Source organism: Procambarus clarkii, chromosome 33 (genome assembly GCF_040958095.1).
Source record: "Procambarus clarkii isolate CNS0578487 chromosome 33, FALCON_Pclarkii_2.0, whole genome shotgun sequence".
NCBI lineage: Eukaryota > Metazoa > Arthropoda > Malacostraca > Decapoda > Cambaridae > Procambarus > Procambarus clarkii.
This window is the reverse complement of record NC_091182.1, coordinates 37,821,066-37,965,244: the sequence shown is the minus strand read 5'-3', so window position 1 is coordinate 37,965,244 and position 144,179 is coordinate 37,821,066. Positions and strand designations below refer to the sequence as shown.

At 47.4% G+C, this 144,179-nt stretch overlaps 3 protein-coding genes across 3 annotated transcripts; all 3 read right to left on the bottom strand.

Moving 5' to 3' along the window:
- Nucleotides 1–30,627: 30,627 nt before the first annotated feature.
- Nucleotides 30,628–64,139, bottom strand: LOC123765214 (uncharacterized). Its single transcript, XM_045753684.2, is given in 6 exon segments — nt 30,628–31,357; nt 31,359–31,969; nt 41,004–41,229; nt 42,961–43,113; nt 54,999–55,122; nt 63,453–64,139. Coding segments are annotated over 6 exon segments (1,503 nt in total). The 5' UTR covers nt 63,626–64,139; the 3' UTR covers nt 30,628–31,141.
- Nucleotides 64,140–64,167: 28 nt separating this feature from the next.
- LOC138370810 (cuticle protein 79-like) lies at nt 64,168–108,084 on the bottom strand. Its single transcript, XM_069335414.1, has 2 exons — nt 107,956–108,084; nt 64,168–64,440 (listed from the first exon to the last, which is right to left on the bottom strand). Exons 1-2 carry the CDS (start codon nt 108,082–108,084, stop codon nt 64,168–64,170), a joined length of 402 nt encoding a protein of 133 aa, XP_069191515.1.
- A 1,389-nt stretch (nt 108,085–109,473) lies between these two features.
- On the bottom strand, nt 109,474–109,821 carry LOC123765304 (chloride intracellular channel protein 6-like). The gene has a single exon (XM_045753855.1). The coding sequence runs from the start codon at nt 109,819–109,821 to the stop codon at nt 109,474–109,476; it is 348 nt and encodes a 115-aa protein (XP_045609811.1).
- Between the last annotated feature and the right edge of the window lie 34,358 nt (nt 109,822–144,179).

Below are 144,179 nucleotides of genomic sequence, written 5' to 3'. Positions count from 1 at the left end.
AACAGGTGCATCAGGGTGAAAGATACCCTGTCCATTGTTTCCTCCTCCGCAAATCTGACTGGCCCTGCTACATGGTCTAACTGTTTTGATGTCTGTCATGATGACCCTTCCTGGCCTGATGATTTACACGTATATAAACACCTTGTTGACTCTGTGGATACATATTTACATTAATCTTGCTCTCGTTGTCCAGCCTGTTGTTGGTGTAAGGGGGCTTGATGGGCGGCTGTCGGAGTGTGATGATGGATTGGTGTTTCATCTGTAAGTTCAAACAGGCCATCCTGCACCTTTGACATCATGATCACATTTTTGTCCCCAAAACAAGACGCCAGGTCTGCTGCCCTTCTTTGTTTCCTGGCACGACTTGTAGTCCTGCATTGTCATGCTTCCCTGCCCCACCCTCCTAAAGGTTCACAGCTGTTAAAAGTGCCTTGGACCCCGACACATCCACAAGCTCTTCTTCCCTGGTTCATCAACCTTGAGTCAATGTTCCTTTGGTGCCACCATCCAGTACTTCTGCCCTGCCTTCCCAGTTATCCCCTACCTATCGTTTTCATATCGCCATTCCACCTCTTCGATCTTGTTTATCCTCTGTGGGGGCCCTCCGACTCTTAGTCCTGTCTTCCTTCTCTGTCTTTTGGCCCTTCCTAGCATATGACTGTTTGGGTCAATATCCAACCTCCATCTATCTTTTCTCATGTCTCTCACTTTTGTACTCCCCCCCCCCCCATCTGAGGCGATTATGGCTCTCAGTATCTTGATACCGTTCCTGTGTTTGTCAGTCAGAAATGCAATCCTGGTTCCTCTTCCTTACCAGTGGAAAAGAAGGCATTAGTCCTTTTTCCCTCCTTGTCCCTCCATTTCTGTTCCTTCCACCATTTCGCTAGCGGAGCCGTATGACCTTGTTATAGGTGGTTACATTGATTGCCCTTGTGCCTTCTTCTGACATTGACCTTTGTTTGGAGCATGCCATCATTTCTATCCTTATTCGGCCATCCCCATTGACCACCCCCTCATCAGGGCCTTCTTGCCCTGCCGACTAGCCTCTGCCCAAGCTTCTGCTGAACTTGCCTATGACATCATTTCTCTAATACTGACCTTCCCCAGTTCTGTGCTCTCTTTTTATCTACTTATCATGAATGTTTCTTATTTCCAATAAATTTAAGTCAGTTGAGTTTTGCTGGGTTCCCAGCCATATTGGTGTCTTTAAATGAGTGTGCAGACGCTGCCGCTAGGGAAGCTGTCCGCTCGGTCCCATCTCCTGTAAAGGTATTCCTTATTCCGACTTTTACCCGGTTATTCATTCCTCCATCCTTGCCCATTGGCAGGATTGTTCGTCTTCTGTTACTGGTATCAAACTGCGTACTCTTAAGAGTAGTGTCCTCATGGCCTTCCTCCTACCACCGTAACCGGCGGTGGGAAACGGCTCTGGCGAGGTTGCGTATAGGCCATGCACTCTTAACTCACGGTCACTTAATGGAGCGCCGCCCTGCTCCTTATTATCCGAATTGCATTGTCCCTCTTACGGTCGTGCATATTCTTGTTGAATGTTCTGACTTCCAAGACGAGCGTGTGTCTTGCTTTCCGTCCCCCGCAGTCGCTTGTCCCTCGATAGAATTCTTGGCGAATCAAATACTTTTGATTTCGTTCGCCTTATGCATTTCTGTTCTCGTATTGGTATCCTTGATATTTAGCGCTCTGATTATTCCCCACATTTAATGGTCCTACATTGCCTTCCCGGCTTGCTTTCTTTCGATAAATGCTTGCTTGCTTGTCCTATTTGGTTCCATAGTTCTTCCTGTCTCCCCTCCCCTCCAGGTTCTTATGGTACCTCCAACTCTAATGATCTCTTGATTCGGATTGATGTTCCATACCTTTTTTTTTTCTTCAATAAATCGCTAATTTTACTGTTGCTCGTATCTTTGTGAAAAAGTGATATACAATTTGTTCTATTTATCACCCTCCATGTGTTCCGATTTCTCTTCTTGATCTCGAGCACCTTTTAGACTTACTGCTGCAGTCTTTGCTCCTTTTGGGTGATTTTAACTGTCGACATGCCCTCTCTAGCGATGTCCTTACAAATACTCTTACAAATGCCTCACAAATAAAGGCAGTCTTCTTGACCCCTTTCATCCCCCCTCTTCTCCTTTGGTTTTGCTGAATTCTGGCGAGTCAGCTCATGTTGACTCTGCACTCACGCACGTTCTTGACTAGACCTTTCTGCTCCTCCATTTACGTAGACCTGACACGGCGAGTCCTTGATGACCTTAAAAACGGTGACCATTTTCTCATCCTCGTATCCCTCTTTATTATCCCCCCCCCCTTCTCTTTCTTTCTCGATGCTGCTCTTCCTGCCCGTATGATCTCTCTCCTCCTCTCCCTTCTCATTTTTTCCCAACTCCATAATAGACGCTGCTCTCTCTCACAACCCGTCCACAACTCTAATCCATTACATCCAGCGGGTTGACCCCACAGACGCATTCATAAATGTTTACATGCTGCTTATTCAAATCAGGATTTTTCTCGTATATAAATTAATATTATAATAGCATGTTGTGTATATATAGGCATAGGTTAGGTTAGGCGTTTAGGTTCTGTTGATTATTTGTAGTACGTGGGTGAAGCATTCACAGCATTGTGGTTTGAACAAAATTAGTCAGTGAAGCACTTGGTCCGCAAGTGTTCGAATGGAATCAGTTGAGTCGTGTGTGTAAACCGTTTTTCATTCATAAACGGGGTTTGGCGGCTGCACGAAATCACTTTGGGGGTCTTTGTTTGGAGGACGGGCTGCTCGCTCAACATGTCATTCGTGGCGAACGGAAGTGTTGTTTCTTGGTGGAAAATTCAGTCTGCTTGGGTTATGCTGTAAGCGCAGACTGGAAAAGGTACCGTCGTTAGGATACATCAGTCTTTTCTTTTGTGTCAATGGAAGTGCAGTGGCCTGTAGGGCCATTACACACAGAAATCACAGTAGCGTGATGCATCAAATGAACAAATCCACAAGGGCCGTGACGAGGATTCGAACCTACGTCCGAGATCATCCCAGATGCTCCCTTTATCGACTGAGCTACGACATGGTCAAAAAGAGTTGAAACCGAAATTCTACTGAACGTAGTGGATGCTACAGCCTCTCCGAGACACAAACCAGGGTTTTACACAACTCTCCCATGCACTCGAGCTATGTCAATAAGCCGTTCTCACTCTTCGCCCTTACTTCATTACACACACAAATCACAATAGCGTGATGCATCAAATGAACAAATTTACAAGGGCCGTGACGAGGATTCGAACCTACGTTCGAGATCATCAAAGACGCTCCCTTTATCGACTGAGTTACGACATGGTCAAAAGAGTTGAACGGCCCTTGTGGATTTGTTCATTTGATGCACCACGCTATTGTGATTTCTGTGTGTAATGAAGTAAGGGCGAAAAGGGAGAAGGGCCTATTGACATAGCTCGAGTGCATGGGGGGGGAGTTGTGTAAAACCTTGGTTTGTCTCTCGGAGAGGCTGCAGGATCCAGTAAGTTCAGTAGAACTTCGGTTTCAACTTTTTTGACCATGTCATAGCTCAGTCGATAAAGGGAGCGTCTGGGATGATCTCGGACGTAGGTTTGAATCCTCGTCACGGCCCTTGTGGATTTGTTCTGTAGGGCCATTCTCATGACTAAACATGAGAGCTGGAGATTCCACGTCTTCGACGTTGCCGTTGACATAGCTCTGTCCAATCACATCTAGAAGAAAGTTCCTAAGATTGCTGGAAATCTTATTCCAGACTTGTCGCCCATTCTTCATCTCGGTGATTCCGCTGTAGCAGATCTTGTATTGGACAGGAATGAACTGGGTTCGCACTTTTCACTCGTTAGCCCTGGTGCTCATCTCCCTCTTTGTTTTCTTTCTCATAGGCCCCTTCTTGAGTCCCAATGGACTTTTGCACTTACCTACGCCTCCTCTCTAATGATCTTTTCAATCTTTCTGAACGCCAGTTTGCCTTGTTCCTCTGCAAATCTATGACGGCTTGCTCAGACGGTATTCGCTATGCGATGAGCCGTTTATCCCTCTGCGGTCCTTCTAGTATTTATGCAGTAAATACTACAAGACTCAAATATGTAAATAATATTTGGGTGTTTTCTTAGGTCCCCGGTGACTAGCTCCAGGCAGATCTTCCCATTGGGAAACCTGGTACTAGAGTTTTTCCCCAACAATTTTCGTCTCATTGCCTTGACAAGTTGATCATTAATGTGCATCTCCTGTGGTTCCTGGAACATCATTGTTATTTTTACTTCTCCCAATATGGTTTTTGCAACGGGTAGCAGCACGACTGATATATTGGTAGACTTGGAGTTCTACATCTGTACCATCATTGCTGCGAATTCTTCTAGTGTGACAATTATTTTTGACATGGAGAAAGCTTATAGATAGCACCTGGAGATATCATATTTTAGCTCAGATGTAATCCTTTAGACTTCTAGCAATCTTCTGACTTTCCTACAAAGCTTCGTCTCTTGTTCCTCATTTCAAGTCGGGGTCACTGCTGCCTTTTTATTTATTATTATTATTATTATTATTATTATTATTATTAACTCTTTCTGTGCGGAGCCCCGTCAGCTCCCTGAATCTATTCAAACTGACATGTGCAATATTAGTTTGGGGTCATCAGTCACGAGAGCTCTTTGTCAATTTGGATAGCTTCAGGGAGCCTCCAGGACTCGCTCAGAAAATGACATTTTATTATATTCAACGCTGGTATTTTTGTTCAATAGTACGAAAGTTTCCTTCAATATAGTGTTCTCAGCACTATTCAGTTTTTGGTTGCCTTGAATGGTTTCCCTTCCTCCCTTTTCCCTGGCATTTCCTCAACCCATTATGTTGCCGATCTCACCATCTGCTGTCGTGGTGATAACCTCTCTACAAGCCCGTACTCTAAACAAAGGCCCAAAGTCCATTCCATGCACCCGCCAAACCTCCTGTTTATGAATGAAAACGGTTTACACATGACTCACAACTGATGACGTCTGAAAATTTCCGGAACAAGTGCTTCACTCACGACTTTTGTTCGAATTACAGCCCTGTAAATGCTTCACCCACGCACTACAAATACAAATAATTGGCAACAGAATCTAAACACCTAACCTAGTCTAACCAGTGCCTAAATATGCACAATATGCTAATATATATAATGATAGAACTTTATCAAATATGAATTAATATTATATCTATTAGCATATTGTGCATATTTAGGCATTGGTTAGGCTAGGTTAGGTGTTTAGGTTCTGCTGCCGATTAATTGTATGTGTACAATTAAGGGTGAAGCATTTACAGCGTTGTGGTTCGAAAAAAAAATTGTCAGTGAGGCACATGTTCCGGAAGTGATCGAACGTCAACAGTTGAATCGTGTGTGTAAACTGTTTTTCATTCATAAACGGAGTTTGGCGGGTGCATGGAATCACTTTTGGGTCTTCGTTTGGAGGACAGGTTGCTTCACTCCAATGTCAACTGAGGCTCGGATCAATAATGTGTCGTCCCGGCTTCAAGTTCAACAGATCCAAAGATTGTTATGACTTTCTATGAGGCATGTCGTGTCTTATCCCATCATTGTCAGTACGGTAATCATCTTATGCATAGGGATACTACCAAACTCTTGGAGTTGATCTTTGACACCCATCTGTCTTGGTCACCCCATGTCACTCGCCTTAGAGTTGAATACTCTTAAGGCGCTTGCCTTACTAAAGATATTGTCCCATACTTCCTGGAGGGCCGATAGGTGCATATTCCTCTATTTGCACTCATCTCTTGTTCTTTCTAAACTTAATTATGGCTGTCCCACATAATCCTGGGTCTCTTCCCTGACCCTTCATCATCTTGATGCCCTGAACCGTACTGGGGTACGCCTCGGCTCAGGTGCCTTCAGTTCATTCCCTGCCCAAAGCTTGCGTGTTGAAATTGTTATTCTGTCTACAGTATCGTCGTGATTGCTACTGCTTTTGCTACCGTGACGGTCCCTGCAACATCCCCACACCTGCTTGTGCCATTCTTTGACCACTGCTCCTCTGGAGGATCCTGCTACCTCTCGCTGCCTCCCTTTTCCTGTAAGAGTGGTCCTTTAGCAATATTTTTTTCTTGTCTCTGCTTTGATCTAATGGAGGGTCACATTTGTGAAATTTTGCAAGACTGATCCACGTAATGAAGGCTTATACCATCATACCTCCCCCCCCCCCTCCCTTTCTGGCCCATTGTCGTCGTGAGGGGGCTTGGTGGGCGGCTGCCGGAGTGTGATGCTCCATGGGACAGTTCTCTGTCCTTTTGAAGCTTTATGCTCCTGCTGCTGTCTTCTCGAATTCTACCGGATATCTTTTCCTTTTCCTTGTGTTTTCATTTTCTCCCCCCAACTTCTTCTTCTTAATTGTCATTTCCCGCCGACCTTTTGCCAGTCTTGATTATTCTTTCGGACATCTTCTGTTTTAACGCCCGGGTATTTGGGGAGGCACACTCTCTCATCCGTAGAACTGTGGTACTCAACGTCGCGAGCGAGGGGACGCTTTTATTGTCAATCCTCCTTTCATCGCCGAACCCAATCTCGACGGACTGACGGTTCTTAAGGTGGTGATTGTGGGGTGTATATTCACGACGCACCCCTGGGGGGCCCCGGCATGACCTGTCTCTTGTTAGGTGTCCTATCCTCTAATTGTGGCTCCGTGGTGGGTATGGGGGCACATCCGTGAATGAAAGTATTACCTCTTGTTTTCGTGTCGCTGAATACTGTTCCTCTTATGACTTCTCGGGCTCGTGGGGAGGGGGACTAAGTCCCCGAGTCGGACTTTGTTGGAAGACCGGGGTCTGTAGCCCCCGCTACATTGGGCCCAGATCTAGCTCCTCCTCTGACCCTCCTGATTACTTCCCTCGGTTCCCCTCCCTCCTCTGTGATTGGGTCGAGCCCCAAGACCCCCAGTGGTGACCACCTCGTCCCCTGGCACAGCTCAATCTCTCACTGTGACTACTGCGCCTTTTCACGTCTCTCTCTCTCTCTCTCTGGGGGTTCTCTACACCGTCCCCGCCATGGCTACACTCGCACGATCCCTTCCCATGCTTATACGTACCACGCCTTGTTTGGTCCTGCTTCGTGGGCTAAATACTTTGATCTCCACCATCTGGATTCTACACCTGACGATTTCTCCCTCCATAAACACCTTGTTGATTCGGTAGATGCCTCTGTTACTTTTAACCCCATCCGTTTCGGTACACGGGTGGGGTGGTCGTCGCTGCTCCTTCTCGGGATGCAGCTACCCGCTTAGCCGCATTTTCCTGCATTGGGGAGACCCCTGTTTGGGTCTCCAAAAACGCTCGGTTTAATGCCAGTGTTGGCACTGTTCTACTCCCGCACCATGTTGCAACTGGTGTTAGGGACCTAAGAGACTGCCATTAGGATATTTAACATATCCTCGAAGCCCAAGGCCATCCTGTCCTCCAGGTGGACACGTTCACTCGACCTCCTCGTGGTCGCTGCCGTTAACGTATTTGAGTTGTGAAAATCGCCTTGGTAGTAGGTCCCTTCTGCCCTCTGTCATTCTTGCTGGTGCCAGGTGCTCCGTTCAGGAGTACATTCTCTCTCCTAGACTTTGTAATAAGTGCTGGAAGTTCGGGCATGGTGTCCTCAAATGCACAAGCCTTGTCTTTCTATGCCCTATGTTTGGGGACGATAGCCACTCTAAGACAGATTGCTGTTCTCCCCAGGCTCGCTGCCTCACTTGCGGTGAGGCCCACCCTACCTTCTCCCGCACGTGTATACACTACAAGCTCGAGTAAGCCGTCCTCAACTTGAAACACCGGGATCGTTTGACTTTTCTTGAAACGAGACGCCAAGTTCGCTGTCTCCACCCTTTTCCCCCTTTGTCTGTCTCCTGATTCTCCTTCTGGCGTATCTTATACTCGCGTGTTGCATTCTACTTCTCCTCGTCCTTCCCTTCTTTCTCAGTCCCGCAACCGTTTCCAGGCCTTGGACCCGGACATGCAAACCACCACCTCCTCCCCTGTTTCTTTACGTTTTATCTCGGAAGGTCTCCCTCCTGATTCTCTTTCTGGAGTTTCCCCCCTTCCTACCCTGTCTGCCATGTCTCCTGTGTCTCCTTTTCCTTCTCCACCCCCCCCCCCCGATCTTTCTTCCCGACCTTCCCCACAATCTCTTGGCCCTCCACGTCGCCTGTCTGTTCAGACTGATGTCCATCATCCTCCCAGCAATCTTCATGTTGATCACTTCCGTTCTTCTTCTCCTGCTGAGGCCGTTGAGTCTGTCGCCCAGTACGTTGTTGCTGGAACACCTGTCTCTTTGAGTCAGAAACGTAAGCCTGGCTCCTCTCCAGCGGGTAGGAAGGCATCACTTTCTTCCTCGCCCCCCCCCCCAACTGTGACTATCGCTACGTCCCCTCCCATTTCGGTGGTCGGGCTCCTTGTCCCAGCTATGGAGCTTTCTTTTGCCCGTGATTCCCTCTCGGTTGCTGCCCTTGCTGAGGTACGCTTCCCGGTTTCTGCCCCCCCCTCCCCTCCTGCTGTTCTTGATGTTCTTGACAGCCCCTCGGTTGTCTCCCCGTCCTCCGGACCCCCGTCCTTCTGCCTCTGGTCTGTCCTCCCGCTCCCTTCTCTCCATCCTTACTAAGTTCACCCATGCCCCCTTGTCGGAAAATCCGACACCATTTAATAATATCATACAGGCAGATAATATTGCTGTGTTGTATAAACAAGTTAACCCATAGAAAATGTAACTTGTAGTGGAATTTCCGTCTATAGAAAACGGGATATCATTACCACATACTATTATAAATTCACCACCTATTATGGTGGGAATTATTCTTAAATACATTAGTCTTTGGACTTTACCATCATAAAAACATCTCATATAAATTAACTTAATTATCAGAATTAAAATAGAGTAAATGTGACCCTTCTATCACTTACTGACATCTGGACAATGTAGGCCAGTAGCGTCAGTGAGGGGGGAGTGGTCAGCCATTGTTATTGTTTAAGACCACAGAGTCGTGGAGCGAATTATGGCTCCTATAAATTCTCTTGGACGAAGTGTTATGGAAGATCAGAGTAGTGATCTGCCATCATCAACACGCTGTCATCAATCTCAAGGGAAGTGTCTTTCCGAAACCCGTTTATCTTTCATTTATGGCCATTAATGTTAGTAGATATTGGGTGATCCCGTTAGATCACAAATGATCGACTCGAACAAGGTAATTAAGCCTAGGTCTTTATGATTCCATGTACAGTGTTTTCTCTGATATAGCTGTCATATATTAGGATTCTGGCTTCTTAGCTAGCGCCCTTTTGACAGGTCAAGACGAGGAAGCATGCTTTGTGTACCAGTTACTGGGTGATGGAAGCTACCTCAAAGAGGATAATTTGGTGTCTACATCCTGGTTATACCTGGTGGACTAAGGCCTGCTGTACAATAAGATAAGGAACCTCTTCAATGTACACTAATGTGTAGTTAATACTGTAGTTTGATTGGCTGCATATATATATATTTAATATAAACCCCCCCTAATGTGTAGAGGATCGATTTGTGAGATTATTGCAGAAATACAGTCCACTTAACATCATACAAATTGCTATCGAAGTATACAAATTAACGTAAATATAAATTCTATATAAATTCATATAAATTAAATAAATATAAATCTCACAGGTCGGTTCCCACACCCCTAACCCTGATCCTGATCCTGAGCTTATTTAATGTACTGTGTCTTCTTTACCTTTGTTTCTTCATTGTTCTCTGTTGCTGTCCTTTCTCTTTTTGATAATGTCTATTCTTCAGTGGAATATTCGTGGATTTTATGCCAACTTCCATGAACTCCAACTTCTGATTACACAGTTTTCACCACTTTGTGTTTGTCTCCAGGAGTCAATGCTTGGAGCTCCTCCTGGTCACTCTTGTGATTATTCCTTTCCCATAACTCTACTGCTCTCTTGATTCGTACTGATATTCCCTTCATCCCCCTACTGTTTTCATCGCCTATCCATTGTTCTGCTGCCCGTGTTTTTGTGAGTAAATGGTATACAGTCCGTTCCAATTATCTCCCCCCAAATGGCCCGCTTTCCCTTCCTGATCTTAAGCACCTCCTGAACTTCTTGCCTGAGCCGGTGCTCCTGTTGGGTAATTTCAACTGTCGACATACCCTATTGGGTGATGTTCTGACAAACACCCGAGGCCGCCTTCTCGAATCGTTTGTCCTCTCTTCTCTGTCTCTTCTGAATTCTGGCGAGCCCACCCATGTGGACTCTTGAACTCGCACCCTTTCCTATCTTGATCTCTCTCTCTGCTCGTCGTCCCTTTACTTAGACCTCACGTGGCGGGTTCTTGAAGACCTCCATAACAGTGACCATTTCTCCATCCTTGTTTCCATTTTCTTTTTTTCACCCTCCCCTCTCCTTCCCTAGGTGGCAGTTTGCCAAAGCTGACTGGAACCTATTCGCCTTCCGTGCTACTCTCTCTGACCTCTCCTCTCTGCCTCTTCCTCACGCCCTCCTTTTTCATGACACCGTCTTCGACGCTGCTCTCTGCTCTGTTCCTCGCTCTACCTCCCGGGGCATGCGAAAGTGCGTTCCCTGGTGGAATGCGGACTGTGCTCCGGCTGTCCGCTGTAAGCGTGCAGCCTGGAAGAAACACCGATGCCGGCAGACGGCTGATTCTTTTCTTTTGTTTCGGAAAGCAAGTGCGGTGACCTGTAGGACCATCCGTACAGATAAGCGGGAGAGTTGGAAATCTTAGTTATGTCAGATACTCCTCTGCTGCAGATCTGGAAGGAGATCTGCAAGATTGCGGGTAAGTTCGTTCCTTCCGGATGCCTCGCCGGTTCTTCATCTCAGTGGTTCTCTTGTGGTAGACCCAGTGTAGGTCGCGACCGAAAGGGTTCCCACTTTCCTTCTGTTAGCTATGGGTCTCATCTTTCTCAATCCTTCCTTCTTCGTAAGCCCGTTCTTGAATCTCATCCCTTAGATTTCTGCACTCGTCTCTGCCTTCCCTATAATGATCCCTTCTCTCTCTCTGAACTTCAGTCTGCCCTGGCCCTCTGCGGTTCTACGGCGGCGGGCTCCGATGGCATTCATTATGAGATGCTTTGCCATCTCCCTCCGTGTACGTCTCGGTATTTACTGAGTCTGTATAATCGGGTGTGGGAGTCGTCGTCAGTCCCTGAGGACTGGCTTGATTGATGCCGTTGTCCTCCCTGTTCGGACTCTTGGGACATCCCCTAAGGACTTCCGCCCTATTGCCCTCCCGAGTTGTGTCTGCAAACACTTTGAACGTATGGTTAACGTTCGTCCGATGTGGTTCTTTGAACACTATCACCACCTCTCCCCTGTTCAATTTGGTTTTCGAAAGTGTCGCAGCACAACATATGTCCTAGTGAACGTGGAGGTCTATATCCGTATTGCTTTTGCTGCGAAGACCTCCGTTGTTGCTGTCCTCTTTGACCTGGAAAAGGCTTATGACACCACTTGGCGGTATCATATTCTGTCCTAACTTCATTCTTTTGGCCTTCTTGGCAATCTCCCTCTCTTTCTCCAAAGCTTCCTCTCTCGTCATTCCTTTCAGGTGAGGCTTGATACCGCTCTCTCTGCCTCTTTTCAGCAATACAAAGGTGTACCCCAAGGTAGTGCTCTGAGCACTACTCTTTTTCTAGTTGCCTTCAATGGTCTTCTTTTCTCTCTTCCTTCTGGCGTCTTCTCCGCTCTCTATGTCGACGATCTTACCCTTTGCTGTCGGAGTGATGATTCGTCTCTCTTTCAGCGCCGGCTTCAACTTGCAATTGATGTCATGTCGTCTTGGGCCACTGATCATGGCTTCAAGTTCTCTACATCTAAGACTTGTGCTATGACTTTTACTCGGAAGCATGTCGTTCTTCATCCTTCTTTGTCGCTTTATGGTCACCCTATTGAGTACAAGGATTCCGCTAAGCTTTTGGGGCTGATTTTTGACACTCGTTTGTCTTGGTAGCCCCATATCTCTTACCTCCGAGTTGAATGCTTTAAGGCCCTTACCCTCCTTCACGTGTTGTCCCATACTTCTTGGGGAGCAGATGGGCGCACTCTCCTTGCTTTACATTTCTCTCTTGTCCTGTTTAAATTCGATTATGGTTGCCCTGCTTACTCGTCTGCTTCTCCTTCTACTCTTCGCTGTCTTGATGCTTTGCACCATGCTGGGTTGTGCCTCAGTTCTGGTGCATTTCGTTCGACTCCCGTCCTCAGCTTGTATGTTGACACTGGCTTCCTATTTCTCCAGGACCGCCGTGATCGCTACTGTCTTCGTTATCTTGCGCGGTCCTTACAACATCCTTCCTCTCGCCTCTGTCTTGCTTTAACTTTTACCCCTCCTGTGGTTACTGTTCCTCTTCACCACCTCCCTCTTTCTGTCCGGTTATGTCGCTTACAGGATTCTCTTTCAGTTCGTATTTCTAATATTTCTCCTCGAGTTGTTCCTTCTTTGCCCCTGTGGATAGTCCCCCCTTCCGCAGTTTTGTACATCCTTAACCCGCATCACTGAAGCTTTTACCCCTTCTCCTACGGTCCTGAAACGCCTTTTCCTTGAGCACTTTTCTTCTCACTCCCGCTCCGTTTCCATCTTCACCGATGGGTCTAAGTCTGCGGATGGTGTGGGCTACTCTGTTATTTTTCCTGACAGCACTTATATGTGTCGCTTACCCCCGGAGACTAGCATCTTCACAGCGGAACTTTATGCTATTCTCTATGCACTGTCTCCTGCTTTCTCGTTGTCAATCTTCCTTTGCAGTTGTTGTTGACTCTCGTAGTGCCCTCATGGCTCTCGGGTCCTTTAATCCGGTCATCCGGTGGTTTTCGAGATACAGCATTGGCTGTTTCTTATTCACAGTAAATTTAAGTCAGTTGAGTTTTGCTGGGTTCCCAGCCATATTGGTGTCTCTTTAAATGAGTGTGCGGATGCTGCCGCAAGGAAAGCTGTCTGTTCTTGTCCCATCTCTCGTAACAGTATTCCTTATTCTGACTTTTACCCAGTTATTCATTCCTCCATCCTTACCCGTTGGTAGGATTGTTGGTATTCTGTTACTTGTAACAAATTGCGTACTCTTAAGAGTTGTGTGTCCGCATGGCCGTCCTCCTACCTCCGTAACCGGCGATGGGAAACGGCTCTAGCGAGGTTGCATATTGGCTATACTCGCTTAACTCATGGTCACTTAATGTAGTACCTTTGCAGGGAGAGGAGGGTTTGTTGTTGCAGGGAGAGGAGTTTTTTTACTCCCCTTCTCTGTACGAGCATGATTCCCGACCCCAGGTCCTCGGAAGGACCTGGGGTCGGGTCTTTCCCAGGTTTGGTTCCCTATGGGTTCTTCGGCCCCCTCCTTCCGGAAGTTTTCTGCCTCTCATATACCACCTAAGGAGGTTCGGGAGGTCTTGTGGCTTACCTCCTGCGAGACCCAGATTATGCCTCTGTGATGGATCTGTCCTCATTTGAGTTCGGCTATTCTTCCTCGTATTGGGTGCGTTATGAGGTTCTAGCTTGGTATGGGTTTTGTCAGACCAGCGTGCTTGAGTGGCGGGAGGCTGCTACGTTTCTGAAAGTTTACCTTTTGGGTGGGGACGATTTTGAGCGCCTGAATGCGTGCCTTTTCGCCCCTGTGTTTCCTCGGGATGTTGGCCTTCAGCAGCTACACACACAGGTCCTTTCCTGTGTGTGTAGCCATCCATCCCATCCTTTTGGCTGCTTTGGTAGTCGAGGATTTTCGCGCCTGTGGGCATTTGGCCTCGATCTTGCGCTTCTTTTCCTTTCTCGCATGCTGGGCCTTTGTCTGGGGTGCTGGCCTCAGTGGCCATGGCGTCGGCTGTGCTGTTAAAGCTGTTTGCGCCAATACTTCAGGCGGCGGTGTCTATTCTTTGCCTCTCACCTCGTGTGTCACCAGGCTGTCCTCACTCTCTTCTTGGATTCTGCTTGGGCCCTGGCTCTTAGGTTTTCTTCGCCTTTTAGTCCGTTGTTGTTTGTGGACTGTGCTGTGACTCAGTTTTTGTAGGCGGCCTCGTCTAGTTGTTATCCTCTTTCGAAATAGTGGGTTCTCTAGGTTGGCCATTCTCGGGCATCCCACAGGAGTCATGCCAGGGATTAGGGTACTGCTGGTCGAGGTGGGCCCTTGGTGCCAGTTTCTGAGCCGGCGCCTCCTTCCAAGCCGGCGTCGTCTGGTCGGTGCAATGCTCGCTCTGTTCGTCGGCCCTTTTATAATTCGCCCCATTGACGGGGCACTGGGGGAAAGCTGGCTCTGTTTGCCTGCACTTGCTCACACGATTTGTGAGCGTTTTGGGTGGTGTCCTCCGGCCTTGGTGGCATTGCGCAGCTCCTCCTTTGGGGGGTTCGAGGCTGGCCAGGCAGGCTTTTTACCCTTTGCTCCATTAGGTCATCTTCGCGTTGGTATGCTTGGGCGTGGCTGAAACGACCACGAGTTTCCTGCCTGTTTCCTGTCCCGAAACGGGACTGTGTGGATCTTCGATTCATTTTGGACTTGTCCCATCTGAACCGCTGGAAATACTCCTTTAGGATGACCACTCTGTCCCAGGTCTGGCTTCTCTTGGACCCAGGTTGTTGGATGGTGCTTCTGACCTCCGGGATGTGTATTGGCATGTCTGATTCATCTGGGGTTCAGGGACTGGTTAGGTTTCGTCGTGGGGCGGTGTGCTTACCGCTTTCGTTGCTTTCCATTTGGCTTAAATCTGGCATCTCGCATTTTCACGCATCTTACTCGAGTCTGCATCTGCTAGGGGTTTGGGTGTTGGCCTACCTCGGCGACTGGTTGGTGTGGGCTCCCAGCCAATTATTTCTCAGCTCGCCAGATTCAGTTTACTGGTGAGCTGGAGGAAGTTTCATCTGGTTCCGTTCCAGGTTCGGACCTGGCTGGCCCCTGTGTGGGACTCCTGGACTGCTTGTGTCTCTCTCCCTCCTGCAGCATTGCTGCAGCTGTGGTCCTGCATTCAGCTGTTCCTGGGGGGAAGAGGGGGGGGGGGGAAGTTCGCGGGTCACTTGGCAGTTGCTCGAGCAGTTGTGCTGGAGTCTGAACTTCGCTGTGCTGGTTTACCCGCCAGGTCGGGTCTGGCTTCGGTGTCTGTTCTGGTTCCTTCGGGGACATCCCTTTCGCCTCCCTCGCGACTGCTGGGTTCAACCCCCATGTGCCATAGGTCGGTTTCTGTGTCGCCAGCTTCCTCTTCAGGTTTTTCGGGGTTCAGTGCCTTGGCGCCTTCCCAAGCCCTTGCTCGATGTGTTCACGGACTCTTTCGTCTCTCGGCTGGGGGCTTTGTGATCAGTGCTCACCAGGCCGGCCAGGGATATTGGGCTCCGTCCTTCCGTCGGGCTCACAGCACGGTGCGGGAGTATGTGGAGGTTTGGCTTTCACTGTGTAGGGTTCGGGTTGCTAGGGGCTCTATGATCTGACTCCATTTGGACTGCACTTTGGTGGTTCATTGTCTGAACTTCAGGGGTTCTCTTTGGTCTTCGGCTTTTTGGGGCTGGTCGCTTCGGGTGACTCATCTGCTGGATTCTCGAGGTTTAGCTCTCCGTACGGTTTATATCCGAGGAGTGTCCAACGTCCTGGCAGATGGCCTGTCTCGGTTCATTCCCCTGTCCATGGAATGGACGGTTGATGTCGACTCTTTCAGTTGGCTCTGCTGGACGTACAGGCTCCCCCAGAGGTGGACATCTTCGAGTCGGCGTGGTCCCGGTGTATCCCAATATATGTGGCGCCCTTCGGCAACTGCGGAGCCATTGCGGTTGACGCTTTTTGGCAGAACTGGTCAAGGTGGGGTTACCTGTACCTGTTTCCCCTGGTCCAGCTGTTGCTTTGGTTCTGGCTCGGTTGGAGTCTTACCGAGGGAGTGTCGTCCTTGTGGCCCCGCGGTGGCCGGTCCAGCCTTGGTTTCAGGCACTGCTTGCTCGGTGTCCAAACCCGGGGTGTTTTCCTCTGCTTTGCCCCTTTCAGGAGACGGGGGCCAGGCCAGTACGTGGCTGGTTCGATCTACTCCTCTGCTCTTTATGAACTTACTTAGTTGTACTTACCTAGTAGTGCTTGCGGGGATTGAGCTCTGGCTCTTTGGTCCCGCCTCTCAACGTTAAAGATGTTGAGGTCGTGTCTGATCTTTTTGACGTAGGTGTATCACCACTTGTATGGTGATCAGGTGGCTTCATTGATGGTGTTCCACCTGAGGTCTTCGTCTCGGCGACAGTATGAAGTCTCTTAGCATTCTTTTTGCCATTTCCTCTCTCTTCGTAGGTTGTCTTCTACATCTGTTTGGGGTGTTTTGTCCTTTCTTGGCTATTTCAGGACTCTCATCTTATGCCCAATACTGTTGCCTCTTATTGTGCAGTGCTGGCAGAGTCGCTCCAGCTTGCGTTCGGGATGAATGTCACTTCCGCTCCATTTCGTTAGATTTCTCGTCTTTGTTTCACCTCCGGCCTGCTTATGCACCACCTGAGCCGGCCTATGGTCCTTGGACCGGATGCTCTCTTTTCTCTTTTCTTCTCAGTTTCTGGTGGACCCATTCGGTTCAAGATCGCTCCAGAAGGCTCTTTTTCTGTTGGCATTGGTCTCTGGGGGTCTGGTCAGTGAGCTTTATGCTCTCCTCCGGCAAAGAAGTTTCTGCTCTTTTGGTCCTGGTAGACATTTTGTTTGGTTGCAGCCGTATCCTTCTTTTCTGGCGAAGAATAAATCGGCGGGCATCCGGATTTGCCCTTGGATTATTGCTGCTTGGTTGGTCAGGCCGCGGGGGCATCATGTGTTGTGTCCGTTTGCGGGTCTACGCCGTTACTTGCGTGCCTCATCCTCTGTGATGAGGACTGTGGCTGTGGATGCACTTTGGGCTAACCCACTTTCCCTCATTCCCTGTTCCAAGGACCGTTTTCTCAAGTCGTCTGCATGCAACCCGTTCTCGCAAATTCGTAAAGTCAATATTGACTTATTAACTACGTGCATAGGTGATATACTAAACATAATAGATACCCCTAAAAAGATTCATAGAAAACTCCGACCTTACCTAACCTTGTTAGTATCTTAAGATAAGCATCTTATTGCTTCGTAATTACAATTATTACTTAACCTATACCTATTATAGGTTAGGTAATAATTGTAATTACGAAGCAATAAGATACTTATCTTAAGATACTAACAAGGTTAGGTAAGGTCGGTGTTTTCTATGAATCTTTTTAGGGGTATCTATTATGTTTAGTATATCACCTATGCACATATTTAATAAGTCAATATTGACTTATTAAATTTGCGAGAACGGGTTGCAACACTGCATGGTTATTAAGCCTAGCCAGTCTGTGGTCTACCCTTTTGCCTATGATGTTCGTTAGTATGCTGCTCTAGCCGCTGTGTTTGGGAACGTGTCTTGGGCTGACATTCGGGTACGGGGTTTTGGAGGTCGAACAGGGTCCTGGCTGCCCGTTATTTGGTGAATGTTCCCGGCCCCAGTCGTTCCTGTGTTGCCTTGAGTCGCAGGTTGCAGCAGTTGTTTCGTCTTCGAGACAGCTGAATACCCCGCACATTTAATGGTGCTACATAGCCTCCTCGGCTTGGTGCCTTGTTTTGATAATTACTTACTGGTCGAAGGTCCTCCATTTGTCCTGATGATCTTTCCAGTTTGACTTTAAATAACAAGGATATAACATGGGTTCAACAAAGAAACTCGGGGAGTTTCCACCCCCTGTTACCTAGCAGTAAATAGGTACCTGGGAGTTAGTGAGCTGTCACGGGCTGCTTCCTGGGGGTGGAGGCCTGGTCGAGGACCGGGCCGCGGGGACACTAAAGCCCCGAAATCATTTCAAGATAACCTCAAGAAGATACAACAAGGCTATAAGAAGGATATAAGGATACAACAAGGATATAACAATGATATAAGGGTACAAGAAGAATACAAGGATATAACACGGATATAAGAAGGATGTAAGAAGGACAAAACCAGGATATAACCAGGATATAACCAGGATATAACCAGGATATAACCAGGATATAACCAGGATATAACCAGGATATAACCAGGATATAACAAGGATATAATAAAGGGGGATATTAATAAGGTGTTAAATATATGAGCACAAAATGAACACGAAACTTGATATAAATTGGGTAAGTTTGGATTTAGAAAAGACCTGGGTAAATACTGGTTTAAAAATTGGAGGGTTGATCTATAGAGCAAATTACCCGATCGCATAATAAACAGGGGATTGATGGATTGTTTCAAGCATAAGTTAGACATATATGAGTTTGGATGATAAATAGGATCAATAGGCTTTCTGCAATTATCCTTATTTTTTTAAGTTCTTATGTTACAAAACCACTGTACGCTGTATTGCCACCAGTGCTGTGCATGTATCTATCAATGGCTAAATTCACACTTGTTGTGGGAAATTTTACCCACTATATCTATATTATTATCTAAGAAATGTATTATTTCTATATCATATCTAAATTATATCAAAATCATATTAGAATTATATCAAAATCATATTAGAATTATATCAAAATCATATCAGAATTATATCAGAATCACTACAGATTCATTATATCCTACATCTGGATCCTACATGACAATGCCACCTATGATCACGTACACCATAGGGCCCAAGGTGTCTACGTGACTTTGTGCATGATTTCTCAAGGATCTAGAAGCTTCGAGAAGAATATCTTAATTAAAAAACTATTGGAACATTCAATCGATTTCCGGTAAGGATTAAATCATATCCTTAATAAGAATCAATAGTACTAGCAAGTACTACTTATAATCTTTAAATCTTATATCTAGTTATATTATAATCACATCTTATCTCAATCGTATGTCTAGACAATACAAGTAATCAATAAATATACATTGAAGGCTACCTTCCCCAAAAGAAAGGAGGAGCCAACTCAGGAGTGAAGCGACCTAAGGGGCGCCCCGAGGGGAGAAAGTGTTGTTTACAAACACAGTGAACATGTGACTCTTGTACAGTCAGGAAGTCGACTGCTAGCGGCCGTGGAGTGAGGACGTTTACCGACCCTCCGTGGCTGTTGGAGTTGTTTGCTGTTTTGGTCGCCAGGTGGTGTGGGCGTCCCTACCCTACCAGTTTTGTTGCCTGCCTGGCTGCGTTGACGTGGCAGTTCTGACATGGGGGGCCATCTTCCTCTTGTTCAGCGTTCACTTGTAAGGCTGGTTATCCGACCATCGAGATGGTGATGTGTGACATGCTTCGTATCCAGGTGGAAGCTGTTTACGGTGTGGAGCTAGTTACGGCCCATCGGGTTGTTATTAAGTTCGTGGGGGAGGACGAGTACCGGGACTTCCTCCGTCGGTACGGGGGGCGTACGTTGCCGTTGCCTGACGATGCCGGCTCTGTGGCGATTTCGGACCGTAGTGGTGCCCTGACTTATGTCAGTATCCATGGTGCGCCCCTGGAGTTCCCTGATGACCTCCTCCGGCGTTATTTCGGGGGGTTTGGTACTGTTGTCAGCGTGCGGGTGAACACGCTCTCCTCGGGGCGGTATGCTGCGAGGCGTACAAACATTCACACGTTGGGGATGCACCTGCGGTCGGATATACCTTCTTCTGTCCGGCTTATGGGATACTACGTCCGGGTGTATTATGCCCGGCAGCCTCGTACCTGTTTCCGGTGTGGCCTGTTGGGGCATCAGGCTCCCGGGTGCTCTGAGGCCCCTGCTGCTCCTGTCAACTTGTTCCGCGACGAGGATTTCCCGCCGCTCCTTCTGGAGGCAGTCTCCGGTGATGTTGATGAGGTGGCGCGCGTCCCGTTTGCTGCGGCAGCTTCCCCGGCGGCGCCTGCCGTTCCTCCGGTTGTTGCCATCCCTCCTCCGGTTCTTGAGGTACCGTCGGTTGGTCTGCCTGATCCTGTCGCTGTTCCAGCTGCTCCCGTGGGCCTTCCTGGAGCTCCCTGTGTGACGTCGCTGTCTTCTCCCTCGTCTTCTGATGCTGCATCTGGCCCTGTGTCCATGACTCAGGTCCCGGATGTGCTTGGTGCTGGGGTGGCTGCGGGGCCTCCTGCTGTGTGTGGCCCGGTTCCCCCTGTGGTAGAGGCTGCTGCCATTCTGTGTCGGGCGTCGGTTCCTCCGGCTCGTGGTACCCGTGTTTCTGGGTCACTTACCGGCTCTGACGATATCCGGCCGGTGCCCAAACGTTCCCGGCGTCTGTCTTCTGCCTGGGCCGACGTTGGTGACTTCAGTGACTGCGGGTCTTCAGGTACTGACAGTGTGGATACGGATGCGTCGATGTCTCCGCGGTTCATGGTGGCGGAGGTCCATGTGCCTGCTGGTGCTGGTACCTGTGTCTCGGACGTGTCTTCGGTTCTTTCTCCGCCGGGGGACCCTCCACAGTGGGGGGTGGTGGCTTCCGCTGCTAGGGATGGTATGGACTCTGGTGTTGGGCGTGGCCTGGTGGTGACGTTACGGAAGGCGTAACACCACCAGACGTTCCCTGCTGTCGTCTGGTGGTGTGCCCGGGGCCGCGGGTACCCCTGTGGTGCGGGTGCGTGTTGGGGCCCTGGGGGACATGTTGCCGGCGTCTGTGATGCCGCTGGGTCACTGGTCGAAGATTGCTGAATTACTGCTGTCTGACGGACCGGAGTGCTTTCATGGTGGGCAAGTTCCCTTTCTGTGGGGGCGAGTAGCGACTTCTCGCCTCATGAGTACTACCATCTGGGTCCCCAGTTTGCAGGTGTTTGTTGCCCCGGTTCCGGATGTTATGGCGTCCCCGGTGGATGGACGAGACCCTTGGCAATGGGTGTTCTGGGAGGCGTTTAATGTACGGTTCCCGCCGGCCAGGTTCCCGGGCAAGTATGTGCTCTGATTTCCTGTGTATTTGCTCTATGACATGCTGTGTACCCTTCTGGCTGTTTGTTTGCCCTGTTCTATTATGTGCTTCTGCCTCTCCCTTTGTGCGTTGCTTTGCCGTGTGGCATATTAGTTTCTAGTGCTTGGCGTCACTCGTTTCGCGTTTTGGCTTGGCGTTTCGCCTTTCCTGGCTTTGCGATTCACCCTTCACGGATACGCCGGGGCGCCTCCGATCTCACGATCGTCGTCGCCCCTAACTCAACAACAACAGCAACTTGTACAGTGATCGGGAGGACAAACCCTTCATGCAAACTGCACCTACTATCAAGAAGAACATGTGACTCGGTGCTTTGTGAACATTATTCTATAAAGAACACCATAATAATATATCTTTATCACCAGTGATTACTCTCTAGAACTGGGGGAATGCCTGGACAATATCTATAAGGAAAAATTCCTAGTACTTTATCTAAATATGAGTGAAGAGAGTGGCTGAGACAGACGCCACCTTCCCCACACCTATCTTATCTTACTGCAAATGAAATTAAGGACATAATCAACTAGCAATGCTGTCATGTTCACAGAAAATGGTACCATCCGTTTTCTATGTGCGGCGGCTGAGACGCCAGGGAGAGGAGGTAAACAATAGAGCGTACAGGACGCCCGCCAAGCTTGGTAGCTACTAGTCATGTAATCATATTAAGTATTAAAGTCAGTAACCAAGTCATGACTTTACATCAACCCTACAACCAAGACTTCCTCAGTAACACACAAACACCACAAATGCTACCAGAATATTAAACAGGAAAGCTGAGACATAAAATATATGTCATAAAATATATTACTGAACCTTAAATGTAGTCCAAGCACTGTTAACTAAGTACAAGAGATTATATTCAATATGATAAACTTTATGATAAATTAAAGATAACTAAGTAAGTAAGCACTTGTTAATGTATATGATCAATTGTCTCCAGACAATTGAAGACGCTCCTCTGGTTGTCTCCAGACCGACAACCAGAGGGCAACACCATAGTCTCTTGAGACTGATGGATGTCTACTAATACTAATTGTTGTGTTTATTAGTATATGAATATTGGCTGTTGTAGTTATGGTGCTAGGCTGGACTATGTACATGTTTAGATCCAGGATTTAAGCAGAACCAGTGTTCAGTTATAGAACCGAGTTTATTATATCTTATCCTTGTATTAACAATATAAGTTGATGTGTTAAATTGTCTGCAGGTGGATTGTGGATCTTCAATAAACTTCTCCATTCACCCTTAGGCACCCCACCCGCCCCTTACAGCCCAAAGTCTGTCATTAGGAAAGAGGAGCTAGGATTTACGACCCTAGCTAGGGACTTTAGTTGAATTAATTTTGTATACAGTAATTTTTTAATTTAGTACAGTGCAAGTCCCGAGTGGTTCTCCTTATTATATCAATCCTGACAATTTTCCCACACTTGTGCTGTACTTTGACCAATGTTACAGTGATGTGATGTGAGTGAACATTTGCTATCTTCCACATGCAGGCGCAAAAAAAGGATGAAGAGAATCACCTAGTTCCGTAATCACTTTATTGATAACAAGGCACACAACATTAGGCACATTAGTCTGGTCAATATAATACTTGGGCACTTGTGACACGGCCACCCTGGGCAGGCGGGTATCAGGTTGACGCCCGGCCTTGGAGGTGGTGCCCGGCGGGGTCTTAGCGCTCCCAGACACGCCGGGCGCTCACGGCCTGCCCTCCAGTACCCGCCACGGACGTCATACCCGCCACCAGTGTCTTGGCAAACAATTCACTTACTGCTTATATTATAAGTAGTACATTTATTATATGAGGGGAGAGTGAATGAGCAGAATTATATAAAGGCTGAACTGACATCCATACACGGTGGAAACGATCGATGAGCCGAGGAATGTTAGGGGGAAGAAACAGCTCGAGTGAACTGCACAAGACTGCCTGTGGGGGCTGTGCATTGATGATTTTGGTAGCAGATGAATGCTGAAGTAGACCAGGATGCCAACTAGTCGACCAGCGACTGTCAGGACCTGAAAACCAACCAAGGCAATCAGCAGCTACCAGGAACCAGATTAAAGGCTAAATACAGTGTTCAGCAACTGCAAGGCACATTGGACCCACTACATACACACCAACAAACAGGTACCAGACCCAGTTGCTAACTAGGGAAAGCGGGTCATTACACGACCCAGATGATCACTACTCTACGCTACACGCACAACACCAAGATCAAGCAATAGTCCTTTGTTAAGGACAGGGCAAACTATAGGTACATACACAATGAAATCACAGTAACCTGATATATCTATAGGAAAATCTCTGCAGTGGGATGGTTGAGCTGAACCTACGTCGCCGGCTCCAGTCCACCCTCCTGCTCCCCAAAAAAATTCTTATACGTACATGATCCTGAGATCTTCTAGAGTCTCAGAAAGCAGAGGTCAGTAGGGCAAGAAACAGGCACTTTGAGGCAAACCAGATTAAACTATATATACAGGATGTTGTGCTCCGAGTACAGGACCCAGGGGCCGGCCAGGGTGAACGCTGGAGACGGAGTATAATCTACATGTAATACAAGCAGGCCATAAGCTTTGATAGATCTGTGAGAGTGACCAGAGGAAGCGTCGTCCTGTCGAGACAAGGGAAGTGAAGTCTACAGAGACCCACACACTGATCAGGTACAACTACTATCACCACGTGACAACCAACTAGGCACACCAGCAAGAACCAGGACCTGAGGACCTTCCAGAGCATATACTGACAATCAGTATACTGTACGAGGACCTTCAAAACATTCAACTAGGACATGGGGACATGGTTGTCTTCATGGTACAGACCACAGTAACATAGATCAAAAGATCTACCAACCAGAACAAGAATAACTAACCTGAAGGTTTACCTCAGCAAACAGTAACAGCCAGATCGTAATTCCCTAATATTTGAAACAGTAACCACCAGGACCTGAAGACCCGCCACAACCAACAGTAACCACTAGGACCTGAAGACCTGCCACAACCAACAGTAACACCAGGACCTGAAGACCCGCCACAACCAACAGTAACACCGGGACCTGAAGACCCGCCACAACCAACAGTAACACCGGGACCTGAAGACCCGCCACAACCAACAGTAACACCAGGACCTGAAGACCCGCCACAACCAACAGTAACACCGGGACCTGAAGACCCGCCACAACCAACAGTAACCACTAGGACCTGAAGACCTGCCACAACCAACAGTAACACCAGGACCTGAAGACCCGCCACAACCAACAGTAACCACCGGGACCTGAAGACCTGCCACAACCAACAGTAACCACTAGGACCTGAAGACCCGCCACAACCAACAGTAACCACCGGGACCTGAAGACCCGCCACAACCAACAGTAACCACTAGGACCTGAAGACCTGCCACAACCAACAGTAACACCGGGACCTGAAGACCCGCCACAACCAACAGTAACACCAGGACCTGAAGACCCGCCACAACCAACAGTAACACCGGGACCTGAAGACCCGCCACAACCAACAGTAACCACTAGGACCTGAAGACCTGCCACAACCAACAGTAACACCAGGACCTGAAGACCCGCCACAACCAACAGTAACCACCGGGACCTGAAGACCCGCCACAACCAACAGTAACCACCAGGACCTGAAGACCTGCCACAACCAACAGTAACCACCAGGACCTGAAGACCCGCCACAACCAACAGTAACACCAGGACCTGAAGACCCGCCACAACCAACAGTAACCACTAGGACCTGAAGACCTGCCACAACCAACAGTAACCACCAGGACCTGAAGACCCGCCACAACCAACAGTAACACCGGGACCTGAAGACCTGCCACAACCAACAGTAACCACCAGGACCTGAAGACCCGCCACAACCAACAGTAACACCGGGACCTGAAGACCTGCCACAACCAACAGTAACCACCAGGACCTGAAGACCCGCCACAACCAACAGTAACACCGGGACCTGAAGACCCGCCACAACCAACAGTAACACCGGGACCTGAAGACCTGCCACAACCAACAGTAACCACCGGGACCTGAAGACCCGCCACAACCAACAGTAACCACCAGGACCTGAAGACCTGCCACAACCAACAGTAACACCAGGACCTGAAGACCTGCCACAACCAACAGTAACACCGGGACCTGAAGACCCGCCACAACCAACAGTAACACCAGGACCTGAAGACCCGCCACAACCAACAGTAACCACCAGGACCTGAAGACCTGCCACAACCAACAGTAACACCGGGACCTGAAGACCTGCCACAACCAACAGTAACACCGGGACCTGAAGACCTGCCACAACCAACAGTAACACCGGGACCTGAAGACCTGCCACAACCAACAGTAACCACCAGGACCTGAAGACCCGCCACAACCAACAGTAACACCAGGACCTGAAGACCCGCCACAACCAACAGTAACCACCAGGACCTGAAGACCCGCCACAACCAACAGTAACCACCAGGACCTGAAGACCTGCCACAACCAACAGTAACCACCAGGACCTGAAGACCTGCACCAGTACCTGAAGACTTGCACCAGGACCTGAAGACCTGCACCAGGACCTGAAGACCCGCACCAGGACCTGAAGACCCGCACCAGGACCTGAAGACCTGCACCAGGACCTGAAGACCTGCACCAGGACCTGAAGACCTGCACCAGGACCTGAAGACCTGCACCAGGACCTGAAGACCTGCACCAGGACCTGAAGACCTGCACCAGGACCTGAAGACCTGCACCAGTACCTGAAGACCTGCACCAGGCTCCACCAGTAAGGGAACATCAACAACTGAAGAAGCACCAGTTCTGAAGGACTGAACAGCTAGGAATTACTACCTGGCGCTGGAAATAATGTTTTATACGCAAATACTGATTTTATATTTTCTCCTTTTTATACACAGAATCGGAAGGTGATCACGGCACCTCATATATTTTATTCTATACATATTTGAAGAACCTCAAGATGTGTTTCCTGCTCCCTCCGTGAAACCATTTAGCTAAGCTAGTTCTGTTTCCTCTAGTAATTTTGCTAGAAAACTCTTTCAGTAACACTGCAGGTCATGTTAGGAGGATCATCTTGAGAGTATGCAAGTGGCAACATCTGTCTTTGAAAATATATTGGTGTCTGTTTTCTTTAATAAAGTAGAAGAAATCTGGAGATTTAATAAACAAACATAAGACATGGGGACTGGAGTTGACCAAACAATGGTTGAACCGGATATAATGGAATCTCTGAATCTCAAATTCATCATAGCTGCGTTATATCATGGCTTCGTTATGTCATATGTTTGTTTTATAGTGAAAACATACGAAATATATGTTTCAGGTATAAATTCCTTAACCTTAACTTTGCCAGTGTTACGGAGCTAACAGCAGATCTTCAACTTATATTACACTGGATAGAGTACCTGGGTAGACCCGGTACTCAGGTCTTCCCTACACCCTCTCCCATACTCCCTCACACACCTTTCCCATATCTCTTCACACACACACACACACACACACACATACACACACACACACACACACACACACACATTGGTACACCAATGCTGATGGGGTAGCCAATAAAGCAGAAGAGATAAAAGAAAGAGTTAGTGAGGCAGACCCAGACATAGTGGCAATAGTGGAAACTAAAATAAATGGCATGATCTCGGATGCAATCTTTCCAGAGGGGTACCAGGTGATAAGAAAAGAAAGGACACAGAGACAGGGAGGAGGAGTGGCACTACTAATAAAGCGGAAATGGAAGTTTGATGAGCTGGAAAATCCGGGTACCAATGAAAGCACAAGCTTCATACATGGAACTCTGACAGTGGATGGGAAGAAGATTGTAATCTTGATACTCTACAATCCCCCACCAAACAGTAGAAGGCCCAGGCAGGAGTACGAGGACAGCAACAAGACATGTATGGATGAACTGCAGAGGGCAGCAACTTTAGCGCATAGAATGAGAGCGAAGCTGCTGGTCATGGGGGACCTAAATCACGGAGAGATAAATTGGGAAACGAGGAATCCCCATGGTGGGGAGGAGACCTGGGGAGCGAAGCTGGTAGACGTTATTGACAGGAATTTTCTAACACAGCATGTGAAAGAAGATACTAGGGAAAGAGGAGGGGATACGCCCAGCCTATTAGATCTCATTATCACTCAGAATGTAGAAGACATCGAGCAGTTGGAACATGAAATACCACTAGGAGCTAGTGACCATTGTGTCCTAGTCTTTGACTACATGATGGAGCTTAAAATTGTGACCAAAGGACAAGAGGTCCGGGAAAGGAGACTTGATTACAGAAAAGGGGACTACAGAAGGATAAGGGACTACCTGGGAGAAGTGCAGTGGGAGGAAGAACTTAGAGGAAAAACAGTGCAAGGTATGATGAACCAAGTCATATTGAAATGCAAGGAGGCTGAAGATAGATTTATTCCAACAATAAAGGAAAAAAGCAGGAGGGAATATAATAACCCATGGTTTAATAGACAGTGTCAGGAAGCAAAGGTGAGAAGCAGGAGGGAGTGGAGGAAGTACAGAAGACAAAGGACAGAGGACAACAGGATTAGATGTAACAGAGCTAGGAATGATTACATTAACATAAGACGAGTGTCGGAAAGGAATTATGAGAACGATATTGCAGTCAAAGCGAAAAAGCAACCAAAATTACTACATAGCCATATAAGAAGGAAGATGTCGGTAAATGACCAAGTGACAAGACTGAGGAAAACAGAAGGGGCATATACAGAAAGCGACAAGGAAATCTGCGAGGTACTGAATGCAAAATTCCATGGAGTGTTCACAACCGAGCCTGAGCAGCTCCCATTGTTAGAAGAGATTACCCAAGATGAAAGACTATCGGATATAGAGCTGACAGCAGAGGATGTAATGAAACAGTTGACAACACTGGATGCAAATAAAGCTGTTGGACCAGACAAAGTATCACCGTGGATACTCAAAGAGGCAGCGCAGGCTCTCAGCGTGCCTCTGGCAATGATCTTTAATGAGTCACTTATGACGGGAGAATTGCCCAGTTGCTGGAAGGAGGCAAATGTCGTACCGATTTTCAAAAAGGGTGATAGGGAGGAGGCACTTAACTACAGACCCGTATCACTGACAAGCATCCCCTGCAAAATTCTTGAAAGAATAATTAGGCTAAGACTTGTTGAGCACCTGGAGAGCATTGGGTTTGTAAACAAGCACCAACATGGGTTCTGGACAGGGAAATCATGCCTAACAAACCTTTTAGAATTCTATGATAAAGTAACAAGGATAAGGCAGGACAGAGAAGGCTGGGCAGACTGCATATTTCTTGACTGCCAAAAGGCCTTTGATACGGTACCGCACATGAGACTGCTATACAAACTTGAGAGGCAGGCAGGAGTAAGCGGAAAGGCCCTAGTATGGGTGAAGAACTACCTAACAGGAAGGAGCCAGAGGGTAATGGTAAGGGGCGAAAAGTCGGACTGGCGAACAGTAACAAGTGGAGTACCTCAAGGATCGGTGCTGGGACCAATCCTCTTTCTAATTTACGTAAATGATATGTTTACAGGAGTGGAATCATACATGTCAATGTTTGCAGATGACGCAAAATTAATGAGAAGAGTTGTGACAGACGAGGATTGTAGGATCCTCCAAGAGGACTTAAACAGGCTGCAGAGATGGTCAGGGAAATGGCTACTGGAGTTTAACACCAGTAAATGTAAAGTTATGGAAATGGGATCAGGTGACAGGAGACCAAAGGGACAGTACACAATGAAGGGGAACAGCCTACCTGTAACGATTCGAGAAAGAGACCTGGGAGTGGATGTGACACCTAATCTAACTCCTGAGGCACATATAAATAGGATAACGACAGCAGCGTACTCTACACTGGCGAAAATTAGAACTTCATTCAGAAACCTAAATGAGGAAGCTTTTAGGGCGCTTTACACTGCCTACGTGAGACCCGTCTTAGAGTATGCCGCGCCATCATGGAGCCCCCACCTGAAGAAACACATAAAGAAACTGGAGAAGGTTCAGAGGTTTGCGACGAGGCTTGTCCCAGAGTTACGAGGGATGGGATATGAAGAGCGGCTGAAGGAACTGAACCTAACGACACTAGAGAAAAGAAGGGAGAGAGGAGATATGATAGGGACATATAAAATACTCAGGGGAATTGATAAAGTGGAAATAGATGAAATGTTCACACGTAATAATAACAGAACGAGGGGACATGGGTGGAAACTGGAAACTCAGATGAGTCACAGAGATGTTAGGAAGTTTTCTTTTAGCGTGAGAGTAGTAGAAAAATGGAATGCACTTGGGGAACAGGTTGTGGAAGCAAATACTATTCATACTTTTAAAACTAGGTATGATAGGGAAATGGGACAGGAGTCATTGCTGTAAACAACCGATAGCTAGAAAGGCGGGATCCAAGAGTCAATGCTCGATCCTGCAAGCACATATAGGTGAGTACATATAGGTGAGTACACACGCACACACACGCACACACACACACACACACACACACACACACACACACACACACACACACACACACACACACACACACACACACACACACACACACACACACACACACACTTCCCATCTTCCCCGTTACTGTTAATACCTACAATACACAGTGTTCTGCACCAATGTAAACATCTTCCCGCTCTTCCCTCCCACCACTGACACCTTTGCCTCCTCCCATCACTGTAACCATTCTCACTACACACACATTATCATTGTAACCAATAAGTAATATCGATAACACAAATCTGTCATCTGAATATACGTTTTACATCTCAACATCTGAATATACAAATATTTAAACAAATTCTAAAGTCTACAGTATCTGAGCAGAACATTTTACATCCATCGAATTCGTGAAGGATGCGCATAGTGGCCACTTGCCCAACAAGGGGGAAACAGGGGCCGACTCAAGATCCTCCCTTATGACACTCCGATTACAAACACCATTAATCACGTTAAGTTTCGCGAGGCTCGTCTCAAGCGTCTGACCTCAAACACTGAACAGACAAACATTTTATTTAATAAATATAGACTAGAAGGAGTACCCGGCAATGCCCAAGTCTGTCTCTATCTCACGTTCCTTCCACCTCTTTTCCTCTCCCCCCCCTCCCAATATCTACCCCTCGCTCTCCCTACTTTCCTCTCATGTTTCCTATTTCCCTTGTCTCTCCTCTCCCCATCTCTCTCTTCTCTCTACCCTTTCTTCTGTTTCTCTCTCTGCCTCTTTCACATAAAATGTAATATTACAGAAGATGAAAAACTGCAAAATACAAATAACAAATCCCTGATCTTAAACCATAAAAAATACAGGGGGTCACTGATGGCACCGATATTTCTAAAAAGGAGACACTGTGGCTGACCCCCGATTAGCCTGTGACAATCACATACCCCCCATGCTTCATCTTGCAAAGTTGGGTGATGCTACCTACAAACGTCTGTCCTCCTGCTTTGCACAGACAGACACACACACATGCTCTTTATATATATATATTATATATATATATATATATATATATATATATATATATATATATATATATATATATATATATATATATATATATATATATATGCATATATATATATGCATATATATATGCATATATATATATGCATATATATATATGCATATATATATATATATGCATATATATATATATATATATATATATATATATATATATATATATATATATATATATATATATATATATATAATATATATATATATTATTGATTTAGCAATAAAATTATTTAGAGATTTAAACCGTCCAGGAGTATATTTAAAACACAATAAACACAATTTAAATGCTCTTAAACGAATAAAATAAATTTGTGGCCTTTCAATATTATTTAAAGACTAGTTCACAGCACTCCAAGAAATATCATGTTTGAGCCATTTCCTTTTATATATAATTCACCTTTTTTTACCCGATTGAAGGGTGTGGTCAAATCGTACACAAGACGGTTCGACAATTTCTGTAATTGTCCAAACCGTATATATTGTTAGTTTATGATGTATTAAGTAATGATGATGTATTTATGATACATGATGATTTATGATGATGTTTATGATGTATTTATGATGGTTAGACTTGTGTTTCGGTCGCTTTAGTTAGGTTGGTTAAGGGAAAGTTTAGTTACGTTAGGTTGGCGAACCGTCTTTTGTACAATGTGACATGTCCATCTGAAGATCGTCTGTGTTATGTACATGGCCGTCAGTGGGACACAGTTATCCATCGGGTCAAAGATATGGTGCTAGAGGAGCCTGTCCCAGTTGAAGTCATCGGTGATCTCCTCGTCGTCGGAATGTGGTCCAGAGCCAGTGATGAGTCCCACCTGTATGGCCTCCAAGTCCTCGGCCAGACCACACACCAGCGCTCCGTCCAGCCCATCGTCATCATTGGTTACGTGGCCGAGGCGAGTGTGTCCCGGGGGCGTGAGTGGAGCCAGGAGGCGGGACAGAGGCTCAGACTAGGGGCTGGGGACTGGAGACCGCAGGTTCTCGTCTCATGATGGTGACGGTGCCTCCGGAGCCATGGCAGGCGGCACTCACCGTCTCGCTGAGGGAGGCCAGTGAGCAGCTGTTTTCCCCTATGTCACTGTGGCCACTTAAGCTGAAGCTGCCATCCAGGGGCAACTCCCCGGGACTGCTGGCTTGCTGAGGCGACCGCAGCACGTCATCGGGAGGGACCGCATTCGACACGAGCAAAGAGTCTGCCACTAATGTTGCTAACGTCTCTCCTGACGCACTTTGCAGGGGAAATGGTAAACAGTCGACGGATACGCTTTGAGCAGTGTGCATGGGCGTGTGAATGGTTGTGAGTGTGGGCATTGTTGTGCTCATGGTCATGGGCAATACCCCGGACCCAAACCCTATACCCCCAACCATGTTCTGATTGGCTACAGACGTAGATGTGAAGAGATCTTCATATTCCCGAAGTAACTCCGGTGTGAGGTTGTTGAGAAGATGCAGGTCACAGTCCTTCATGATGATGCCGTCAACACCAGGGGGCTCGCCGTCGACCGCACCTGAGGCCAGGCTCGCCGGGGCGCTGGCTACTGGCCGACCGTCCAATGTCAACACTGTAAAGAAATGTTATGTCGTAGATTCCTTCACATGTTGTTGCCTCAGTTTTAAGACATGTACAAAATTTATTTATCACGTGTCGGAAAACTCGACACCATTTACTAATATTAAACACAGTATGCAGATAATATTGCTGGGTGTAAATAACAAAGTTAACCCATATAAAATGTAGCACATTGGAAATTTCCATCAATAGAAAACGGGATATTATTGCTAAATGTCACTATTAAATTTACCAGCTAATTCTGTTGGGAACATTCTTAATACAGCAATCTTTGGACTGTTAGCATCATAAAAATATCTCACTTGAATCAACTTAATTATTAGTACCAAAATAGAGTAAATGAAGACACTCTCTAAACACTTCCTGACGCATCTGGAGAACAATGGATGCGTCAGTAGGAGAGAGGCCTCAGTAGTCAGCCACTGTTAATTTTATCAACACCGTATCGAGTGGAGCTCACTTTAAGCTCCACACAATAGAGCCTTTGGACAGTGTTATGGGACCAGTATCGTCCCGTTATCAACACCAACGTCTATTAGGGTGGTTCTTTCTGAAATCTTATCTAGTCATTCCTGGCCAGTAATGTTAGGTAGATAGGATTATTTTCCGGTTAGAACGAGGACCAGCGACCAACCCAGAGTAATAATCTCATCTCTTTATTTAAATTAGCAATATTTCCACTGTTATAGCTGTTATATATATATAGGATTCCTGCTATTATTACAAGTGCCCTTTGACAGGAACAATTAAAGAGGAAGCAAGAATTAATCCTAGTAATCCAGTACATGAGTTGGGGGCCAGCCGCAACCACAAAGTGGATCGTCTGACTTATTCATCCGTGTTCAGACTGGTTGACTAGGCCCACTACCATACAATATGATTAGTCCTCCCTATTTACAATTACTAATATATGTAGTCTAATACTGTAGTGAATGTTAGTCAATCAATTTTGATTGACTACACATATATTTTAATAAACCCCCCTAATGTATAAGGGAGTCGATTGTGAGAATTTGCAGAAATACAGTACACTTAAACGATCACACAATTTGCTATCGAAATATATAAATTAACGCAAATATAAATTTTATATAAATTCATATAAATTAAATAAATATAAATCGGTTCCCCATATTAGGAACCTTTAACAAATTTAGTGTCTTCTTACTAAGGGAAATCGGTATCGAGGCCCCAGTGGGAATGAACGATCACAGTGTACTGAAGTTTGAGTATGTGGTGGAAGAAGGATTAATGTACTCAAGAAAAGGACCTGAAAACAAAAGGCTGGCATTCCGATAAGGAAACTATGAGGAGATAAGAAAATTCCTAATATATATAATGTGGGAAAGAGAGCTCAGAGGAAAGAGGGCACAAGGCATGATGGACTACATCACGCAGAAGTGTAAGGAGGCGGCAGGCAAGTGTGTCCTAGTCCAAAAAGAAAAAAACGAAATGCAGACGAGAAACCCATGGTTTAACCAGAGATGTAAACTAGCAAAGCCACAGAGTACAAGGGCGTGGAGAAACTATAGAAATAACAGGACACTTGAGAGCAGAGAAAGATACCAGAGTGCCAGGAATGAATATGTCAGGATGAGAAGAGAGGCAGAAGGGCAATACGAAAATGACATAGCAAGCAAGGCAAAAACTCAGCCTAAATTGCTGCACAGTCACATCAGGAGGAAAACAACAGTAAAAGAACAGGTAATGAAACTGAGGATAGGGGTAGACATATTCAGTATAAACGACAAGTGTGTGAGGAACTCAATAAGAAATTCCAGGAGGTCTTCACATTAAAGCAAAGGGAAATTCTAGAGATAAGAGAGGAATAGTTAACCAGGCACCACTAGTGGTGCCTGGTTAACTATTCTAATAGCTTGTTATTACCAGTGGGGAGGAAGTAATTACCACTGGAGGTGATTACCAGTGGTAATCTCATACTATTGCAGGTAATAGTTTGAGATTACCAGTGGGGAGGTGAGGAAGCAGTTACTAGAGTTGGATGTATCCATGGTATCTTTAGTATCCATGGTGAGATGGAATCTCACCATGGATACTAAAGGAAGGAGCAGAAACCTTGCCTGCCACTCTCCATGGTGTATAACAAATCACTGGTAACAGGTGAACTGCCAAAAATTTGGAAAACGGCTAAAGTAGTCCCGATATACTAAAAGGGTGATAGAGAGGAGGCACTGAACTACAGGCCAGTGTCCCTAACTTGCATACAATGCAAGCTGATGAAGAAGATTGTGCGAAAAAATCTAGTTGAACATCTGTAGCGAAAGAACTTTGTAACCCAACATCAGCATGGCTTCAGGGAGGGCAAATCATACTTCACATGATTAATTGAATTCTATGATCAGGCAACAAAAATCATGCAAGCTAGAGAGGACTGGCCAGACTACATCTTTCTGGTGTGCCAGAAAGCCTTCGACACAGTACCATATAAAAGACTAGTGCACAAGCTGGAGATGCAAGCAGGAGTGAAAGGGAAGGTACTCCATTTGACAATTGAGTACCTAAGCAACAGAAGACAGCGAGTCACTGTGATGGGTGAAGTCTCAAAGTGGCGAGGCGTCACCAGTGGAGTCCCACAGGAATCAGTCCTTGAATCTATACTATTTCTGATACATGTAAATGATCTCCAAGAGGGAATAGACTCGATCCTTTCAATGTTTGCTGATGATGCAAACATTATGGGGAGGATTAAGACAGAGGAAGATAGTATGAGGCTACAAGATGACCTAGACAAACTGACGGAATGGTCCAGCAAATGGCTACTAAAGTTCAACCCAAGTAAATGTAAGGTAATGAAATTAGGAGGAGGAAATAGGAGGCCAGACACAGAATACCGAATGGGAGATGAAGATCTTCATGGAACGGACAGAGAGAAAGATCTAGGAGTTGATATTACACCAAACCTGTCTCCTGAAGCCCACAGTAAAAGAATATCAGCGGCGTATGCAAGGCTGGCTAACACCAGAACTGCCTTAAAAAACCTGTGGTAAGGAATCCTTCAGAACCTTATATACCACATATGTAAGACCAATCCTGGAGTATGCGGCCCCAGCATGGAGCCCGTACCTTGTCAAGCACAAGACGAAGCTGAAAATAATTCAGAGGTATGCCACTGGGCCAGTTCCAGAACTAAGAGGAATGAGTTACGAGGAAAGGCTGCGTGAACTGCACCTCACGTCGCTGGAAGACAGAAGAGCTCGGGGAGACATAATCACCACGTACGAAATTCTCAGGGTAATTGACACGGTAGACAAGGATGGATTATTTAACACGGGTAACCAAATGAGTCACAAAGAAATTAGAAAGAACTTTTTCATTGTCAGCGTAGTTAATAAATGGAATACACTAGGCAGTGATGTGGTGGAGGCTGACTCCATACACAGTTTCTAATGTATATATGATTGATACTGTTAACCATAACTACCTCTTACTTAAACTCCATCATTATGGAATCCGAGGCTTTTCCCTGAACTATATTCGATCCTATCCTAGTGACAGACACCAATATGTGACCATCAATGATATAACCTACCCCACTCTACCATTAACCGTAGGGGTACCACAGGGCAGCATCCTAGGACCTCTTTTATTTCTTATATACTTCAATGTATATAAGAAGAGCCTAATGTCTCTAATATTCTTGCACCTATATTATTTGCTGACGATACTACCCTCATCTACTCAGACCCAAACACACACACACACTAAATAATGTTGTAAACAATGAACTAAAATAAGTCCACTTATGGATGTCAACCAACAAACTCACACTAAACATAGAAAAGTCCTACTACATTTTATTTGGGAGCAAATCAACAAATGCAATTCAGTTTCAGATTGTCACTGCAATAAAAAGTCAATTGCTGATGCCAATTGCTGATGTCAATTCCATCAGCAATAAAAATGATGGAAAGTTCCTTGACCTATACTAGGCAAGAGACTCAACTTCAGCACCCACATACAACACATAATCAAGAAAGTCTGAAGAACGGCTGGTATACTCTCTAAAATCAGATATTATGTTCCAAACTCTGCTCCCCTCTCACTATACTACGCGCTAATCTATCCCTATCTTACGTATGGTATCTATGCATGGGGTTCAACCTCTGCAAACTACCTGAAGCCCATCATCACCCAGCAAAAATCTGCTATCAGAAAAATAACAAACTCGGCTTTCAGACAAAACTCAGCCCTCCTATTTAAATCCCTAACCATGCTAGACATAACCTGACTCCACACATTCTCTTGTGTCAATTACATTTATAAAACAGTGTTCTTAAGTGCAAACCCTGTTCTGAAACTCTTCCTGGACAGATGTAATAGAACACATAATCACCACACGAGAAATAAATATATCTTTGATATCCTCAGAGTCAAACTTAATCTGTGTAAACACTGTATGCAAATAAAGGGACCTGGTCTATGGAACGCAATCCCTAACGAAATGAAAAGCTGTCAAACTTTTACCTTATTCAAAAATAAAACCAAAAAGTACCTAATTTAATCTTCATAGTTTCCTACCTAATGCTTTAAACTCGCACTGTATCTAGTGCTACCCAATCCCCCAATATATATACCTATGCCATACAACTTTACACATTGTAATAATTGCTGTTATCTTATATCATGTTATACACATAGTCTCCTACATTATATCTTGCAATAATCCTTAAATTATACTACAATGTACCTGTGGATAACCTATAAATTTTCTTTAATGTACCTACTTTTACTTTTTTTTTCTGTCAAATTTCTTATACAATGTATTTTTGTATACTTTCTTACAATGTATTTTTTATACTTTTTTACAATATATTTTTTATACTTTCTTACAATGTTTTTTTTATACATACTTACAATGTACCTGTAAATATTTGATTAATTTTGCTAGAAATTTCTTTCTAAAATTATATGTTTGATTAAGGATCTGCACAAAACGCTATGCGTGCTTGTGGCTTTACAAGAATGTAAAACTTCAAGTGTCTGTACTCTCATGAACCCAATGTACTTTCTTGTATATAAATAAATTAAAAAATAAATAAATAAATAAATAAATAAATAGAGCTCAAGAAGCCCAGGAATCTGTACGTCAGTAGATTGACGATCGAGAGGCGGGACCAAAAAGCCGAAGCTCAACCGCCGCAAGTACAACTAGGGGAGTACACACACACTTATTGGTGTAGAACTCTAATGTAATCTCTTGAGGCGTGTTACGAACCCAAGTTCATCGTCAGAGCACGGAGCAGTGACGTCAGCGCCATCTGTGAGTCCGCTCCCGAAACTCCCACAACATGGACAACGCCATCTAGCGATGACGGGAATATACCGGCGAGAGGCGCTAGATTCCTGTCCTAGTTGGCTCGTGAGGTAGCTGGTACCGACCTCTGGCGAGGTGGTGCTTAGAAAACCAGCGCCATCTATTGTAGGCGGAGTTGTGTGTAGGTGTCTAAGCCAGTAAGTGATGTTCCTAGTGGTCCCATGGAGTGTCCCAGTGTACTGATGACGTGTCTGTATTCACAGAGTCGACGTAGGGCTGCTGTGATGCAAGGTGGGTTAGTCTACCCAGGGCAGCCAAAGTCTCTACACCAGTCTGCTTTAAGGAAGCAGTGAGCCGCCGCCGGAAGAGGACTGTGAAGTGTTCTACTGTCTGCCTGTGGAGTGGCAGTGACGGGATTCGCCGTACCCGGGGCTGGCTGGTGGAAGAGACAACTGACTAAGGTGCTGAAGAGGAGAGTAACCAGCGAGTTGCACGAAGCTCCTGCCTAGGGCCCGCTACCCTAGTATCTGCAAGTGAAGTGGCCCAACAGCAAGGCTGATTGGTACCTGCTAGCAACAGGCTGAACTGTGGTTGTGGGCCTTCACGAAGAGGCACTTATTGGAATTGTGGTTTGGCTGGCCCGTGGCCAGGGTGGACTCATCGTTGTTTCCTGGTACCTGCTGAGGGTAGTGCCACGGATGAGGAAACACGGTACAATACTGCATCGAATGAGCTTCGCCGAATGTTTAGTGTCTTCAGAGAGAGTCATTGGTGTACATATAGTGTAGTAATACTTCCGTTTAAGAGTTTTATATATATATGGTGATGGGAAAAATAATTATATATGGATAAAGTGATGAACTTGGGTATTTAATGTACCTCCCCCTTTTGTTTTACTTGCATTACTGAGCTCACTCCTTGAAAGCCTTTACTAACTTGGGGCTGGATACCAGAACTTTCGTACCACCAGAAAAAAACCCGGTTGCGTCCCATTGTGGCCGTAACAAGACGTCTTTTACAGCCTCGTCTTGCCGTAATCTACCACTATTTAATCACTTTCAGTGGTTAAGTGTTTATTATCACACTAGTTTCTATAGATGGTATTACCCTGTATTATAGACTGTGGGTTGGTTGGTGTTGTCGTCGTTGATCCTTCTCTATGGACAACCCAACCCACAACTCGGTAGAGTGCTTATACTAGGAGATCACCCTTGGCGCTTCTGGCTCTTGGAGAGGGGCTCAACGTCACACGTTTAGGGGATGCGGCTCCAACACTTAGCCTCGTTGTCACGTGCACACACCCACTCGAGCCGCTGTGACTCCCCACTCTCTCCTTATGAGATATGATCTCCTCAATCCCCTATGACTTACTAGTATTACCTCCTACCCTGTCCACGGCAGTGGTTCTTGGTTCTTTCTCTCTCTCTCTCCTTCTTTACTACCTCCTGGGAAGCCTCACTAGGACAAGGGCAAACACCAGCAAATTGTGACACATTTACTGGACAAAGCACATACACGATACATACACACATATAATAATAATGAATCCTATACTCTATAATATCACAATCAGGTTGCACTCCAACACCATCAGAACTCTATTATCGGCTTATCAAGTGGTATCCTATCTCCTGGTTCACCACCTGATACTATCAACCTCCTCATGTTGATCAAGTCTACATACACTGTTGCACTATCAGCAGGATAATGTATATATATAGAAAACCAGCATTTGAATGCAATAACATATATCAGTATAAATGTTCATTGATACACAACAATGATTAATCGATCAATATCAGTCCTAGAACGCATACATCTGTAGGTAATCCAGCCTACGACTGTAACTCTAAACTTCAGTATAAAAACTCCTTGACATAAGAATGCCAACAGTCACTCACCTCTCACTGCGTCTTGCACGCTAATGACAACCAAACACTATCGACTCCCTATAAGTAATCCACCAGAACTTCCCCTTCCACCTCTGGAAGTTCACTACCCTAATATCCTTAGGTTCTTCCGGGCTTCACTACCAGGATCCTCTGCAGTTCCTCCAGGCTGCTATCATGAAGTTTCCTTGAGCAACTACGGTGCTTCACCCTTCTGCTAGGGTCCTCCACAGCTCTCTTGGCTGCTACACCACCTCTACAGAAGCACGTGACACTCCTCTTCACTGCTGCTTCTCCTCACAGCTCGAGGTCCTCTGCTCCACTACCTTGGAGTCTCATCAGCTACTTCATCTGCTGGCTTCGAAGTTCTTAGCAACTTCTTCCCCAAAAGACAAACCTGCAACCCATCGACACTCCAATAAAATGTTCCCCTTTAACACATAAACAAAAATAACCACACAATGTGCTTTGCTCAAACCTCTATCTGTTCTCTACATACAGTGAGAGTGGACTCCCCCGTTTTGGGCGGGTCCATACTCCACCTCGCCTGGCGGCGGTCCTCACTCGCTGGGAGGGTCTTCCTCCGTCAAGAGCCAGGCTCCCTCAGTCGTCCGCCAGCGCTCAGAGGGGGCGGACGTCGCTCCGTGCTCCTCCCTCTTCACTCTCCTATTTCAGGCTTTCTGCCTTATTAAAACATGTCTAACTTATAAATAAACATTGCTACTGTCGCTGGGCACACGACCAACTACAAGTGATCACTATGAACTGGCGTATATCGCGCTTACCACAGATTAACTGATCGAGGGCGCTTTCCCTCTGACGGCGTCTGGTCAGGGCGCTCCACACAGCCCACGAAAATGCCTCTGAGCAGCTTATTAAACTCTCCTCGCCGTCCAAGACTTGACACCACAACGTTCTCGGCTCAATTCCACAGCTGGCACGTCTGCACACTTCTCTTAGAGATATATCACTAGGGGTTCCCTTCTGGCGGGAGCTCAAATGGAGCGCGGCTTCCCCCTGCGATGTCTGGCACTGAAGTGAGGTCAAGGTCCTCCGGAAGCGAGCCTCACGCCTCCAGCAAAATGTCCACATCTCCTAGCCAGTCATTTATCTATTTCCTTACTTACTGCCCATAATCTTAAATTGTTTTACATATCCAACCAGCCATTTTTCATATGGGTTATCACCTCAATATTTGCTAGACCTTCTAGTTAGGTCAGGCTTGCTGAATAACTCTCAAGGAGGGAGACTCGTTTCTCCTGTAGGCTGAGATCATAACACCTGTCAAAGTAGGAGAGATATAGGTGTATGTACTGTATATATATATGTGGATATGTGTAGGTATATTTGTATATACGTGTCTGTGTGTATTTGTATACAGGATATGTGGAAGCTGGTAAGAAATGCATTTCACCTTTGTAAACGCACATTAATGATAAAATGTTAAAGGACACCTCGAACATTGTTCATACAGGACAGACGTAAATCTGTGTATTTATGAACAAATCCACAATGGGCCGTGACGAGGGTTCGAACCTACGTCCGAGAGGATCCCAGACACGCCTTCCTGTGTGTAACTGTGTATTTGTTTGTAGGTTAGCTTAGCATTTTAAAATCACTACAATCACCTTCTGTGGTTGATTGTTCAATAAATCACTGAATTATATGTTTAACAGATTTCTAACCCTGTCCATGGAGGACAGAAGATTATATGCTTGTTAGCATTGTGAGTGTGTGGCCACGTCTGTGGTAGAAAAAAAAAACTTCGGCAAGGTTAGTTTTACAACCTGCCCTCAACTCCCTGTCAACTCTCACAGCCTGTCGTCAACTGTCCCTCCTGGAGCTGGTACAAGGAAACCCACCGTCAGAATCGTTGTTCCACAGCTGGTGCGTGTGAGACCACGGGTCTGGCGTGGTCTGGTGGCTCCAGGACCCCATGGCCCTGCCGTCGGGCCTCGGGTGGGTGTCTGGCAGGCCGGCTGCCCCCATGGCCGCCGCTGTGGAGGCGCCGCTCCCGCCAGTCTTGCCCACTGCCGCGTTGTAGGCGCTGTTTCTCGCGCTGTTGTTCATTGTCAGGTACGGATTGAACTGTGGAGATTGAAGCTATGTTAACCACACTTACCTGACAAACTTGCATGTGTTCAACTGATAAAATATATATTCTTGACCAATCCACACACTAGAGGATGAAGGGACGACGACGTTTCGATCCGTCCTGGACCATTTTCAAGTCGATCGATCACAATCGACTTGAGAATGGTCCAGGACGGACCGAAACGCCGTCGTCCCTTCATCTTCTAGTGTGTGGATTGGTCAACATACTTCAGCCACGTTATTGTGACTCATCGCCTGCAAATATATATTCTGAAATGCAAAACTAGTCAAAATATTTAAGTGTGTAGTCTGTCTTTTGTTGCATGAAAGATTTACGCTCACAAAAGGAGCAGGGAAATGATCTTACAATCTGTATCGAACGCGCTTCAATCACAGAAAACACAAACTACTCTCACTGGTACGACTGTAAATATTGTCTGGACAGATGAGGTCTGGACAGAAGAGTTGAAGGTTTATTGAATACTACTTCCCACTTGCTGGGAAGCTTAGCTGGTGTACACTCACCATATCTAGCCACGTCTTAGGATATCCATACGGAGAGGAAGAATACTTATTCTAACCTTACTACTAATACTAATAAAGTTAGTGACTATTGCTATTATAAACGACACTACGGCTATCATTGCTATCTACTACGGCTATCATTGCTATCTACTACGGCTATCACTGCTATCTACTACGGCTATCACTGCTATCTACTACGGCTATCATTGCTATCTACTACGGCTATCATTGCTATCTACTACGGCTATCATTGCTATCTACTACGGCTATCACTGCTATCTACTACGGCTATCATTGCTATCTACTACGGCTATCACTGCTATCTACTACGGCTATCACTGCTATCTACTACGGCTATCACTGCTATCTACTACGGCTATCACTGCTATCTACTACGGCTATCACTGCTATCTACTACGGCTATCACTGCTATCTACTACGGCTATCATTGCTATCTACTACGGCTATGGCTATCTACTACGGCTTCAGCTACTATCACTACTATCTACTACGCTTACCGCTTCTGCTACTACTACGGCTTCAGCTACTTTCACTACTATCTACTACGCTTACCGCTTCTGCTACTACTATCTACTACAGCTTCAGCTACTATCACTACTATCTACTACGCTTACCGCTTCTGCTACTACTATCTACTACAGCTTCAGCTACTATCACTACTATCTACTACGCTTACCATGTTGTCTTGGTGGCTTGGTGATGCTGCAGGTGAACATAATTATCAGGAGAAAGATCTAAGCCAGCATGACTATATTGTGACTTGAAGTGGCATGACTTGAAGTGAATGTGATGAAGGAGTGAAGGAAGAGTGCCCAAGCACTTGCATCATCAGTGAACGAACCCAGCCCCTCCACGAAGCGAGGCCGTCGCCCTATCCTCCAGGCCAAGTATTTGGACTAAGAGACTATTAGAATTTCTTTTTATTACACTATTTCCGGGAAGTTAAAATGAGCCCCTAACCCCACACTGAGGTTGGTTGGGAGGAGGGTGAAGGCTCCAGCAACACCTGTCTTCTCTCGTAACTCACTCCCTCCCTCCCCCTCTTCCAGCACTCCCTGCCCCTTCTTCTGTCCTCTCCCAACATTCCCTGCTCTCTCCAAGTCCTCTTCCATCCCTCCCTGGCCTCTTCCAGCCTCTCCTTCACCTCTTCCAGCCCCTTCCTGCCCTGAGGACACTCACTCTAGGACACGACTGCTTCTTCCTCTTGGAGAGTGGGTCGTCTGGCGTCTGGGCGGCGTCGATGGCCCAGTAGGAGCCCTTGCCCGGGTCGTCCTTCGTCCGGGGCACCTTCTTGAAGCACTTGTTCAGGGACAGGTTGTGGCGCACTGAGTTCTGTACGGAAGGAAAGGTGACGCTGTTACTCCTTGTCGAACCCACATACACTGCATTGGACCAGTACACACACACACACACACACACACACACACACACACACACACACACACACACACACACACACACACACACACACTCGCGCGCGGGAGACGGTAGGAGACACACGCGATTAGTGAGGTCCGCGGAAATTCGTAAATTTCTCGGGACATTGAAGGAGTATAGAGGCTAGATCATAGTATTTGGCCTCTCGCAGTGTGTAGCTAGCAGGGTGCAACATAGCATAGTCATATCGCTAGTGATAGTGCGAAGATTTGGCGAAGAAACCGAAAGTGGACTAGGGCATCACCGGTGCATGTAAGTGTGTGACCTGACCGGGTGGGACGACCCGCCGTGGAACTACCTGATTGTGCTGTTGAGTGGTGACTGTGATCAGTGGTACAGTGAATTAGTGAACTGTCACATAACGATACAGTGACTGGCTCCAGAGCTTTGTGTAGACAGAGAATAACCGACCTCATCAATCTACCAGCACTTAGTGAATCACCTAGTGGGAGACAACGACGGATAACCATCGTCATCATACATCGCCCTTACTCATCTGGTTGTGTGAGCGGGAGGCAGACTGGTATGTACCCCTCTCTGGTCAATTAATCAGGTGTACAGATTGAGGTAAAAGATTATCAAATTCTCGTTCAGGATATCATATATATTTAAAAATCTCAGAGTGGCTCATTTAGGCAGAGGTAACGCATAAGGGGGTATCTTGACACATACAAGCACGCCCGCCCACGTACGTATACACGCACACAAGTGTGCACACGCTAAAACAGACACACACACACACACTAAATGTAGATATGATAGAGCCCAGTAGGCTTAGGAATCTGTACACCAGTTGATTGACAGTTGAGAGGCGGGACCAAAGAGCCAAAGCTCAACCCCCGCAAGCACAAATAGGTGAGTACACACGTGCTCACACACAGGTGCACACACACACACACGTGCACACACACACACACAATTGTTCAGTCAGGGGAAAAGGCATTAACACCTGGGATAGGACCTTACTAACCCCCACCCCTCTTGACCCCACCATCTGACCTGACCTGACTTAGTCACCATCTCCGCCCCCCCCACCCCCAGTCCCCCGCATCGCCCATACACACACTCTTCCCCTCCCCACTCTCCCTCTCTCCCACTCCCTCTCCCACTCCCACTATCTCTCTCCTGCTCTCTCTCTCTCTCTCTCTCTCTCTCTCTCTCTCTCTCTCTCTCTCTCTCTCTCTCTCTCTCTCTCTCTCTCTCTCTCTCTCTCTCTCTCTCCCCCTCTCCCTCCCTCTCTTTCCTTCCCCCTCCCTCCCTCTCTTTCCTTCCCCCTCCCTCTCTGCCCACACACACACACACACCTCCCCCCCCTCTCTCCCTCACCCGCTCTCTCCCTCACCCGCTCTCTCCCTCACCCGCTCTCTCCCTCACCCACTCTCTCCCTCTCCATCTCTCTCCCTCTCCTCTCTCTCCCTCCCGCCTCTCTCTCCATCTCCTACCCCCCCCTCCCCTTCTACTTTCTTCTCACTTCAGTGGAAGGGTCGGATCCCCCCCCACCCACCCATTTATCTCTCCCTTTATCACTCCCTTTCTCTCTTTTTCTCTCTCTCTTCCTCTCTCTCTCTCCCTCCCCCATCCCAACAGGGTCAAGCATGGCAGCCAGAGGTCCCAGGGGAACAGGAAAGAGCCAAGGTGACGAGATGAAGGAAATGTTCGCCCCGTTTCTGGAGGACATCAAGAGTGAGATGCAAGAAATGATGCAGGAAATGAAGAACGAAATAAGCAACCTGAAAAGAGAGCTGACAGCAGCAAAGGAGGAGATTAGAGCCCTCAAAGAGAATGGTATCGAGGCTGAGAATCAGAAAACCACCCAGGGAGAAGGTGGTAATAGTTTTCTGGATGAGAATGCCACAATAAAAGCAACATTTGCGGAAATACTAAAAAAAAATAACTCTGAAGTAATGACTGCAGTGATGGAGGTGGCCATGAAAGCAGCCACCTCGCAAGAGGCGGCACGCTCCACTAGCCAACTGCTGGAAAGGAACAGATCAGTGGTTGCTGTGGGTATTAAGGAGCAGGAAGGATCTAATAGGACAGAGTGGAATGACAAGGACAAAGCAGCAGTGAATGAAGTACTAAAGGCACTAGACATGGAAGGGGCTGAGCATAGTATTGAGAAGGTTTTCAGGCTAGGCTGGTACAACAAAGACCGAGACCGAATGATAAAGATAGTGTTTGCAAACGAGAACACAAAGGAGAAGATCCTATCAAGGAAGAGCTCCCTGAAAAACGTGGGAAAATTAAAAAATGTATTCCTCCAGAGAGACATGACAAGGGAGGAGAGAGCCGTGGCGGCAGAAGCAAGGAAGAGGCGCAGGGCGAGAGGGGAAAACCAGGAAGTCACAGCTCCCAACACAACACCCCCAGAGGCGAGGGGGGAACCCACAACCAGCTACCCAGTAACACCAGAAGGGAGGACAACCCCGCCTCCCTCCTCTGCATAGAAAACCCCCCTACCCCAAACCCTCCCTGCCCCCACTCAAATGTTCAGCCAAATCTCCCTCCCCCCACACCCAATCCCCACCCCTCCCCTCCTCCCGAGTCCTCCCTCCTCCCCTTTCCTTCCCGTCCTCCCTCCCCTTTCACCCCATACCCTCCCTGTCCCTCCCCCTTCACTGGATCCCCCGCCCCTCATCCCAGTATCCTCTGAGACCCTGTTATCCACCTCACAGGTCCTCACACCCATGGAACAGCCTCCCCCACCAGCAGAACACTCACCAAGGAGGCGATTTGAGAAGGGACAGAAGAAAGTGAGCCTCAAAGCGATGTACACTAACATAGATGGAATTACAAATAAAGCAAATGAGCTTGGAGAACTGGTACTAGAGGAAAACCCAGACATAATAGCCCTCACAGAAACAAAGATCACGAAAACGATAACAAATGCAGTGTTCCCACAGGACTATTATGTTATGAGGAAAGAGAGGGAAGGAAGAGGTGGGGGTGGTGTAGCTCTGCTGGTAAGAAAAGGCTGGGATTTTGAGGAGATGGATATTCAGGGCTGTGAAGGTTTCAGTGACTACATAGCAGGTACTGTAACAAATGGAGGGAAAAAAATTATAGTCACAGTCATATATAATCCACCACCAAATGACAGAAGACCTAGACAGGAATATGATAGAAACAACATGGCCACCATTAACATAATAGAAAGAGCAGCTTCTGTTGCTAGCAGGAATGGATCTGAACTACTAATTATGGGAGACTTCAACCATGGGAAGATAGATTGGAAGAACAGAGACCCGCATGGAGGACCAGAAACATGGAGAACTAAACTGCTGGACGTGGCAACAAGAAACTTTCTAAGCCAGCACACCAAAGAACCAACAAGAATGAGAGGAGAAGATGAACCAGCAATGCTTGATTTGATATTTACCCTAAATGAATGGGATATAAGGGAAGTTAAGATGGAAGCGCCCTTGGGAATGAGTGACCACAGTGTATTGAACTTTGAGTACCTGGTAGAGCTAGGACTTATCTCCCCCCAAAAAGAACTAGGAATCAAAAGGCTGGCATACCGAAAGGGGAATTATGAACAGATGAGAAGTTTCCTAAGTGAAATACCTTGGGACACAGACCTCAGAGACAAGTCTGTACAGGGTATGATGGACTATGTTACCCAAAAGTGTCAGGAGGCAGTAAACAGGTTCATCCCGGCCCAAAGGGAAAAATCCGAGAAGCAACAGAAGAATCCATGGTATAATAGGGCATGTATGGAAGCGAAGAAACTGAACAAAAAGGCGTGGAGGAACTTCCGGAATAACAGAACACCAGAAAGCAGAGAGAGATACCAGAGAACCAGGAATGAGTACGTCAGGGTGAGAAGAGAAGCAGAGAAAAATTTTGAAAATGATATAGCAAACAAAGCCAAGACCGAACCAAAGCTACTCCACAGTCACATCAGAAGGAAAACAACAGTGAAAGAACAGGTATTGAAACTTAGAACAGGCGAGGACAGGTATACAGAGAATGACAGAGAGGTGTGTGAGGAACTCAACAAGAGGTTCCAGGAGGTCTTCACAATAGAACAGGGTGAGGTCACTGTGCTAGGAGAAAGGGAGGTAAACCAGGCGGCCTTGGAGGAGTTCGAAATTACGAGAGAGGAGGTCAAGAGACACCTGCTGGATCTGGATGTTAGAAAGGCTGTTGGTCCAGATGGGATCTCACCATGGGTACTGAAAGAGTGTGCAGAGGCACTTTGCTTGCCACTCTCCATAGTGTATAGTAAGTCACTAGAGACGGGAGACCTACCAGAAATATGGAAGACGGCGAATGTGGTCCCAATATACAAAAAGGGCGACAGACAAGAGGCACTGAACTACAGGCCAGTGTCCTTGACTTGTATACCATGCAAGGTGATGGAGAAGATCGTGAGAAAAAACCTGGTAACACATCTGGAGAGAAGGGACTTCGTGACAAATCGCCAACATGGATTCAGGGAGGGTAAATCTTGCCTGACAGGCTTGATAGAATTCTACGATCAGGTGACACAGATTAAGCAAGAAAGAGAGGGCTGGGCGGACTGCATTTTCTTGGATTGTCGGAAAGCCTTTGACACAGTACCGCATAAGAGGCTGGTACATAAGCTGGAGAGACAGGCAGGTGTAGCTGGTAAGGTGCTCCAGTGGATAAGGGAGTATCTAAGCAATAGGAAGCAGAGAGTTACGGTGAGGGGTGAGACCTCCGATTGGCGTGAAGTCACCAGTGGAGTCCCACAGGGCTCTGTACTCGGTCCTATCTTGTTTCTGATATATGTAAATGATCTCCCGGAGGGTATCGATTCATTTCTCTCAATGTTTGCGGACGATGCTAAAATTATGAGAAGGATTAAAACAGAAGAGGACTGTTTGAGGCTTCAAGAAGACCTAGACAAGCTGAAGGAATGGTCGAACAAATGGTTGTTAGAGTTTAACCCAACCAAATGTAATGTAATGAAGATAGGTGTAGGGAGCAGGAGGCCAGATACAAGGTATCATCTGGGAGAGGAAATTCTTCAGGAGTCAGAGAAGGAAAAAGACTTGGGGGTTGATATCACGCCAGACCTGTCTCCTGCAGCACATATCAAGCAGATAACATCAGCGGCATATGCCAGGCTGGCCAACATACGAACGGCATTCAGAAATTTGTGTAAAGAATCATTCAGAACTTTGTATACCACATATGTCAGGCCAATCCTGGAGTATGCAGCCCAAGCATGGAGTCCATATCTAGTCAAGGATAAGACTAAACTGGAAAAGGTTCAAAGGTTTGCCACCAGACTAGTACCCGAGCTGAGAGGTATGAGCTACGAGGAGAGACTACGGGAATTAAACCTCACTTCGCTGGAAGACAGAAGAGTTAGGGGGGACATGATCACCACATTCAAGATTCTGAAGGGAATTGATAGGGTCGATAAAGACAGTCTATTTAACACGAGGGGAACACGCACAAGGGGACACAGGTGGAAACTGAGCGCCCAAATGAGCCACAGAGATATTAGAAAGAACTTTTTTAGTGTCAGAGTGGTTGACAAATGGAATGCATTAGGGGGTGATGTGGTGGAGGCTGACTCCATACACAGTTTCAAGTGTAGATATGACAGCCCGATAGGCTCAGGAATCTGTACACCTGTTGAGTGACGGTTGAGAGGCGGGACCAAAGAGCCAGAGCTCAACCCCCGCAAACACAACTAGGTGAGTACAACTAGGTGAGTACACACACACACACACACACACACACACACACACACACACACACACACACACAATGTAACGTACGATTATGTTACGTTGTAGGGTAGATTAGATACACATTGTTTAGTGAGTTTTCATATTTATTTAGTAGTCTTGATTACAGTAGTCGGTTGGTGGTACTGTCGTAAACGTTTAGACAGACAGACTAACACAAGGGGCACACGCACAAGGGACCACAGGTGGAAACCGAGCGCCCAAATGAACCACAGATATATTAGAAAGAACTTTTTTAGTGTCAGAGTGGTTGACAAATGGAATGCATTAGGAAGTAATGTGGTGGAGGCTGACTTCATACACAGTTTCAAGTGTAGATATGATAGAACCCAATAGGCTCAGGAACCTGTACACCTGTTGATTGACGGTTGAGAGGCGGGACCAAAGAGCCAGAGCTCAACCCCCGCAAGCACAATTAGGTGAGTATAATTAGGGGAGTACACACACACGCACACACACACACACACACACACACACACATTGAGGGATCTGGTAGCCTGGTGGATAGCGCGCAGGACTCGTAATTCTGTGGCGCGGGTTCGATTCCCGCACCAGGCAGAAACAAATGGGCAAAGTTTCTTTCACCCTGAATGATCCTGTTACCTAGCAGTAAATAGGTACCTGGGAGTTAGTCAGCTGTCACGGGCTGCTTCCTGGTGTGTGTGTGTGTGTGTGTGGTGTGGGGAAATAAAAGTAATTAGTAAACAGTTGATTGACAGTTCAGAGGCGGGTCGAAAGAACAAAGCTCAACCCCGCAAACACAATTAAGTGAATACACACACACACACACACACACCCTTCTTGGGGTCCCTGATAGCTGAGTGATCAGTGGTCATAAACAAGTGATGAGAAACTTTGAATGAGTGGGTTTCAAGCGCGTTTCATCACAAACGCACTTGCGTTTCATCAAGTGCGTTTCTGCCCGAAACGCTGCGCGTACTAGTGGCTTTACAAGATTGTAAATACTATGTATTCTCTCAAACCCAATGTACCTTCTTGTATAAAAATAAATAAATAAATAAATAAATGAGGCTTCGCAAAAGAAGAAGCTAAATAAAGAATGAAGTACGAAGAAAATATAAACTTAGAGGAATATTTTAAGAATGCACCAGAGTTGCCTCAGGTCTACTTGTAATGAAGAGGCTGTACAAGACTGACCGAAATAGACACGACACCAGATTAAGCAAAGAAACAGTTAAGAGGAGCTGAAGCACTGTGTGAAATCCTTCCTGTAGTCTTCAAATCCTCACTAGATATGGAGAACTTCCTGACATTTGGAAAGTGACAAATACAGGACCTATATACAAGACAGAAGGATATCAGGAGTCACTGAATTACAGAGTTTCAGAATTATCAGGAGTCACTGAATTACAGAGCTTCTGTTGCTAGCAGGAATGGATCTGGACTACTAATTATGGGAGACTTCAACCATGGGAAGATAGATTGGAAGAACAGAGCTTCTGTTGCTTCTGTTATCGCTAATAAGTGCTCACTGTAAGATACTAGACTGATTAAATGACAGCTCGCAGAATATTTAGAACATATAAGCTTTGTTTCCCAGCATCAAACTGGATTAACTAAACGTAAATCCTGCCTGATCAACATAGTACAGTTCTACGACAAGATCACAACAATCAAACAGGAGTAGAGAGGGTGAGGCAGATTGCATTTTCCTGGATTGCCGGAAAGCATAAGACACTCTTCCTCACAAGCGACTCCGATATTAACCAGGAAAACAGGCTGGTGTATCGGGAAGAGTGTTAAAGTGGGCGAAGGAGTACTTTTCAGGAAGGAGGAAAAGTGTCGTAGTATGAGAAGAACTATAAGAACGGAGATAGAGGTAACTAGTGGAATTATGAGGGGAAAGCGCCAATTAAGTCATTACGACTATATAGCACTGGGAAGGGATCAGGATAAGGATTTGGGATGGAACGAGGGGGGGGGGGAGGGAACGATACCCAACCACTTGGACGGTTGTGGATTGAACGCCGACCTGCATGAAGCGAGACCGTGGCTCTACCGTCCATCCCAAGTGGTTAGGCAGGTAACGAGTGGCGTACCTCAAGGGTCGGTACTAGGGGCCATCCTGTTTCTAATACGTGTAAGCGAACTAACAGAGGAAGTAAGCTCATTCTCATCAATGTTTCCTGGCACTGCTAAGTTAATGAGGAGAAACAGAGCTAAGGAGGATTGCAATATATTTCAAGATGAACTAGACAATCTTCAGAGATGGTCTGAGAAATGGCTACTAGACTATAACACTACCAAATGCAAGGTTATGAGGATAGGAAGTGGAGCAAGAAGACCAAAAATACAGTAAAACAAGAAGTGAAGACAACTCCAACTTCTGAACAAGAGAAAGTTACAGGAGTGAACATCTAAGTGTTGTGGTGTGAGTAGTGTCCCAGAGTGGTGTCCCAGAGTGGTGTCCCAGAGTGGTGTCCCAGAGTGGTGTCCCAGAGTGGTGTCCCAGAGTGGTGTCCCAGAGTAGTGTGAGTAGTGTCCCAGAGTGGTGTCCCAGAGTGGTGTCCCAGAGTGGTGTCCCAGAGTGGTGTCCCAGAGTGGTGTCCCAGAGTGGTGTGAGTAGTGTCCCAGAGTGGTGTCCCAGAGTGGTGTCCCAGAGTGGTGTCCCAGAGTGGTGTGAGTAGTGTCCCAGAGTGGTGTCCCAGAGTGGTGTCCCAGAGTGGTGTCCCAGAGTGGTGTCCCAGAGTGGTGTCCCAGAGTGGTGTGAGTAGTGTCCCAGAGTGGTGTCCCAGAGTGGTGTCCCAGAGTGGTGTCCCAGAGTGGTGTCCCAGAGTGGTGTGAGTAGTGTCCCAGAGTGGTGTCCCAGAGTGGTGTCCCAGAGTGGTGTCCCAGAGTGGTGTCCCAGAGTGGTATCCCAGAGTGGTGTCCCAGAGTGGTGTGAGTAGTGTCCCAGAGTGGTGTCCCAGAGTGGTGTCCCAGAGTGGTGTCCCAGAGTGGTGTCCCAGAGTGGTGTCCCAGAGTGGTGTGAGTAGTGTCCCAGAGTGGTGTCCCAGAGTGGTGTCCCAGAGTGGTGTCCCAGAGTGGTGTCCCAGAGTGGTGTGAGTAGTGTCCCAGAGTGGTGTCCCAGAGTGGTGTCCCAGAGTGGTGTCCCAGAGTGGTGTCCCAGAGTGGTGTGAGTAGTGTCCCAGAGTGGTGTCCCAGAGTGGTGTCCCAGAGTGGTGTCCCAGAGTGGTGTCCCAGAGTGGTGTGAGTAGTGTCCCAGAGTGGTGTGAGTAGTGTCCCAGAGTGGTGTGAGTAGTGTCCCAGAGTGGTGTCCCAGAGTGGTGTCCCAGAGTGGTGTGAGTAGTGTCCCAGAGTGGTGTCCCAGAGTGGTGTCCCAGAGTGGTGTCCCAGAGTGGTGTCCCAGAGTGGTGTGAGTAGTGTCCCAGAGTGGTGTGAGTAGTGTCCCAGAGTGGTGTGAGTAGTGTCCCAGAGTGGTGTCCCAGAGTGGTGTCCCAGAGTGGTGTCCCAGAGTGGTGTCCCAGAGTAGTGTGAGTAGTGTCCCAGAGTGGTGTCCCAGAGTAGTGTGAGTAGTGTCCCAGAGTGGTGTCCCAGAGTAGTGTGAGTAGTGTCCCAGAGTGGTGTCCCAGAGTAGTGTGAGTAGTGTCCCAGAGTGGTGTGAGTAGTGTCCCAGAGTGGTGTGAGTAGTGTCCCAGAGTGGTGTGAGTAGTGTCCCAGAGTGGTGTCCCAGAGTGGTGTGAGTAGTGTCCCAGAGTGGTGTCCCAGAGTGGTGTGAGTAGTGTCCCAGAGTGGTGTGAGTAGTGTCCCAGAGTGGTGTGAGTAGTGTCCCAGAGTGGTGTCCCAGAGTGGTGTGAGTAGTGTCCCAGAGTGGTGTGAGTAGTGTCCCAGAGTGGTGTGAGTAGTGTCCCAGAGTGGTGTCCCAGAGTGGTGTGAGTAGTGTCCCAGAGTGGTGTCCCAGAGTGGTGTGAGTAGTGTCCCAGAGTGGTGTGAGTAGTGTCCCAGAGTGGTGTGAGTAGTGTCCCAGAGTGGTGTCCCAGAGTGGTGTGAGTAGTGTCCCAGAGTGGTGTGAGTAGTGTCCCAGAGTGGTGTGAGTAGTGTCCCAGAGTGGTGTGAGTAGTGTCCCAGAGTGGTGTCCCAGAGTGGTGTGAGTAATGTCCCAGAGTGGTGTGAGTAATGTCCCAGAGTGGTGTCCCAGAGTGGTGTCCCAGAGTGGTGTGAGTAATGTCCCAGAGTGGTGTGAGTAGTGTCCCAGAGTGGTGTGAGTAATGTCCCAGAGTGGTGTGAGTAATGTCCCAGAGTGGTGTCCCAGAGTGGTGTCCCAGAGTGGTGTGAGTAGTGTCCCAGAGTGGTGTGAGTAATGTCCCAGAGTGGTGTCCCAGAGTGGTGTCCCAGAGTAGTGTAAGTAGTGTCCCAGAGAGGGTGTAATTTTCACATGAGAGACTAGTCTGTCCTACCATAAGGTGTTTGAGTGAGTGAGTGAGTGAGTGAGTGAGTGAGTGAGTGAGTGAGTGAGTGAGTGAGTGAGCGAGTGAGCGAGTGAGTGAGTGAGCGAGTGAGTGAGTGAGTGAGCGAGTGAGTGAGTGAGTGAGTGAGTGAGTGAGTGAGTGAGTGAGTGAGTGAGTGAGTGAGCGAGTGAGCGAGTGAGTGAGTGAGCGAGTGAGTGAGTGAGTGAGTGAGCGAGTGAGTGAGTGAGTGAGTGAGTGAGTGAGTGAGTGAGTGAGTGAGTGAGTGAGCGAGTGAGCGAGTGAGCGAGTGAGCGAGTGATTGAGTGAGTGAGTGAGTGAGTGAGTGAGTGAGCGAGTGAGCGAGTGAGTGAGTGAGTGAGCGAGTGGGTGAGTGAGTGAGCGAGTGGGTGAGTGAGTGAGCGAGCGAGTGAGCGGGTGAGTGAGTGAGTGAGTGAGTGAGTGAGTGAGTGAGTGAGTGAGTGAGTGAGTGAGTGAGTGAGTGAGTGAGTGAGTATATGAGTGAGAGACTAATCTGTCCTACCATAAAGTGTGAGTGAGTGAGTGAGTGAGTGAGTGAGTGAGTGAGTGAGTGAGTGAGTGAGTGAGTGAGTGAGTACATGAGTGAGAGACTAATCTGTCCTACCATAAAGTGTGAGTGAGTGAGTGAGTGAGTACATGAGTGAGAGACTAATCTGTCCTACCATAAAGAGTGTGAGTGAGTGAGTGAGTGAGTGAGTGAGTGAGTGAGTGAGTGAGTGAGTGAGCGAGTGAGCGAGTGAGTGAGTGAGCGAGTGGGTGAGTGAGTGAGCGAGCGAGTGAGTGGGTGAGCGAGCGAGTGAGCGGGTGAGTGGGTGAGTGAGTGAGTGAGTGAGTGAGTGAGTGAGTGAGTGAGTATATGAGTGAGAGACTAATCTGTCCTACCATAAAGTGTGAGTGAGTGAGTGAGTGAGTACATGAGTGAGAGACTAATCTGTCCTACCATAAAGAGTGTGAGTGAGTGAGTGAGTGAGTGAGTGAGTGAGTGAGTGAGTGAGTGAGTGAGTGAGCGAGCGAGTGAGTGAGTGAGTGAGTGAGTGAGTGAGTGAGTGAGCGAGTGAGTGAGTGAGTGAGTGAGTGAGTGAGTGAGCGAGCGAGCGAGCGAGCGAGTGAGTGAGTGAGTGAGTGAGTGAGTGAGTGAGTGAGTGAGTGAGTTAGTGAGTGAGTGAGTGAGTGAGTACATGAGTGAGAGACTAATCTGTCCTACCATAAAGAGTGTGAGTGAGTGAGTACATGAGTGAGAGACTAATCTGTCCTACCATAAAGAGTGTGAGTGAGTGAGTACATGAGTGAGAGACTAATCTGTCCTACCATAAAGAGTGTGAGTGAGTGAGTGAGTGAGTGAGTGAGTGAGTGAGTGAGTGAGTGAGTGAGTGAGCGAGCGAGCGAGCGAGCGAGCGAGCGAGCGAGCGAGCGAGTGAGTGTGTGAGTGAGTGAGTGAGTGAGTGAGTGAGTGAGTGAGTGAGTGAGTGAGTGAGTGAGTGAGTGAGTGAGTGAGTGAGCGAGCGAGTGAGTGAGTGAGTGAGTGAGTGAGTGAGTGAGTGAGTGAGTGAGTGAGTGAGTGAGTGAGTGAGTGAGTGAGCGAGTGAGTGAGTGAGAGACTCACCTTCCAGCCGGACGAGGCCTGGCGGTAGTAGGAGAAGCTGTCGGTGATCCAGTGGTAGATCTCTGCCAGCGTCATCCTCTTCCGTCCGCTGCTGTTGATGGCCATGGTGATGAGGCTGGCGTAGCTGCGGCACCACAGGCGTTGTTAAGACACGGTGGCACAGATACTGAGGCTGGCGAAGCTACGCCACCGGGGAAATTGCTAGGGGCAGTGTGGGTGAGAGATACTGACGCTGGCGTGGGTACGTCAGCGGGGGCATACCCCTTCAAGGATACCGTACGCAAACACACATTTATTGTAAACAAAGACATCAGCTGACATTCCGCCAGGGACGTTTAACAGTGGGGAGAGTTAACGCACCGTTGTAGAGGATCGCTTACGGTGCTATCGTACGTCTGGAGCAGGGTTGTGAAGGGAATTATATTCACATATCCTCATGGAATAGTCCGTTATGCGGGCTTATACATGTTTGAACTAATTAACAATTATACATGGTATAATTGTTAATGGGTTCATTAATGTGATTATCTAAAGTTCATACACACACACACGCACACACACACACACACACACACACACACACACACACGCACACACACACACACACACACACACACACACACACACACACACACACACACACACACACACACACTGGTTGTTAGAGTTTAACCCAACCAAATGTAATGTAATGAAGATAGGTGTAGGGAGCAGGAGACCAGATACAAGATATCATTTGGGAGATGAAATACTTCAAGAGTCAGAGAGAGAAAGACCTGGGGGTTGATATTACGCCAGACCTGTCCCCTGAAGCCCATATCAAGAGGATAACATCAGCGGCATATGCCAGGTTAACTAACATAAGAACGGCCGGCCTTTGTGTAAGGAATCTTTCAGAACATTATATACCACATATGTCAGACCAATTCTGGAGTCTGCGGCTCCAGCATGGAGTCCATATCTAGTCATGCATAAGACTAAACTGGAAAAGGTTCAAAGGTTTGCCACCAGACTAGTACCCGAGCTGAGAGGTATGAGCTATGAGGAGAGACTACGGGAATTAAACCTAACTTCGCTGGAAGACAGAAGAGTTAGGGGGGACATGATCACCACATTCAAGATTCTGAAGGGAATTGATAGGGTAGATAAAGACAGGCTATTTAACACAAGGGGCACACGCACAAGGGGACACAGGTGGAAACTGAGTGCCCAAATGAGCCACAGAGATATTAGAAAGAACTTTTTTAATGTCAGAGTGGTTGACAAATAGAAGGCATTAGGAAGCGATGTGGTGGAGGCTGACTCCATACACAGTTTCAAGTGTAGACATGATAGAGCCCAATAGGCTCAGGAATCTGTACACCTGTTGATTGATGGTTGAGAGGCGGGACCAAAGAGCCAGAGCTCAACCCCCGCAAACACAACTAGGTGACTAGGTGAGTACACACACACACACACACACACACACACACACACACACACACACACACACACACACACACACACACACACACACACACACACACACACACATACACACACACACACACACACACACACACACACATGTTAATGACTTGTTTACAGGAGTAGAGTCCAACATGTCGATGTTCGCGGATGACGCAAAGTTGATGAGAAGAGTTGTGACAGATGAGGATTGCAGGATCCTCCAAGAGGACCTGAACAGGTTGCAAAGGTGGTCAGAGAAATGGCTACTGGAGTTCAACACGAGCAAATATAAAGTTATGGAAATGGGACTAGGTGATAGGAGACCAAAGGGACAGTACACAATGAAGGAGAACTGGCTACCTGTGACGACGCGAGAAAGAGACCTGAGCGTGGACGTAACACCTAATCTATCTTCTGAAGCACATATAAATAGGATATCGACAGCAGCGTACTCTACTCTAGCAAAAGTTAGAACATCATTCAGAAACCTAAGTAAGGAGGCATTTAGGGCTCTTTACACTGCCTACGTGAGGCCAGTCTTAGAGAATGGCGCCTCATCATGGAGTCCCCAACTGAAGAGACACATAAGGAAACTGGAAAAGGTTGAGAGGTTTGCAACGAGACTCGTCCCAGAGTTACGAGGGAAGGGGTATGAGGAGACCCTGAAAGAACTGTGCCTTACAACACTAGAAAAAAGAAGGAAGAAGGGGGGACATGATAGGAACGTATAAAATAATTAGGGAGATTGATTGAGTGGACATAGATGAAATGTTCACACGGAATAGTAACAGAACGAGGGGACATGGGTGGAAGCTGGAAACTCAGATGAGTCACAGAGATATTAGGAAGTTTTCTTTTAGCGTGAGAGTAGTGGAAAAATAGAATGCAATTAATTTAAGGAGCAGGTTGTGGAAGCAAATGCTATTCATAATTTTAAAACTAGGTATGATAAGGAAATAGGACCGGAATCATTGCTGTTAACAACCGATGGCTCGAAAGGCGGGATCCAAGAGTCAACACACACACACACACACACACACACACACACACACACACACACACACACACACACACACACACACACACACACACACACACACACACACTAAAGACGGGACACATTACCTCACAGTGTGGGAATAAGGTCCGTGTGTAAGCCACATGAACCTCCCCCATTACACCCCCCACTGATCTATATTGTGAGCTGTGGCGCCATTCATACTGGTGTTGAAGGGGTGAGGGGCTGCTGTGGGTGTGGGGTAAGGTACCAGTGGGTGTGGGTAGGGGCAGCTGTGGGTGGGGTAGGGGCAGCTGTGGGTGTGGGGTAAGGTACCTGTTGGTGGGGGGTAAGGTACCAGTGGGTAGTGGGGTAAGGTACCATTGGGTGTGGGAAAAGGAACCTGTGGGTGTGGGTTTACCTGGCACCCTTGGGCATATCTCACAAGCATGCCCAAGGACAGCACGGAACACGGCTGGTACGTCATGACGATATCACCCGATTCGTAGCTGGTCGTCTGAGACAGCGAGGGTATGAGGTGGTGAGGGAGGTGCGGATACCCGATGGTGGGACCTTTTGCAAGTCAGACATCATTGCTTGCAAAAGTAACGAGGCCATAATTCTAGACACCCAGGTCTCGGCTGACGGCTTTCCACTCTCCCGGCCACACCAGAGCAAAGGTGACCGGTATGGCACCCCCGAGATCCTTCAGTGGGTTAGGGATTATACCGGTGCCAATGCAGTCTCTGCCTCCTCAATTACCTTGAATTGGAGAGGCGGGTTCTGCAATGAGAGTGCCCGTGTTCTTAAGAGGTTGGGCTTGACCAAAGGAGATTTGGAGATCTGTTCCGTCAAAGCCCTAACCTGGACGTACTCGATTTATCGTATGTGGTCCCAGAGCACGGGGAGGGGTTGATAATGATCACCCCTGGACATGGGCATAGGTGAACTTCCCTTGTGCCCCGAATACCCAGAAGTGACTAGGGTGAGTGGATTCCGGCTAAGGTTACCGGACGTCATCTTGGGGTACCACTTCCCCAGTGGCTGATTTTGGAGATGATGAGTGGCTTGACCGAACCCGTGAGAGGATAAGCTACGGCTGGAGAGACACATGCGTGCATGTTCCTTTTACGCTCTACGGGGACTTGACTTGTTCAAGCCAGGCTTGCCTCCCCCGTGGTATATCTTTTCCATGCACGTATGCCATTAAACGTGATCGTCTCCTGCAGGAGACGTTATTCATTTATTTAGTGACATGCCTATTTTATTTTGTTTCATATTATATTTTTAATGTCATTCTTCTTTTTTATGTATCTCCATGTACATTTATTTTTCTTTTTGTTTTGTACACAGTAGGCCACAGCATGAGTTTTAGTTTGTTTTAGTTGTAATGTGTTTTTTAGGGTTACTGCTGCGGGGCCTTGCGGCCCATGCCTTGTGGCTGGGTCGTGGGGCTCTATAGCTAGATCAAAACCCTTTTCCTCCCCGAAGTGGCGAAGGGAGTAAAAGGGGACAATAAAAAATACCAGTAGGTGCGGGGTAAGGTACCTGTGGGTGTGGGGGGTAAGGTACCTGTGGGTGTGGGGGGTAAGGTACCTGTGGGTATGGGGGGTAAGATACCTGTGGGTGTGGGGATAAGGTACTAGTGGGTGTGGTATAAGGTACCTGTGGGTGTGGGGTAAGGTACCAGCAGGTGTGGGGTTACACAAGGCTGAAAGAGAGACCGCAGGGCACAGTTTAACCTGAGTCAAAGCTTGTATAATAAGAACAAATCTTTGGCGGCGGCGTATGTCCTCTCCGGAGACTGGAGGGTTACACCCTCCGAGGTGGAGCCTGGTCGCCTCTTTGAGTTCTGGGGGAACCTCTTTTCCAGGCCCTCGCCGCTGGACCACCGGCCTATGGAGCGCGGCTCTGGTCCTGCCGTTCAGCAATTATTAGAGCCTATATCACCAACGGAGGTCTAGAGTGCTCTACGGACAAGTATGGTCTCAGCACCCGGGCCTGACGGAATAACTACGCGTCTCCTCAGGTCCATACTGATCAGGGTGCTCACTAAAATGTTCAACTCGCGGCTAGCTAGCCGCTCCCTGCCACGTCCTTTCTGAGCGTGAAAAACGGTGCTGATAGCTAAGATTCCTAGGCCAGAAACCGTCCCCCCCCCCCTCACACTATCGCCCATCACCATGTCTTCTACGATAGTGCGGCTGTTTCATAAGATCGTGAACAGCCAATTTTCTCAAACTATCAGGATCGACGGGAGACAGAAGGCGTTCATCCCTGAGGATGGATGCGCTGAAAACCTGGCGATCCTAGATGCTCTTCTGGCTGAGGCCCGAGCGCTGAAACATCAGCGCTGAAACTTGCGTTCCTCGACATGAAGAAAGCTTTTGATAGCGTCTCTCTTGCGGCCATCGATCGGGCCATGGAGCGCAAGGAAATCTCTAAGCCTCTTAGGGATTATATTATGTCGGGCTATGATGGCGCCTCGACTATCATAACCAGCCAGAAGGAGAAATCAGGGGTAATCCCTGTGACTAGGGGAGTCAAACAGGGCGATCCCTTGTCCCCATTTCTTTTTAATTTGGTGATTGATGAGGCAATCACCAATGCAAAGAAGCTGGAGCTGAGGATTCGTCAGGGGGAGAAAAAGGTGTCAGTACTAGCGTTTGTGGACGATCTGGTCGTGGCAGCGGAGACGCCGGCTGGCCTTCAGAAACTGATAGATATTATATGTGACACATTGAGTGGCGCTGGCTTGAGGATCAACACGGGAAAGTGCCGATTACTGAGCCTACAGATCGATGGCAAGCGCAAGAAGTGGTATCTCGCCTCGCAAACGAGGTTCCATGTCGAGGGCGCTGCCATAGACTCTATTGGAATCACTGACGAGTATAAGTATATGGGTATTCTCGTCGTTGCCGGTGGCAGGGCCCTCTCCTATGGCTCTGTTTGAGGAGGGCATTATTAACATCCCACAGGCCTCCTCAAATCCCAGCAGGGGTTATACGTGTTGAGGCATCACCTCGTTCCTAAACTGAACCACTGTCTGATTGTGGGTGAGGTATTTAAGACTCAGCCAGCGAGAATCGACCGGAGGATGAGGCAAGCTATTCGTAGCTGGCTCCGTCTATCGTATGACACCCCGAATGCGTTCTTCTACACTGACTGAAAGGACGGTGGTCTGGGGATGCCCGAATTTGCCTCTTCAATCTGGCTACATAAGAAAAAGCGTTTCGGCAGTCTTTTGGAGTCGGCTGACTCAACAGTCCGGGCAGCGGCCCTTCTACCGGTTATCCAAGATAAGATGCTTCGGTGGATGGGCCTGGCCTTGATTGGGGGTGAACGGTAACCAACAGAGCCGAGTGCTCTCAGACATGGCGGGAGCGACTCTACCGGACGGCCGATGGTGCTGGGCTGAGGTCCTCGTGTAAGGTTCCCTCGTGCCTGGGACCCGCCTCGGTCCCAGGCCTTGGTTCCAGGCATCTCGTCCAGCATCCGCATTTTGAGCGGTGGTGAGTTCGCTCACGCAGTCCACGTGAGGGTTAACGCTTTGGCCACGCCGTCCAGGGCCGCTAGGGGACACCCAGGTGCCAGTGGCATGTGCGATACATGCAGGAAACCTGGCACTCTTGGGCATATCTCACAAGCAGGCCCGAGGACGCATGAAGCACGGGTGGTACATCATGACGATATCACCCGATTTGTAGCTGGTCGATTGATACAGCGAGGGTTAGAGGTGGTGAGGGAGGAGGGAAGGGTCCCACCCGATGGTGGGACCCTTTGCAAGGCTGACATCATTGCCTGGAAAGGGAACGAGGCCATAATCTTAGACACCCAGGTCTCGGCTGACGGCTTCCCACTCTCCCGGCCACACCAGAGCAAGTGTGATCGATAACGCACCCCCGAGATCCTTCAATGGGTTAAGGATTATACCGGTGCCAATGCAGTCTCTGCCTCCTCAATCACTTTGAATTGGAGAGGCGGGTTCTGCATGGAGAGTGCCCGTGTTCTTAAGAGGTTGGGGTTGACTAATAGGGACATGGAGATCAGTTCCGTCAAAGCCCTAACCTGGACGTATGCAATTTATCGCATATGGTCCAAGGCATGGGAAGGGGTTGACAAAGATCACCCCTGGACATGGGCATGGGTGGTCTTATCCTTGTGCCCCGAATACCCACGAAACAACCAGGGTGAGTGAACTTGGGCTAAGGTGCCGGACGTCATCTTGGGGTACCACTTCCCCAGTGGCTATTGTGGAGATGCTGGGTGGCTTGACCGAACCCGTGAGAGGATAAGCTACGGCCGGAAGGACACATGCGCGCATGTTTCTTTTACGCTCTCCGGGGACTTGACTTGTTCAAGTAAGGCTTGCCTTCCCCGTGGAATTTATTTTCCATGCGCGCATGACAATTAAGGTTGGTCGTCTCACCTTGAGACGTTATCCATTCACTTTTTTGGCATGCCTAAGCCCTTATGTTTATTTTATTACATGCTATATTTTAGTATGTATCTTTTTTATGTCTATGTGTATTTTTTGTTTCTTATGTTACCATCGTAGGCCATACATGCATTTTAGTTGATTTTAGGTATAATATGTTTTTTAGGGTTGCTGCTGTGGGGCCCAAGCGACCCATGCCCTGTGGCTGGGCCGCTGGGTTCTTTAGCTAGAACAATACCCTTATCTCCCCAGAAGTGGCAGGGGAGTTAAGGGGACTAACAAAAAAATGCCAGTGGGTGTGGGGGTAAGGTACCAGTGGGTGTGAGGGTAAGATACCAGTGGGTGTGGGGGTAAGGTACCTGTGGGTGTAGGGGTAAGGTACCAGTGGGTGTGGGGGTAAGGTACCAGTGGGTGTGAGGGTAAGATACCAGTGGGTGTGGGGGTAAGGTACCTGTGGGTGTAGGGGTAAGGTACCAGTGGGTGTGGGGGTAAGGTACCAGTGGGTGTGAGGGTAAGATACCAGTGGGTGTGGGGGTAAGGTACCTGTGGGTGTAGGGGTAAGGTACCAGTGGGTGTGGGGGTAAAGTACCAGTGGGTGTAGGGGTAAAGTACCAGTGGGTGTAGGGGTAAGGTACCAGTGGGTGTAGGGTAAGATACCAGTGGGTGTAGGGGTAAGGTACCAGTGGGTGTAGGGGTAAGGTACCAGTGGGTGTAGGGGTAAGGTACCAGTGGGTGTGGGGGTAAGGTACCAGTGGGTGTAGGGGTAAGGTACCAGTGGGCGTAGGGTAAGATACCAGTGGGTGTGGGGGTAAGGTACCAGTGGGTGTAGGGGTAAGGTACCAGTGGGTGTAGGGGTAAGGTACCAGTGGGTGTAGGGGTAAGGTACCAGTGGGTGTAGGGGTAAGGTACCAGTGGGTGTAGGGGTAAGGTACCAGTGGGTGTGGGGGTAAGGTACCAGTGGGTGTAGGGTAAGATACCAGTGGGTGTAGGGTAAGGTACCAGTGGGTGTAGGGTAAGATACCAGTGGGTGTGGGGGTAAAGTACCAGTGGGTGTAGGGGTAAAGTACCAGTGGGTGTAGGGGTAAGGTACCAGTGGGTGTAGGGTAAGATACCAGTGGGTGTAGGGGTAAAGTACCAGTGGGTGTAGGGGTAAAGTACCAGTGGGTGTAGGGGTAAGGTACCAGTGGGTGTAGGGTAAGATACCAGTGGGTGTAGGGTAAGATACCAGTGGGTGTAGGGTAAGATACCAGTGGGTGTAGGGTAAGATACCAGTGGGTGTAGGGGTAAGATACCAGTGGGTGTAGGGGTAAAGTACCAGTGGGTGTAGGGTAAGGTGCCAGTGGGTGTAGGGTAAGGTACCAGTGGGTGTGGGGGGTAAGGTACCAGTAGGTATAGGGGTAAGGTACCAGTGGGTGTAGGGGTAAGGTGCTAGTGGGTGTATGGTAAGGTACCAGTGGGTGTAGGGGTAAGGTAGCTAGTGGGTGTGAGGGGGGGGTAAGGTACCAATGGGTGTGAGGGTAAGGTACCAGTGGGTGTGGGGGTAAGGTACCAGTAAGGAGGGGCGACGTACCTGTAGGGGGGCTTGCTGTTGGTGGGTGGTGAGGGCGGGGTGGAGGAGTCTGCCTGCACCAGCTCGGGCAGGTCACTGGCGCCCTCCAGCCAGTTACCAGTCATGAAGGCTCCTCTGGCGTTGAGACGCGGGAGCCAGTCCATGGCTGTCAAACTCTTGTTCAGCTCCGCCATGGCTCTCACTCTGTAGGGGAAGGTCACGCTAGTTAGTGGTCACTCTGGGGGTAAGGTCACTCTTGTTAGTGGTCACTCTGGGGGTAAGGTCACGCTTGTTAGTGGTCACTCTGGCGGTAAGGTCACTCTTGTTAGTGGTCACTCTGGGGGTAAGGTCACTCTTGTTAGTGGTCACTCTGGGGGTAAGGTCACGCTAGTTAGTGGTCACTCTGGGGGTAAGGTCACGCTTGTTAGTGGTCACTCTGGGGGTAAGGTCACTCTTGTTAGTGGTCACTCTGGGGGTAAGGTCACGCTTGTTAGTGGTCACTCTGGGGGTAAGGTCACGCTAGTTAGTGGTCACTCTGGGGGTAAGGTCACTCTTGTTAGTGGTCACTCTGGGGGTAAGGTCACTCTTGTTAGTGGTCACTCTGGGGGTACGGTCACTCTTGTTAGTGGTCACTCTGGGGGTAAGGTCACCCCTGTTAGTGGTCACGGTGTGGGAAGGTCACCCCTGTTAGTGGTCACGGTGTGGGAAGGTCACACTAGCGTCAATAGTCACCATTCTAAGGGTCATTATAGGTATAACACACAAAGGTAACCATTAGGGAGGCACTTGCCATTACAATGACTGGAGGCGAGGCCATTACAATGACTGGAGGCGAGGCCATTACAATGACTGGAGGCGAGGCCATTACAATGACTGGAGGCGAGGCCATTACAATGACTGGAGGCGAGGCCATTACAATGACTGGAGGCGAGGCCATTACAATGACTGGAGGCGAGGCCATTACAATGACTGGAGGCGAGGCTGCATATCCACACACACCCTTAACTGTCTATGTGGATCAATAACATATCTGGTAATCGTGATGTTAACTACTGACTTTATCCATGTTATTTTAACATTCAGTTAATGGCTGAACACCTGAAGTTCATCATTTTAGATGTTAAACGTAGTTCATAAAGTAATATAATACCTGTTATGTAAGAAAAACTTCAGGAATATTTTTGGATCAATTAGTTGACAGTGAGAGAAATATTGCAGCCTCCTTGTTCCTGTCTGTCTGTCTGTCTGTGACTGACAGTAGACACGTGACTCGCAACAGATGTCCCTCGGAATGTTCTGGAACACTCACACACTCGCTTTCCCGGTTCGAGTCTCCTGGAGTCTTTCCTGGTTCGAGTTAGAGAAACAAGTCTCCTAATCTACCTTGGCCTATACACGAAGTTATATTAATATTATTATATATTTGCGAAAATGCTGTTTCCTAAGAACAGAAAAATTGACGAATGCGGGTTTTGGGGTAGGCTAGGCTAGGCTAGGCTAGGCTCGTTCAAGTGGCGGTTCTTCCCAAATACCCATTACCGATTTAAAATTTCTGTATTTTCAAAATTATTATTTTCTCAAGATAATATTATTATATTCTTGAGTGTGTTGAACAATTAGCCTAACTTAGGTTAGGTTAGGTGTTCAGGTTTCTCTGCAAATTATTTGTATTTCCAGAACTTGGATGATGCATTCAGTAACCTGTCCTTAGGCGAGGCTCGTTAAAGCGGCAGCCACCACCCCCTGATGCATTTTTAACGTACTGTGTATTAAAGAAAAGTTTGTTCTCATATACAATTTAATATTCAGACGATGAGTCACAAGTCGTGTGATAGAAGATAAGAGAGGATATATCTAATCATCCTACTGATTGGTCTTCTTGTAAAATAATCTTGCCTGCCTCTGCTCTTCACAGACGCCGTCTTGTCGAAGCGGCTCTGATACCCAACATGAACCTGAGTCCTGGCTTTGTTGCTGTTGACTCTTCCCTCTCACAGTTCCGACTCAAATGCTCCAATCTTCTTGCCAAACGTGACCAGACTTAAGCTCTGTCCCTGTTGTTTATTCCTACCGTCTCTTATTCTCATCCCCTTCTTTACCGTTCCACTTATTCTTGCCTCTTTCTCTTACCTGCTCCTCACCTTTCATCTCTCTCTCTTTCTCTCTCTCTCTCTCTCTCTCTCTCTCTCTCTCTCTCTCTCTCTCTCTCTCTCTCTCTCTCTCTCTCTCTCTCTCTCTCTCTCTCTCTCTCTCTCTCTCTCTCTCTCTCTCTCTCTCTCTCTCTATCTCTCTCTGTCTCTCTCTCTCTCTCTCTCTTAATTTATTTATTAGTCTGTACGTTACTCTCTTCTTTATGGGCTCACTATAGTCCGAGCTATATGCACATTTCGTTTTGAGAAGCTGAATCTGAAACAACAACAACATACTCTCGTCCATCACAAGACTTGATATTAGTCCCGGGACGGACCTAAACGTCGTGGCTTGGATATCATAATTTAATATTATTATGTTTTAGCTGTACCCGGCCACGCATTGCTGTGGCTCAGCAACGCATGCACGTTGCTGAGCCACAGCAACCTTCCCCTGTCCCCCAGTCCTCCCCATCATTTTCCATTCCCCTTTCCCCTCGTCCCCACCATCCCAAACTCCCCCGTCCCCTCGTTCTCCCTACCATTACCCCCTCCCAAGTCCGCTCGTCCTACCTACAATCCCTCACTCACGTCCCCTCGTTCTCCCTACCATTACCCCCTCCCAAGTCCGCTCGTCCTACCTACAATCCCTCACTCACGTCCCCTCGTCCTCCCCACCATTCCCCACTCCCTCGTCCATTGCATTCCCAAATGATCTGATGTATGCGAATGGAACGTTGTATCAAAATTTCAAAGCAATCGGTGAAGAACTTTCGGAGACTAGTGATTTTGAACACAGGAACACTTAAATTTTTTATTGATGTAGATAGTTTGCTGTATAGGCAGGGGAAGGTTAGGTTAGGTGGGTGATTAGGTTCAGTTGGCGAGTATTGGTATTTGTGGTACGTTGGTGAACTCTACCTCGGAGTGTGGTGGTGGTGGTAGTTTACCTGGGAGTGTGGTGGTGGTGGTAGTTTACCTGGGAGTGTGGTGGTAGTTCACCTGGGAGTGTGGTGGTAGTTTACCTGGGAGTGTGGTGGTAGTTCACCTGGGAGTGTGGTGATGGTGGTTTACCTGGGAGTGTGGTGGTGGTGGGAGCAGTTTACCTGGGAGTGTGGTGGGAGCAGTGTACCTGGGAGTGTGGTGGTGGTGGTAGTTTACCTGGGAGTGTGGTGGTAGTTTACCTGGGAGTGTGGTGACGGTGGTAGTTTACCTGGGAGTGTGGTGGAAGCAGTTTACATGGGAGTGTGGTGGAAGCAGTTTACCTGGGAGTGTGGTGGGAGCAGTTTACATGGGAATGTGGTGGGAGCAGTTTACATGGGAGTGTGGTGGGAGCAGTTTACCTGGGAGTGTGGTGGGAGCAGTTTACCTGGGAGTGTGATGGGAGCAGTTTACCTGGGAGTGTGATGGGAGCAGTTTACCTGGGAGTGTGGTGGGAGCAGTTTACATGGGAGTGTGGTGGGAGCAGTTTACCTGGGAGTGTGGTGGGAGCAGTTTACCTGGGAGTGTGATGGGAGCAGTTTACCTGGGAGTGTGATGGGAGCAGTTTACCTGGGAGTGTGGTGGGAGCAGTTTACCTGGGAGTGTGGTGGGAGCAGTTTACCTGGGAGTGTGGTGGGAGCAGTTTACCTGGGAGAGTGGTGGGAGCAGTTTACCTGGGAGTGTGGTGGGAGCAGTTTACCTGGGAGTGTGGTGGGAGCAGTTTACCTGGGAGTGTGGTGGGAGCAGTTTACATGGGAGTGTGGTGGGAGCAGTTTACCTGGGAGTGTGGTGGGAGCAGTTTACCTGGGAGTGTGGTGGGAGCAGTTTACCTGGGAGTGTGGTGGGAGCAGTTTACCTGGGAGTGTGGTGGGAGCAGTTTACCTGGGAGTGTGGTGGGAGCAGTTTACCTGGGAGTGTGGTGGGAGCAGTTTACCTGGGAGTGTGGTGGGAGCAGTTTACCTGGGAGTGTGGTGGGAGCAGTTTACCTGGGAGTGTGGTGGGAGCAGTTTACATGGGAGTGTGGTGGGAGCAGTTTACCTGGGAGTGTGGTGGGAGCAGTTTACATGGGAGTGTGGTGGGAGCAGTTTACCTGGGAGTGTGGTGGGAGCAGTTTACCTGGGAGTGTGGTGGGAGCAGTTTACATGGGAGTGTGGTGGGAGCAGTTTACCTGGGAGTGTGGTGGGAGCAGTTTACCTGGGAGTGTGGTTGGAGCAGTTTACATGGGAGTGTGGTGGGAGCAGTTTACCTGGGAGTGTGGTGGGAGCAGTTTACCTGGGAGTGTGGTGGTGGGAGCAGTTTACCTGGGAGAGTGGTGGGAGCAGTTTACCTGGGCGGTGCAGCGTCGTGACTCATTACTAACGACCAATTTTCTCGGCCCCGGATGTGACTCACTCATCCTGACCCAGTAGAGGTCACCCTGTGACCTTACTGACCCAATAGAGGTCAACCTGTGACCTTACTGACCCAGTAGAAGTCACCCTGTGACCTTACTGACCCAGTAGAGGTCAACCTGTGACCTTACTGACCCAGTAGAAGTCACCCTGTGACCTTACTGACCCAGTAGAGGTCAACCTGTGACCTTACTGACCCAGTAGAGGTCAACCTGTGACCTTACTGACCCAGTAGAGGTCAACCTGTGACCTTACTGACCCAGTAGAAGTCACCCTGTGACCTTACTGACCCAGTAGAGGTCAACCTGTGACCTTACTGACCCAGTAGAGGTCAACCTGTGACCTTACTGACCCAGTAGAGGTCACCCTGTGACCTTATTGACCCAGTAGAGGTCACCCTGTGACCTTATACTGACCCAGTAGAGGTCAACTTGTGACCTTACTGACCCAGTTGAGGTCAACTTGTGACCTTACTGACCCAGTAGAGGTCAACTTGTGACCTTACTGACCCAGTTGAGGTCAACTTGTGACCTTACTGACCCAGTAGAGGTCAACTTGTGACCTTACTGACCCAGTAGAAGTGAACTTGTGACCTTACTGACCCAGTTGAGGTCACCTTGTGACCTTATTGACCCAGTAGAAGTGAACTTGTGACCTTACTGACCCAGTAGAAGTGAACTTGTGACCTTACTGGCCCAGTAGAGGTCACCCTGTGACCTTACTGACCCAGTTGAGGTCACCCTGTGACCTCTACTGGCCCAGTAGAGGTAACCCTGTGACCTTACTGGCCCAGTAGAGGTCACCCTGTGACCTTACTGACCCAGTAGAGGTCAACCTGTGACCTTACTGACCCAGTAGAAGTCACCCTGTGACCTTACTGACCCAGTAGAGGTCAACCTGTGACCTTACTGACCCAGTAGAAGTCACCCTGTGACCTTACTGACCCAGTAGAGGTCAACCTGTGACCTTACTGACCCAGTAGAGGTCAACCTGTGACCTTACTGACCCAGTAGAGGTCAACCTGTGACCTTACTGACCCAGTAGAAGTCACCCTGTGACCTTACTGACCCAGTAGAGGTCAACCTGTGACCTTACTGACCCAGTAGAGGTCAACCTGTGACCTTACTGACCCAGTAGAGGTCACCCTGTGACCTTATTGACCCAGTAGAGGTCACCCTGTGACCTTATACTGACCCAGTAGAGGTCAACTTGTGACCTTACTGACCCAGTTGAGGTCAACTTGTGACCTTACTGACCCAGTAGAGGTCAACTTGTGACCTTACTGACCCAGTTGAGGTCAACTTGTGACCTTACTGACCCAGTAGAAGTGAACTTGTGACCTTACTGACCCAGTTGAGGTCACCTTGTGACCTTATTGACCCAGTAGAAGTGAACTTGTGACCTTACTGACCCAGTAGAGGTCAACCTGTGACCTTACTGACCCAGTAGAGGTCACCCTGTGACCTTACTGTCCCAGTAGAGGTCAACCTGTGACCTTACTGACCCAGTAGAGGTCACCCTGTGACCTTACTGACCCAGTAGAGGTAACCCTGTGACCTCTACTGGCCCAGTAGAGGTAACCCTGTGACCTTACTGGCCCAGTAGAGGTCACCCTGTGACCTTACTGACCCAGTAGAGGTCACCTTGCGACCTTACTGACCCGGTAGAGGTCAACCTGTGACCTTACTGACCCAGTAGAGGTCACCCTGTGACCTTACTGACCCGGTAGAGGTCAACCTGTGACCTTACTGACCCAGTAGAGGTCACCCTGTGACCTTACTGTCCCAGTAGAGGTCAACCTGTGACCTTACTGACCCAGTAGAAGTCACCCTGTGACCTTACTGACCCAGTAGAGGTCAACCTGTGACCTTACTGACCCAGTAGAGGTCAACCTGTGACCTTACTGACCCAGTAGAGGTCAACCTGTGACCTTACTTACCCAGTAGAAGTCACCCTGTGACCTTACTGACCCAGTAGAGGTCAACCTGTGACCTTACTGACCCTGTCGGAAAATCCGACACCATTTAATATATCATACAGATAATAGCTGTGTTGTATAAACAAGTTACCCATAGAAAACGTAACTTGTAGTGGAATTACCGTCTAAAGAAAACGGGATATCATCACCACATACTATTATAATTCACCAGCTATTCTGCTGGGAATTATTCTTAAATACATTAGTCTTTGGACTTTACCATCATAAAAACATCTTATATAAATTAACTTAACTATCAATATTAAAGTAGAGTAAATGTGACCCTTCTATCACTTTCTGTCATGTGGACAATGTAAGCCAGGCGTGAGGGTGAGGTAGGGGCAGCCATTGTTGAGACTAGACCAGAGGCTCACACGGGAGCAAATTCGGCTCCTGTTAATTTTACTTGGACGTAGTGTTATGGAAACCAAAGGTGTACCATTTTTCACACGCTGTCAACAAATTGAAGTTAAGTGTTCTTTCCGAAACCCATGTATCTTTCATTTATGGCCATTAATGTCATTATATAGGGTGACCCGGTTAGAGCACGTGGAAGCCTCAAACTAAAGGTAATTAAGCCAGATCTTTAAGGTTCCATGTACAGTGTTCTCTGATATACTTGTCATATATAGGATTCTGGCTTTACAGCTAGCCCCCTTTTGACAGGTCAAGATGAGGAAGACTTTGTGCACCAGTTACTGGGTGATGGAAGCTACCTCAAAGAGGATAATTTGGTGTCTACACCCTAGTTATACCTGGTGGACTAACCTGCTGTACTATAAGATAAGGAACCTCTTCAATGTATGTAGTCTATTACTGTAGTTTGATTGGCTGCATATATAAATTTAATAAACCCCCCTAATGTGTAGAGGATCGATTTGTGAGATTATGAGATTATTGCAGAAATACAGTCCACTTATCATTATACAAATCGCTATCGAAGTATATAAATTAACGTAAATATAAATTCTATATATATTCATATAAATTAAATAAATATAAATCTCACAGGTCGGTTCCCACATTATTTGGACCTTCGGAACCGGAATATTCGGTCCTTTGAACCCACATTTGGTCATCTTAGTACCGGATGAACCAGTTAACCAGTGGATTCATTAAATATACTAGTGCAGTGTTATTTAAACAAAGCCAGCAGTCAATGACGGCGGCGTTGACTCGTGCGAGTTCACGAGCCCCGCTCAGTTCAGATCAGCTTCGTCAGCGGTTTCATGCACACCCACAGATATTTGGTGGCGTGTTATTCTGTGAAATGACAGCGCTAATATAGAAGCCAGCCAAATTAGTGACTGTGTCTTCGCGATATTGTTCACGGATTTCGTGGTGTTACATTTCGCGAGAGATTATCTACGAAATTTGTGGAGTTTATTTCGCGAGGTCACTAATAATATTTAATACTTCTTGATAATATTAGAAGTTTCATAGAGGCTAATTAAGAGGCTATTATCAATAATTGTGTATATTATTTCTCCAAAATAGAGAATTATTTAATATATATTGCACTAGTGATCACAGTATAATATTTACTAATTGCCAACCCACAACAGGGTAGGATAAAACCATTGACTAGTTGAACTATTATCGTTCATCCTAGTCCCATTATTACCATAGTCAGTTGTACTATATTGAACAACCTAACACCATTAATGAATGGTGCAGACCCTATTTTGGGTGTAATTTTTATCAACTCGAGTTGAGTTGTGTATATAATAATTTACTTATGATCATTACACCTTTGAGTGATTAATTAGTGTCTCTACCATCCTAGGGTGATATAGAAGAGCTAACCTAAAGGTACTTCCAGTGACACTGGTTTATCACTCAAATCATTAGTGTGTATGATTGTATATATATAATGTGTATTAATTTTAAGTGCTAACCTCTAGTAGAGGTAGGATTATTGCCTAGTGAGTGCATTTTACCCTAGGCTACCATTAGAGCTTGTTCAGTATTATGAGCAGCCCAAGTACAAGTCCCACAAGGCTTCACCAACGAGCCAGTATGGATAATGCAGGGAGAATGAAAAGAACTCTTGCAGGTCTTAAAGGCCACTTAACAAGACAGATCAAGAAATGTGAAGATTTGTCACAACAATCAACAGTTGATTATGCTGACCTGGAAAGCTATTATCAAGCAGCTGCAGGTAAATTTGAGCAAATCAAATGTCAAATAGCAACATATGTGGCTGAACTTGCCAACACCAATTTATCAGAAACAGAAATAGACGACATTATGGTTGATCTAGCGAATTATGAAGATCACACTCAGGCCACGTTACACCCTTATGTTAAATTAATTGCCCAGAACAAGGCAACAGCAACAACAACAACAGTTGCATCTAATACGAGTCAAGCAGAAGCTCGACTCCCTCCAATTAATTTACCCACTTTCTCAGGAAAAGATGAGAAAGATTGGGACGAATTTTGGAACAAATTCGTTGACCTTGTAGACTCAAAACAATCTTTACCAAAGAGTAGTAAATTCTCTTATTTGCAAGGCCAATTATCAGGTGAGGCTAAAACAGTAGTATCCCATCTGAGATTAACTAATGACGGCTATGATCTGGCAGTAAAACTCCTCAAGGATAATTATGCTGATCCAGAAGTAAGAACATCACATTTAGTTCATGAGCTGTTGCACTTACCCCCACCGGAGGCTTCAGCTGATTCACTCCAAGTCTTCAAGCTGGAGGTAGAATCATTGATCAATGCCCTCAGCCTGACAGCAAATACAAACGGGGCTGAGTGGGTCTTGAAAATAATTGTCCAGGAGAAAATACCTAGGGACATATTGAGACAAATGAGCGCTCATTACAATAAAAGCATCTTATCCATGAATGAAATATCTGAAGGTTTAAAGTCAGTAGTTCATCAATTACGAACACATGACAAATTAAAACCACCAAGTAAACCCCCAGAAACCAATAATAGTAAACTACAGAGTACCAAAGGTACTCCAAATCAATCTAGACAATATAATTCAACACCAAAGTGGAACAGTGGCAGTGTGGGCGTATATGCAGTGGGACCCTCCAAGCCTATAGTTACTGTGTCATCCAAGAACGTGACACCAAAGGGCACTGGAAGCTATGGAACATGTTTGTTCTGCAATGAGAAACATTCAATGTACCACTGCTCTAATTTTCCTGATAGTGACGCCCGTGTTGAGCGACTCAAAGATTTGCAACATTGCACGAGGTGCCTCAGGAAACATAACATCAACGACTGTGATACCCAATTACACATCTGTAATAGGTGTAACAAAGGTCAGCACCATGCAGCATTGTGCAGAGACACCAAAACAACGTCTCCAAACCCCAAGGTGGAAGATAGCATTCCCACCTCAGTACAGTACTGCAAGGTACAACAAACAAAGAGTGTCCAATCGGCAAAGTCTAAAGGTAATACGACTTTGCCTACTGCCCAAATTACCATCCTGAATAAGAGGGCCAAGGTCCATACCCGTGGGTTGTTTGACCAAGGATCCCAGAGAACATTTGTCACTAAAAGGTTGGCAGATGAACTACAATTAAGGCCTGTAGCCCAGACGTCATTCAACATCTCAGGGTTTGTAACAGATGCAGGACCTCAAGTCTACCAGGTGGTACAACCATCAGTACGTTTAGGCAGGTACGTCTGTCGAGTACAAGCCATTGTGGTGGACAAAATACCAGTAGACCTACAAGTTCAAGGTCTGAGAGCAACAGCCAAATTCCTGAGAAATAGAGGAATAAAATTGGCAGATAATATTAAGTCTGATCACCTCACCGACTTCGGTCTCCTTGTAGGGACAGACTATTGTCATCGATTCATCGGTAGCCCTACTAAATATCAGGGTATAACCATGTTAAACTCTGCAGGAGGTAAATTACTCTCAGGCCCAGTATCAAGCCTGAGGAGACCTATGCCTGCAGATAAACAATACCAGTAGAAATCTAAATTTGTCAGCTGATTATATTTCTCCAGTAGCATTATACTAAGGAGATTACAGCTGACTATACCAACAGAGGTTGATGTTAGTATCATCATTTAAAGCTGAAGAAGAGTTCATGAGGCCTCAGTGGCAAATCAGTGAACAGTAGCCTAAAACAGCTACAAGTCACTGCGACCAATGTCACTGAACCCACTGCAGTCTCAGAACCATACTTTACTTTAATGATGAGCTATTCAATCTTCTGAATCAATTAACTAAATTAAACCCCAATAAATCTGATGACTGATTTGATACATTTATTATTTAATCAAGATGTATTCCATGGGCCTCAGTGTTTATGTATCAGTGACCAGTTACCTGAAGAAACTTCAAGTTATATCTAATGTCACTGATCTCACTGCAGTCCCTGAATCATACTTGACTGTAGTACTTGATCACATCCAGTCTTCTGGGTTAAATAATATGTAATTAGGCTTGAATATTAGCCTTTCAAGAGTTGACAGGGAAGTGAAATCGCATTAGACTTCTAACCCCTGCAACTCTAGTACGGGACATCCGTCCTGTACGAACAGACGCACAAATGTGTGATTACTAACTACTAACATCAAATTAATCAAATAAATCGAAGGAGGAGTATCGGTGTTCGTCTGTTCTAAATAGGACTTCGACCCGTGAGCAGCCCCTGGGGAATTATGTCGGAAAATCCGACACCATTTAATATATCATACAGATAATAGCTGTGTTGTATAAACAAGTTACCCATAGAAAACGTAACTTGTAGTGGAATTACCGTCTAAAGAAAACGGGATATCATCACCACATACTATTATAATTCACCAGCTATTCTGCTGGGAATTATTCTTAAATACATTAGTCTTTGGACTTTACCATCATAAAAACATCTTATATAAATTAACTTAATTATCAATATTAAAGTAGAGTAAATGTGACCCTTCTATCACTTTCTGTCATGTGGACAATGTAAGCCAGGCGTGAGGGTGAGGAAGGGGCAGCCATTGTTGAGACTAGACCAGAGGCTCACACGGGAGCAAATTCGGCTCCTGTTAATTTTACTTGGACATAGTGTTATGGAAACCAAAGGTGTACCATTTTTCACACGCTGTCAACAAATTCAAGTTAAGTGTTCTTTCCGAAACCCATGTATCTTTCATTTATGGCCATTAATGTCATTATATAGGGTGAGCCGGTTAGAGCACGTGGAAGCCTCAAACTAAAGGTAATTAAGCCAGATCTTTAAGGTTCCATGTACAGTGTTCTCTGATATACTTGTCATATATAGGATTCTGGCTTTACAGGTAGCCCCCTTTTGACAGGTCAAGACGAGGAAGACTTTGTGCACCAGTTACTGGGTGATGGAAGCTACCTCAAAGAGGATAATTTGGTGTCTACACCCTAGTTATACCTGGTGGACTAACCTGCTGTACTATAAGATAAGGAACCTCTTCAATGTATGTAGTCTATTACTGTAGTTTGATTGGCTGCATATATAAATTTAATAAACCCCCTAATGTGTAGAGGATCGATTTGTGAGATTATGAGATTATTGCAGAAATACAGTCCACTTATCATTATACAAATCGCTATCGAAGTATATAAATTAACGTAAATATAAATTCTATATATATTCATATAAATTAAATAAATATAAATCTCACAGGTCGGTTCCCACAGACCCAGTAGAGGTCAACCTGTGACCTTACTGACCCAGTAGAGGTCACCCTGTGACCTTACTGACCCAGTAGAGGTCACCCTGTGACCTTACTGACCCAGTAGAGGTCAACTTGTGACCTTACTGATCCAGTAGAAGTGAAATTGTGACCTTACTGACCCAGTAGAGGTCAACTTGTGACCTTGCTGACCCAGTTGAGGTCAACTTGTGACCTTACTGACCCAGTAGAGGTCAACTTGTGACCTTACTGACCCAGTTGAGGTCAACTTGTGACCTTACTAACCCAGTAGAGGTCAACTTGTGACCTTACTGACCCAGTAGAGGTGAACTTGTGACCTTACTGACCCAGTTGAGGTCAACTTGTGACCTTATTGACCCAGTAGAAGTGAACTTGTGACCTTACTGACCCAGTAGAGGTCAACTTGTGACCTTACTGACCCAGAAGAAGTGAACTTGTGACCTTACGGACCCAGTAGAAGTCAACTTGTGACCTTACTGACACAGTAGAAGTCAAACTGTGACCGTACTGACTTAGTAGAGGTTCGCACCTTCTTGGAACAATTAATGATATTCTATAAAACAAAGAAGACTTCCGACCTCCTTAAAAACAGCCGGAAGCTGACGGAGAACCCTCTACAGCAGTCAAGCGTTGTATACATGTACACTTGCCCCCACGAAGGATGTAACCTTCAATCTAAGTACATAGGTATGACATTGACCAAGTTGACGAGGCGTTTGACCTGTCGTCTTCTATCCCGTGCCCCTAAAAATCCTATGAGACAAGCCGATGAGATCATCCTAACAAGAGAAATGTTGATAAAAACACATGTATAATAAACAAAACCCAAGATGTAAGATTACAAACTCTAGAAGTATTCGACATAAAAATGGAACAACTTTCCACGAATACCCAAATTACGGAACAATTCACTCTACCCACCATGAGAGTAAGGACAAGACCGGATCATGAAGATGCCAACATAGAAGATACTACTTGACATGCCACGCCCACTACACCTGATTAATCTTTGTATGTGTTTCGTAACGTATTTTGCCTTATTCTACTCTTTTTCTCCTTTATGGCTTATTATTTATCCATTTGTATACCCCTATATAACCCATTGTTCGATCCATTTGTCTTCAGCTGAACCCGTAATATAAATACAATATGCCTTGTTTGGCCACATCACTTGAGAATGACCCATGTAGGCTCGAAACGTTGTGTAATTTTATAATAAGTGTAATACATTCTATAGTTATTATTACTATTATATATATATATATATATATATATATATATATATATATATATATATATATATATATATATATATATATACATATATATATATATATATATATATATATATATATATATATATATATATATATATATATATATATATATATATATATATGTCGTACCTAGTAGCCAGAACTCACTTTTCAGCCTACAATGCAAGGCCCGATTTGCCTAATAAGCCAAGTTTTCATGAATTAATATATTTTCTCTAATTTTTTTCTTATGAAATGATAAAGCAACCCATTTCATTATATAAGAGGTCAATTTTTTTTTATTTGAGTTAAAATTGACGTAGATATATGACTGAACCTAACCAACCCTACCTAACCTAACCTAACCTATCTTTATAGGTTAGGTTAGGTTAGGTAGCCGAAAAAGTTAGGTTAGGTTAGGTTAGGTAGGTTAGGTAGTCGAAAAGCAATTAATTCATGAAAACTTGGCTTATTAGGCAAATCGGGCCTTGCATAGTAGGCTCAGAAGTGAGTTCTGGCTACTAGGTACGACATATATACATATATATATATATATATATATATATATATATATATATATATATATATATATATATATATATATATATATATATATATATATATATATACATACATACCCTCCTCCAGGGCCGAAGGTTGACCTCCCCCACAGGTCAGGCTCGCCCCTAACCAGGAACCTCTCGTCCTCCGGGAGTCAGAGGTTTATAAAGCTATCGTTTCATTTCCCCCGGGCTCCTCAGGAGGCTACACAGGGGTAAGACCTCAACATGTGAAGGAAATGGTGAACCCTGTTCTTGGCCCAGCTGCAGAAGCGCTCCTGACAGAAATCACAACGTTTGTCAACAACTGCCTCGCCGGGTTAATCCCTGATGAAATCAAACCATTCTTCTTTGGTGCATCCCTATGTGCCCTGAAAAAGAAGGGGGGAGGGATCAGACCCATTGCCGTTGGTAATACCCTTCGCCGCCTAGTTGCAAGGGCTGCTGTCAGAAGTATCCGAATGGAAGGAGCCACCATGCTGCAACCCAACCAGCTGGGGTTTGGAGTCCCCCAAGGCTGTGAAGCAGCGGCTCATGCTGCACGAGCCTACATTAGCTCTCTTACTGAAGACCAGGCAGTAGTAAAATTAGATTTTAAAAACGCTTTCAACTCGGTCAAAAGGGAAGTAGTCCTCACCGCATTCTAGGAACATTGCACAAGCATTCTCCCGTTTGTGTTAGCAAAGACAACTCTCCTGTTTGGCAAACACGAAGTCACCTCAGCAGAGGGAATTCAACAGGGAGACCCACTTGCACTCTTCCTCTTTTGCATAGCGGTTCGAGAAATTACGACCAGACTGTCCAGTAAGCTCAACATCTGGTTCCTGGATGATGGCACTCTGGCAGGCACACAAGACTCCCAGCTGGAAGACCTGCAGCTGGTGAAGACACGGGGGGAGTCCATGGGTCTCGTTCTTAATTCTTCCAAGTGCGAAATTCCAGTGGGGTAACTATTAGAGCAGTGAAATCAGTTTTACCAGAAGCCTCAGTCATTAAACCCACCGACAGCACACCACTTGGAGCACCTCTGGGCCACAATGCTATTGCTGCAGTCCTTGACGAAAAGTTTAGAGACCTAAAGAGGATGGAAGAGAGAATGGGACTTGGACTCCCACGATGCCCTCTACCTTCTCACAAAGTGCCTTACCTTGCCCAGGCTAACATACTTTCTATGGTGTGCTTCCACTTTCGGCAACCCACTTAATCAATATGATGAGCTCCTCAGGTCAATATTCAGGAAGGCGCTCAACCTGGATTTAGATGACAGTCAGTGGGACCAAGCAACACTACCAGTGAGATTTGGAGGGATAGACATACGAAAGGCAACTGAGGTAGCACTTCCAGCATTCTTATCCTCATGTACAGCAGCCAATGAATTGGTAGGGCAGATCCTACCAGAGCGTATGAGAGAGACAGCGGGAACTCATGATCAAACGATCATCGAAGCAGCCAGACAATGGGAAACCTATGCACACCCTCAACCCCGACCACAAGTCCCAAAAGACCACAAGCAGGCCCACTGGGATAGCCCCATAATGGGAAAGACTGTCACAGCAATGATTGACAACGCTGATGCTGAAAACAAAGCCCGCCTCCTAGCGGTAACAGCACCCCACGCCGGGGATTTTTTATTTGCTGTGCCCAATGCAGCCCTGGGAACTCGCCTCAGTCATGACGCTCTCCGCATTGGAGTTGCCCTTCGCCTTGCCGCCCCCATCCTCACCGAACATAGGTGCATCTGCGGAACTGCGATGGCAGACCAATATAGTCGTCAGGATCTGGTATGTCGTAAATTATAGGGTAAGATTGCAAGACATGAAGAAGTCAACGACATCATCAAGAGGAGCCTCGCCACAGCCCGCTGCCCGGCACAAAGAGAACCACACTTATTCAGACCTAACGACCCTCAGAAGCGCCCAGATGGGGTCACCTTGCTTCCTTGGAAGGATGGTAAGGAAGTGGTGTGGGACAACACGGGCGCTGCCACACTGGCCAGTACCTACTCCACCACAGCACACGTGAAGGGGGTGGCGCTGCTTCTTTCAGGGAATCGCAGAAAATTATCAAATACAGAGGTTTGGCACACTGCTACAGCTTTGTTCCGATCGGCTCGGAGACCCTCGGTTCGTGGGGAAAATGTGCATTGAAGTTCCTGAAGGAATTGGGGGACAAATTGATCAGTGCTACAAAAGATCAGAGAGCAAAAAGTTTCTTGTTCCGGGGCCTCAGTGTTGCGATTCAGAGGGGGAATGCCTGCTGCGTCTTGGGCACTAGTCCAACTTCAAAGGAATTCGAAGAAGTGTTTGGCTAGCAACAAAGATCGAACCCGTCTGTGACATTTATCAATGTTTCCCATTGTTGTGTTTTTCAAGAGATCCATAAACTTTAAGCACTTTTTGTATCAACTCATGTATATCTTGTAACCAAAAATACATAATAAAGCACAAAAAACACAAAAGGAAGGGGGTGGTAGGAGAAAAGAACACATAAACTGTATTGAAGGGGACATAACATTCCCTCTAATGCGTTATGTGTGGTTTCCTCCGAGGCTGTGGGTCCCCCTTCTTCCAGCCAGAGGTGGTACTCCCTTCCTATATATATATAAATATATATATATATATATATATATATATATATATATATATATATATATATATATATATATATATATATATATATATATATATATATATATATATACATATATATATATATATTATTAAATATGACCGAAAAATTAAGATTAATAATTCTAACACGAATTTTCTCAATCTTTCGTACATTTCTTTTCACTGTTGGAGGTAATTCAAAAATCAATTCTCCAAAATTCATTTTTATTTCTAGTCTGACGCGACACGAGCGCGTTTCGTAAAACTTATTACATTTTCAAAGACTTTAGTTTACAAATACACAACTGAATAGAACTTACGCATCTCCGATTTTGTTTATATCTACTTTTGAGTGAGGTGGATGGGGTGAGGTGGCATTAATAGGGTATTAATTTCATCAACACAAGACAGAACAAGAGGTGGCATTAATAGGGTATTAATTTCATCAACACAAGACAGAACACGAAACAATGGGTATTGAAATGGAAGTGATTGTAGAAAGCCTATTGGTCCATATTTCTTGATGCTTCTATATTGGAGCGGAGTCTTGAGGTGGGTAGAATATAGTTGTGCATTAATTGGCTGTTGATTGCTGGTGTTGACTTCTTAATGTGTAGTGCCTCGCAAACGTCAAGCCGTCTGCTATCGCTGTATCTATCGATGATTTCTGTGTTGTTTACTAGGATTTCTCTGGCGATGGTTTGGTTGTGGGAATAGATTATATGTTCCTTAATGGAGCCCTGTTGTTTATGCATCGTTAAACGCCTAGAAAGAGATGTTGTTGTCTTGCCTATATACTGGGTTTTTTGAGCTTACAGTCCCCAAGTGGGCATTTGAAGGCATAGACGACGTTGGTCTCTTTTAAAGCGTTCTGCTTTGTGTCTGGAGAGTTTCTCATGAGTAGGCTGGCCGTTTTTCTGGTTTTATAGTAAATCGTCAGTTGTATCCTCTGATTTTTGTCTGTAGGGATAACGTTTCTATTAACAATATCTTTCAGGACCCTTTCCTCTGTTTTATGAGCTGTGGAAAAGAAGTTCCTGTAAAATAGTCTAATAGGGGGTATAGGTGTTGTGTTAGTTGTCTCTTCAGAGGTTGCATGGCGTTTCACTTTCCTTCTTATGATGTCTTCGACGAAACCATTGTAGAAGCCGTTGTTGACTAGGACCTGCCTTACCCCTACAGAGTTCTTCGTCGACTTACTTCCATTCTGAGCTGTGGCTTAGAGCACGGTCGACATATGCGTTAACAACACTCCTCTTGTACCTGTCTGGGCAGTCGCTGTTGGCATTTAGGCACATTCCTATGCTCGTTTCCTTAGTGTAGACTGCAGTGTGGAAACCTCCGCTCTTTTCCATGACTGTTACATCTAGAAAGGGCAGCTTCCCATCCTTTACCATCTCATAAGTGAAACGCAGCACGGAACTCTGCTCAAATGCCTCCTTCAGCTCCTGCAGATGTCTGACATCAGGTACCTGTGTAAAAATGTTGTCAACATACCTGCAGTATATGGCCGGTTTCAAGTTCATGTCGACTAAGACTTTTTGCTCGATGGTACCCATGTAGAAGTTTGCAAACAGGACACCTAGGGGAGAACCCATGGCGACCCCATCTACTTGCTTATACATGTGCCCATCCGGGCTCAAGAAGGGTGCCTCTTTAGTACAAGCTTGGAGTAGTTTCCTTAGAATATTTTCGGGTATTTCAAGAGGAGTACAGGCTGGATCATCATACACTCTGTCGGCTATCATCCCGATTGTCTCGTCCACAGGTACGTTGGTAAACAGCGATTCTACGTCCAACGAGGCTCTTATCCCTGTGGCCCGTGTGCCCCGCAGTAAGTCAACAAATTCCTTTGGAGACTTCAGGCTGAAGGCGCAAGGAACATAAGGAGTCAGCAGGCCGTTGAGTCGCTTCGCCAGTCTGTACGTGGGTGTGGGTATCTGGCTAATGATTGGCCGAAGTGGGTTTCCAGGCTTGTGTGTCTTGACATTTCCATACGCATATCCAGGTTTATATTCCCCAATGATCTTTGGCAGGTGGAGTCCGGATTTCTTGGCGTTCACAGTTTCGATCAGTTTGTTGACCTTTGCTTTCAATTCGGCTGTAGTGTCCTTCGTTACCCTTTGGAACTTAGTTTGGTCAGAGAGTATGAGGTTCATTTTCGCCAGATATTCGTCTTTTTTAAGAATGACATATATTGGCGACTTGTCACCTCTCGTGACAACTATCTCCTTCTTCTCACGAAGGCTTTTAGCTGCCGCTTTGAGCTCGGGGGACAGTATGGTGCTTCTGTAGTCCAACTCGTGTCCATGCTATAAGTATAGCATTCTTATAGCATGGACACGAGTTCTCTCACATTAACAGTGGCTTGATGAAAAACGCAGAGTAACTTCTCACTTGTCTAGTGCCCTCGGGAAGTGGAGATATTTGAGGTGTATATATATCTCGAAGTCTCTACTTCTTTTGTAGGGTCTGATGGTGTAGTGGGTTAAGGCGTACTAGTTATGGCAGCTACTGGAAGGTAGTTGTGCTTTCTGGGTTCGAGGCCCACTGGTGGGTGTTGTCCAAAGATTGTTAATCTTCACTTGTGGTTTATGCAAGTATAGGCTTATATATATATATATATATATATATATATATATATATATATATATATATATATATATATATATATATACTTATATATATATATATATATACTTATATATATATATATATATATTATATATATATATATATATATATATATATATATATATATATATATATATATATATATATATATATCATACATTTTCAGTACGAACATTCGTTGATCATATTCCGAGAGCATATCATTCATGCAGCACATTGTGTAAAGTGTGGGTCAGGATTATTGTTGTATATGTGTAAGAAGATAAACAAGTAGCCACAGTGACCTTTAATCGGAGAGTTGTGGACGGTGGCGACCTTGAGACCTGCCACAGGTGACTGTCCTCAGTGTTGACATTTTCTCTACCTGAGCGACGGAAGTTTATTCACCTATTGGACCTGTGTAAATATCGTTCAGTAGACTCCACGATACTTTTACTAGTGTGTTTGTTCTACCTCTCCATCTTCTTTGTTGTTAAAGCGATTTTTGGATTGTTGCACATCATAGTCTTGGATAAGTTGCTATACTGGGAAATATATGAATTTGCACTGAGACGTGTGTGATAAGCGTTCAGTTGGTGACCTGCTAAAGATATATATATATATATAATATATAGGAAGTTGGAGTGATTTTACCGGTGGGCAAGCTCGATCGAGGGACCAGAGTTTCTGTGTCAACCGACACGATATATAAGGAAGCCTTGGGGGGTCGAGCATACTTCACTGGGTACGGGTGCAAGGTCGGGTATAGGGAAGGACCCCAAGCCCGTAGAGGACTGAGGTGCTCCCGGGGTGTTCAGTGGCGCCCAGTGGAAGGGGAAGCTAGGACCCGTCACAGAGGGCAGGGAGGCAGGAGGGCATGTGTGGGAAGGGAGGGAGGATATAAGGGAGGGCATGTGTGGGCAGGGAGAGGAGGAGATAAGGGAGGGCATGTGTGGGCAGGGATTTGTCATCTTGAGTAGTCACGAGGCTGGTACAAGGTCATATCCCCAATTAACCTCCATCCATCCATTCCCTTTGTCTCCCCTACCTACCCCCTTGCCTCAGCTGCGTCACCCTATGGTGGAGGGGGGGGGGGTTCACCCTATGGTGGAGGGGGGGGATCACCCTATGGTGGAGGGGGGGGGTTCACAATATGGTGGAGGGGGGTCACCCTATGGTGGAGGGGGGTCACCCTATGGTGGAGGGGGGGGATCTGAACGGTGCTCTGAACTATCTCTGGCGACGTATTGATTGACCTTGAAAGGTGTGAGGTGGTGGAAGTGAGATTTGGGGGAGTTTGGCAGTCACCCGTGGCACTGATGGGGGGGCACAGTCACCCGTGGTACTGATGGGTGGGCACAGTCACCCGTGGCACTGATGGGTGGGCACAGTCACCCGTGGCACTGATGGGTGGACACTGTCACCCGTGGCACTGATGGGTGGACACTGTCACCCGTGGTACTGATGGGTGGGTACTCTCACCCGTGGTACTGTTGTGTGGGCACAGTCACTCGTGGCACTGATGGGTGGACACTGTCACCCGTGGTACTGATGGGTGGGCACAGTCACCCGTGGCACTGATGGGTGGGCACAGTCACCCGTGGCACTGATGGGTGGACACTGTCACCCGTGGTACTGATGGGTGGGCACAGTCACCCGTGGTACTGTTGTGTGGGCACAGTCACCCGTGGCACTGATATGTGGGCACAGTCACCCGTGGCACTGATGGGTGGGCACAGTCACCCGTGGTACTGATGGGTGGGCACAGTCACCCGTGGCACTGATGGGTGGGCACAGTCACCCGTGGTACTGATATGTGGGCACAGTCACCCGTGGTACTGATGTGTGGGCACAGTCACCCGTGGCACTGATGTGTGGGCACAGTCACCCGTGGCACTGAGGTGTGGGCACAGTCACCCGTGGTACTGATACGTGGGCACAGTCACCCGTGGTACTGATATGTGGGCACAGTCACCCGTGGCACTGATATGTGGGCACAGTCACCCGAGGCACTGATGTGTGGGCACAGTCACCCGTGGTACTGAGGTGTGGGCACAGTCACCCGAGGCACTGATGTGTGGGCACAGTCACCCGTGGTACTGAGGTGTGGGCACAGTCACCCGAGGCACTGATGTGTGGGCACAGTCACCCGTGGTACTGAGGTGTGGGCACAGTCACCCGAGGCACTGATGTGTGGGCACAGTCACCCGTGGTACTGTTGTGTGGGCACAGTCACCCGAGGCACTGTTGTGTGGGCACAGTCACCCGTGGTACTGTTGTGTGGGCAGTCACCCGTGGTACTGTTGTGTGGGCACAGTCACCCGTGGCACTGTTGTGTGGGCACAGTCACCCGTGGTACTGTTGTGTGGGCACAGTCACCCGTGGCACTGTTGTGTGGGCACAGTCACCCGTGGCACTGAGGTGTGGGCACAGTCACCCGTGGTACTGTTGTGTGGGCACAGTCACCCTTGGTACTGTTGTGTGGGCACAGTCACCCGTGGCACTGTTGTGTGGGCACAGTCACCCGTGGTACTGATATGTGGGCACAGTCACCCGTGGTACTGTTGTGTGGGCACAGTCACCCGTGGCGCTGATGGGTGGGCACAGTCACCCGTGGCACTGATGTGTGGGCACAGTCACCCGTGGTACTGATATGTGGGCACAGTCACCCGTGGTACTGTTGTGTGGGCACAGTCACCCGTGGCACTGTTGTGTGGGCACAGTCACCCGTGGCACTGAGGTGTGGGCACAGTCACCCGTGGTACTGTTGTGTGGGCACAGTCACCCGTGGCACTGATGGGTGGGCACAGTCACCCGTGGTACTGTTGTGTGGGCACAGTCACCCGTGGTACTGTTGTGTGGGCACAGTCACCCGTGGTACTGTTGTGTGGGCACAGTCACCCGTGGTACTGTTGTGTGGGCACAGTCACCCGTGGTACTGTTGTGTGGGCACAGTCACCCGTGGTACTGTTGTGTGGGCACAGTCACCCGTGGTACTGTTGTGTGGGCACAGTCACCCGTGGTACTGTTGTGTGGGCACAGTCACCCGTGGTACTGATATGTGGGCACAGTCACCCGTGGCACTGATGTGTGGGCACAGTCACCCGTGGCACTGATGTGTGGGCACAGGCACCCGTGGCACTGATATGTGGGCACAGTCACCCGTGGCACTGATGGGTGGGCACAGTCACCCGTGGCACTGAGGGGATTCGACCCCACGCCTCTCACTGTCACTCTCACACCTGTCTGTTATGTTATTTCTTATCCAAGTTAATGTTTCCGTCTACTAACTCTTACCTCTAAACTCTGTACAGTTACCTCCTGTCTGGTACTGTATATAATGTTTGTGGCACTCCAGAACTATGCAATTTGCCTTTCCTTCTCTGTCTTGCCTTGTTTTCTTTACCTTATCATAAAACTCCAGAAGGTTCATGAATGAATGACCATGTACCCTAGTAATTAAGTTTAAAAATGTAGCGCGCGAAAAAGAATAAATAGGACCAAACTTCAGAGAACAAGAGTGCAGGAAATTAATACAATTAAAGTCGATATCTATAAGAGTCCCTATGAGAATGCTGAAAGCCTTAGTAGTGAAATGTGGCACACCGGGTCCGTAGACTAATATTTCTTGAGGGGTCGATTCATGCCCTTCGACAATCGACTTGAGAATGGTCCAGGACGGACCGAAACGTCGTCGTCCCTTCACCTTCTAGTGTGTGGTTTGGTCAACATGCCCTTCTCTTGAGTTGCCACAGCGGACAGGAATTCGTGTATTAAAACGATCGACAGTAACCTACCGTATCGACCACGCATAGAAAACATTATTTTTTTTTCCTGCTATGATTTATATGACACCCTTATTTGTCCGTTCGGGATTTTGACGTCAATATGCAGTGAACCTTGTGTTAGGACGGAGTGAAATATTACCAGAAAACGTGCCCCCGCTCGACATGGTAATTCCCAGGATCATGCACGGCTACCGTTGCCTGTGGTGGGTAGCTACAGATGTCCAATCTCCCAATCCTCAACACTCCATGTATAAACTGTGAGCAGGAACTGGGTCGCGATCTCACACACATTACATTATTGACTGTCCAGTCATTAGACCCTTCAGACCGGCCGCTATGGAAGACTTGAAGCTTAGCATCTACTTTATCCATTCCTGTGTGTTCTACTAAGAAAACCTCTTAACACACACCAGAAGTTTGTCAGTACTTGCTACTGATCGCGTGTCACTGTACGCCTTGCCAGCCTGCCAGATGGCTATTTTAAGTACCACATGGATAGCTCTCGACACAGCTACATGAATGACCATGTACCTTAGTATTTTAATATCCAAAATTTAGGGGATATTTCTATGGCATTTTAAGAGCAGATGTGACACGACACAGAGAGGTCGGGATACGTGTGGAGAGTTTAATGGTTTAGGAAGCAGCAAAATGGTGATGAGTGAGAGTTTATACAAACTAAAAGTGATCAAGTGATCAGTATTTAAGCATGTGTGTAGGCAATTAGAAAGAGAGTGGGAGAAGGAGAGAGAGAGAGAGAGAGAGAGAGAGAGAGAGAGAGAGAGAGAGAGAGAGAGAGAGAGAGAGAGAGAGAGAGAGAGAGAGACAAAGAGAGAGAGACAAAGAGAGAGAGAGCGAGAGAGAGCGAGAGAGAGAGAGAGAGAGAGAGAGAGAGAGACAAAGAGAGAGAGACAAAGAGAGAGAGAGCGAGAGAGAGCGAGAGAGAGAGAGAGAGAGAGAGAGAGAGAGAGAGAGAGAGAGAGAGAGAGTTCTGGCGTTTATTTGTCAATTTTTTTCACCTCTGTACTCTCGTTCTGTTGTTCTAAGCTTTAAAAATGCTCCATTGTCTACTTTCTCAATTACTTGAGAATCTTATTCAGTTATAATGTCCCAATATTCCTCTTCTCCGTCTTTCTTTGTTACTCAGGCCTTTCAGTTCAGGATAAATCTTTATTACAAATCTTTCGACGTTTTTTTAAGTATGTTGTGTTGTACTTCTCCCCAACACAACATCCCAGATCTCTCTGGGATCCCCAGTGATCCCTGATTCACCTTTATTTCCTATGGTAAACTACGGTAAACTCCTCTGTTACCTGGCTTGCCTGTTCGTCTACCATGCTTGTGCTGCTATCTGGTCCTGTCGTTTTGTACATGCTTTTCTAACCCAGTTTTCTCTCTTCCTCCTCATCATCCGATGGAATATTCTGGCTATTTTATACATCTGGCAAGTTACCCTCTTCTCGCTTTCCTATTTTTTGTCAGAATATTTCACTAGAGTATTATTATTAATGATCATTTTCACTGGTCGATCCTATACAACCTGAATCCTGTAAATTTACCACCTGTGCTAAATAATCTGTATTTATATACCCTATCAACAGTCCTGAGAATTTTGCATTTGGTAATCATGTCTCCCTTAACTCTTCTGTCTTCCCGCGATGCGAGGTTTAAGTTATGTCGCCTTTCCTCGTAACTCATACCTCTTGGTGCTGGGACTAATCGGGTGGCATGCCTTTGAAACTTCTCCAACTTCGTCTTGTGGTTGACTATATACATGGACACTATACACATGGGATCCACATACTTCAGAACTATTCTTACACACATTTCTTAAGGTAGTTCTAATGTTCAGGCCAACCTAGCATATGCCACTGAAGATATCCTTTACATGTGAGCTTCAGGTGGAATCGATACAATGATATTTTTCGTTGCCTGATTCCTGAACGACTTTGTCGCCTATTTGGTACCGTTCGTCCGACCTCTTACTCTGTTTGCCTAGTTTTATTACTTTGCACTGACTTAAGTTGAACTCTAGTAGCCATTTGTTGGACCATTCACATTGTCCCGGTTGTCTTGTAGCCTCCTTTTATCTTCCTCTGTCTCAGTCCTCCTCGTAATTTGTGTATCACCAGCAAACATGGCGAGGAATGAGTCTATTCTCCTAGTAACTCCTCACAGTAACTCACTGTCTTCTGTCGTTTAGGTACTCCCTTATCCCTTGCAGCACCTTCCCCTTCACACCTGTCTGCTTCTCCTTCTAGCCTCTTTTATTAATACTGTTGTGGTTTCTTCATGCCCTTGTACTTATTTGCTTCGCTTCTTTATATATTGCAAAGTTGAAACCATGAAGGGAAGGGAACTATCAGGAGGAAGTACCTAGCCATTACGACTAGAAAACATGAGTTTCTATTTGCAATTCATTCTTTTCCTTTAGGGCCGGGACAAGCGTGTCTTCTGTCTCCTGACCTTTTGAGTTATTTAGTCCATCTTTGAACAGTATTTTCTCTGAGTTCTGTCTTTCAATGGTATCTCTATTAGAAAGGTTCTCATTCTTCAAAGATTCTTCTTAGGTTTACCAGCCTTTTGTTTTCTGAATTGTTTTGTTTTGTGTGTGTGTGTGTGTGTGTGTGTGTGTGTGTGTGTGTGTGTGTGTGTGTGTGTGTGTGTGTGTGTGTGTGTGTGTGTGTGTGTGTGTGTGTGTGTGTGTGTGTGTGTGTGTGTGTGCGTGTGTGTGTGTGTGTGTGTGTGTGTGTGTGTGTGTGTGTGTGTGTGTGTGTGCGTGTGTGTGTGTGTGTGTGGGTGTGTGTGTGTGTGTGTGTGTGTGTGTGTGTGTGTGTGTGTGCGTGTGTGTGTGTGTGTGTGTGTGTGTGTGTGTGTGTACTCACCTATTTGTACTCACCTATTTGTGCCTGCAGGATCGAGCGTTGGCTCTTGGATCCCGCCTTTCTAGCCTTCGGATGTTTAAAGCAATGACCCCTTATTCTTGTTCTCTATCATACCAAATTTTGAAGCTATGAAGAGAGTTTGCTTCGACAATGTGTTTCTTCAGTTCATTCCATTTTTCTAGGTTTCAGAAAACCTAGAAAAATTAACGTCACTTAGGTTTCTGAATGACGTTCTAACTTTTGCTAGAGTAGAGTACGCTGCTGTCGTTATCCTATTTATATGTGCCTCAGAAGATAGATTAGGTGTTACGTCTACGCTCAGGTCTCTTTCTCGCGTCATCACAGGTAGACAGTTCTCCTTCATTGTGTACTGTCCCTTTGGTCTCCTGTCACCTAGTCCCATTTCCATAACTTTACACTTGCTCGTGTTGAACTCCAATACCCCTTTCTCTGATCATCTTCGCAGCTTGTTCAGGTCTTCTTGGAGTATCCTACAATCTTCATTTGTCACAACTTATCTCATTAATTTCACATCATCAGCGAACATCGGCAGATGAGGCTCGACTGCTGTAAACAGGTCGTTCATTAAATTAGTCAGAATTAGAAATTAGTCAGAATCAGATTAGTCAGACCGGTTCACTGGTCTGACTAATCTGACACTAATACCATCATTCTTGGCACTAACTCTGTCATCCTTCTATGTACCCGTTCATGTGGATTTATGCCCATTCTAGTACGGCGATCACAACTGGTCTTAGGATCAAAATAGGGCCTGAAAATGATAAGTTTAAGCTGAAGAATGATTGGTGCTGAATTAGACGTTGGACTGGTGTTTGGTTTAAGGACTATTAACCACATATCCTTGCTGACTAGTCCATCCACTTGGGGTGGACAGTAAAGTGACGGTCTGGCTTCATGCAGGTCGGCATTCAATCCCCGACCGTCCAAGTGATTGGCACCATTCCTTCCCCCCCGTCCCATCCCAAATCCTTATCCTGACCCCTTCCAAGTGCTATATAGTCGTAATGAATTGGCGCTTTCTCCTAAAAATTCCCTCCCTCCTTGCTGACCAACCTACAAGTATTCTTTACTCTTGAACACAGTCCAGGACTAAAGTAAACTCTCAGCTAAAGAGTTTACATTAACGAGAGAAGGAGAGTACACCTCTCAGGGTGTATAAACCCGTTTACATCACGTACTTGTGACATCCGAGACGTGAATATGGACCATGTTATGGAGACGTGGGCTGAGAGCCCCAACTTGAAACAAGTATTACCAAGTTAATACTTGAAACAAGTTTCAAATATTAACTTGAAACTGCTGATCTTGCATCCATCTTAAAAATCTATGTAGGTCGTCCTGCAGCCAGGACAAGCTCTTCTGCCAACCATGACAGCGGCATGGAACTGTTTTCTGATCATATTTGCTGCCCTCTTTATCTATTTGCAACATTTATATATGTTGGTCTTTCATGCAGTGTCACCAGAGGCGGCAAGACCTGAAAATGACGAGACAACGACATTTCCGTTCGTCCTGGACCATTATCAAGTCGACTGTGATGAGACGCGGGAGGCACGGGTATTAGGTAAGGCAAGAAAGAGGTGAGGAAGAGGAAATCTAAGAGGAAGGTAAGAGAATACGGATGGGAAAAGTGCAATAAAAAGGTGTAAGGCGGAAATAATACGGGTAAGAATGGGAAAATAAGAATAAAGAGGAGAAATAGAAATAAAAAATAACATGGATTGGTAGGTTTATGTCAGGTCACGATTGTCAGAAAGTTTAGAATATTTGAGTGTGAACTATGAGAGGGAAGAGTTAACAGCAACAAAGCCAGGAGTCAGGTTCATGTTATGTGGTGGTGGTGTTGATCAGTGTGTGGTGGTGTTGATCAGTGGTGGTGGTGGTGTTGATCAGTGTGTGGTGGTGTTGATCAGTGGTGGTGGTGGTGTTGATCAGTGTGTGGTGGTGGTGTTGATCAGTATGTGGTGGTGTTCATCAGTGTGTGGTGGTGTTCATCAGTGTGTGGTGGTGTTGATCAGTGTGTGGTGGTGTTGATCAGTGTGTGGTGGTGGTGTTGATCAGTGTGTGGTGGTGGTGTTGATCAGTGTGTGGTGGTGGTGTTGATCAGTGTGTGGTGGTGGTGTTGATCAGTGTGTGGTGGTGGTGTTGATCAGTGTGTGGTGGTGGTGTTGATCAGTGTGGTGGTGGTGGTGTTGATCAGTGTGTGGTGGTGGTGTTGATTAGTGTGTGGTGGTGGTGTTGATCAGTGTGTGGTGGTGGTGTTGATCAGTGTGTGGTGGTGGTGTTGATCAGTGTGCGGTGGTGGTGTTGATCAGTGTGTGGTGGTGGTGTTGATCAGTGTGTGGTGGTGGTGGTGTTGATCAGTGTGTGGTGGTGGTGTTGATCAGTGTGGTGGTGGTGGTGTTGATCAGTGTGAGGTGGTGGTGTTGATCAGTGTGTGGTGGTGGTGTTGATCAGTGTGTGGTGGTGATGGTGTTGATCAGTGTGTGGTGGTGTTGTTGATCAGTGTGTGGTGGTGGTGTTGATCAGTGTGTGGTAGTGGTGTTGATCAGTGTGTGGTGGTGGTGTTGATCAGTGTGTGGTGGTGGTGTTGATCAGTGTGGTGGTGGTGGTGTTGATCAGTGTGTGGTGGTGGTGTTGATTAGTGTGTGGTGGTGGTATTGATCAGTGTGTCGTGGTGGTGTTGATCAGTGTATGCTGGTGGTGGTGTTGATCAGTGTGGTGGTGGTGGTGTTGATCAGTGTGTGGTGGTGGTGTTGATCAGTGTGTGGTGGTGGTGGTGTTGATCAGTGTGTGGTGGTGGTGGTGTTGATCAGTGTGTGGTGGTGGTGGTGGTGATCAGTGTGTGGTGGTGGTGTTGATCAGTGTGTAGTGGTGGTGGTGTTGATCAGTGTGTGGTGGTGGTAGTGTTGATCAGTATGTGGTGGTGGTGTTGATCAGTGTGTGGTGGTGGTGTTGATCAGTGTGTGGTGGTGGTGGTGTTGATCAGTGTGTGGTGGTGGTGTTGATCAGTCTGTGCTGGTGGTGTTGATCAGTGTGTGGTGGTGGTGGTGTTGATCAGTGTGTGGTGGTGGTGTTGATCAGTGTGTGGTGGTGGTGTTGATCAGTGTGTGGTGGTGGTGGTGTTGATCATTGTGTGGTGGTGGTGTTGATCAGTGTGTGGTGGTGGTGATGTTGATCAGTGTGTGGTGGTGGTGTTGATCAGTGTGTGGTGGTGGTGGTGTTGATCAGTGTGTGGTGGTGGTGGTGTTGATCAGTGTGTGGTGGTGGTGGTGTTGGTCAGTGTGTGGTGGTGGTGGTGTTGATCAGTGTGTGGTGGTGGTGGTGTTGATCAGTGTGTGGTGGTGGTGGTGTTGATCAGTGTGGTGGGGGGGTGGTGTTGATCAGTGTGGTGGGGTGTGTTGATCAGTGTGTGGGGTGGTGTTGATCAGTGTGTGGTGGGTGGTGTTGATCAGTGTGTGGTGGGTGGTGGTGTTGATCAGTGTGTGGTGGTGGTGTGTTGATTCAGTGTGGTGGTGGTGTTGATCAGTGGTGTGGTAGTGTTGATCAGTGTGTGGTGGTGGTGTGTGATCAGTGTGGTGGTGGTGGTATGATCAGTGTGTGGTGGTGGTGTTGATCAGTGTGTGTGTGGTGGTGTTGATCAGTTGTGGTGTGTGGTGGTGTTGATCAGTGGTGGTGGTGGTGTGATTAGTGTGGTGTGGTGTTGATCAGTGTGTGGTGGTGGTGGTGTTGATCAGTGTGTGGTGGTGGTGTGGTGATCAGTGTGGTGGTGGTGGTGTTATCGTGTGGTGGTGGTGGTGTTGATCATGTGTGGTGGTGGTGGTGTTGATCAGTGTGGTGGTGGTGGTGTTGATCAGTGTGTGGTGGTGGTGGTGTTGATCAGTGTGTGGTGGTGGTGGTGTTGATCAGTTGTGGTGGTGGTGGTGTTGATCAGTGTGTGGTGGGTGGTGTTGATCAGTGTGTGGTGGCTGGTGGTGTTTGATCAGTGTGGTGGGTGGTGGTGGTGTTGATCAGTGTGTGGTGGTGGTGTTGATCAGTGTGTGGTGGTGGTGTTGATCAGTGTGTGGTGGTGGTGTTGATCAGTGTGTGGTGGTGGTGGTGTTGATCAGTGTGGTGGTGGTGGTGTTGATCAGTGTGTGGTGGTGGTGGTGTTTGATCAGTGTGTGGTGGTGGTGTTGATCAGTGTGGTGGTGGTGGTGTTGATCAGTGTGGTGGTGGTGGTGTTGATCAGTGTGGTGGTGGTGTTGATCAGTGTGTGATGGTAGTGTTGATCAGTGTGGTGGTGGTGGTGTTGATCAGTGTGTGGTGGTGGTGGTTGTTGATCAGTGTGTGGTGGCGGTGGGTGTTGATCAGTGTGTGGTGCTGGTGGTGTTGATCAGTGTGTGGTGGTGGTGGTTGATCAGTGTGTGGTGGTGGTGTTGATCAGTGTGTGGTGGTGGTGTTGATCAGTGTGGTGGTGGTGGTGTTGATCAGTGTGGTGGTGGTGGTGTTGATCAGTGTGTGGTGGTGGTGGTGTTGATCAGTGTGGTGGTGGTGGTGTTGATCAGTGTGTGGTGGTGGTGGTGTTGATCAGTGTGTGGTGGTGGTGGTGTTGATCAGTGTGTGGTGGTGGTGGTGGTTGATCAGTGTGTGGTGGTGGTGTTGATCAGTGTGTGGTGGTGGTGGTGTTGATCAGTGTGTGGTGGTGGTGGTGTTGATCAGTGTGTGGTGGTGGTGTTGATCAGTGTGTGGCTGGTGGTGTTGATCAGTGTGTGGTGGTGGTGTTGATCAGTGTGTGGTGGTGGTGTTGATCAGTGTGTGCTGGTGGTGTTGATCAGTGTGTGGTGGTGGTGGTGTTGATCAGTGTGTGGTGGTGGTGTGATAGTGTGTGGTGTGGTGTTGATCAGTGTGTGGTGGTGGTGGTGTTGATCAGTGTGTGGTGGTGGTGTTGATCAGTGTGTGGTTGGTTGGTGGTGTTGATCAGTGTGTGGTGGTGGTGTTGATCAGTGTGTGGTGGTGGTGTTGATCAGTGTGTGGTGGTGGTGTTGATCAGTGTGGTGGTGGTGGTGTTGATCAGTGTGTGGTGGTGGTGGTGTTGATCAGTGTGGTGGTGGTGGTGTTGATCAGTGTGTGGTGGTGGTGGTTGATCAGTGTGTGGTGGTGGTGGTGTTGATCAGTGTGTGGTGGTGGTGGTGTTGATCAGTGTGTGGTGGTGGTGTTGATCAGTGTGGTGGTGGTGGTGTGATCAGTGTGTGGTGGTGGTGTTGATCAGTGTGTGGTGGTGGTGTTGATCAGTGTGTGTGGTGGTGTTGATCAGTGTGTGGTGGTGGTGTTGATCAGTGTGTGGTGGTGGTGTTGATCAGTGTGTGGTGGTGGTGTTGATCAGTGTGTGGTGGTGGTGGTGTTGATCAGTGTGTGGTGGTGGTGTTGATCAGTGTGTGGTGGTGGTGTTGATCAGTGTGTGGTGGTGGTGGTGTTGATCAGTGTGTGGTGGTGGTGTTGATCAGTGTGTGGTGGTGGTGTTGATCAGTGTGTGTGGTGGTGTTGATCAGTGTGTGGTGGTGGTGTTGATCAGTGTGGTGGTGGTGTGTTGATCAGTGTGTGTGGTGGTGTTGATCAGTGTGTGGTGGTGGTGGTGTTGATCAGTGTGTGGTGGTGGTGGTGTTGATCAGTGTGTGGTGGTGGTGGTGTTGATCAGTGTGTGGTGGTGGTGGTTGATCAGTGTGTGGTGGTGGTTGATCAGTGTTGGTGGTGGTTGATCAGTGTGTGGTGGTGGTGTTGATCAGTGTGTGGTGGTGGTGTTGATCAGTGTGTGGTGTGGTGGTGTTGATCAGTGTGTGGTGGTGGGTTGGTGTGTGGTGGTTGATCAGTGTGTGGTGGTGGTGTTGATCAGTGTGTGGTGGTGGTGGTGTTGATCAGTGTGTGGTGGTGGTGTTGATCAGTGTGTGGTGGTGGTGTTGATCAGTGTGTGGTGGTGGTGTTGATCAGTGTGTGGTGGTGGTGGTGTTGATCAGTGTGTGGTGGTGGTGGTGTTGATCAGTGGTGGTGGTGGTGGTGTTGATCAGTGTGTGGTGGTGGTGGTGTTGATCAGTGTGTGGTGGTGGTGGTGTTGATCAGTGTGTGGTGGTGGTGTTGATCAGTGTGGTGGTGGTGGTGTTGATCAGTGTGTGGTGGTGGTGTTGATCAGTGTGTGTGGTGGTGTTGATCAGTGTGGTGGTGGTGTTGATCAGTGTGTGGTGGTGGTGTTGATCAGTGTGTGGTGGTGGTGTGATCAGGTGTGGTGGTGGTGTGTTGATCAGTGTGTGGTGGTGGTGGTGTTGATCAGTGTGTGGTGGTGGTGTTGATCAGTGTGTGGTGGTGGTGTTGATTCAGTGTGTGGTTGGTGGTGTTGATCAGTGTGGTGGTGGTGGTGTTGATCAGTGTGTGGTGGTGGTGGTGTTGATCAGTGTGTGGTGGTGGTGTTTGATCAGTGTGTGGTGTTGGTGTTGATCAGTGTGTGGTGGTGGTGTTGATCAGTGTGTGGTGGTGGTGTTGATCAGGTGTGGTGGTGGTGTGTTGAGTCAGTGTGTGGTGGGGTGGTGTTGATCAGTGTGTGGTGGTTGGTGTTGATCAGTGTGTGGTGGTGGTGTTGATCAGTGTGGTGGTGGTGTGTTGATCAGTGTGTGGTGGCTGGTGGTGTTGATCAGTGTGTGGTGGGTGGTGTTGATCAGTTGTGGTGGCTGGTGGTGTTGATCAGTGTGTGGTGGTGGTGTTGATCAGTGTGTGGTGGTGGTGTGTTGATCAGTGTGTGGCTGGTGGTGTTTGATCAGTGTGTGTGGTGGTGGTGTTGATCAGTGTGTGGTGGTGTGGTGTTGATCAGTGTGTGGTGGTGGTGGTGTTGATCAGTGTGTGGTGGTGTGTTGATCTAGTGTGTGGTGGTGGTGTTATCAGTGTGTGGTGGTGGTGGTGTTGATCAGTTGTGGTGGTGGTGGTGTTGATCAGTGTGTGGTGGTGGTGTTGATCAGTGTGTGGTGGTGGTGTTGATCAGTGTGTGGTGGTGGTGGTGGTGATCAGTGTGGTGGTGGTGTTGATCAGTGTGGTGGTGGTGGTGTTGATCATTGTGTGGTGGTGTTGATCAGTGTGTGGTGGTGGTGTTGATCAGTGTGTGGTGGTGGTGTTGATCAGTGTGTGGTGGTGGTGTTGATCAGTGTGTGGTGGTGGTGGTGTTGATCAGTGTGTGGTGGTGGTGGTTGATCAGTGTGTGGTGGTGGTGGTGTTGATCAGTGTGTGGTGGTGGTGTTGATCAGTGTGTGGTGGTGGTGGTGTTGATCAGTGTGTGGTGGTGGTGTTGATCAGTGTGTGGTGGTGGTGGTGTTGATCAGTGTGTGGTGGTGGTGGTGTTGATCAGTGTGTGGTGGTGGTGGTGTTGATCAGTGTGTGGTGGTGGTGGTGTTGATCAGTGTGTGGTGGTGGTGGTTGATCAGTGTGTGGTGGTGGTGGTGTTGATCAGTGTGTGGTGGTGGTGTTGATCAGTGTGTGGTGGTGGTGTTGATCAGTGTGTGGTGTGGGTGTTGATAAGTGTGTGGTGGTGGTGGTGTTGATTAGTGTGTGGGTGGTGGTGTTGATCAGTGTGTGGATGGTGGTGTTGAATCAGTGTGTGGTGGTGGTGTTCATCAGTGGTGGTGGTGGTGGTGGTTGATCAGGTGTGGTGGTGGTGTTTGATCTAGTGTGGTGGGGTGGTGGTGTTGATCAGTGTGTGTTGGTGGGTGTTGTTGATTCAGATGTGTGGTGGTGGTGTTGATCAGTGGTGTGTGGGTGGTTGGTGATGTGGATCAGTGTGTGGTGGTGGTGGTGTTGATCATTGTGGTGGTGTGTGGTGTTGATCCAGTGTGGTGGTGGATGTTGATCAGTGTGTGGTGGTGGTGTTTATCAGTGTGTGGTGGTGGGTGTTGATCTGTGTGTGGTGGTGGTGGTGATCAGGTGGTGGTGGTTGATCATGTGGTGGTGGTGGTGTTGATCACGTGTGGTGGTGGTGTTGATCCAGTGTGTGGTGGTGGTGGATGGTGATCAGTGATGTGGGGGGTGGTGGTGATCAGTGTGTGGGGTGGTGGGTGATCAGTGTGTGGTTGGTGTCTGTGTTGATCAGTGTGTGGTGGTGGTGGTGTTGATCAGTGTGTGGTGGTGGTGGTGTTGATGCAGTGTGTGGTGGTGGTGGTGGTTGATCCAGTGTGTGGTGGTGGTGGTGATTGATCAGTGTGTGGTGGTGGTGGTGTTGATCAGTGTGTGGTGGTTGGGTGGTGTTGATCAGTGTGTGTGGTGGTGGTGTTGATCAGTGTGTGGTGGTGGTGTTGATCAGTGTGTGGTGTGTGTGTTGATCAGTGTGTGGTGGTGGTGGTGTTGATCAGTGTGTGGGTGGTGGTGTTGATCAGTGTGTGGTGGTGGTGTTGACTCAGTGTGTGGTGGTGGTGTGTGATCAGTGGTGGTGGTGGTGGTGTTGAATCAGTGTGTGGTGGTGGTGGTTGATCAGTGTGTGGTGGTGTGTGATCAGTGTGTGTGGTGGTGTGAATCAGTGTTGGTGGTGGTGGTGTTGATCAGTGTGTGGTGGTGGTGTTGATCAGTGTGTGGTGGTGGTGTTGATCAGTGTGGTGGTGGGTGGTGGTGTTGATCAGTGTGTGTTGGTGGTGGTGTTGATCAGTGTGTGGTGGTGGTGGTGTTGATCAGTGTGTGGGTGGTTGTGTTGATCAGTGTGTGGTGGTGGTGTGTTGATCATGTGTGTGGTGGAGTGTGATCAGTGTGTGGTGGTGGTGTTGATCAGTGGGTGGTGGTGGTGTGTTGATCAGTTTGTGGTGGTGGTGTTGATCAGTGTGTGGTGTGGTGGTGTTGATCAGTGTGTGGTGGTGGTGGTTGATCAGTGTGTGGTGGTGGTGGTGTTGATCAAGTGTGTGGTGGTTGGTGTTGATCAGGTGGTGGTGGTGGTGATCGTGTGGTGGTGGTGTTGAATTCAGTGTGTGGTGGTGGTGTTGATCAGTGTGTGGTGGTGGTGTTGATCAGGTGTGGTGGTGGTGAATCCAGGTGTGGTGGTGTGTTGATCAGTGTGTGGTGGTGGTGGTGTGATCAGTGTGTGGTGGTGGTGTTGATCAGTGTGTGGTGGTGGTGGTGGTGATCAGTGTGTGGTGGTGAGTGTGATCAGTTGTGGGTGGTGGTGTTGATCAGTGGTGTGGTGGTGGTGTTGATCAGTGTGTGGTGGTGGTGGTGTTGATACAGTGTGGGGTGGTGGTGGTGTGATCAGTTGTGGTGGTGGTGTTGATCAGTGTGGTGGTGGTGGTGTTGATCAGTGTGTGGTGGTGGTGTGATCAGTCTGTGTCGGGTGTTGATCAGTGTGTGGTGGTGGTGGTGTTGATCAGTGTGTGGTGGTGGTGTTGATCAGTGTGTGGTGGTGGTGGTGTTGATCAGTGTGTGGTGGTGGTGTTGATCAGTGTGTGAGTGGTGGTGGTGTTGATCAGTGTGTGGTGGTGGTGTTGATCCGTATGTGGTGGTGGTGTTGATCAGTATTGTGGTGTGGTGTTGATCAGTGTGTGGTGGTGTGGTGTTGATCAGTGTTGTGGTGGTGGTGTTGATCATGTGTGGTGTGGTGGTGTGATCAGTGTGTGGTGGTGGTGTTGATCAGTGTGTGGTGGGTGGTGTTGATCAGTGTGGTGGTGGTGTTGATCAGTGTGTGGTGGTGGTGGTGTTGATCAGTGTGTGGTGGTGGTGTTGATCAGTGTGTGGTGGTGGTGGTGTTGATCAGTGTGTGGTGGTGGTGTTGATCAGTGTGGTGGTGGTGGTGTTGATCAGTGTGTGGTGGTGGTGGTGTGATCAGTGTGTGGTGGTGGTGTTGATCAGTGTGTGGTGGTGGTGTTTGATCAGTGTGTGGTGTGTTGATCAGTGTGTGGTGGTGGTGTGATCAGTGTGTGTGGTGGTGTTGATCAGTGTGTGGTGGTGGTGGTGTTGATCAGTGTGTGGTGGTGGTGTTGATCAGTGTGTGGTGGTGGTGGTGTTGATCAGTGTGTGGTGGTGGTGTTGATCAGTGTGTGGTGGTGGTGTTGATCAGTGTGTGGTGGTGGTGGTGTTGATCAGTGTGTGGTGGTGGTGTTGATCAGTGTGTGGTGGTGGTGGTGTTGATCAGTGTGTGGTGGTGGTGGTGTTGATCAGTGTGTGGTGGTGGTGTTGATCAGTGTGTGGTGGTGGTGTTGATCAGTGTGTGGTGGTGGTGTTGATCAGTGTGTGGTGGTGGTGTTGATCAGTGTGTGGTGGTGGTGTTGATCAGTGTGTGGTGGTGGTGTTGATCAGTGTGTGGTGGTGGTGTTGATCAGTGTGTGGTGGTGGTGTTGATCAGTGTGTGGTGGTGGTGTTGATCAGTGTGTGGTGGTGGTGGTGTTGATCAGTGTGTGGTGGTGGTGTTGATCAGTGTGTGGTGGTGGTGTTGATCAGTGTGTGGTGGTGGTGTTGATCAGTGTGTGGTGGTGGTGTTGATCAGTGTGGTGGTGGTGGTGTTGATCAGTGTGGTGGTGGTGTTGATCAGTGTGTGGTGGTGGTGTTGATCAGTGTGGTGGTGGTGTTGATCAGAGTGTGGTGGTGGTGTTGATCAGTGTGTGGTGGTGGTGTTGATCAGTGTGGTGGTGGTGGTGTTGATCAGTGTGGTGGTGGTGGTGGTGTTGATCAGTGTGGTGGTGGTGTTGATCAGTGTGTGGTGGTGGTGTTGATCAGTGTGTGGTGGTGGTGTTGATCAGTGTGTGGTGGTGGTGGTGGTGATCAGTGTGGTGGTGGTGTTGATCAGTGTGGTGGTGGTGGTGTTGATCAGTGTGTGGTGGTGGTGTTGATCAGTGTGTGGTGGTGGTGTTGATCAGTGTGTGGTGGTGGTGTTGATCAGTGTGTGGTGGTGGTGTTGATCAGTGTGTGGTGGTGGTGGTGTGATCAGTGTGTGGTGGTGGTGTGATCAGTGTGTGGTGGTGGTGGTGTGATCAGTGTGTGGTGGTGGTGTTGATCAGTGTGTGGTGTGTGGGTGATCAGTGTGTGGTGGTGGGTGTTGATCATGTGTGGTGGTGGTGGTGGTGTGGTGGTGTTGATTCAGTGGTTGTGGGTGGTTGGTGGTTCGATCAGTGTTGTGGTGGTGGTGTTGATCAGTGTGGGTGGTGGTGTTGATCAGTGTGTGGTGGTGGTGTTGACAGTGTGTGGTGGTGGTGGCTGATCAGTGTGGTGGTGGTCGGTGTTGATCAGTGTGTGGTGGTGGTGTTGATCAGTGTGTGTGGTGGTGGTGGTGATCAGTGTGTGGTGGTGGTGTTGATCAGTGTGTGGTGGTGGTGGTGTTGATCAGTGTGTGGTGGTGGGGTGTTGATCAGTGTGTGGTGGTGTGGTTGATCAGTGTTGGTGGTGGTGTTGATCAGTGTGGTGGTGGTGGTGGTGTTGATCAGTGTGTGGTGTGGTGTTGATCAGTGTGTGGTGGTGGTGTTGATCAGTGTGTGGTGGTGGTGTGTGATCAGTGTGTGGTGGTGGTGTTGATCAGTGTGTTGGTGGTGGTGTTGATCAGTGTGTGGTGGTGGTGGTGTGATCAGTGTGTGGTGGTGGTGTGATCAGTGTGTGGGTGGTGGTGGTGTTGATCAGTGTGTGGTGGTGGTGGTGGTTGATCAGTGTTGTGGTGGTGGTGGTGTTGATCAGTGTGTGGTGGTGGTGTTGATCAGTGTGTGGTGGTGGTGGTGTTGATCAGTGTGTGGTGGTGGTGGTGTTGATCAGTGTGTGGTGGTGGTGTGATCAGTGTGGGGTGGTGGTGTTGATCAGTGTGTGGTGGTGGTGGTGTTGATCAGTGTCGGTGGTGCGGTGGTGTTTTATCAGTGTGTGGTGGGTGGTGTGATCAGTGTGTGGTGGTGGTGTTTGATCAGTGTGTGGTGGTGTGGTTTTGATCAGTGTGTGGTGGTGGTGGTGTTGATCAGTGTGTGGTGGTGGTGGTGTTGATCAGTTGTGGTGTGGTGGTGTTTGATCAGTGTGTGGTGGTGGTGTTGATCAGTGTGTGGTGGTGGTGGTGTTGATCAGTGTGTGGTGGTGGTGGTGTTGATCAGTGTGTTGTGGTGGTGTTGATTCAGTGTGTGGTGTGGTGGTGTTGATCAGTGTGTGGTGGTGGTGTTGATCAGTGTGTGTGTTGTGGTGTTGATCAGTGTGTGGTGGTGGTGTTGATCAGTGTGTGTGTGGTGGTGTTGATCAGTGTGTGGTGGTGGTGTTGATCAGTGTGTGGTGGTGGTGGTGTTGATCAGTGTGTGGTGGTGGTGTTGATCAGTGTGTGGTGGTGTGTGGTGTTTGATCAGTGTGGTGGTGGTGGTGTTGATCATGTCTGTCTGGTGGTGTGATCAAGTGTGTTGTGGTGTGGTGGTTGATCAGTGTGTGGTGGTGGTGTTGATCAGTGCTGTGGCTGGTGGTGGTTGAATCAGTGTGTGGTGGTGGTGGTGTTGATCAGTGTGTGGGGTGGTGGTGTTGATCAGTGTGCTGGTGGTGGTGGTGTTGATCAGTGGTGTGGTGGTGGGTGTTGATCATGTGTGGGTGGTGGTGGTGTTTGATCCAGTGTGCGGTGGTGGTGGTGTTGATCAGTGTTGTGGTGGTGTGGTGGGTGATCAGTGTGTGGTGGTGGTGGTGTTGATCAGTGTGTGGTGGTGGTGGTGTTGATGCAGTGGTGTTGGTGGTGTGGTGTTTATCAGTGTGATGGGTGGTGGTGATGATCAAGTGTGTGTGTGGTGGTGTTTGATCAGTGTGTGGTGGTGGTGTTTGATCAGTGTGTGGGTGGTGGTGTTGACTCAGTGTGTGGCTGGTGGTGTTGATCAGTGGTGGGTGGGGAGGATTGATCCAGTGTGTGGGGTGGTATTGATCAGTGTGGTGGTTGTGGTGGGTATTGAGCAGTGTGTGGTGGTGGTGGTGGTTGATCAGTGGGTGTGGTGGTGGTGTTGATTCAGTGTGTGGGTGGTGGTGTTGATCAGTGTGGTGGTGGTGGTGTTGATCAGTGTGTGGTGGTGGTGTGTGATCAGTGTGTGGTGGTGTTGATCAGTGTGTGGTGGTGGTGGTGTTGATCAGTGTGTGGTGGTGGTGTTGATCAGTCTGTGTGGTGGTGTTGATCAGTGTGTGGTGGTGGTGTTGATCAGTGTGTGGTGGTGGTGTTGATCAGTGTGTGGTGGTGGTGGTGTTGATCAGTGTGTGGTGGTGGTGTGATCTGTGAGTGTGTGGTGGTTGATCAGTGTGTGGTGGTGGTGGTGTTGATCAGTGTGTGGTGGTGGTGTTGATCAGTGTGTGGTGGTGGTGGTGTTGATCAGTGTGTGGTGGTGGTGGTGTTGATCAGTGTGTGGTGGTGGTGGTGTTGATCAGTGTGTGGTGGTGGTGGTGTTGATCAGTGTGTGGTGGTGGTGGTGTTGATCAGTGTGTGGTGGTGGTGGTGTTGATCAGTGTGTGGTGGTGGTGGTGTTGATCAGTGTGTGGTGGTGGTGTGTTGATCAGTGTGTGGTGGTGGTGGTGTTGATCAGTGTGTGGTGGTGGTGTTGATCAGTGTGTGGTGGTGGTGTTGATCAGTGTGTGGTGGTGGTGTTGATCAGTGTGTGGTGGTGGTGGTGTTGATCAGTGTGTGGTGGTGGTGTTGATCAGTGTGTGGTGGTGGTGGTGTTGATCAGTGTGTGGTGGTGGTGTTGATCAGTGTGTGGTGGTGGTGGTGTTGATCAGTGTGTGGTGGTGGTGGTGTATCAGTGTGTGGTGGGTTGGTGTTGATCAGTGTGTGGGTGGTGGTGTTGATCAGTGTGTGGTGGTGGTGTGTTGATCAGTGTGGTGGTGGTGTTGATCAGTGTGTGGTGGTGGTGGTGTGATCAGTGTGTGGGTTGGTGGTGTTGATCAGTGTGTGGTGGTGGTGGTGTTGATCAGTGTGTGGTGGTGGTGTGTTGATCAGTGTGTGGTGTGGTGTTGATCAGTGTGTGGTGGTGGTGTTGATCAGTGTGTGGTGGTGGTGTTGATCAGTGTGTGGTGGTGGTGGTGTTGATCAGTGCTGTGGTGGTGGTGTTGATCAGTGTGTGGTGGTGGCTGGTGTTGAATCAGTGTGTGGTGGTGGTGTTGATCAGTGTGTGGGTGGTGGTGTTGATCAGTGTTGTGGTGGTGGTGTTGATCAGTGTGTGGTGGTGGTGGTGGTGTTGATCAGTGTGTGGTGGTGGTGTTGATCAGTGTGTGGTGGTGGTGGTGTTGATCAGTGTGTGGTGGTGGTGTTGATCAGTGTGTGGTGGTGGTGTGTTGATCAGTGTGTGTGGTGGTGTTGATCAGTGTGTGGTGGTGGTGTTGATCAGTGTGTGGTGGTGGGTGTTGATCAGTGTGTGGTGGTGGTGTGATCAGTCTTGTGGTGGTGTTGATCAGTGTGGTGGTGGTGTGTTGATCAGTGTGTGGTGGTGGTGTTGATCAGTGTGTGGTGGTGGTGTTGATCAGTGTGTGGTGGTGGTGGTGTTGATCAGTGTGTGGTGGTGGTGTTGATCAGTGTGTGGTGGTGGTGGTGTTGATCAGTGTGTGGTGGTGGTGTTGATCAGTTGTGGTGGTGGTGTTGATCAGTGTGTGGTGGTGGTGTTGATCAGTGTGTGGTGGTGGTGGTTGATCAGTGTGTGGTGGTGGTGGTGTTGATCAGTGTGTGGTGGTGGTGGTGTTGATCAGTGTGTGTGGTGGTGGTGTTGATCAGTGTGTGGTGGTGGTGTTGATCAGTGTGTGGTGGTGGTGGTGTTGATCAGTGTGTGGTTGGTGGTGTTGATCAGTGTGTGGTGGTGGTGGTGTTGATCAGTGTGTGGTGGTGGTGGTGTGATCAGTGTGTGGTGGTGGTGGTGTTGATCAGTGTGTGGTGGTGGTGGTGTGATCAGTGTGTGGTGGTGGTGTTGATCAGTGTGTGGTGGTGGTGTTGATCAGGTGTGTGGTGGTGGTGTTGATCAGGTGTGTGTGGTGGTGGTTTGATCAGTGTGTGGTGGTGGTGTTGATCAGTGTGTGGTGGTGGTGTTGATCAGTGTGTGGTGGTGGTGGTGTTGATCAGTGTGTGGTGGTGGTGTTGATCAGTGTGTGTGGTGGTGGTGTTGATCAGTGTGTGGTGGTGGTGGTGTTGATCAGTGTGTGGTGGTGGTGGTGTTGATCAGTGTGTGTGTGGTGGTGTTGATCAGTGTGTGGTGGTGGTGGTGTTGATCAGTGTGTGGTGGTGGTGTTGATCAGTGTGTTGGTGGTGGTGTGTTGATCAGTGTGTGGTGTGGTGGTGTTGATCATGTGTGGTGGTGGTGGTGTTGATCAGTGTGTGGTGGTGGTGGTGTTGATCAGTGTGTGGTGGTGGTGGTGTTGATCAGTGTGTGGTGGTGGTGGTGTTGATCAGTGTGTGGTGGTGGTGGTGTGATCAGTGTGTGGTGGTGGTGGTGTTGATCAGTGTGTGGTGGTGGTGTTGATCAGTGTGGTGGTGGTGGTGTTGATCAGGTTGGTGGTGTGTGGTGTGTGATCAGTGTGTGGTGGTGGTGTTTATCAGTGTGTGGTGGTGGTGTGTTGATCAGTGTGTGGTGGGGTGGTGTTGATTCAGTGTGTGGTGGTGGTGTTGATCAGTGTGTGGTGGTGTGGTGTTGATCAGTGTGTGGTGGTGGTGTTGATCAGTGTGTGGTGGTGGTGTTGATCAGTGTGTGGTGGTGGTGTTGATCAGTGTGTGGTGGTGGTGTTGATCAGTGGTGTGTGGTGGTGGTGTTGATCAGTGTGTGGTGGTGGTGGTGTTGATCAGTGTGTGGTGGTGGTGTTGATCAGTGTGGTGGTGGTGGTGTTGATCAGTGTGGTGGTGGTGTTGATCAGTGTGTGGTGGTGGTGTTGATCAGTGTGGTGGTGGTGGTGTTGATCAGTGTGTGGTGGTGTGTGGTGGTGGTTGATCAGTGTGTGGTGGTGGTGTTGATCAGTGTGGTGGTGGTGGTGTTGATCAGTGTGTGGTGGTGGTGGTGTTGATCAGTGTGTGGTGGTGGTGTTGATCAGTGTGTGGTGGTGGTGTTGATCAGTGTGTGGTGGTGGTGGTGTTGATCAGTGTGTGGTGGTGTGTGTTGATCAGTGTGTGGTGGTGTGATCAGTGTGTGGTGGTGGTGTTGATCAGTGTGTGGTGGTGGTGGTTGATCAGTGTGTGGTGGTGGTGGTGTTGATCAGTGTGTGGTGGTGGTGTTGATCAGTGTGTGGTGGTGGTGGTGTTGATCAGTGTGTGGTGGTGGTGTTGATCAGTGTGTGGTGGTGGTGGTGTTGATCAGTGTGTGGTGGTGGTGGTGTTGATCAGTGTGTGGTGGTGGTGTTGATCAGTGTGTGGTGGTGGTGGTGTTGATCAGTGTGTGGTGTGGTGGTGTTGATCAGTGTGTGGTGGTGGTGGTGTTGATCAGTGTGTGGTGGTGGTGTTGATCAGTGTGTGGTGGTGGTGTTGATCAGTGTGTGTGGTGGTGTTGATCAGTGTGTGGTGGTGGCGGTGTTGATCAGTGTGTGGTGGTGGTGTTGATCAGTGTGGGTGGTGGAGGTGATCAGTGTGTGGTGTGGTGTTTGATGCAGTGTGTGGTGGTGGTGTTGATCAGTGTGGTGGTGTGTGACAGTGTGTGGGGTGGTGTGTGATCAGTGTGGTGGTGGTGTTGATCAGTGTGTGGTGGTGGTGGTGTTGATCAGTGTGTGGTAGTTGGTGTTGATCAGTGTGTGGTGGTGGTGGTGTTGATCAGTGTGTGGTGGTGTGGTGTTGATCAGTGTGTGGTGGTGGTGTTGATCAGTGTGTGGTGGTGGTGGTGTTGATCAGTGTGTGGTGGTGGTGGTGTGATCAGTGTGTGGTGGTGGTGTTGATCAGTGTGTGGGTGGTGGTGTGTTGATCAGTGTGTGGTGGTGGTGTTGATCAGTGTGTGGTGGTGGGGTGTTGATCAGTGTGTGGTGGTGGTGTTGATCATGTGTGGTGGTGGTGCTTGATCAGTGTGTGGTGGGTGGTGGTGTTGATCATGTGTGGTGGTGGTTGTGCTGATCAGTGTGTGGTGGTGGTGGTGTGATCAGTGTGTGGTGGTGGTGGTGTTGATCAGTGTGTGGTGGTGGTGGTGGTGATCAGTGTGTGGTGGTGGTGTTGATCAGTGTGTGGTGGTGGTGGTGTTGATCAGTGTGGTGGTGGTGGTGTTGATCAGTGTGTGGTGGTGGTGTTGATCAGTGTGTGGTGGTGGTGTTGATCAGTGTGTGGTGGTGGTGGTGTTGATCAGTGTGTGGTGTGGTGGTGTTGATCAGTGTGTGGTGGTGGTGGTGTTGATCAGTGTGTGTGGTGGTGGTGTTGATCAGTGTGTGGGTGTGTTGATCAGTGTGTGGAGGTGGTGGTTGATCATGTGGGTGTGGTGTGTTGATCAGTGTGTTGGTGGTGGTGTTGATCAGTGTGTGGTGGTGGTGGTGGTTGATCAGTGTGTGGTGTGGTGTTGATCAGTGTGTGGTGGTGGTGGTGTTGATCAGTGTGTGGTGGTGGTGGTGTTGATCAGTGTGTGGTGGTGGTGTTGATCAGTGTGTGGAGGTGGTGTTGATCAGTGTGTGGAGGTGTGGGTGTTGATCAGTGTGGTGGTGGATCGTGGGTGGTGGTGTGATCAGTGTGTGGTGGTGGTGTTGATCAGTGTGTGGTGGTGGTGGTGTTGATCAGTGTGTGGTGGTGGTGTTGATCAGTGTGTGGTGGTGGTGGTGTTGATCAGTGTGTGGTGGTGGTGGTGTTGATCAGTGTGTGGTGGTGGTGGTGGTGTTGATCAGTGTGTGGTGGTGGTGTTGATCAGTGTGTGGTGGTGGTGGTGTTGATCAGTGTGTGGGGGTGGTGGTGTTGATCAGTGTGTGGTGGTGGTGCTGATCAGTGTGGTGGTGGTGGTGTTGATCAGTGTGTGGTGGTGGTGGTGTTGATCAGTGTGTGGTGGTGGTGTTGATCAGTGACCTTGGGCGACCTTCCAGGGCAGAGCAGATGTCATACACACAGTACCCGCTTGAGCACCTGTCCACCGCCCACACCAGGCAATTCTCCAGTTCATTATTTAGTCAGGTGATATATGCCTGGCCCACAGTGTGCGGGCGTGGGTGTGGGTGTTTGGAGCCACGTTCCGCTGCACAATAGAGGAGCGCCAGGCGCAACCAGACCCCTTGCTGGCCCCTTCGCCAGGCAAACATTCTGGTTCTGAGCTGCTCATCAAACACCCTATAATGTACGTATTGATTATCCTTCCATCTCGATGGTTTCACCCCTTCTCGCTTAATTACCTACGCCCCTCTACGGCCTGTAGGTCACTATCCAGGCCCCCTACAGCCTGGTCAGGTCACTACCCACGCCCCCCCCGCGACCTGTAGGTCCTGTAGGTCACTACCCACGTCCCCCTACGGCCTGTAGGTCAATACCCAAGCCCCCACGGCCTGTAGGTCACTACCTACGCCTTCCACGGCCTGTAGGTCACTACCCACACCCCCACGGCCCGTTGGTCAATACTTTCGCCCCCCCCCCACGGCCTGTAGGTTCCTACCCTTGCTCCCATAGCCTGTAGATTACTATCCAGGCCCCCTACAGCCTGGTCAGGTCACTACCCACGCCCCCCCCCCCCGCGACCTGTAGGTCCTGTAGGTCACTACCCACGCCCCCCCCCAGGACCTGTGGTCACTACCCAAGCTCCCACGGCCTGTAGGTCACTACCTACGCCTTCCACGGCCTGTAGGTCACTACCCACGCCCCCCACAGTCTGTAGGTCACTACCCACGCCTCCCACGGTCTGTAGGTCACTACCCACGCCCCCCACGGTCTGTAGGTCACTACCCACGCCCCCCATGGTCTGTAGGTCATACCCACGCCCCCCATGGTCTGTAGGTCACTACCCACGCCCCCCATGGTCTGTAGGTCACTACCCACGCCCCCCATGGTCTGTAGGTCATACCCATGCCCCCCATGGTCTGTAGGTCACTACCCACGCCCCCCATGGTCTGTAGGTCACTACCCACGCCCCCCACGGTCTGTAGGTCACTACCTACGCCCCCCATGGTCTGTAGGTCATACCCACGCCCCCCATGGTCTGTAGGTCACTACCCACGCCCCCCATGGTCTGTAGGTCACTACCCACGCCCCCCATGGTCTGTAGGTCACTACCCACGCCCCCCACGGTCTGTAGGTCACTACCCACGCCCCCCATGGTCTGTAGGTCACTACCCACGCCCCCCATGGTCTGTAGGTCACTACCCACGCCCCCCACGGTCTGTAGGTCACTACCTACGCCCCCCATGGTCTGTAGGTCATACCCACGCCCCCCATGGTCTGTAGGTCACTACCCACGCCCCCCACGGTCTGTAGGTCACTACCTACGCCCCCCATGGTCTGTAGGTCATACCCACGCCCCCCATGGTCTGTAGGTCACTACCCACGCCCCCCATGGTCTGTAGGTCACTACCCACGCCCCCCATGGTCTGTAGGTCACTACCCACGCCCCCCACGGTCTGTAGGTCACTACCCACGCCCCCCATGGTCTGTAGGTCACTACCCACGCCCCCCATGGTCTGTAGGTCACTACCCACGCCCCCCAATGGTCTGTAGGTCACTACCCACGCCCCCCATGGTCTGTAGGTCACTACCCACGCCCCCCATGGTCTGTAGGTCACTACCCACGCCCCCCATGGTCTGTAGGTCACTACCCACGCCCCCCATGGTCTGTAGGTCACTACCCACGCCCCCCACGGTCTGTAGGTCACTACCTACGCCCCCCATGGTCTGTAGGTCATACCCACGCCCCCCATGGTCTGTAGGTCACTACCCACGCCCCCCATGGTCTGTAGGTCACTACCCACGCCCCCCATGGTCTGTAGGTCACTACCCACGCCCCCCACGGTCTGTAGGTCACTACCCACGCCCCCCATGGTCTGTAGGTCACTACCCACGCCCCCCATGGTCTGTAGGTCACTACCCACGCCCCCCATGGTCTGTAGGTCACTACCCACGTCCCCCACGGTCTGTAGGTCACTATCCACGCCCCCCATGGTCTGTAGGTCACTACCCACGCCCCCCATGGTCTGTAGGTCACTACCCACGCCCCCCATGGTCTGTAGGTCACTACCTACGCCCCCCATGGTCTGTAGGTCACTACCCACGCCCCCATGGTCTGTAGGTCACTACCCACGCCCCCCCCATGGTCTGTAGGTCACTACCCACGCCCCCCATGGTCTGTAGGTCACTACCCACGCCCCCCCACGGTCTGTAGGTCACTACCCACGCCCCCCATGGTCTGTAGGTTACTACCCACGCCTCCCATGGTCTGTAGGTCACTACCCACGCCCCCCATGGTCTGTAGGTCACTACCCACGCCCCCCATGGTCTGTAGGTCACTACCCACGCCCCCCACGGTCTGTAGGTCACTACCCACGCCCCCCATGGTCTGTAGGTCACTACCCACGCCCCCCATGGTCTGTAGGTCACTACCCACGCCCCCCATGGTCTGTAGGTCACTACCCACGCCCCCCATGGTCTGTAGGTCACTACCCACGCCCCCCATGGTCTGTAGGTCACTACCCACGCCCCCCATGGTGTGTAGGTCACTACCCACGCCCCCCCCCCACTACCTGTCAAGCACAAGACGAAGATGGAAAAAGTTCAGAGGTATGCCACTAGGCTAGTCCCAGAACTAAGAGGCATGAGTTACAAGGAAAGGCTGCATGAAATGCACCTTGCGATACTGGAAGACAGAAGAGGAAGGGAAGACATGATCACTACTATATAGATGTCACGTCTGTGACAGGATTTTTTTTTTTTAATGTTTTCATGAGTGGGAAATCCCCAAAACTTCTTTACCGATTGCTTTGAAATTTTGACACAGCATTGAAGTCGAATAGGCGCGTGATTTTATATACCTACTATATACATGCATCACATATGACAGGAAAAACATGCTTCTCTTGAAAAACAGCGCCATCTGTTGCACGTAAGAGCAACACACGCTGAAATTTCGAAAGTTCTTCACCGATCGCTTTGAGGGTTTGGCAGAACGTTTCATTCAAATACGAGCATGTTTTTAGATATTCCTACTATATAGGTGCCACACTTGTGACAGGTAAATACATGTTTTTTTTTTTTTAAATACCCATCTGTTGCACGTAAGAGCAACACACGCTGTACTAAATATGTTACAATACATATGTACTAAATATGTTACTTTGGTGGTGACCTTCTTTCAGAAGGTCACCACCAAAGACACCTTACAAGCAGAACTTATTGTAGAAGGAGGAAAGATTCGAGGCAACTACAGAAGCACCATACTGTCCCCCGAGCTCAAAGCGGCAGCTAAGAGCCTTCGTGAGAACAAGGAGATAGTCGTCAGGAGAGGTGACAAGTCGCCAATATATGTCATTCTTAAAAAAGACGAATATCTGGCGAAAATGAACCTCATACTCTCTGACCAAACTAAATTCCAAAGGGTAACGAAGGACACTACAGCCGAATTGAAAACAAAGGTAAACAAACTGATCGAAACTGTGAACGCCAAGAAATCCGGACTCCACCTGCCAAAGGTTATTGGGGAATATAAACCTGGATATGCGTATGGAAATCTCAAGACCCACAAGCCTGGAAACTGTTGGGGTTTCACCTCTCTATTATTCTCTACCCTTACTCTGGGGTGAGCAATAGTTATGCTCAAGGTAACTCACCGTAGCCCTGCGGGTCTTCCCTCGATCCTCACGGCGCCACTGCACGCCAGGAGAGTCTCCCAGTCAATCTTAACGGCCTCTTATTAAGAAAGAGTGAGAACACGACTCGTTCACATCGACTGTCGTGTGCCCTCCCCAACAATAGGGCTCTACGGTTATCCACAAGATCGCCAACTGGTGTTTAAGGTGGCCAGTAACACCATCAGTGGACTGGTGTATTCAGTGGTAGCCTTGGCAAGGTCACACTCAAAGATCAGGAATCAGGCAGGTACTTATTGTTATCACTCTATATTTACCAGTATAATATAGCCACAAGATCAATGGAGGGGATGATAAAAACACAAAGAGAGTTTTGTATTTTACTTAAAATGTATGAAAGATGTCACAAGGCCACACAATAATCGATAAATCAACTGATCCTGACTCGGCCGGTAATTCCCACGGATATTATGCGACCGCTAGAGGGCAACACTCTCCCCTCCTCATCAAGTGTCAAGAACAGCTGATCGCAATGGCCTCTCCGCGCGAAATTTGCTTGTTTTCTAGATTCACGCGCGCTGTTTCATTAAATTCTCCAATATTACTAGAAACTCGCACACTCGATATTGGCACAAATAAACCGTATTACTCAGTTACACTGTACTCAGGCTCAAACAGTCTTTTCTACAATCAATGCTATAATGATTCACTGTAATGGCTTAACATTGTTCTTCACTCAACAATATATTATGAACTATTAACACTGGAGTTTTCAGTACTTTCTCTCGTGGGCGATAACGCAATAATTCACTGTACTCACAAATTATTATTCACTGAATGAACATAGACATATATATGGTATATAAATCAATCATCAATACATGGAAAATAAATAGTTTCTGGGCACATAGCCTAACCTCCAAATACTGGCATAATATTATATATAATTCACCACTATATGTTCATATCAAAAATCTATAGAAAGATATACACAACACAGTAAATTTATCACTGGTTCCTGGTGCCTGTACACACCAATAATCAACATGAATATTACAAGTACTCTTGATAGTACTGTCTAGCACACTGGTGCTTTATCGTGACATGAGTGAGACTTGCTCACGACATATAAAATCCTCAGGCTAGAAAATATAGCCGAATAACATAGCTAACTAAAGGGGAATGGGGAGGGAACTAGAACCACCTACTTCACCCTATCCTCCGATGAGAGTCGAGATGTAGCTCCTGGTCCTCGTGTCGGGAACGCCCCCACACTACACGTCGTCGTGTCCTACCAGAGCCTCTCGTCGTCCCACCGTTTAGCGCGTCGTCTCCGTGCCTCCTCACTGCAGGTCCGTCCTCCTTCTTAACTTCTTGAAGGTTGGAGTCGGTCTCCTGGCCGTCGTCTTCTCCCAGCAACGGCTGTCGCCTACGTCTCGGCTACAGTCGTCCGGTTTCCCCAAATAGTCCTCTCTTCCTCAGCTACCCAGTGGCTCTGTCAGCCACTACGCTGTCACGCACTGGTGAATCGCCACAGACGCCACATACGTCACTGCACGGCTTCACTGCTACTGGCACAGTACCTGACTGGAGCACTTGTTGCTCAAATAACCGTCAATTCCCTCTTCTGGTCCAACACATGAACTAGGGAAGACTTCTCAGAGTACTGGCGGACTTCCGGTGACGCGTAAATCCACGGTAGTGGGAATAACTGTCCAACTGACAGGACCATCCGTCGCACGTCCGACCTCTATGACGTGTCGTGTCTGACTGCTGGCGCCAGCTCGGCGCGCGGACTGGACCCCCTTCCTTCGTGACGTCACTTTCGCCACGGGAGGTTTTCATTGGCTCCCGATGCCACACTGCTGTCGGTGACCAATCCGGTGCCACTGACGTCACACGGTTTTGGCGGGAGATCAGGGAAGCAAGCGCCATCTTGGCTCCCTAAAGGGCCTATACCACAGGCCAAAATATTACTATTTCACAAATTTCTCGGCTCTCCGAGAACACTTCACTCTCTCCCATATATCGAATTGTAGCCTGCAACGTAGAGAATGCTCGGGAAAAGTAGACATGACTCTTACTGCAGGCGTGGGAGAATTATAAGGGGGGGAACTCCGTCACAAAACCCACTTTGGCCAATCATCAGACAGATACCCACACCCACGTACAGACTGGCTAAGCAACTCAATGGCTTGCTGATTCCTTATATATCTTGTGCTTTCAGCCTGAAGTCTCCAAAGGAATTTGTTGACTTACTGCGGGGGGGAACACGGGCCACAGGGATAAGAGCCTCGTTGGATGTAAAGTCACTGTTTACCAACGTACCTGTGGATGAAACAATCGGGATGATAGTGGACAGAGTGTATCGTGATCTAGCCTGTACTCCTCTTGACATACCAGAAAACATACTAAGGAAACTACTACAAGCTTGTACTAAAGAGGCACCCTTCTAGAACACAGATGGGCACATGTATAAGCAAGTAGATGGGGTCGCCATGGGTTCTCCCCTAGGTGTCCTGTTTGCGAACTTCTACATAGATACCACCGAGCAGAAGGTCGTGGTTGACATGGACTTGAAACCCGCCATATACTTCAGGTATGTTGACGACATTTTTACACAGGTACCTTATGCCAGACATCTGCAGCAGCTGAAGGAGGCATTTGAGCGAAATTCTCTGTTGAGTTTCACTTACGAGATGGAGAATGATGGGAAGCTGCCCTTTCTAGATGTAACAGTCACGGAAAGGAGCGGAGGCTTCCACACTGCAGTCTACACTAAGGAAACAAACATAGGAATGTGCCTCAATGCCAATAGTGACTGCCCAGACAGGTACAAGAGGAGTGTTGTCAACGCTAACGTCGACCAGGTTCTCAACCACAGCTCAGGATGGAAGCAAGTCGACGAAGAACTCTGTAGGGTAAGGCAGGTCCTAGTCAACAACGGCTTCTCTAATGGTTTTGTTGAAGACATCATAAAAGGTTTTGTTGAAGACATCATAAAAAGAAAGGTGAAATGCCATGCAACCTCTGAAGACTCAACTAACACAACACATGTATCCCCTATTAGACTATTTTACAGGAACGTCTTTTCGACGGCTCATAAAACGGAGGAAAGGGTCCTGAAAGATATTGTTGATAGGAACGTTATCCCTACAGACAAAAATCAGAGAATACAAATGACAATTTACTATAAAACCAAAAAAAACGGCCAACCTACTCATGAAAAACTCTCCAGACACCAAGCAGAACGCCTTGAAGGAAACCAACGTCGTATATGCCTTCAAATGCCCTCTTGGGGACTGTAAGCCCAAAGAACTCAGTATATAGGCAAGACAACAACGTCTCTTTCCAGGCGATTAACAATGCATAAAGAACAGGGCTCCACCAAGGAACACATAATCTCTTCTCACAACCAGACCATCACCAGAGAAATCTTAACAAACAACACGGAAAACATCGATAGATACAGCGATAGCAGGAAACTAGACATCTGCGAGGCACTACACATAAAAAAAGTCAACACCAACAATCAACAGCCAATTAATGCACAACTATATTCTACCCACTTCAAGACCCCGAACCAATATAGAAGCAGCAAGAGGAGGTATGGGCCAACAGGCCCTCTGCAGTTACTTCCATTCTTATGTTTTCATACCCATTGTTTCGTGTTCTGTCTTGTGTTTGTCACCTCACCCAAAACTTTTGTGCCATATCACCTCACCCATGGCGAGTATAAGTATGATGAATTTTTATGTGTAAACCAAGTCTTTGAAAATGTAATAAGAATTACGAAATGCGTTCAGGCATCAGACCAAGAATAAAAAAGAATTTTGGAGAATTCATATTTCAATTACCCTCGACAGTTAAGAGAAACATAAGATATATATAATATATATATATATAATATATATATATATTATAATATATATATATATATATATATATATATATATATATATATATATATATATATATATATATATATATATATTACAGACTATAATATTATTATATTATACTACAGACAAAAATCAGAGGATACAACTGACGATTTACTATAAAACCAGAAAAACGGCCAGCCTACTCATGAGAAACTCTCCAGACACAAAACAGAACGCTTTAAAAGAGACTAACGTCGTCTATGCCTTCAAATGCCCACTTGGGGACTGTAAGCTCCAAAAAAAAACAGTATATAGGCAAGACAACAACATCTCTTTCTAGGCGTTTAACGATGCATAAGCAACAGGGCTCCATTAAGGAACATATAATCTCTTCCCATAACCAAACCATCGCCAGAGAAATCCTAGTAAACAACACAGAAATCATCGATAGATACAGCGATAGCAGGCGGCTTGACGTTTGCGAGGCACTACACATCAAGAAGTCAACACCAGCAATCAACAGCCAATTATTGCACAACTATATTCTACCCACCTCAAGACTCCGCTCCAATATAGAAGCATCAAGAAATATGGACCAATAGGCTTTCTACAAACACTTCTATTCAATACCCATTGTTTCTGTTCTGTCTTGTGTTGATACCTTTAATACCCTATTAATATCCCCTATTGTTCTGTCTTGTGTTAATGCCACATCACCCTTCCCACCTCACTCAAATGTAGATATAAAATCAGAGAAACGCAAGTTCTAATCAGTTGTGTATTTGTGAAGTTTTTGAAAATGTAATAAGTTTTACGAAACGCGCCCGTGTCGCGTCAGACTAGAAATAAAAATGAATTTTGGAGAAGTGATTTTTGATTTACCTCCAACAGTGAAGCGTAATGTACGAAAGATTGAGAAAATTCGTGTTAGAATTATTAATCTTACTTTTTCGGTCATATTTAATAATATATTATATATATCTATATATATATAGATATATATATATATATATATATATATATATATATATATATATATATTATATATATCTATATATATATATAGTTATATATAATATATATATATATATATATATATATATATATATATATATATATATATATACATATATATATATATATATATATATATATATATATATATATATATATATATATATATATATATATATATATATATATATATATATATATATTGCTCATAAAGTGCAGCCCCAATTTTGGCAACTGGCACATGTGTCACACCATATGCCCTTCGAATGCCCCAATCCACAGCAGATATAGGTGTATTTGCGGCGAGGTGTTGGCTGACAGGTACGGCCACCATGGCCTACTCTGCCAAAGCACAGGGGGATGGCACTCGAGGCACAGTGAAGTTAACGACATCATCAAGAGGAGCCTCACCACAGCTGGATGCCCAGCTGAGAGAGAGCCCCATTACATAATGCCCCACAACTCTGATGCTCTTACTGGTCCCCCAGATGGTATCACAGTGAGCCCCTGGGAGAATGGCAAGCAGTTGGTATGGGACTACACGTGCGTATCAACCCTGGCTAACACCTACATTGACTTTCGTGTGGCACAACCAGGTGGCGCTGCCACCCACAGGGAATCAGCCAAATCCCGTAAGTACAGGGAACTGGATCACCATTTTGTCCCCATTGCTTCTGAGACACTCGGCGCCTGGGGTATGAGTGACACCAGTTTTTGAAGGAACTGGGTTCTAGGCTAATTGAAACCACATGGGAGCCTAAAGCTTCCAGCTTCCTTTTCCAGCATCTCGTTATGGCGACACAGAGGGAAAATGTACACTACATTTAGGGTTCCTGCCCGCCATCTGAGGAGCTGGAGCAACTCGACAACCAATGAAAAACAAGTTTGTATCTCGTCTGTAACTCCTTTTTTGTAACAAAGTTTAAATAAAATAAACACTTGTATATATAACATCACACTGAACTGCTTCAAGGTGGTCTGGGTAGACCATCACACTGAACTGCTTCAAGGTGGTCTGGGTAGACCATCACACTGAACTGCTTCAAGGTGGTCTGGGTAGACCATCACACTGAACTGCTTCAAGGTGGTCTGGGTAGACCATCACACTGAACTGCTTCAAGGTGGTCTGGGTAGACCATCACACTGAACTGCTTCAAGGTGGTCTGGGTAGACCATCACACTGAACTGCTTCAAGGTAGTCTGGGTAGACCATCACACTGAACTGCTTCAAGGTGGTCTGGGTAGACCATCACACTGAACTGCTTCAAGGTGGTCTGGGTAGACCATCACACTGAACTGCTTCAAGGTGGTCTGGGTAGACCATCACACTGAACTGCTTCAAGGTAGTCTGGGTAGACCATCACACTGAACTGCTTCAAGGTGGTCTGGGTAGACCATCACACTGAACTGCTTCAAGGTGGTCTGGGTAGACCATCACACTGAACTGCTTCAAGGTGGTCTGGGTAGACCATCACACTGAACTGCTTCAAGGTGGTCTAGGCAGACCATCACACTGAACTGCTTCAAGGTGGTCTAGGCAGACCATCACACTGAACTGCTTCAAGGTGGTCTAGGCAGACCATCACACTGAACTGCTTCAAGGTGGTCTAGGCAGACCATCACACTGAACTGCTTCAAGGTGGTCTAGGCAGACCATCACACTGAACTGCTTCAAGGTGGTCTAGGCAGACCATCACACTGAACTGCTTCAAGGTGGTCTAGGCAGACCATCACACTGAACTGCTTCAAGGTGGTCTAGGCAGACCATCACACTGAACTGCTTCAAGGTGGTCTAGGCAGACGATCACACTGAACTGCTTCAAGGTGGTCTAGGCAGACCATCACACTGAACTGCTTCAAGGTGGTCTAGGCAGACCATCACACTGAACTGCTTCAAGGTGGTCTAGGCAGACAATCACATAGAACTGCTTCAAGGTGGTCTAGGCAGACAATCACACTGAACTGCTTCAAGGTGGTCTAGGCAGACCATCACACTGAACTGCTTCAAGGTGGTCTAGGCAGACCATCACACTGAACTGCTTCAAGGTGGTCTAGGCAGACAATCACATAGAACTGCTTCAAGGGGGTCTAGGCAGACAATCACACTGAACTGCTTCAAGGTGGTCTAGGCAGACCATCACACTGAACTGCTTCAAGGTGGTCTAGGCAGACAATCACATAGAACTGCTTCAAGGTGGTCTAGGCAGACAATCACACTGAACTGCTTCAAGGTGGTCTAGGCAGACCATCACACTGAACTGTTTCAAGGTGGTCTAGGCAGACCATCACACTGAACTGCTTCAAGGTGGTCTAGGCAGACCATCACACTGAACTGCTTCAAGGTGGTCTAGGCAGACCATCACACTGAACTGCTTCAAGGTGGTCTAGGCAGACAATCACACTGAACGACAAATTGACAAACACAGTTTAATGCTGAAAAATTCAAGGCTCTGAGCTTAGGTAAAAATAATAGAGCTCCCAGAATTCAGCCGAACAACGCTGAAATTGGGAAGCCAGAAAGCGAGAAAGATCTGTGAGTCAGGAACCGGGATCACACGGAGATTAACCAGTGCGTAAATGTGCGGAGCAAGAAATAGAATACTGGAATTTATAAATCGCAACGTTAGCATCAGCAACGATTATATATCGCAACGCAACGTTTATATATCGTTAACGTTATCTTGAGATTATCTTGAGATGATTTCGGGGCTTTTAGTGTCCCCGCGGCCCGGTCCTCGACCAGGCCTCCACCCCCAGGAAGCAGCCCGTGATAGCTGACTAACTCCCAGGTACCTATTTACTGCTAGGTAACAGGGGCATTCAGGGTGAAAGAAACTTTGCCCATTTGTTTCTGCCTCGTGCGGGAATCGAACCCGCGCCACAGAATTACGAGTCCTGCGCGCTATCCACCAGGCTACGAGGCCCCCACGTTAGCAACGTTAGTTATATATCGCCTTTGTTGCTTTGTATAGCAAGAAAGTTATCTACTATCATAGTTCCGCTTTATCTTGCCCTTGTTAGACCCTATTTATATTAAGTAGTTCAGTTTAGTCTCTGGGGATCAGAAAGAATCTAAATTTACTTAAGAATGCATAGAGAAAAAAGAAAAAATTAATCCCAGGAATTATGACAAATTAAAACATGTCACTCTAATGAAAAACCAGATGAACACTTATGTTACATTCTCTAGAGAGCCCAAGCCACAGTGGTAACCTGTGATGACCTTCACCATTACCAGGTGAAAATGTATAATGAATGATGTATTACCAGGTGAAGATGTATAATGAACGATGTATTACCAGGTGAAGATGTATAATGAACGATGTATTACCAGGTGAAGATATATAACAAAAAGAATACGAATAACATTTTAAATCCATTACAAAATAAAACCCGAAACGATGGATATAAATGTGATGGTTTTACAGTGAGGAAATGACCAGCCTAAACACGCGTTAGGAACCACAGCTATTGATCTACGCCACAAATTACCGGGTGACATATTGTACACGGGACCACCGGATTACTGGGTGATATACTGCACACGGGACCACCGGATTACTGGGTGATATACTGCACACGGGACCACCGGATTACTGGGTGATATACTGCACACGGGACCACCGGATTACTGGGTGACATATTGCACACGGGACCACCGGATTACTGGGTGACATATTGCACACGGGACCACCGGATTACTGGGTGATATACTCCACACAGGGCCACCGGATTACTGGGTGACATACAGCACACGGGACCACCGGATTACTGGGTGATATACTGCACACGGGACCACCGGATTACTGGGTGACATATTGCACACGGGACCACCGGATTACTGGGTGATATACTGCACACGGGACCACCGGATTACTGGGTGATATATTGTACACGGGACCACCGGATTACTGGGTGATATACTGCACACGGGACCACCGGATTACTGGGTGATATACTGCACACGGGACCACCGGATTACTGGGTGATACACTGCACACGGGACCACCGGATTACTGGGTGATATACTGCACACGAGACTACCGGATTACTGGGTGATATACTGCACACGGGACCACCGGATTACTGGGTGACATACTGCACACGGGACCACCGGATTACTGGGTGATATACTGCACACGGGACCACCGGATTACTGGGTGACATACTGCACACGGGACCACCGGATTACTGGGTGACATACTACACACGGGACCACCGGATTACTGGGTGATATTCAGCACACGGGACCACCGGATTACTGGGTGATATACTCCACACGGGACCACCGGATTACTGGGTGACATACAGAACACGGGACCACCGGATTACTGGGTGATACACTGCACACGGGACCACCGGATTACTGGGTGATATACTGCACACGAGACTACCGGATTACTGGGTGATATACTGCACACGGGACCACCGGATTACTGGGTGACATACAGGACACGGGACCACCGGATTACTGGGTGATATACTGCACACGGGACCACCGGATTACTGGGTGACATACAGCACACGGGACCACCGGATTACTGGGTGATATACTGCACACGGGACCACCGGATTACTGGGTGATATACTGCACACGGGACTACCGGATTACTGGGTGATATACTGCACACGGGACCACCGGATTACTGGGTGATATACTGCACACGGGACCACCGGATTACTTTGTGATATACCACACACGGGACCACCGGATTACTGGGTAATATTCAGCACACGGGACCACCGGATTACTGGGTGATAGTCAGCACACGGGACCACCGGATTACTGGGTGATATACTCCACACGGGACCACCGGATTACTGGTTGATATACAGCACACGGGACCACCGGATTACTGGTTGATATACTGCACACGGGACCACCGGATTACTGGGTGATATACTCCACACGGGACCACCGGATTACTGGGTGATATACAGCACACGGGACCACCGGATTACTGGGTGATATACTCCACACGGGACCACCGGATTACTGGTTGATATACTGCACACGGGACCACCGGATTACTGGTTGATATACAGCACACGGGACCACCGGATTACTGGGTGATATACTCCACACGGGACCACCGGATTACTGGTTGATATACTGCACACGGGACCACCGGATTACTGGTTGATATACTCCACACGGGACCACCGGATTACTGGGTGATATACTCCACACGGGACCACCGGATTACTGGGTGATATACTCCACACGGGACCACCGGATTACTGGTTGATATACAGCACACGGGACCACCGGATTACTGGGTGATGTACTCCACACGGGACCACCGGATTACTGGTTGATATACTCCACACGGGACCACCGGATTACTGGGTGATATACTCCACACGGGACCACCGGATTACTGGGTGATGTACTCCACACGGGACCACCGGATTACTGGTTGATATACAGCACACGGGACCACCGGATTACTGGGTGATGTACTCCACACGGGACCACCGGATTACTGGTTGATATACTCCACACGGGACCACCGGATTACTGGTTGATATACAGCACACGGGACCACCGGATTACTGGGTGATATACTGCACACGGGACCACCGGATTACTGGGTGATATACTCCACACGGGACCACCGGATTACTGGGTGATGTACTCCACACGGGACCACCGGATTACTGGTTGATATACAGCACACGGGACCACCGGATTACTGGGTGATGTACTCCACACGGGACCACCGGATTACTGGTTGATATACTCCACACGGGACCACCGGATTACTGGTTGATATACAGCACACGGGACCACCGGATTACTGGTTGATATACTCCACACGGGACCACCGGATTACTGGGTGATATACTCCACACGGGACCACCGGATTACTGGGTGATATACTCCACACGGGACCACCGGATTACTGGTTGATATACAGCACACGGGACCACCGGATTACTGGGTGATGTACTCCACACGGGACCACCGGATTACTGGTTGATATACTCCACACGGGACCACCGGATTACTGGGTGACATACAGCACACGGGACCACCGGATTACTGGTTGATATACTGCACACGGGACCACCGGATTACTGGTTAATATACTGCACACGGGACCACCGGATTACTGGGTGACATACAGCACACGGGACCACCGGATTACTGGTTGATATACTGCACACGGGACCACCGGATTACTGGGTAATTCTTACTTTATTATGTTAATGAATAATGACTCAAAGCTCTCCTAAGTATATAAACAAAAGAAGAGCTCCGGCTACACGTGATGAATGCCTCCATAGTACACACACCTCCGAAACCTGTGCATCTTTCCTCAGACATGGTGACTATGTAGTTATTAAACACTTTACGAGCTCGTAAGTGCTACGAGATCGTTCTTGAACGGAGGTTATTATTGTTAAAGACAACATCGTTATGAACAAATCCACAAGGGCCGTGACGAGGATTCGAACCTGCGTCCGGGAGCATCCCAGACACTGCCTTAATCAGTGTTAATCATAACAACATCGTTATGCTTCAGAGCTCGCAAACTGGTTAATATATACAGACTATATCTCGGTGATCGAGGAAAGATGTACAGGTTCTGTCAGTGGCCACTTGAGTGCTTGATAAATCCTGGCCTTGACTAAAACAAAAGGCCCTCTACACTTTCAATATTTTCATCAGTTGTTAATACGAAGCCTGGTGGTGATTTACTGGAACCTGTTCACTAGTTAATGAATAACTATGCAATATATCTTCGTATTACTGTATTTTGTTGGATTTTTCTTGTTGTATGTATGTAGCATTACACCGGACAGCATTCAATAGGTTCTAACACCGTAATGGTGTTCAGTTGAGTTATATATTATTTTACATACAACATGAGTCAGCCAGACAGGATTTTGAGAGGCGCCAGGTTGTCTGACTCTGGCAATTAAAAAGCACACCTCTAGAGTGTTAATGACCACAAACTGACCAGCGGTCAGGTCGTGTGAATTGACCTTGACCCTCTGCTTAGCTGATGACTGCAGACTGTTGGTGGTGTCTTTTCATCAAACAAGCCGCTGTCCAAGCGTGGTAGGTAGATGGCCTGAGGCTATCTACTTAGTAGGTGAAGCTAGCTCCAGGGGTCCCCATAAATACTCAGGGAACTGTACATTCCTGAGTATAGAGGATCAGCAGAGAACAGAGCAGACAGAGGCGGAACGATTGAGCAGCAGCCGAGACCAGGCTGTCGGCCGAACGAGGGGACTCTGCCTGTAAACCCCCTCCACTCTGTCTCTATCCAACTTAAGCTCAGACTCTTCATGAGTTGAACTGTAAGATGACAAATTTGGTGCTTCCAACTGAAGGTTGTATGATTTCAGGAGCAGACAGCTGTAGTGTCTTTAATGTCTTATGTAATAACTCACATTGTATATTAATCTTGACATAGTGAACATTAAGTTAAATTGCCTGAATTATGATACTTATAATGTTAAATATATAATTGATAGATTTATTGTTTAAATTTTCTTTAATTTTGTTCCCTAGATCTTGGATTTTCTGATATATTGCAAGTTAGAACGTAGAGCACTCTGAGTTTATTAAATTAAAGATTCTTGCATGTACAAGTACATGGTTCCAGTAATACATGCTGAACCAGTTGATAACAGTTAATAACATCTTTAATACGCTTATGATACAGACAAGTTCCATTCCTTGTCTTGTATGTACTGAGTTAGAAGAGATGGTGGCAGCTACTTTATATTTCTACTTCTACCTTCTACGTCTTCTTCCTACCTTCTACTTCTACTTTCTACTCCTCTCCGTGTTCTCCTCTCCGCCTCTTTTCAAACTTTCCCTTTTACCTTCCCTCACTCCTCCCTACTCCCAGACTCCTTCCCTTACTCCTCCCTACTCCCTTCTCCCTCTCTACTTCCCTCACTCCAAACCCTCACCAATTATTCATTTCTTTCCATTCGTTTCTCTTATACGTTACAAGGAGAGCATTCCACATGACATTATTCAATTGGACAGCATTAATTAGGACAACATTCCACAGGACAACATTCCACAGGACAACATTCCACATGACAACATTCCACAGGACAACATTCCACAGGACAACATTCCACAGGACAACATTCCACAGGACAACATTCCACAGGACAACATTCCACAGGACAACATTCCACAGGACAACATTCCACAGGACAACATTCCACAGGACAACATTCCACATGACAACATTCCACTGGACAACATTCCACAGGACAACATTCCACAGGACAACATTCCACAGGACAACATTCCACAGGACAACATTCCACTGGACAACATTCCACTGGACAACATTCCACAGGACAACATTCCACAGGACAACATTCCACTGGACAACATTCCACAGGACAACATTCCACTGGACAACATTCCACAGGACAAGATTCCACAGGACAACATTCCACTGGACAACATTCCACTGGACAACATTCCACAGGACAACATTCCACAGGACAACATTCCACAGGACAACATTCCACAGGACAACATTCCACTGGACAACATTCCACAGGACAACATTCCACAGGACAACATTCCACTGGACAACATTCCACAGGACAACATTCCACAGGACAACATTCCACTGAACAACATTCCACAGGACAACATTCCACAGGACAACATTCCACAGGACAACATTCCACAGGACAACATTCCACAGGACAACATTCCACTGGACAACATTCCACAGGACAACATTCCACAGGACAACATTCCACAGAACAACATTCCACTGGACAACATTCCACAGGACAACATTCCACAGGACAACATTCCACTGGACAACATTCCACTGGACAACATTCCACAGGACAACATTCCACAGGACTGCCCTTGTGAACTCTGTATTGATCTATTAAATGTCAAGGTAAGACCAACATTCCTGGCCATCAATATCCCCGGTATAAATGGTGTATTATACACCATCTATCACCCGACACGGGTAGAGTGCTTCACCGGACCGCCACCTCACCGCTCCTTCTCTCAGTTTATCACTCCGTAAGAAATGTAACTGTTTTGCCTGACAAGATACGACCTAACCCGAGCAACCCATCTAACCAATCAAGAACGGATCATAAAAAAAATGAATCTGGACCCTAAACATTTATCATATGAATACGGACCTTAAACAGAGGTATCGTATGAATATGAACCTTAAACAGAGGTATCGTATGAATATGAACCTTAAACAGAGGAAGCGTATAAATATGGACCTTAAACAGAGGTATCGTATGAATTTGAACCTTAAACAGAGGAAGCGTATGAATATGGACCTTAAACAGAGCTATCGTATGAATATGAACATTAAACAGAGGAACCGTATGAATATGGACCTTAAACAGAGGTATCGTATGAATACGGACCTTAAACAGAGGTATCGTATGAATATGAACCTTAAACAGAGGAAGCGTATGAATATGGACCTTAAACAGAGGTATCGTATGAATATGAACCTTAAACAGATGTATCGCATGAATACGGACCTTAAACAGAGGTATCGCATGAATACGGACCTTAAACAGAGGTATCGCATGAATACGGACCTTAAACAGAGGTATCGCATGAATACGGACCTTAAACAGAGGTATCGCATGAATACGGACCTTAAACAGAGGTATCGCATGAATACGGACCTTAAACAGAGGTATCGCATGAATACGGACCTTAAACAGAGGTATCGCATGAATACGGACCTTAAACAGAGGTATCGTATGAATACGGACCTTAAACAGAGGTATCGCATGAATACGGACCTTAAACAGAGGTATCGCATGAATACGGACCTTAATCAGAGGTATCGCATGAATACGGACCTTAAACAGAGGTATCGCATGAATACGGACCTTAAACAGAGGTATCGCATGAATACGGACCTTAAACAGAGGTATCGTATGAATACGGACCTTAAACAGAGGTATCGCATGAATACGGACCTTAAACAGAGGTATCGCATGAATACGGACCTTAAACAGAGGTATCGCATGAATACGGACCTTAAACAGAGGTATCCTATGAATACGGACCATAAACAGAGGTATCGTATGAATACGGACCTTAAACAGAGGTATCCTATGAATACGGACCTTAAACAGAGGTATCGCATGAATACGGACCTTAAACAGAGGTATCGCATGAATACGGACCTTAAACAGAGGTATCGTATGAATACGGACCTTAAACAGAGGTATCGTATGAATACGGACCTTAAACAGAGGTATCGCATGAATACGGACCTTAAACAGAGGTATCGCATGAATACGGACCTTAAACAGAGGTATCGCATGAATACGGACCTTAAACAGAGGTATCCTATGAATACGGACCTTAAACAGAGGTATCGTATGAATACGGACCTTAAACAGAGGTATCGCATGAATACGGACCTTAAACAGAGGTATCGCATGAATACGGACCTTAAACAGAGGTATCCTATGAATACGGACCTTAAACAGAGGTATCGCATGAATACGGACCTTAAACAGAGGTATCGTCTGAATATGGACCTTAAAACCCTGGCATCAGACCGGGACACGGCTGGCTTCGAACAATACCGTTGATTGATGCACTTGCTTGTTGCGTTAACTGAGGGGCCACTGTCCTCTCACCTGTTATCTGCGAAGATTTACGTAAGATTCCAAACCCTCTCCTTATAGAAACATACACGTTGGCTCTCCCATGGACGATAATGTAAAGACTGGTGGTATTGTTAGCTATGTCTAGGATGATAACTACGTGTGATTGGTTATGTATGATTTTTGTGTGCTTATGGTGTAAGAAGGTAGGAGACCTGATGGTGCCTGTGGGGTCGATTCTGTGCCCAGGCATCTCCTACACACACACACACACACACACACACACACACACACACACAGATATTAGAAAGAACTTTTTTAGTGTCAGAGTGGTTGACAAATGGAATGCATTAGGGGGTGATGTGGTGGAGGCTGACTCCATACACAGTTTCAAGTGTAGATATGACAGAGCCCGATAGGCTCAGGAATCTGTACACCTCTTGATTGACGGTTGAGAGGCGGGACCAAAGAGCCAGAGCTCAACCCCCGCAAACACAACTAGGTGAGTACAACTAGGTGAGTACACACACACACACACATACACACACATACACTCTCTCCCTCACTCCAGTGCTGGTGTTATACACTCATGCCGGTGTCAAACACCACGTTGGTTTCATATATAAATGCTGGCTTCATGCATCCATTTACACTTAATTCATGAATTCGTATTGATTGGTACACGTGCCCGCCGTGCTCCACTGTACGCCGGCTCCTTCACGCAGGCAAGTCTCGTCCAACAACCTCATCTATAACGCCAACTGGTCACGAATGTCCCTTGTCGAGAACACGCACTCTATACAGTCCTCGTTCCCGAGCACCTTGTGCGCACTCACTGCCTCTCTCTGTCTCTCTGCCTCCGTCTACCTCTGTCTCTTTCTCTCACAACATACTTGTAATGTCTATGTTTCTTGGCTTGACATGCACACGTACACGCACACACGCACACACAGTGTCAGAGTGGTTTTCAGTGTCAGAGTAGTTAACAGGTGGAATGCATTAGGCAGAGATGTGGTGGAGGCTGACTCCATACACAGTTTTAAATGTAGATATGATAGAGTCCAGCAGGCTCAGTAATCTGTACACCTGTTGATTGACAGTTGAGAGGCGGGCCCAAAGAGCCAAAGCTCAACCCCCGCAAGCACAATTAGGTGAGTACACACACACCACACACACACACACACACGCACACACGCACACACACACACACACTAGTGTTAGTGTATGCAGGCGAGGAGTCACAATAACGTGGCTAAAGTAAGTTGACCAGACCACACACTAGAAGGTGAAAGAACGACGACGTTTCGGTCCGTCCAGGACCAGTCTCAAGTCCGTCCTGGACCATTTTCAAGTCGACAATCGACTTGAGAATGGTCCAGGACGGACCGAAACGTCGTCGTCCCTTCACCTTCTAGTGTGTGGTCTGGTCAACTAGTGTTAGTGTAGACTAACACTAACCTTATGAAATAAAAAGTGATCAAGTAGGATTTTAGGAAAACAGAACACAGGTGGAGGAGAGGAACAGTGCGAGTCATACATGCAGATGACTGCTCGTGCATGGTGGGAAATCAGGGGGGAATTCAAAGGCATGAGGGAAACCATCAGTAAACCATAAGTAAACTGCAGAATGAACCAAGTGCAGCGCAAGAGGAGCTAAAACACTTAAAAACAAGATCTCCTCAGACTCTGGCCCAGGTAACAGGGGATGTAGCAATGGCAGGGGGTCCCTACAATGGGTGCCACCTTTTTTGACGTGCTAAAGATGTGCCCAGAAGCCATGTCCACAGTCAAGAAAGTTGTAATGAAAGCAGTAACCTCACAGGAGGCAGCTAGATGCACGATACAGCTAATGGAAAGGAAAAGAGCTGTAGTAGTGGTAGGTATTAAGAAAAAAGAGAGTTCTTCAAGGGAAGAATGAAGGACTAAGGACAAAGCTACAGTGTCAAAGATACTACAGGAGATAGGAATGGAAGGGGCTAAAAGTTTCTCGGGATTGGCCAGTACAACAAATACAAAGACACTCAGAAACGTGTCCATCAAAGAGGACATCCTAGTAAAACAGAGAAAACTGAAATATGTAACACATTCCTAAAGGAAAGATATTCCTAAAGGAAGACATGACCAGAGAAGAGATAATACAGGCAGCAGATGCAAGGGAAAAGGCGCAGGTTGAGGGAAGGGAGCCAGGGAACCTCAACCTCTAACCCAGAAATCCCAGAGGGGACTGGGGCACCCCAATTCAGCAATTATGACATTTATGTCAATAATGGAACTATGACAATGGGTGGACCTAAGATAATCGTGGCTGTCGTTTACAACCCTCCACTAAATGACAGAACACCCAGACAGGAGTTCGACAGAAACAACATGGCAACCATTAATATAATAGAGCAGCTTCAGTTACCTACAGGAATGGATCCAGACTCTTAATCATGGTGATTTAAACCATGGAAAGATAGACTGGGAGAATAGGGACCCACATGAAGGTGCAGATAAATGGAGAGCTAAACTCTTGGAAGTGACAACAAGGAACTTTTTGAGCCAACATATCAAGGGACCCACAAGAATGAGATGGAATGACGAACCAGCTAAACTCGACCTGATATTCACCCTGAATAAGTCAGAAATAAAAGAAGTCAAATTTGATAGGAATGAGTGACCCCAGTGTATTGACATTAGAGTATCTGGTAGAAGTAGGGATAACCTACCCAAGGATGGGATTGGAAAAGTAAAGAATATATTACCGAAGAGGAAAATAATACGAGATGAGGAACTTCCTAAGGGGAATACCATGGGAAACAGAACTCAGGGAAACAACTGTACAGGATATGATGAACTATGTCACCCAGAAATGCTATGAAGCTGCAGGCAGGTTTATCCCAGGCCAGAAAGAGAAAATGAAAAGCAACAGAAGAATTCATGGTTCAATCAGGAATGTACGGTAGCGAAGCAATTGAGTAAAAGAACATGGAGAAACTACAGGAACAACAGAACGCCAGAGAGCAGGGAGAGATACCAGAGGGCCAGGAATGAGTACCTCAGAGTGAGGAGAGAAGCAGAGAGACAGTATGAAAATGACATCGCGAGTAAAAGCTAAGACCCAACCAAAACTGCTCCACAGCCACATCAGGAGGAAAACAGCAGTGAAGGAACAAGTGATGAAACTGAGAAAAGGGGAGAACATATACACAGAGAATGACAAGGAGGTGTGTGAAGAATTCAACAAGAGATTCCAGGAGGTCTTCACAATAGAAAAAGGAGAAGTCCCTGCACTAAATGAGGAGGCAAACCAAGCAACCTTGGAGGAATTTGACCTCAACAGTGATGTCAAAAGGAATATGTAGGAACTGAATGTGACAAAGGCTGTTAGGCCTGACGGAATCTCACCATGGATACTAAAAGAGGGTGCAGAGGCACTCAATGTGCCCCTCTCTATGGTGTACAACAGATCACTGGAAACAGGAAACCTATTGAAAGGAGAGGAGAGTATTGAAAATAATTATTAGAATGATATTGCGATCAAAGCGAAAAAGCAACCTAAATTACGACATTAGAAGGAAAATGTCGGTGAACGACCAAGGGACAGAACTAAGGAAAACAAAAAGGGTAAATACAGAAAGGGGCAAAGAAATCTGCGAAGTACTGAATGCCAGTTTCCATGATGGGTTCACAACCGAGCCTGAGCAGCTCCCATTGTTAGAAGAGGAGATGACCCAAGATGAGAGAGACTAACCTGTTTGATGAGGAGGTCATCAAACAGCTAACATCACTGGAAGAAACGAAAGCAGTTGGGCCAGACAATGTATCCCCGTGGATACTAAAAGAGGCAGAGCAGGCCCTCAGCGTGCCTCTGGATCTTTAATAAGTTACTTACGAAGAGAGAGTAGCCCAGTTGCTGGAAGAAGGAAAATGTGGTACCAATTTTCAAGAAAGGAGATAGGGAAGGGGCCCTTAACTACAGACCAGATTCACTGACAAGCATCCCCTGTAAAGTATTTGATAGAATAATCAGGTTAAGACTTGTTACACATCTAGAGAACATTTAATATGTAAATCAACACCAACATGAGTTCAGCGAAGAGAAATCATGCCTAACAAACCTTCTGGAATTCTATGATAAAGTAACAAAAATAAGGCAGGACAGGGAAAGATGGGCAGACTGCATATTTCTGGACTGCCAAAAAGCCTTAGATACAGTACCTCACAAGAGACTGCTATTCAACCTAGAGAGGCAGGCGGGAGTAAGCGGAAAAGCCCGAGCTTAGGTAAGAAATTACTTAACAGGAAGGCGCTAAAGAGTAACAGTCAGGGGCGAGAAGTCAGACTGGCGAACCATAACGAGTGGAGTACCTCAAGGATCGGTGCTGGGACCAGTTCTATTTCTAATATACGTGAACGACATGTCTACAGGAGTCGAGTCCTATATGTTGATGTTCGTGGATGACATGAAATTAATGAGACGAGTTGTGACAGATGAGGATTGTAGGATACTCCAAGATAACTTGAACAAGCTGCAGAGATGGTCAGAGATATGGCTATTGGAGTTCGACATGAACACGTGTAAAGTTATGGAAATAGGGCTAGGTGATAGGAGACCAAAGGGTCAGTACACAATAAAGGGGAACTAGCTTCCTGTGACGATTCGAGAAAGAGACCTGGGCGTGGATGTAACACCAAATTTAACTCCTGAGGCACATATAAATCGGATAAGGGCAGCAGCGTACTCTATGCTAGCAAATGCTATAACGTCATTCAGAAACCTAAGTAAGGTGACAATCAGAGCACTTTACACCACCTACGTGAGATCAGTCTTATAGTATGCAGCCTCATCATGGAGCCCCCACCTAAAGAAACACATTAGGAAATTGGAAAATGTGCAGAAATTTGAGACGAGGCTCGTCCCACAGTTGTATGGGATGGGATATGAAGAGCGACTGAAGGAACTGAACATGGCGACGTTAGAAAAAAAGGAGGGAGCGAGGAGATATGATAGCAAAATATAAAATACTTAGAGGGATTAACAGAGTAGAAGTGGACTAAATATTCACACTGAATACCAACAGAACAAGGGGACATGGGTAGAAGCTGGAAACTTTGATGATTCATAGAGATGTTAAAGAGTTCACTTTTCGTGTCAGAGTAGTGGGAAATTGGAATAAACTAAAGGTGCACATTGTGAAAGCAAACACTATTCAAGGTTTTAAAACTGGGTATGATAGAGAAGGAGTGGAGTCATTGCTTTTAACAACCGATGGCTAGAAATGGGGGAGCCAACAGTCAACGCTCAATCCTGCAGGCACAAATACGTGAGTAGAAATAGGTAAGTACATACATGCACACGCACGCAAGCATGCAGACACACACACACACACACACACACACACACACACACACACACACACACACACACACACACACACACACACACACACACATGTGCACACAAATGAGAGAAACAATAAGCAGCCTTCAAGGTGAGCGGATAGCAGCAAAAGAGGAGATAAGCCTCAAAGATAATCCAACTCTGGATCAGCATCAGATAATCCTCTCAAAAGAAGATTGAAACATACCAATGGAAGGGACTGCTATAGTATATGCCACATTTGCAGAAAAGCTAAGAAAGAGCTCAGAAGCAATGTCCACAGTGAAGGAAGTAGCCATGAAAGCAGCTACTTCACAGGAAGCAGCAAGGTGCAGTAGTCAGCTGCTGGAAACAAAAAGCTTTATGGTAGCAGTGGGTCTTAAAGAACAAGAAGGCTTCAGTAAGACAGAATGAAAAGCTAGGGACAGAGTGGTAGTGAGAGGGATCCTAAAGGGGCTACAGATGGAGTGAGCTGAACAAAGCAGAGAATCGGTTTTCAGGCTAGGCTAGTACAACAAGAACAAAGATCGACTGATAAAGATAGTGTTTATGAACGACACTACAAAAGGATGGAATTCTAGCAAGTAAAGAAGAGCCAACTGATAAATTATATGTATAGGATACAAAAAAAATATTCCTTCAGAGGGACAGACACTAGGAAGAAGCGCGAGGAGAGAGGAGAGAACCAGAGAATCACAGTCCTTAACCCAACATTACAAGAAAGCAGTGTGAACTGCCCCAGGCCAGCAGCCCAGCAACCCCAGAGAGGAGTGCAACAACCCCACCCTCCTCCGCATAGAAACCCCTCTCACCCCGAACCCTCCCTGTTCAAATTAAAATGCTCATTCAACCCTCCCTCCTCCCTCACCCCATACCCCTCCTTGTTTCCCCTTCCCATGACCCCCACCCTTCACCCCGGAATCCTCTGAGGTCCTGCTAACCATCTCATAAATTTGCACAATCAAGGGACAACTTCCTTCACCAGCAGAAAGCCCACCAAGGAGGAGAGGAAACGTAAATGAATGAACAGAAGAAAGTGAGCTTCAGGGCAATGTACTCAAACATAGATGGAATTACATATAAAACAAGTGAACTTGGAAAAAAGTCACAAAAGGAAACCCCAGACATAATAGCACTTACAGAAGCAAAACTAATTAAAGCCATAACAAATTCAGTGTTTCTACAGGAACACTATGGAGTGAGGAAAGAGTGGGAAGGAAGAGGTGGTGATGGAGTGCCTCTGCTGATAAGAAGAGACTAAAGTTTTGAAGAGATGGTTATCCAGGGTTGAGAAAGTTTCATTGACTACATAACAGGTACCATAGCAATTGGTGGACAACAAATATTTGTAGTAGTCAATTATAATCCCCCACACACCAAATGACTGAAGACCCAGGCAGTAATATGATAGAAACAACATGGCTGCCATTAATATAATAGATAGAGCAGCTTCTGTGGCTAGCAGGAACGGATCCGGACTACTAATAATGTGAGACCTCAACCACAGGAAGAAAGATTGGGAGAACAGAGACCCACATGCTGGACCAGACACATGGAGAGCTAAGCTGCTAAATGTGGCAACAAGAAACTTACTAAGCCAACTCGTCATGGGACCCACAAGAATGAGAGAAGATGAACAAGTTAGACTTGATCTGATATTAAGAACATAAGAATGAAGGTAACTGCAGAAGGTCTATTGGGCCATACGAGGCAGCTCCTATTTATAACGACCCAATCCCACTCATATGCATGTCCAACCCACGCTTGAAACAATCCAGGGACCCCACCTCCACCACGTTACGCGGTAAGTGGTTAACAAATCAACACCCCTGTTATTGAACCAGTATTTACCCAAGTCTTTCCTAAATCTATTGTTTAGGTTAATTCCTAATTTATAATTTTCTAAACTTTATAAACTTTCCTAATTTATACCTATTGTTTCGTGTTCTGTCTTGTGTTGATACGTTTAATGCCCTATTAATATCCCCTTTGTTATGCCCATTCATTCACTTGTAAACCTCTATCATGTCACCCCTAACTCTTCGCCTTTCCAGTGAATGCAATTTAAGCTTTGTTAATCTTTCTTCATATGAAAGATTTCTAATTTGGGGAATTAACTTTGTAATCCTACGCTGGAAACGTTGAAGTGAATTTATATCCATTCTATAGTACGGCGACCAAAACTGAACTTCATGGTCGTTCAGTTGAACGACCACGAAAAGCAAAAAAGCAAAAAACTGAACCACGAAAAGGAAACTCGGTATTCCAACTTATATTCCCCACTGAAGGATGTCGCCTTCGATCAACTTATATTGTTAGACCACCACAAAGATATGATACTGACCTGCCATCTACAAGCTGGTGCCCCCTAGAAACCACATGCAAAGTGTACATAACACAACACTCACTAAGAACATGCTACAAGATAATGCACAAATGCTGGCATCCCACTCTAAACAGAGAAGACTGCAAATACTGGAAGCTATACTCGTAAGAGTAATATGACTCACCCTAAATAAACAGAGTAACGACTTCGATACCTTGCCTACGTACAGAGGCAGATCTCAACAAACAGCGCCGGATAACGACATCTCTACAGAGTTCTCCCTGCCCACCGCCTTACCCAGCGTGTGACTGGATTCCTTTCTCCAAGGGATCGACTTGATCCCCACTGACTTGATCCCTAACCAGAGCAAGATATAGCTGAAGAACAACACCAGGTGTCTTATTACTAACGCTTCGATAAATAAATCCCAGTGTCCTATTTGCCTTATTACGAACATTCATGTATTGATTTTTGGTTTTAAATTCTTACTAATCATAACACCCAGATCCCTTTCGCAATCTCAACACCATCTATCTCGTATCTTGTAACTATATCATCATTATCGTGCCTCAAAACCTTTCATTTGTCAGCATTAAACTGCATCTGCCAATCTTTTGACCATTTCAAAACCCTATTTAGATCGTCTTGAAGTGATTGCGAGTCTTTTTCCGTGTTTATTTCCCTCCCGATTTTTGTATCATTGGCAAAATTTGCAAATGTTGCTACTCAAACCTGATTCTAAATCATTTATATATATTATGAATAACAGAGGTCCCCGGACAGATTCTTGAGGCACTCCACTTACAACATTTTCCCACTCTGACTTAACCACATTTATATTAACTCTTTGTTTCCTTTGGTATAGCCATGTCCTAATCCAACTTAATATAGCTCCCCCAATACCGTGAGCTTCTAACTTTATAATCAGTTTTTCATGTGGCACTGTATCAAAAGTTTTGCTAAAGTCAAGGTACACAACATCACAATCCTTACCACTATCAACTGCCTCAACTATGCTAGAATAAAATAATAGCAACTTTTTTCAACATGAACGCGGCCATTTGTAAAACCATGTTGTGAATCATTTATTAATTTATGTTTTTCAAGATGAAGACGAATGGTATTTGTAGTTATCGATTCAAATAACTCTCACAATAGACGTTAAACTAATTGGCCGATAGTTTGACGCAAGTGATCTATCTCCTCTCTTGAACATTGATACCACATTAGCAACCTTCCACGACTCTGGCACTCTTTCTGACTCTAATGATTTATTAAATATGGTTGACAGTGGCTCACAAAGCTTCTTTTTGCATTCCTTAAGCACCCTGGCAAACACTTCATCCGGCCCTGGGGATTTGTTTGGTTTGAGATTCACTATTTGTTTAATAACATCCTCCCTGGTAACTGCTAAACTAGTCAACCTGTCCTCGTCCCCATCCACATAAACTAGTTTGGCTGAAGGCATAATGTTAAATTCCTCTTTAGTAAATGCAGAGATAAAATATTTATTAAAAATACTACTCATCTTTTCGTCATTATATTCACATTGAACGAGTTGGATATAATGAAAGTTAAGTTGGAAGCCCCCTTTGGAATGAGTGACCACAGTGTACTGATATTTGAGTACCTGGTAGAGTTAGGCGTAATCTTCCCAAAGAAAAATCTAGTAAGCAATGGGATGGTGTACCGATAGGAAACTTATGTGGAGATGAAAACATTTCTAACAGAAATGCCTTGGGAGACAGAACTCAGAACCAAGACCGTACAAGACACGATGAACTATATCACCCAAAAGAGTCCGGAGGCACTAAACAGATTTATCCCGGCTCAAAAGCATAAAAAATGAAAAGCAAAATAAAAATCCATGGTTTAATATGTATGGAAGCAAGGAAACTAAATAAAAGGACGTGGAGGAAGTACCGAAATAACAGAACACCAGAAAGCAAAGAGAGATGTCAGAGAACCTGGAATGAGTATGTTAGTGTGAGAAGAGAAGCAAAGAGACAGTATGACAATGGCATAGCAAATACAGCCAAGACGGAACCAAAACTGCTGCACAGTCACATCAGGAGGAAAAGAACAGGAGAAGAACATTAAAACAGGTGAGGACAGTTTGCAGAAGTAATTTGCTTTCCACTCTCCATGATGTATAGTAAGTCACTGGAGACGGGAGACCTACCAGAAATAAGGAAGATGGCTAATGTAGTCCCAATACACAAAAAGAGCGACTGGCAAGAGGCACTGGTTAGGGCCAGTGTCCCTAACTTGTATACCATGCAAGGTGACGGAGAAGATAGCGAGAAAAATCCTCGTGACAAACCACCAACACGGGTTCAGGGATGGCAAATCTTTCCTCGCAGGTTTAATAGAATTCTAAGACCAAGTGACAGACATCAAACTTGAAATTGAAGGGTGGGAAGACTTCATTTTCTTGGGCTGTCTGAAAGCCATAACACAGTACCATATAACAGGCTGGTGCATAAGTTGGGGAAACAAGCAAGAGTAACTGGTTGGGTGCTCCAGTGGATTAGAGAGTACCTAAGCAATGGGAAGCAGAGAGTTACTGTGAGGGGTGAGACCTCAGAATGTCGAGATGTCACCAGCGGAGTCCCACAGGGTTCTGTACTCGGATCTATCCTGTTTCTGATCTACGTAAATGATCATCAAGAAGGTAGAGACTCACTCCTCTCAATGTTTGCTGATAGTGTCAAAATTAATTATGAAGAGGATTAAGACAGAGAAGGACAGCATGAGGCTTCAAGTTGATCTGGACAAACTGAAGGAATGATGCAATAAAGGCTGTTAGAATTTATCCCGAGTAAATATAAAGTAATGAAGATAGGTGTAGGGAGCAGGAGACCAGATACAAGGTACCATTTGGAAGATGACGTTCTTCAAGAATCAAAGACGAGAAAAACCTGGGGGTTGATATCACGCCAGACCTGTCCCCTGAAGCCCACAGCAAACTTATAACATCAGCGGCATATGGCAGATTGGCCAATATAAGAACTGCCATTAGAAACTTGTGCAAGGAATCATTCAGAACCTTGTATACTACATATGTCAGACCAATCCTGGAGTACGCAGCTCCAGCATGGAGTCTGTATCTCTTTAAACACAAGACTAATTTGGACAAGGTTCAGAGGTATGCCACCAGACTGGTACCCGAGCAGAGGAGTATGGGCTACGAGGAAAGACTACGGGAACTAAACCTCACGTCACTGGAAGACAGAAGAGTTAGAGGAGACATGATCACCACATTCAAGAATCTCAAAGGAATTAATAAAGTAGATAAAGATCATGTATTTAACACAGGAGGCACACGCACAAGGGGACACAGGTGGAAACTTAGTACCCAAATGAGCCACAGAGACATTAGAAAGAACTTTTTCAGTGTCAGAGTAGTTGACAGGTGGAATGAATTAGTCAGTGATATGGTGGAGGCTGACTCTATACACAGTTTCAAATGTATATATAATAGAGCCCAGTAGGCTCAGGAACCTGTACACCAGTTGGCAGTTGAAAGGCGAGACTAAAGAGCAGACGTCAACCTCCACAAGCACAACTAGCAGAGTACAGTGTAGGGAAGTAACAACCTACGGACCTCCTGCATAAGAACTGAGACCTATTCTATCTGTCAACAAATCGAATGGAAACTTTTGCTAAACGTCGTTGTACGGAAGAGAGCTGGTGAAGGTCAAGAGGACAGCAGAGGACCGCTCAAGGCTCCAGGAAGCTCAGGGCGGCTCAGAGACGAGGTCTGAAGAATGGTTATTGGATTTTTTAGAAGCATGTGAGAGGCGTGAGATTGGTAAGTAGGGAGAGGTGACCTCACGAAGGCTCGCGCTAACAGGATAACCTCGGCAGCAAAATGAACCCGGCGAAAATTGGAAATAGTCATCGTAACTTTCACCTGTAGAAAGTTAGAGATGTATTTCTCCAGAGCGATATGACTAGGGAAGAAAGACTTGCAGCAGAGACAAAGAAAGAAGCTGAATAGAGGAGGAGGAGGAAGAGCTCGAGTCTTCAGGCACAAATGCGTGAGTACACTTCAGACAGAAAAGGAGACGGCCTGATAGTGGACATAACCCCAAATCTAGCGCCAAAAGTCCACATTAGCAGAATAACAACAGCGGCATATGGCATACTGGCCAACATCCGCGTGTCCTTCAGAAACTTGGACAAAAGGGCTTTCCTGGCCCTGTATACAGCGAAGGTGAGACTCGCTCTTGAATATGCAGCCCCAGCATGGGACACGTAGCTGGAAAAGGATAAGGAGAAACTTGAAAAGGTCCAAAGATATGCAACAAGACTAATTCCGGACCTAAAGGGAGTGAGCTATGCGTCAAGACGGAGAGAACTGGACCTTACTACACCTGAGGAAACAAGAGATAAAGGGGACATGATAACAACATATAAGATTCCAAGAGAAACTGACAACGTAGACAAAGCAGCGTTGTTCAAGGCTAGAAACACTACAACGAGAGGACAGTAACACCACAACAATGAGGCCAGCAACACCACAACAAGAGGCCAGCAACACCACAACAAGAGGCCAGCAACACCACAACAAGAGGCCAGCAACACCACAACAAGAGGCCAGCAACACCACAACATGAGGCCAGCAACACCACAACAAGAGGCCAGCAACACCACAACATGAGGCCAGCAACACCACAACAAGAGGCCAGCAACACCACAACATGAGGCTAGCAACACCACAACAAGAGGCCAGCAACACTACAACAAGAGGCCAGCAACACCACAATGAGAGGCCAGCAACACCACAACAAGAGGCCAGCAACACTACAACAAGAGGCCAGCAACACCACAATGAGAGGCCAGCAACACCACAACAAGAGGCCAGCAACACCACAACAAGAGGCCAGCAACACCACAACAAGAGGCCAGCAACACCACAACAAGAGGCCAGCAACACCACAACAAGAGGCCAGCAACACCATAACACGAGGCCAGCAACACCAGAACGAGAGGCCAGCAACACCAGAACGAGAGGCCAGCAACACCACAACAACAGGCCAGCAACACTACAACAAGAGGCCAGCAACACCACAATGAGAGGCCAGCAACACTACAACACGAGGCCAGCAACACCAGAACGAGAGGCCAGCAACACCAGAACGAGAGGCCAGCAACACCAGAACGAGAGGACAGCAACACCACAACAAGAGGCAAGGAACACCACAACAAGAGGCCAGCAACACCACAATGAGAGACCAGCAACACCACAATGAGAGGCCAGCAACACTACAACACGAGGAAAGCAACACCAGAAGGAGAGGCCAGCAACACTACAACACGAGGCCAGCAACACCAGAATGAGAGGCCAGCAACACCAGAACGAGAGGCCAGCAACACCAGAACGAGAGGCCAGCAACACCACAACAAGAGGCCAGCAACACCACAACAAGAGGCCAGCAACACCACAACACGAGGCCAGCAACACCACAACAAGAGGCCAGCAACACCACAATGAGAGGCCAGCAACACTACAACACGAGGCCAGCAACACTACAACACGAGGCCAGCAACACCACAATGAGAGGCCAGCAACACCACAATGAGAGGCCAGCAACACCACAATGAGAGGCCAGCAACACCAAATTAAAGGCCAGCAACACTACAACACGAGGCCAGCAACACCACAATGCGAGGCCAGCAACACCACAATGAGAGGCCAGCAACACCACAATGAGAGGTCAGCAACACCACAATGAGAGGCCTGCAACACCACAATGAGAGGCCAGCAACACTACAACACGAGGCCAGCAACACTACAACACGAGGCCAGCAACACCACAATGAGAGGCCAGCAACACCACAATGAGAGGCCAGCAACACCACAATGAGAGGCCAGCAACACCACAATGAGAGGCCAGCAACACCACAATGAGAGGCCAGCAACACCACAATGAGAGGCCAGCAACACCACAATGAGAGGCCAGCAACACCACAATGAGAGGCCAGCAACACCACAATGAGAGGCCAGCAACACCACAACAAGAGGCCAGCAACACCACAACAAGAGGCCAGCAACACCACAACAAGAGGCCAGCAACACCACAACAAGAGGCCAGCAACACTACAACACGAGGCCAGCAACACCACAATGAGAGGCCAGCAACACCACAACACGAGGCCAGCAACACCACAACAAGAGGCCAGTAACACCACAACAAGAGGCCAGTAACACCACAACAAGAGGCCATCAACACCACAACACGAGGCCAGCAACACCACAACAAGAGGCCAGTAACACCACAACAAGAGGCCAGCAACACCACAACAAGAGGCCAGCAACACCACAACAAGAGGCCAGCAACACCACAACAAGAAGCCAGCAACACCACAACAAGAGGCCAGCAACTCCACAACAAGAGGCCAGCAACACCACAACAAGAGGCCAGCAACACCACAATAAGAGGCCAGCAACACCACAACAAGAGGCCAGCAACACCACAACAAGAGGCCAGCAACTCCACAATAAGAGGCCAGCAACACCACAACAAGAGGCCAGCAACACCACAACAAGAGGCCAGCAACACCACAACAAGAGGCCAGCAACACCACAACAAGAGGCCAGCAACACCACAACGAGAGGCCAGCAACACCACAACAAGAGGCCAGCAACACCACAACAAGAGGCCAGCAACACCACAACAAGAGGCCAGCAACTCCACAACAAGAGGCCAGCAACACCACAACAAGAGGCCAGCAACACCACAACGAGAGGCCAGCAACTCCACAATAAGAGGCCAGCAACACCACAACAAGAGGCCAGCAACACCACAACAAGAGGCCAGCAACACCACAACAAGAGGCCAGCAACACCACAACAAGAGGCCAGCAACACCACAACGAGAGGCCAGCAACTCCACAATAAGAGGCCAGCAACACCACAACAAGAGGCCAGCAACACCACAACAAGAGGCCAGCAACACCACAACAAGAGGCCAGCAACACCACAACAAGAGGCCAGCAACACCACAACAAGAGGCCAGCAACACCACAACGAGAGGCCAGCAACACCACAACAAGAGGCCAGCAACACCACAACAAGAGGCCAGCAACACCACAACGAGAGGCCAGCAACTCCACAATAAGAGGCCAGCAACCCACAACAAGAGGCCAGCAACACCACAACAAGAGGCCAGCAACACCACAACAAGAGGCCAGCAACACCACAACAAGAGGCCAGCAACACCACAACAAGAGGCCAGCAACACCACAACAAGAGGCCAGCAACACCACAACGAGAGGCCAGCAACACCACAACGAGAGGCCAGCAACACCACAACAAGAGGCCAGCAACACCACAACAAGAGGCCAGCAACACCACAACACGAGGCCAGCAACACCACAACACGAGGCCAGCAACACCACAACAAGAGGCCAGCAACACCACAACAAGAGGCCAGCAACACCACAACAAGAGGCCAGCAACACCACAACACCACAACAAGAGGCCAGCAACACCACAACGAGAGGCCAGGATCACCACAACAAGAGGCCAGCAACACCACAACAAGAACCACAACACCACATCAAGAGGCCAGCAACACCACAACGAGAGGCCAGGATCACCACAACAAGAGGCCAGCAACACCACAACAAGAACCACAACACCACAACGAGAGGCCAGCAACACCACAACGAGAGGCCAGGATCACCACAACAAGAGGCCAGCAACACCACAACAAGAACCACAACACCACAACGAGAGGCCAGCAACACCACAACGAGAGGCCAGGATCACCACAACAAGAGGCCAGCAACACCACAACAAGAACCACAACACCACAACGAGAGGCCAGCAACACCACAACGAGAGGCCAGCAACACCACAACGAGAGGCCAGCAACACCACAACGAGAGACCAGGATCACCACAACTAGAGGCCAGCAACACCACAACAAGAACCACAACACCACAACGAGAGGCCAGCAACACCACAACGAGAGGCCAGCAACACCACAACGAGAGGCCAGCAACACCACAACGAGAGACCAGGATCACCACAACAAGAGGCCAGCAACACCACAACAAGAACCACAACACCACAACGAGAGGCCAGCAACACCACAACGAGAGACCAGGATCACCACAACAAGAGGCCAGCAACACCACAACAAGAACCACAACACCACAACGAGAGGCCAGCAACACCACAACGAGAGGCCAGCAACACCACAACGAGAGGCCAGCAACACCACAACGAGAGGTCAGCAACACCACAACGAGAGGCCAGCAACACCACAACGAGAGGCCAGCAACACCACAACGAGAGGCCAGCAACACCACAACCAGAGGCCAGCAACACCACAACGAGAGGCCAGCAACACCACAACGAGAGGCCAGCAACACCACAACGAGAGGTCAGCAACACCACAACGAGAGGCCAGCAACACCACAACGAGAGGCCAGCAACACCACAACGAGAGGTCAGCAACACCACAACGAGAGGCCAGCAACACCACAACGAGAGGCCAGCAACACCACAACGAGAGGCCAGCAACACCACAACGAGAGGCCAGCAACACCACAACGAGAGGCCAGCAACACCACAACGAGAGGCCAGCAACACCACAACGAGAGGCCAGCAACACCACAACGAGAGGCCAGCAACACCACAACAAGAGGCCAGCAACACCACAACACCACAACAAGAGGCCAGCAACACCACAACACCACAACAAGAGGCCAGCAACACCACAACAAGAGGCCAGCAACACCACAACAAGAGGCCAGCAACACCACAACGAGAGGCCAGCAACACCACAACACCACAACGAGAGGTCAGGATCACCACAACGAGAGGCCAGCAACACCACAACACCACAACGAGAGGCCAGCAACACCACAACGAGAGGTCAGGATCACCACAACCTACAACGCAATTAGAAAGTAGAAATCGGAACTATTGAGTTGGACAATAGGTCAGAGTAGTTAATAAATGGAATGTATTAGGAAGTAATGTGGTGGAGGCTGACTCCATACACAGTTTCAAGTGTAGATATGATAGAGCCCAGTAGGCTCAGGAACCTGTACACCTGTTGATTGACAGTTGAGAGGCGGGACCAAAGAGCCTGAGCCAGAACCCCCGCAAGCACAACTAGGTTAGTACAACTAGGTGAGTACACACACACACACACACACACACACACACACACACACACACACACACACCCAGTAGGAATGAGCGACCACAGTGTATTGGTGTTTGAGTACCTGATTGAAGAAGGGTTATTGAACTCGAGGAGGGATACCGAAACCAAAAGGTTAGCATACCGAAAGGGAAACTATGAGGAGATAATAAAATGCCTAGCAGATATAGCATGGGAAACAGAGCTCAGGGAAAGACGGCCCAAGATATGATGGAATACATCACGCAAAAATGCAAGGACGCAGCAAACAAGTTTGTCCCAGTCCAAAAGGAAAACAGTGAAATGAAGATGAGAAACCCATGGTTTAATCAGAGATGTAGGCTAGCTACGCAGCAAAGTAAAAGGGCATGGAGAAACTATAGGAATAACAGGACACTGGAGAGCAGAGAAAGATACCAGAATGCCAGGAATGAATATGTCAGGATGAGAAGAGAGGCAGAAAGACAATACGAAAATGACATCGCAAGCAAGGCAAAGACTCAGCCTAAATTGCTGCATAACCACATCAGGAGAAAAACAACAGTAAAGGAACAGGTTATGAAATTAAGGATAGGGGCAGAAGGATTCACTACAAACGACAAGGAAGTGTGTGAGGAACTGAATAAGAAATTCCAAGAGGTCTTCACCTTAGAGCAAGGAGAAATCCCAGAGATAAGAGAGGGAATAGCTAACCAGGAACCACTGGAAGAGTTTGAGATTACCAGCGGGGAAGTAAGGAAGTGTTTACTAGAATTGGATGTGACAAAGACTATAGGCCCAGATGGAATCTCCCCTTGGATACTAAAGGAAGGAGCAGAAGAACTGTGCCTCCCGCTCTCCATGGTGTATAACAAATCACTGGCAACAGGGGAACTGCCAGAAATTTGGAAAGCAGCTA

What these genes read in the sequence shown, in the direction of transcription:
- LOC123765304 (XM_045753855.1), bottom strand. Translation starts at nt 109,821, where the DNA reads ATGGGGGGCGTGGGTAGTGACCTACAGACCATGGGGGGCGTGGGTAGT.
- LOC138370810 (XM_069335414.1), bottom strand. Translation starts at nt 108,084, where the DNA reads ATGGGGGGCGTGGGTAGTGACCTACAGACCGTGGGGGGCGTGGGTAGT. An exon ending in ACCTACAGGCCGTGGAAGGC is followed by an intron (nt 64,441 to 107,955) that starts GTAGGTAGTGAC and finishes TGATCCACATAG; the next exon opens with ACAGTTAAGGGTGTGTGTGG.